Source organism: Danio rerio, chromosome 10, assembly GCF_052040795.2.
Source record: "Danio rerio strain M-AB ecotype USA chromosome 10, GRCz13ab, whole genome shotgun sequence".
In the NCBI taxonomy this organism is placed as follows: Eukaryota; Metazoa; Chordata; class Actinopteri; order Cypriniformes; family Danionidae; genus Danio; species Danio rerio.
Window position 1 is genome coordinate 3,098,024 of NC_141030.1, and position 144,179 is coordinate 3,242,202.

A 144,179-nucleotide genomic window follows, 5' to 3' on the forward strand; every position below is an offset into this window, starting at 1 on the left:
AGAAAAATATTGTGCACTGTCACCATGTCAAAAACTTTTAATTATTAGTTACGCTTTAGTTTTAAAAAAAAAATATTTATTCATTTAATTCATTTTCTTTTCGGCTTAGTCCCTTTATTAATCTGGGGTCGCAACAGCGGAACCGCCAACTTATATAGCATATGTTTTATGCAGCGGATGCCCTTCCAGCTACAACCCATCACTGGGAAAAACCCTTTCACACTCATTCACACACATACACTTCAGACAATTTAATGAACGAAAACCCACACGAACATGGGGAGAACATGCAAACTCCACACAGAAATGCCAACTGACCCAGCCGAGGCTCGAATAAGGCGACCTTCTTGCCGTGAGGCGATCGTGGTACCTACTGTGCCACCGTGCTGCCCCTTTTTAAAATATAAAAAAATAAATATATTCTTCATTAAGCAACACTTGTGAAATATTATTTAAATAATTAATTTTACAAAAGTGCAAATTATTTTGACGTCAATTGTATATTTGATCTAGTTGAGGGTTTGGTCACATACTACAGTTAACGAAATAATCCACGCAACATATTCCAATTGCATCTACATTCATTTCAGATAACAGAGAATCACCGAAGACGACTTCTCCAACTCAAGACCCATCGGCTCCAAACATCGCGAATGCTTCTGCTGCAAAAGTGAAGTCGAAGCGCATCCGCACCGCATTCACACTGGATCAGCTGCGCATCCTGGAGCGAAGCTTTCAGAGCAGCCACTATCTGTCAGTGTTCGAGCGCCACTGCATCGCCTCAGCCCTCGGCCTCTCAGAAACGCAGGTCAAGATCTGGTTTCAGAACCGACGCACCAAATGGAAGAAGGAGCTGGACGGTCACGGTGGAGAAGAGCAGAGCCACTGCGCACCCACAGCACTCACGCAAAACCCAATCATGTACGCTCTGCCTGGACATCACGCTAACCATCATGTGCATTATTACCCACAACAAACACATTACCTGAACACATCTTTCCATCCTCAGACGCTTATGATGTACTGATGTACTGTTAAACTTACATAGAAATCTGATGAAAATATATGCAAATTACACATATGACAAGTTCATTTTGGATTTAGTTTCCCAGCACGGTGCTGAGTAGCTACTGGAAGGGCATTAGCTGCATACAACATATGCCAGTAGTTGGTGGTTCATTCCACTGTGGATAAATCAGGGACTATGCCAAAGGAAAATGATTGAAAGAATATTTGGATTTACATAAATGAAATATGCAAAATATTATTTAAAATATTGCAAAATGGCTGCTTATTTTATATTTTAATATATATTTTTTCAAGGATTGGAATTACAAAAATGTGCATACATGTAAAAAAAAAAAATTATATATTCATCTAAAAAAGCCCATCTGATTGGCCACATCTGATTAAATTTATTGCACTGCTCTGTAGTATGGATATTGCATATACTAATATTGCGATAACGGTATTTTTCGACACATATTGCAGCCATAACATATCGACATACAAGTAATTACAATTGCAAAGAACGTTTGTTTACATATATTTTCGTATGTATTTAGATATATGGTAGAGCTACATGAAAAATATCGTTATCGCATTATAGTAGTATATACAATATCCATATCGCAGAGAAGTGCAATAAATTTAATCAGATGTGGCTAATTAGATGGGCTTTTTATTGATGCAATAAGCTCAGAAAGATATCCGTTTGTTTTAGTATGATCATTATATATAATTATAATAATTAAAAAGTGTTAGTTATATCGTAAGAAATATGATTATCGCAACACTCAACAACAATATCGCTTATTTTCCCATCGTGCTGCCTTAATATATTTTCAAATATATAAGCTATAATTTTATATATGTGTTCATATTTGGTCAACTTTATTAAATTTTTATATCGTACACTAATATAAATAAACATAAATATAGTCAAATTATTCATATCGCTGGCAAATTCTGATGTAAAGTTCCTTTTACTCAACCAGCAAGTTTGTTTTTGAGTGGATGACACCAGCTTTTCCCAAAAGATAATAAGACGGCTTCATTGTGGAAAACAATATTTCTCAGCTTTTATTTATATCTGGTGATCATTTTCCAAGGGTATAAATCATTTTCAGGCTGTATATTTGTGTTTACAATAGTAGGGAAAAACATATTTAAGTGGTCATTTTTGCAATATTTTAAAGTATGTGTTGAATATATGACATATATTTATGTAAAATTGAAATATTATCTTGTATGTTTTTTTATTATGTTTTTTTGTATTTGCTTTTTTTTTACTGTAAATTGCATATATTGGTATCAGATTTCTATATGGGATGTGTGATTTTTTTTTTCGACACTGAAATGAAGATCTTATAATGAAATGTCAGCTTTTTAATATGTAAATAATCATATTTTTGCTGTAATGTGCTCCAGAGTTCCTTTGAGGAGAGTTTATTTTGAGTAGTGAACGAGCACCAGCAAAATATTTAATGTATTTAATATTTGAAAACACTGTCATAATATTATTAATGTCTTTAACAGTTATATTTATACCACAGTTTAAATCGAAGTATTTGTAAAATTCTAAAATACAAACAATAAAGTTTATATTTTTGCACTTTATCTTTCTTTTTTTTTTGTCTTTTCCGAGAGTTGAAATCAACCGTAAGGTCTATGGAAACGTAAAATCTATGTTATCACCAACAGGCCCATGTCATATACAATACAGATACTTCATAAATAACCTACTATAAATTAAAAGCATTAATGTATGCTTTTTGTTTTCACAAGCTTTGGAGATGTAACAGAAATTCCGCTTTTAAATAATAGATCACCTCTAGCTTTCGTCATGAGGCTGTGCTCAAAATGACATCAATGTTTTCAGAGTGCACTGCGAAGAGAGCACAATTATAAACATGAAGATCGCTAAAACTGAACTGTAAAAATGCTTTGAAAGCAAATGACACCTAGGAGTGATGTCTTTAATGCTTCTTTTTAATTAATTCCAAGTTTAAATGTTTAAATGTACTAAATGAATAGGGCATAGGGGGGATAACTGGAATTAGAGCACAGCCAGGAATTATGTTTCTAACTACAGCTCCATAGGTGTAGCTCCAAGCATACAAGTTTGCGACGGAGTTTGCAAATGTTCGTTGGAACAACGGATTTGGGAAACACCAAATCAACAAACTATGTTTGTAACGACACAACTTGTGAGCTTAGTTGGCTAACGATGGTTTTCGGAAACGCACCCCTGGTTGGATTTGTTTGGTTTTGTCAACCCAAAAACGTACTCTGCCTGCAGCCTGGAGTTTCTTCAACTCATTTTGTGCAACAGGCCTCATGCGATTGTATCTTTTATTTAGTTTTGTAATCAGCACATTGCCTGTTGCTCCCAGATCTCACAAACAAGTTTATTAAAAAAGACAAAAATTAACTGGCTTATTTCCACTGACAAAATATTGATGCAGCCAGCGGGAGTCAAATAGATTGGACTTTTGTGCGCTGGAAAAAATAACAACATATAGAGTGAATTAAATCCAGTAGCAGATTCATTTACAGCTGGACGGCAGAAAGAGGCGACACACAGGAAATCGGAAGATAAGAGAAGAAGTGGCTCCTGGCTCACGATGATGAACATAAGCAAACGTCTGAAATGACTCCAAATGAGTCAAACAGAAACACATCTGCCAGCGTCTCGCCACATGTGTTTGATTAACATCAGATGTCCGCTGGCACCATCAATAAATAGCTGCTTTTCCGTGGCTGCCAGAGAAGCCGTCTGTATTTTCCACATTCTGAATCAGCGCAAACCAGGAATGGGGTCATAAATGTGCTGGTGTCAATAAAAAATATATTAGTTCTACAAGGCAAAGTGGAGAGCCAACATGGTTGAAAGCAAGCGAAGGTTAAAGGGATAGTTCATACAGTTCTGTCATCATTTACTCCCTCTTCAAGTGTTTCTTTCTTTGTTTCCAAACCCCTCCTTAGCGCAAAGCTTATCTGTGCTGATTGGACCGATGACCCAGTCTGTTGTGATTGGACAACAAGACAGAAAGAAATGCCCACCACAGCTACAGTATGAAGTAGCAGAGAGTATGTGAGAGCCCAATGCAGGAATGCAATGAAGCAATGCAGTTAAACACCAGCATACTCCTAATGCTAACAATGACGACACACATTCAGTATTAATCCACACAGTGGCAAAAGTTGAACTATATTGAAAATTAACCGCGCCACGCATGTGAGGAACCGCTGATGGTGGCCATAGCAACAAACAGTATCTAGTGAATAGATCACTAGCTCAGAAACACATTTAAAGAAGAAGCACGCGTCACGTTTTTAATGTGGTTTTGGATGCGATATGTGAACAGCCCCATACAGATTTAACCTGAGAGATACAGTACAAGCACTGATCTATAATCGATACGTGATTACAAGCTGCGCCATTACAACTTACAACACACAATTAAACACATATTTTGCAAACAAGGCAACAATTTTAGTTACACTCGCATGTTATGATCTGGAGGAAGTAGAAACTGGTCCATATGAACTGTAAAAGTTACTGACAAAGTCCCTGTCAAAGTCTGACAAAGTCCCATACATGATAGTCTCTGCTGCTCCTTCAATAGCAAACGGCCGGCGAATCCCGTGCTGCAGCGTAGGTTATTGTATCAATCATCAGACAAATGACAGGAGCAAACACAGCACAAGGTTAGCTATACTTGTTGTGAAAATGAACTTTAAGCCTTTATTCCCCTCAGCCGAATCTGTCAGTGATCATCATCTGATCAGTCCCGTGATCCCTCGCGCCTTCGCTAGTGTGTAAAGGGATTTTACCGGATTTCATTTTACCGGAACTGGAACTACAAATTTGGTGATGTACCGTATCAAAGTCGATGTGTAACGGTGGCCAGCTAGTGAAGTCCTGTGCAGGTAAACCTCACTCCTCTGACCTCTAAAGGTGCTCTAGCGACAGACACTAGAGGCCATGGTCTTTAGTGTCCTTATTAGAGCAACCGACTCCCATGCGAAAGGTCGCCATTTCGATACCAGCTCGGAGTAGGACTGGCAGGGTTACATTGAACGTAACGGAGGCCAGCTAGTAAGTGCTGTGCAGGTCTGTAGAGGTCACTCCTCTGACCTATAAAGGTGCTCTAGCGACAGACACTGGAGGCCATGGTCTTTAGTCTCTTTGGTAGAGCAACCAACTCCCGTGTGGAAAGTAGCTGTTTTGATACCAGCTTGGAGCGGGTTGGGTGGCGTAGGACCGACGAGATTACATTGACTGTAATGGAGGCCAGCTAGTAAGTGCTGTGCAGGTCTGTAGAGGTCACTTCTCTGACCTCTAAAGGTGCTCTAGCGACAGACACTAGAGGCCATGGTCTTTAGTCTCCTTGGTAGAGCAACCAACTCCCGTGTGGAAGGTCGCTATTTCGATTCCAGCTCGGAGCGGGTTGGGTGGTGTAGGACCGGCGAGGTTACACTGGTGCCGTGACCCGGATGGGAGTGAGGTTTAAGGGGGTGAGTGTAACGGAGGCCAGCTAGTAAGTGCTGTGCAGGTAAACCTCACTCCTCTGACCTCTAAAGGTGCTCTAGCGACAGACACTAGAGGCCATGGTCTTTAGCCTCCTTGGTAAAGCAACCAACTCCCATGCGGAAGGTTGCTGGTTTCATACCAGCTCAGAGCGGGTTGGGTGGCGTAGGACTGGCAGGGTTACATTGAGCGTAACAGAGGCCAGCTAGTAAGTGCTGTGCAGGTCTGTAGAGGTCACTCCTCTGACCTATAAAGGTGCTCTAGCGACATACACTAGAGGCCATGTTCTTTAGTCTCCTTGGTAGTGCAACCAACTCCCATGCGGAAGGTCGCTGCTTCGATACCAGCTCGGAGGGGGTTGGGCAGTGTAGGACCGGCGGGGTTACATTGGTGCAGTGACCCGGATGGGAGTGAGGTTTGAGGGGGTGAGTGTAACGGAGGCCAGCTAGTAAGTGCTGTGCAGGTAAACCACACTCCTCTGACCTCTAGGTCCTCTAGCAACAGACACTAGTGGCCATGGTCTTTAGCCTCCTTGGTAGAGCAACCGACTCCCATGCGGAAGATTGCTGGTTCGATGCCAGCTCAAAGCGGGTTGGGTGGCGTAGGACTCGCTGGGTTACAGATGCAATCAATCAAAAGGTCTGAACCCAACTCGACTCCGAGTCGACTATTTTGTTAAAGAATCAATAGTTTTAATCACAGTGCACATTTAGATTTAAACCTCAGCTGGATGTTTTCATTCACTTAGAGCTGTGTTACACACTGCATGAACATCATTTTCAAAAACCCATAATAGGGGCTCTTTAATATAATTTACCATTAGAAACAGGATATATTTACAGACTGCTGCTACATATCTGTGTTTATATCCCTTATAAAAGCCTCTTTAAAGTCCTTGTTGAACCTCCCTCTCTCTCTCTCTCTATCAGTCTCCTCCTCCTTTTTTCGGTGTGTTTTGTCCTCCTCCTCCTCACTCACTCAGAGGGGGATGTCAGAGGAATTCCTTTCCACTACAACAGCGGAAAACAGCCACAATCCCCCTTACATCTGACCTCCACACCAGCTTCATTTATTCCATCTCCAGCGCAGACCAAGAGTCTGCAAACATTCAGATCAACGACTTTTCATAGACCAGAGTGCTAGCTGACCGGTTTATGCACACACTTACCATCTCTGAACAGTAGCACTGGTGCAGAAGATCCCAGAAGACCATGAGGGTTTTAGTATGTGCAGCGTTATTTGCTCTATGCTGGATTTTGACATTTGCTATCAATGAAGAGTTGGCTAATGCTCCCAACCAGAGAACCAGAAGCATCCAAATGAGACAAAGCAATGGAGTTAAATCCAACAGAGATGATCTGCAGGAAGGGTTTTCAGAGGACACTCAGATGGACGAGCCTGGAGAAGAAATGGCTGAAAAGGAAAAACCAAAGGGTAAAAAGACACCAGAGGAGATCTTAGCTGGTAAGTCACCTTTATAAAGTGCTTAACATTTAGTAAAAAGTCGTTTAGACTTTATGTAATGAGGTTTTCGGTGGCTGCAGCCCAGTTTTTGTAGGAGAGGAAAGATGTGCTTTGTCAAAATGACAGATAACTGGCTCCGCCGAAAGCTTTTACTGGCTCTTCATGAGGTTATGCAACAATTTACGAAAAACCATGACTGGTCTGTAGCCTGACACACTTTCTGCTGCTCTTTTCTTCTTCTTCGTTTTGGTCTTTCATCTGGAAAAAGAAACGTGAAGCAGGAGGCATGTGGGAATGAAATTACAGTTGTGGGCTGGACGAAAATCACAGATGGTTTGTGAAAACATTACGGGGTCTTGAATGTAAAAACAAACTCCTGCTCGCGTCAGAGTCCTGTGAGGTTTGGGAAACAGACAGAAAGGGATGCAGAGGCCACATTTGGTTTGAGTTGAAACCTTTGGAGTTATCTGATCTGTTTGAGACTGTGTGAGTGTATGTGTGACAACTCAGTCACAACAGCCTGAAAATCAGTAACAGAAGGAAGATACAGCATCCCAAGGAGAAATTTATCACCCCTTTGAAGCATGTTTGATCACAATCATCCTGTATTGAAGTATCAAGTCTCAGACGTTTCAATTAAAGACCCCCTATTTTGCATTATAAAAGGGTCATATTTTGGTTTTGGGATCTCCAACAACAGGCAATTAAATACATATTTTGCAAACTACACAAAACAAGCAACAATTTTAATGACACTTACATGTTATGAGCTGAAAGAAGAAGAAACGTTAGCAAACACTTGTGGAACAAAAACACTACCACTGCATAACAAACGGCACGCTATACACTATGCACTAATGCACTTAGTATACTGTATGAATTTAGTGTCAGTTAAAAAAAGGTGGCTGCATTTGGCTGAAATCATGTAAACAGTCCCCAAGTTAAGACCTAAGATAAGAAACTTTCTGTAATACTCCCTCTGGTCTTTGCATATGAGTTTCCAACAGTTATTGGTGTCGTGACCCGGATGGCTGTATCCAAAATCGACCCTATTCCCTCATACACTACTCTCTACATAACATGGTTGGAATGTGAAGTTAAACCACATTTTTCTGATGAAGTGTTAGCAAAAACTTGTGCAACAACAACAACACATTGCATCCCAAATAGCAAAGTAAACACTATGCACTTATGCACTATGAACTTATACACGTACACACTCAACAGCAAAGTATATGAATTTAGTGTCAGTTAAAAAGTTGCCGGTATTTGACTGAAAACATGTAAGCAATCTCTAAGATTAAATATAAGAAACTTTCTATAATACTACCATAGTCTTTGCAAATGAGTTTACAGCTGTTTTTTTTTTTTGGTGCCGTGACCCGGATGGTTGTATCTAAAATCCCACCTATACCCCCATTCACTATTCTCTACATAACAAGGTTGTAATGTGAACTTAAACCTCACTTTGTTGATAAAGCTTTAGCAAACACTTGTGCAACAGCAACACTACCACTGCATACCAAATGGCACACTATACACTATGCACTATATACTTATACACCTACACACTTAACAGCATAGTATACTGTATGAATTTAGAGATAATTAAAAAGTTGTCAATTTTTTGCTGAAATCACGTAAACAGCCCCTAAGTTATGACTTAAGATAAGAAACTTTCTATAATACTCCCCCTGGTCTTTGCAAATGAGTTCCCTACAGTTTTTGGTGCCGTGACCCGGATCGCTGTATCCAAAATTGACCCTATTCCCTCACAAACTACTCTCTACATAACATGGTTGTAGTGAAAAGTTAAACCACATTTTTCTGATGAAATGTCAGCAAAATCTTGTGCCACAATAACAACAACACTACCATTGCATCCCAAATGGCACATGCACTTATGCACTATGAACTTATACATTTACACGCTCAACAGCAAAGTATATGAATTTACAGTCGGTATAAAAAATTGCTGGTATTTGACTGAAAACATGTTAGCAATCTACATGTAAGTTAAGACCAAAGATAAGAAACTTTCTGTAATACTCCCCTAATCTTTGCATATGAGCTCCCAACAGTTATTGGTGCCGTGACCCGGATGACTATATCAAAAATCGTCCCCATTCTCTCATTCACTATTCTCTACATTAGTCCACTGAAATGTACTCCACATATAGGTGTGATAGAAATTTCCTCAGAAACTCTATAAGAGGCAACATGAGAATACTGCTATTTAAAAAAAAATTTCATAAGGCGATTATTGCAGTTCATATTACAAGAAATTATTAATTTAGGTCATTTAATGCTTCTTTTAACTCCTAACTATGGATTTCCTGCAACCGTCTGCAAATGTTTTTGTGTCTATAAAGCAAAAGCAGCAAAGATCTCAGTTTCCACTGTTTATTTACATTTAATCTCATTGCTCCTATTATTAAAGATTTCAAAGAGATCTCTTTATATGACAAGCATGGGTTGTAAATCAAGTCTGATGAGATGTTTGGTGTGTGTGTCACCCCGGACAGTGATTTATTTATGTTCTCCACAGTCTGGATTTAATCTGACAGGATTTCAAGTGCCGCTTCCACAGTCAGAGTGGTTTCAGTAGTTTATGACGGCTGTAAAAGTTTATAAAAGCTTCTCTTTGATTCGTTAAATGTAGACAATTAAGAGTTTGACATATATCCACCATTTAAACGAGCCGTTCCAGCACATCAGTGTGACATCTTCGTCCTTGTCTGTAGAAAGGAAAAAGCTAGTTACATCTCTCCTGCATGTCAGTCCTAAGGAACTTTCGGGAAAATGTCTGAGCAAAATTTTCCTCTGGATTTTATGAAAAGCATCAAGTTTTTAACAGAAATGGACTTGACAGATATGTTTTTTTTTTTTTTTTGCATCCTTAAAGGGATAGTTCATCCAAAAAGGAGAAAGACCTGAACTACTAAAATGTATTTAACACTTTATTTATTAAGGTTTCATTGGTAATTGCAGCTTAGAGACGCCTCTCATGTGGAGAATGAATTCACATGCATTGCTCAGGTGTGAGTTTTTCACAGACTTCAACAAAGTGTCAAGATCTTGATGGTTCTGTGGATCTCGTCTATCAAATCCGAGCTTATTTTGTATTTTTTTATAGGATTCAGATCAGGTGATTGGCTGGGCCATTCTACATCTTGATTTTCTTTCTCTGAAAGCATTTGAGAGTCTCTTTGGCTGTGTTTTAGATCATTGTCTTGCTGAAATGTCCAGCCTGGTTTCATCTTCATCCTCCTGCTAATGTAGATGTTGGACTGAAGCAGCTGATATTCAGTTACACTGAGGAAGGGCAGAGGCTTGCTGAAGAACTACTGAGAGATTTCAGCTGCTGTCTGGACTTTCACTGATTTCTACACCTTCCTTTCTTCATGCGTTCAACACTTTTCCCTGCCTCATTTCATTTCATAACACAGAACTTCATTTGTAAACTAATTAGTTTAGCTTTGCTTGTATGGATTTATTTGTTTGCAACATCCAGTGATAATTTCAAGTCAACAGCACCTTTAGAAATATATATTTTTAGAAAAATGGTGACGTGTTCAATATGTATTTTCCCCGCTGTATATACTTTAAAAGCAGAACATGTATGTCAGCCGTGTTCTCTCATTTCTTGTCTAGCCAAGGCTAAGAAGGCGGCAGAGAAGGAAGCCAAAGCCAAGAAACCGAAGCCCACAAAAAAACCCAAACCAACAAAGAAACCAAAACCTCCAAAGGCCACCAAGAAGTCAAAGCCTCCAAAAGCCACCAAAAAGCCGAAAGCAGCGAAGCCAACAACACCAGCTAGAGAAACTAAACCGACCAAAAAGCCAACAATGGAGGAAGAGGAGGAGAAACTGCTGCTGGAGTTGGGATGGGACACATGTACGTATATACACAATCTATCAGCACATTGTTGTTTTTAGGGAGCTATTATGCGAAAATGACTTTTATAAGGGGTTTAAACACAGTTGTGTGGCAAGAGTGTGTGAATATAACCAGCTATTAATGGCAAAGATTTAATAATTCTATTATTTTGTAATCACACAAAACCGGCTGCAGGAACACTTTGATTGACATTCTCACATTGTACGCATCATCAGAGGGGGAAAGCCCCGCCCACTAGTGACAATCTCTCCCTCATTAGCATATGACGTTAGTCTTGTTTTTGAATCTGCTGCTATGCTGACACACAGGCATTTGTAGCTCCGCCCTCATTTGAAAAGAGCACAATCTCATTTGAATTTAAAGCGACAGTCACCAAAATGCCACAACTAGGATCAAAGCCTAAAAGGGGCTTACAAAACATTATTTGTGTGGGATTTTCAGCTGAAACTTCAGATACACACTCATAATAGACTTATTTTGTAAAAAGGGTCCCCTTTAAACGGAATGCTAATGTGGTTTTCTTTGCTTAATATTTCCAACAGTGTCACCAAAGGAGACAGAAATGGAGAAACCCATTGGCCCAGATCATGGTATGACAACATGTACAGTACGACACAGAAAATCAACTACGTCACAATACATGATAGAGCTGAAACGCATGAATACTTTCTCCAGTCATAATCCAACCAATCCATTAGGATCCATTTTAGTATGCAGAATTTCCAAAACTTTGGACTTTGAGTGGGTGTAATTATAGAGCAAGTCAATGGTAGATCGACTCCCTGAGGAGTGTAAACGCTGGCAGGAAACTCCTACAGATTTACATTAAAGAAGAGCAGAAGGAGATTTGAATGTGGAGGAAACACCAGCCAGAAATCTTGGTTATACTGTTGGGAGAAAATACAATCTTCATCTTTAATCCCATATAAACTCAATGAGATGTGAAACCAAACTAGCAGTATGGGTTTATTGTTGTTTATTGTTTACATTAACTCTGGAATGCTCTACATGATTTTTTTGCCCAAATTTGGGATGCGTAAAATTGAAAGTTGAGCAATTTCATGGAAAATTCCATATAATGTTCAGATTCGGCCCGGTATAAAACACACTGAGTGGGCTGCACCAGAAAGGATTAAACTAGATCTGTGTTTTAAATTAGGAAAAATGCTGGGTTGTTTTAACCCAATGTTGGGTCAAATATGGACACACCCAACCATTGGGTTAAAATTTGGTACTTACTATGTACTTGCATCAAAGTACTTACTGTGTTCTTAATGTATTTCAGAGCAATTCTGGTGGGATATGTGTAGGGTTCAGGACAGGTTTGGTTATAAAATAAGAAAACTGCGATAATAGGCGTAAATCAGGTTTTAAAAATTGCGTTGACATCTATTGGTAATTATACAAGGCTTGGAGCGTCTCCATATGACGCCTCAGGCTCAGGTACAGATTCTATAGGGAATCCCTGCACATCTAAATATGATCCTGAAGGGGTACCCTGTGCGTCCAAAACTGACGCCGAGGGTTCCTGACCAAGCGTCAATATATGACGAGTCGGGAGTGAGAACGTGTTGGTTTAAGGGTGAGTTAAGGTGTAAGGGATGGTCAACAGTTTAATTACAGATGTTATTACATGCAGGCATTTAATCAAGGTACAATGTAAAACATGTGTTTACTCAATAAGTACACTGTAAAACCCAACAGTCAAATTTGTCAAAGGAAATGAGTATAGTTAACTCAAAATTGACTGAAAGTTAATTCTACTGATTTGAAAAGTTTTGAACTCAGTGTTGAAGGTTCATTAAATAAGTTCACAGTACTCATATAGATTAGTTCTTTTAACTCAAATGGTTTGTAGCAATCGGTTTCCTCAAACGGTTTGAGTTGCCTTAACTTATTGGGTTTTAAAGTACTCAGTTGGTTTGTGTTTTATTTTTCATTTATTGGGTTTTACTCTGCTTAAATTGCTTCGTTTACTCAAATAGAGTAAGATCACAGGACTCATTAGGATTCTTTTTTTTTAACTCAAATGGTTTGTTGCAATCGGTTTCCTTAAATGGTTTGAGTTACCTTAACTTTTTGGGTTTTACAGTGTAACAAATGAATAATTTTGGTCCAAGTACATATTGGTTAAGGCCACCCAGTATAAAGTGGGACAAACATTTTTTTTATTTTAATTTAAATGGGTTTGTCCATATATGATAAACACAAGACTAACACAAGAGTGGAAACAATTATGAAAGATTAAGGAAGAATCAACAATTCAATCCCTGATTTTCTGCAACTTGGGACAAAAAAAGTGCATATTATGCAAATCAAGCGGCTGTTTTCTATTAAAATATTGCTAATCACAATATTTATTTTTATTTACTTTCCAACAGACATGCACAGCAAGAAAGACCCCACAACACCTCCATCAGTCAAAGAGCATATGCCGGATAACTGGGACAGCCGACGTATGTTTAAAGCAGCATCCATTACTCTGTCTTAAAGGAACACTTCACTTTTTTGAAAATAGTCTGATTTAAAAATTCCCCCAGAGTTGAACAGTTCGGTTTTACCATTTTTTAATCCATTCAGGCAATCTCCTTGCCTGGCAGGAGCACTTTTAGCTTAGCATCATTGAATCCAATTAGACCACTAGCATCTCGCTCAAAAAAGAAAAGAGTTTTGATAATTTTCCTATTTACAGCAGCAGACCCAACGATATTACGCAGCACCTGAAAATAGTCCCCAAACTTTTTTATTTTGAGTGAGATGCTAATGGTCTAATCCGATTTAATGATCTTTGCTAAGCTAAGCTCAAAGTGCTCCCACCAGACCCGGTGATCTCCTGAATGGATTAAAAAATGCACTGTAAAAAACGCCGGGTTCCACACAATTCATTCATGTTGTCCCAATACAAGTTGGTTAAGTTAACTTTTAACAAATTTATGTGGATCAAACATAAAAAAATTAAGTTGTCCCAAGGAATATGGATAGTTGAATGGATAGTTCAGCTAAAAATGTCAACACTGCCACCATTTACTCATCCACTTCTGTTCACTGGATGCCAATGGCAGCTGGTTTCCAACAGTTTTCAGAACATCTTGTTTTGTGTTCAAAAAAAAAAAAAAAAAATCATGAATGTTTAGAACCATTTGAGTTTGAGTAAATAACGAGGACGTTTTCATTTTTAGGTGAACTATCCCTCATATTGGAAATTGGTTCTTTAGATTTTAGATAATTTTATTAGGTTAACCCTAACAGATAATCAGATTCTACTAATACTGCTACTAATAATACATTTTATCACCTGACAGATGAAATCCAAGAGCCTGACCTCATTCCTAAAGTCAAGCAGCCGTCCTCCACCGATGACCCGAGTATATACTTACCAATCCCAGGTAATCAAGTACATACGCTGACACTTCTAACCAAAACACACTTGCCCACTGACTTACAATGGTGAAGAATCTCCCATTCAAAAAACCATAGAGGTTTGGGAGTGGGCTCATTTAACTCAAGCAACCAATCGGTCTTTCAGGAATATTCTAAAACTGCACACCTTAGCAACCATTTAGAGCACCCTAGCAACTGATCTCATAGACTGCCATTATATCTTTATGCTGCAATATCATAGACTTTAAGCTGTCAATTGACTTCATAGCAACTAAACAGACTAACCTAGCAACCATTTAACAACAGCAACATCTCTACATCAGAACATCGTAGGGATTTGGATATTGGCTTGTTTCACTTGTGCTAGCAAAACGGGGCTTCCTGATTACTACACATGCTAACAGTAATTAGCAAACTGCTAATAACGATTATTTACATTCTAATAACCAGTGCAATAACATGCAAGAAATGCATAATATATATGAAAGAGTAATCAACAAATGGCAAAAACACTTATACTCATAGTATTTATTAGTAAATGTTATAATGTTTCGAACCATACTTTAGGAAAGTATATATTTACAACACTTTGTTAATGAATGCTACCTCATTATGTAGCATTATTGTACCTGTAATAAATACTGTAGTATACTAGTTTTTACTCCATTAAACTGTGATGCATTGTGGTATAATATACCCAAAACGTAACTACCGTATCACCACAACAGATTAATTCAAGTACATTACTATAGTATGGTTCAAAAAAAAGATGAGGTTTGAGACTAAATTAAACTGAATTTACATGCAAACATGTTCATGCAAGATTGCAAAACGTAAATAACTGCAATGATTATACCACCACTGCTGAAAAATCCAGCTTAAACCAGCCTAGGCTGGTTGGCTAGTTTTAGCTGGTGGACCAGCCTGGCTTTAGAGGGTTTTTGGCCATTTCCAGGCTGGTTTCCAGCCATTTCCAGCCTGGTTTTAGCTGGTCTGGCTGGAAAATGACCAGCTAAATCCAGCTAAAACCAGCTTGACCAGCCTGGTTTAAGCTGGATATAGCTGGTTTTGGCTGGGCTCCCATCCTGGCTAGGCTGGTCAAACTGGTTTTAGCTAGTCATCTCCTAGCCTGACCAGCTACGACCAGGCTGGAAATGGCTGGAAACCAGCCTGGAAGTGGCCAAAACCCCTCTAAAACCAGCCTGGTCGACTAGCTAAAACCAGCCAACCAGCCTAGGGTGGTTTAAGCTGTTTTTTTTTAGTAGGGACATAATATCCTCAAATCTTCTTTTCTGTCTAGAGGAAGCCACTACCACCCCTCGAACAATCGCCCCTTGGTACGAGGAATATGATTATGCCGACTGTACGTTTGCAAGATCTTCAATATTGGATCATAAATTGTCTCTGTTTTGATTGTATAGTATTGAACATGTATATTTGCTCTCTCTGAAACATCAGTGGCGGCAAAAAAGCAGGAGGAAGAGCTGGAAAAAGCAAGAAAGGCCAAAGAGGAGAAGGGTCTGTATATCTAATGAATCTTTTGTTAAGCTTTTATTTGATGCGCTCGGGTGGTCCGGATAAAATTAAATGTTTCTGCTTATATTTGTTTTAGAAAATGACAGAAATTTAAGGGATGGTTCACCCAAAAGTGAAATTTCCTTCATTATTTGCTCACTCTTTGCTAGTTTCAAACCTGTTTGTGTTTATTTCTTCTGTTGAACACAAAGGAAGATATTTGGAAGAATGTTGGAAACCTGTAATCACTGACTTCCATTGTATTTGTTTTTTCTACTAAGGAAGTCAATGGTTACAGGTTTTCAGCTTTCTGTAAAATATCTTCTGTTGTGTTCAACAGAATAAAGAAATTTATAAAGGTTTGAAACCACTTGAGGGTGTAAATGTCAGTAAATTTTCATTTTTAGGTGAACTGCCCCTTTAATTTAATCATATGCTTTAGCAAATGTAAATAATGTTGCATTGATAAAACAAACAAAACATTTTTAATATTTTCTTTGTTTTGATTAAGGTGAAATACAACCCCAAATCAGAAAAAGTTATAACAGTAAAGCATTTACCACTTTGTAATGCTGCCATTGCTTTTCACAACACTTAAAAGACATTTAGGTACTGGAGACACCAAGTGATGAAGTGTTTCAGGTGTCATTTTGTCTTCCTGCAAACAGCTCTAAGGTGTGCAACAGTAAGGGGTCTTCATTGTGCATTTTGTGCTTAAAAATGCATCACACATTCTCGATTGTAGACAGGTCAGGACTGCGGGCAGGCCAGTCAATATCTGTATCCTCTTCCTCCTGCAGCCACGACTTTGTAATGTCTGCTGAATGTGGTTTTGCAGTGTTTTGTTGAAATGTGCATGGGCGTCGAAGGGAGCAAATTGTGCTGCATAATCTCTACTGTTCAGCATTAATAGTGCATCACAGAAGTGCAAGTTACATTTGAGACTGGCTTTTGGACTTGTTGCTGGTAACAGTCTGGAAGATTCGTTTCTTCTGTGATCCAGAGCACATGACATCCATTTCTCCTCAAAAAAATCCTGAAATACTGATTTATCCGACCACAGTACATGTTTCCACTGTGTGATGGTCCATTCAGATGCCTCCAAGCCCAGAGAAGTTGACGGCGCTTCTGGACACTGTTAACATAGGGCTTCCTTTTGGCAAAGGATTGCCAAAGTAGTCCTGAGCCCATGTGGTGATATGCCTGATAGATGAATGTGGATTCTTGATACAGCGCCTCCTGAGGGGTCGGAGATCACGGTTGTTCAGCTCAGACTTGCATCCTTGTTCTTTACGCACTGAAATTCCTCCAGATTCCTTAAATCTTTTAATGATTTTCAGCACTGTTAAAGGTGAAATATCCAAATATCTTCCTCTCTTTCTTTAAGGAACACTGATTTTAAACATTTCAATCATTTTCTCCTGTATTTGTTGGCAAACTGGCGATCCTCGGCTCATCTTTGCTCCTAAAGGACTAGACCTTTCTTGGAGGCTGCTTTTGTACCAAATCATAATTACAATCACCTGCTGACATCACCTGTTTCAAATCACATCATCATTTAGACAATTTACCTGAGTCATGTTGTCTGCAATGAAATACAAGTCAAAGTAAATTTAGAAAGAACTGCTGTCTTTTTTATTTGATTTTCCATACTGTCCCAACCTTTTTTCTGACTTGGGGTTGTACAACCCAACATGATTTAGGGATTTACACAGAATGTCTTGATAATCACTCTGAAAATGTCTGGGTTATTTCAACCCAGGTGTGTAAAATATGGACTTTTAGGTCTTTCATTTTTGACCTAATTTGAGATATTCATTAAAAAAGAAGAGATTGAAAAACTGATTTAAAAAATATGAGGGGTAAATAATTTTGCACACTTCGCTCTAAGACATAGAGTCTTAGTTGTGCTGGCAATATTTAAATAGATTTACTGTGAATAATGCTAAAAAAAAAAACAAAAAACTAAATAAATAAATGACCTGCTTGAACAAGTCTCTCAGTATTACGCTCTGTCTGTCTATTCCCGTACACAGCAGAAAAACTGCGGAAGATGTGGGAAGAGGAGGAGGAGGAAAAGAGGAAGCAGACGGCTCTTCATGCCGAGCCAAAGAGTGAGTATTTCTGGAAAACAGCCACAAATTACTTCATAACCATAGACAGAAGCACACAGTCCCTTTCAGACGAGGCTGTTTATAAATGCAGAACAGCTTTTCTGGGAGTTCAGCAGTGTTGGGGAAAGGTAGTTTTGAAAGTTATTAATTACGACAACGTTTCTCAACTCCTGGAGGACCATCAACACTGCATGTTTTGGATGTCTTCTTTATCACACCCATTACAGATCTATTATTCTCTGCTAATGAGCTGAGGATCTGAATTAGGCGTGTTTGGATAATGAGACATGGAAAATGTACAGAGCTAGTGGTCCTCCAGAAACGTGGTTAAGAGACACTGCATTACGTTATTGAGTTACTCCGCAAAAAAAATAACTAATTGCATAGTTACTTTTTATGGTAAGTAAATGCGTTATGTTACTGCATTACTTTTCTTTGCCTTTGCTAAAGCCTGATCTTATCTGAATGATATTAAAGTGATGTTTACACCATTTCCAACGCAATCTCACGGCAATTTGTAACTTTTTCATTAAGTGGCTAATTCGTACGAATTCGTATGATCTAATTTGTACATTTTAGTACGATTTGCTCATCCCCCAAAGACGGTTGAGTTTAGGGGTGGGGTTAGGTGCCACACCTCCTTTTTAAAATCGTACAATTTCGTACGACTGAACTCGACTGAATTAGCCACTAAACTGGCAAAACGTAAAATACTTACGTTTTCTCGTGAAATCAGGCTGCCATTTCTGCATTTTGAAATCTCGGCAACAGCAGGAGGTTTATAGTCCGCAGCAGGGGTGTCCAAACTTTTTGGGCCGAGGGCCAGATGCAAAAAAAAAAAAAACGTTGTCCCGGGCCAAATTTTACATACATCACACAGACACGCATATATATATATATATATATATATATATATATATATATATATATATATGTGTGTGTGTGTGTGTGTGTGTGTGTGTGTGTGTGTGTGTGTGTATTATGGAATTATTTTAATTATTTCAACTGTGTTTCTAGAAAAACTTACGTTTTTAAAACCTTGAATCTTCTCTGGGCAAATTACAGTTGCAACACTCATCAGACACTCCTATATAAATTCTCCTTCAGTGAAGGGTTTCCTGTGCATAACTAGCCAGGGTAGAATTTTCTTGCACTTTATTAGCATGAAAAAACTGCTGTTGTTGAGCTGACAGGGCAGCTGCTAATTGTTTTACTTTTTGATCTCGTTCGGCACCAGTGTAAGAGCTGAAGGCCTGATGCTTTGTTTCATAATGTCTTTTAATATTATATTCCTTCATTACTGCAACTGATTCCTGGCAAATTAAACAGACAAATATTCTTTGCCCCAACGTGACTCAAATTTCCTGCTCTCACTGTTGATTTTTCTTTTTCTTGGTTGTGCCATGGCTTTCCAAAACGTGTTTATCAATTATGTTTCCTTCTGTTTGTTCGGTGCGGTGCGAACTGCTGCCTAATTGAAGGCATGTCATAGCGAAACCCGGTGGTTATTTATTAAATTACGTTCATTTTTGTATAGTGGGCCAGATTCTATTAATATTTATAAAAAGCCTCGCGGGCCGCCACAAAACTAATTTAGTTTGGACACCCCTGGTCCACAGCATGTTACTGCAATGTTTACAGTGCTGGTCCAATACTTTCAGGTTTCTTCCCACCGCAGCCTCGCTTTGGCGGCCGCGTGAAATGAGCGTATATGCCCCTGTCAATATCGGTGGATGGAGAAAACCACACCACTATGTCATGTTGCGGTGGGCCTCAAAATCAATGGGATTTGTATCTAGACTTAACAATATATATTTTTAAAAAGGACTTGATGTGTTTATACCACTCTAATGTGGCTGCGTTTACACACTACACTACACACACGTCTGCTCAAACTTCCAGAGGTTGATTTTGCTTGATAGGTGCCCTTTATTAGAATGGTTCACCCAAAAATTCAGCCTTCAGAATAACTTCTTTTGTGTTCAGCAGAAAGGAGAAACTTCATTGAAACTACATGAATGATCAGGAAATGTTCCTTTATTTTAGGGTGAGCCGTCCCTTTAAGTGCATTCAAATGTGTTTCTCGTCTTTCAGAGTGTCCTCCTCTTGGACTGGAGTCCCATCGAGTGGAGGATGATCAGATTCTGGCGTCTTCTTCATCTAATCTTGGTTATTCAGCTCTGAGAGGACGGCTCAACATGCAGGTTCATACAATCAAGCTACAAACGCCCATGCGTCACCAGAGTGAGATCCAAAACAGGACTTATCTTTGGGAAAAACTGAAAGGGCTCTATTTTGACGGTCCATGCGCAGAGCGCAAAACGCAGGGCGCAAACTCTTTCAGGGTGTGTCAGGACGCGTTTTTGCTAATTTAAGGACGGGAAATCTGCCTTGCACTGTGGTGCGTGGTCTAAAAGGGTTGAGTTTATTTTCTTAACGAGTTATAGGTGTGTTTTGAGAATTAACCAATTAGAGTCTCATGTACCATTCCCTTTAAGAGTCAGCTGCGTCGCGCCAAGAGCGCATTCGCTATTTACAGGACGCAAAGTCTAAGTGGAAAAAAATAGCATTTCACAAGCAAACAGTTCACAGTGTTTTTTTACAGAAAACTGTTAAACAGAGCATCTACTGCGTGAGAATGAGAGATAATGGATCTACTTTCACTTTCGCTCTTGGATAGGGAAACCTTTACACACAGACATCAAATAGTCTATAAATAAATAATTTAGTTTGCTAAGCGCAAATATTCATTTCAAAACTATTTCTAAATTCAGTTCTAATTTCCAGCAAACGAATAAATGAATAATAAAAACAAAATGTGCTCAAAAACCTGAGTTATATCCTAAAACACATGCTGTGCCCCATATGGTCTAAAACCTGACAGGTGGGCAAATCTAAGCTTGTTTTTAATAAAACAAATATAAATATGGATATAATAAAAAATACTGCTAATAATAATAACATTACACAAAAGCAAATTGTTATGAATGAACTGAAAAAGCCTCCCGAGATGAAGAAGACATAAAAGCAGTGATTTTTCATATTTATGTCGGCTAGAAAATAATATGTTTTGTAATATTTTAATCCTTTATATTTATATTCTATATCTATTCTTATTATATCCTATATATATCCTTAATATTTAAATGTTTTCATATGTAAAGATATTTGCCTATTGCTCTCTTGTGTGTATTAAGCAGTGTGTAAGCGAGGCGCAACTCTGCGCTGGAGTTTAGACCGGGTTTGTTTTGGTCTAATGAAAATCTATTATAGTTTCTCAAAATAGCGACGCGTCAGCGGTCCGCCTCAGAACGCCTTCCTTTTTAGAGCAGAACGCCTATGGACGCACAAATGAGCGCTAATGCATTTGCTATTTAAACAGCGTAGCGCAACGCCTCAAAACCACTCTTGCGCCAAGCTGAAACTACCAAAAGACTACTGCGCCACGCCTTGCGCCACACTGCGCCGGGTGTATGATAGGGCCCAAAGTGTCTAGACAATCTAGTGTTCATTTGTGCTTCCTAAAACTGGACATTGATAATCCTCTTAGTCACCGACTTAGATTTTAGTGTTCATTAGGTCAAAGCTCTTGTGGTGGACGGCTGCTTCTCTCTCAGGGCTGTCTATGCTAATGAGGGAGAGATGGTCACTAGTGGGCGGGGCTTTCCTCCTCTGTTGACACGTACAAAGAGTGAATGCCAATCAAAGTGTTTCTCCAGGCTGTTTTTTTCAAGTGTGATAATAAAAAATGGAAGTAATTAATTTTTACCATTATGAGGTGGTTATAATCACAGACTGCTGCCACACAACTGTGTTTAAACCCCTTATACAAGCGATCTTTGCATAATAGGTCCCCGTTATGTGTACTAATATGTGTTTATAAAAATAAATGCACATATTTTGGTGCACTTACAGCATTTTGCAAAGTTTTGTTCCTTATTTTAAGGATTTTTAAAAATTATAAGTATGGTTCAACATGGACAGAAACAGGAATCTTAAAGTAAACATCTGTTTTGCAGAATTCGGCTGATGAGGAGGATGTTTACGGTGGAGCGTGGTGCGCTGATACGGAGGAGAAGGAGCACTGGTTTCAGGTGGACGGCCGACGAGAGGTGGAGTTTACCGGTGTAATCACACAGGGCAGAAACTCAGAGTCAAAGTAAGTCAACCATCAAAACACTCACGTCGTTTTATAACAACACACGATGCAACAAGATAACATCAACAAGCAATTTGTCTCTCTGCACCAAAAGTGACACGACATGACAGAAACATTTAACCACTTAAACTCTGCTGCTATTTGGGGATTTCCGCCTGGATTTTGTCTACCCAAATTTAAAAGCTTCCCAAATCCACATGCAGAGGTGTAAATGCAAAAATGTGGTATCATTTTAAAGAAAACCCTTTGAATTTTCATAAAACACTATTGAAAGTGTTTAAAATAACTGTATATGTCGTCTGTGTTATAATAAACACCTAAAAAGGAGGCGCTTTTTGTATTATTATTTTTTATAAACTCTAATTTGAAAGTGTACCTTTTAGGTTGTGTGTGGTTTAGCGTGCTGTAATTAATGTTGGTGGTTCCTGCACATGTCTGTAATCATAGGAAAAAAGAGAAATGTCTCCACCATAATCTATGCTAAAGTTATTGTATTCCAACTGATGAGAGGTGCTGTACAAGCCACAGGGAGCGATCATTGTTTTCATATTTCACTATTCTTTTGTTTGATCAAACATAATTCACTGTGTTTGGACCACATCAGACATATAAAAGGATTACTTATGCACACCACCTCAAAAACAGAGGAGAATAGCCCTGAAGCGCACAGCATAAGGTAAGAGATGACAGCTGTCTGTGCTATCTGGGGCTGCTTATTGATCATAAATGTATTGTTTTCACTTCTGCGCCATGTAAACACCGCGATTCATTCAACAACTGTTTGGCATATGAATATAATTCAGTAAAAAGAATACTAGACCTGTATGAGCACCGGCAAGAGCTTTCATTTGAGCTATAACTTGTACATGTGTCATATAAAAAAATATGAAAATGAACCAGTGTAAAATACCCAGCTCGGGTAAACAAAATACTGTGTATTTAAGTGTAAATAACTTTTATACAGTAGAATAAAAACCAAAGTGATGCATATGTGCATAAAATATAGATTCTACACTTTCAAACGAAACCACTTACGGGGGTCTGGTGCAACGCTAGCCCTTTAAATCTAAAAGCGAAAGTTGACGCATAGCAGCCACTGCACTCCCAATGAAGTGTTACAGTCTTTTAAACTAATCAATACATATTAAACCTCTTTAGCATTATTAATAGGCTACTGAGTGACTGATGTTGGTTGGCACTAAACAATTTTGACTTTCATTTTCAAACTATAGGTTTTTAATATTCAAGATCTGAGGTGAATGTGCTGCTGCTTTCAGTAGTATGGCAATAAATGTCAGGTTTCCTGGTATTTAAGCTCACATTTTCAGCGTTTAACACTGAATAAAGCACATAATCTGTACCTGAAGTGATCAATATCATAGTAGTTTATGCTGTTTGTTCTTTTCCCGCAACATAAAGCGTTCCTAAAATAGCCGTTTTGCACTTTGCTGTCGCAGATGGTTTGGACAAAAGCTTCTTTTAACATGGAAAGGATACCTTTTGTCGTATGTTACGTGCCATACCGCGTGTAGTTAAGACAGGCTGTCATGGACAGCACTGAGACAAGGGGCCGCCTGTAACCTCAGCTCTTCCTTTCTTCCAGCAATGACTTTGTGTCCTCATTTTTCGTGGCCTTCAGTAACGACAGTCGTGAATGGACGGTTCTTCATGATGGTTATGCTGAGTGGGTCAGTACATTATACAACCTACTTTTCACATTTTTGTTATTTAAAATATTTCCCAAGTGCTGTTTAACAAAGAGAAGTTGGCTTTGCCATGGCGACTGTACTTAACATCTTACTAGTTATTTTGCTAGGTGCTAGTATTCTACTAGTGGTAGTTTTTAAGGAACTGAGTTTGTTCCTCGCCGCTGTCGCCACTGGCTTTCATGCTTTGGGATTTGTGGAGCTGCGCATGGATGGATTTGCTCGTCACTGTTCGGACTTTCAGCAGTGAAAATTAAACTATACTGAAGTGAACTAAACTGAACTTCAGCTCTGAAAACTGGACGGACATGGTTTCAGTTTATTACAACTTCTATGTAAAGCTGCTTTGACACAATTTACATTGTAAAAGCGCTATACAAATAAACATGAATTGAATTGAAATTAAATAATATTCAGCTCAAAGTGTTACCCTGATGAACGCAGTTGTTTGCCAAAATGCGTTGGCACAGTTTTAAGGAATAGTCAATAACAGCTTTTTAATATTATTTCCACAATTTTCAAGTGGCTTGGGCTGATTTTTGCTGTTTATTCTGATGAATCCCTTACCCAAAGAGTTGAACAGTTGGGTTTTACCATTTTTTTAATCCATCAAACCGATCTCCGGGCCTGGCGGGAGCACTTTTAACTTAACTTAGCATAGATCATTGATTCGGATTAGACCATTAGCATCTCACTCAAAAATAATCAAAGAGTTTCGATAATTGATTTGAGAGATATTGTAATGTGAAGGGGGACACTAACAAGGAAATGCCGATCCAAACGGAAAATGGTCAGGCAAGCAACAGTCAACCCAGGAGCAAACAGATGTATATGGGCAGTCCAGAGTCGTGGTCAATACACAGGCGAATGGTCAAAAGGCAGGCATGTCATAATGTTCACAGTGACAGTATAACAAGACTCAGCACAGGTGTGTGTGCACGTTAAACTCCTTGTAATCAGTCTTTGACAATCCTCCGGCTGTCTGTTTGCAATTAGTCAGGATCAGGAACTGGTGTGAGTGTGTGTGGTGCACGACTTTAACCTGTAGTCCATATACCAGCGCATTTGTAGTCCTTATAGTGATCTGCATGTTTACCAGCAATCTGCAGCTGGTGATCATAGCAGATATTTAATTGAGATAACTGATAATTGAGTTTTGATAATCCAATATATAAAGCTGAACTTTTCTGTACTTACTTTATGTGCTAAAACTTTAAAAAATGTCATTTTCAATTTCTATTTTTAAGAGCGGCGTAATATTATCATTTTGTATTAATCAGTTTTAGTGCACAATGTCACTACAGAAGAGTCGAGCTTTAAATAGGAAAATTATCGAAACTCTTCGGTCATTTATGATCCAGATGCTAATGGTCTAATCTGATTTAATTACTTATGCTAAGCTATGCTAAAAGTGACCCTGGAGATAAAACAAAAATACAACAGGCACATTAAACAGCACTTGGGTAATACTTAAAAAACAATTCAAATGTAACAGGAAAGCTAATAATTGTATATCCATCATGTACTCAGAATTATTCACCCTCCTGTGAATTTAATTTCTGTTTTAAATATTTCCCAAATGATGTTTAACAGAGCTGAATTTTTTCAGTGTTACCTATGATATTTTTTCTCCTGGAGAAAGTCTTATTTGTTTTATTTCGGCTAGAATAAAAGCAGTTTTTATTTTTTTTTATTCATTTTAAGGTCAATATTATTAGCCCCCTTAAGCAATTTTTTTCAATAGTCTACAGAACAAACCACTTGCCTGATTACCCTAACTTGCCTAATGACTCTAGTTAAGCCTTTAAGACTTAAGTGAAGTTTATTTCTAAACTAATTTCGAGAGGATCGCGTGCTTATGATTTATCACAGCCGGTCTCGTATTAGCTAATCATTACCTTCCAATCATATGAATCCTAAGCTACTATAAATACCCACAGTCTTCAGTCCACTTTATCATTGTTTGGATAAAAAAACCTTCCTCCCCATTCTCCTCCTTTACCATAGATCGGGCGGCATGGCGGCCCAGTGATTAGCACTGTTAGCCCCACAGCAAGAACACCACCTGCTCTGGTCCTGCCAGGCCGGTTGTTTCTGTGAGGAGTTTGTATATTCTCCTCTTGTGCGTGTGGTTTTTTCCCGGGTTCTCCAGTCTAGCCCCTTTTTTTCTCACGTGTTTCCTTAGCTACTGCAGCCGGGGAGTTCTGAGATCCACCGAGCTCAAGCTCTCCTCTCGCTCTGCGAACGGGAGGAAGCCCCAGGCTCGAGGATCCCTTGTGCTCAGGGCTCTCTCCCAGGACAGCATGCCAAACAAGCTTTTGATAGATCATCAGTTAAATGTGAACTCTTGAGATTTCACTTTAAGCCGAATACTAGTAATTAGAAATGAGAAATTAAAACTATTATATTTAGAAATCTTCTGGAAAAAAATCTCTGTTTAACAGAAATTGGGTAAAAAATATAGAGGAAGGCGAATAATTTAACTGTACATGCATGCAGTAAAACGTGCAATAATGAGATTCTGACTTGCTTTAAATTCTCCTGCAGCTCTTTTATGGGAATGTGGATAAAGACACTCCAGTAATGACGGAGTTCTCGTATCCGGTGGTTGCGCGGTACATCCGTGTGCTGCCGCAGAGCTGGAACGGGAGTCTGTGCATGAGGCTGGAGGTACTCGGCTGCCAGTTACCCAGTAAGCATTGCAGAGTCGCACAGATTTATCATTATTATATTATTTTATACGACCTATTCATATGACATGATATTTGTTACAGTACATGATATTGACTCACTAAAGCTGTCTGCTTTTTTGTCATTTCAATATTGAAAATAAAAGAAAACTAAAGAAACATGATAAGTCACAATGACAATAATCTAAATTCTGACAATTATAGATAATCACGTAAAATCTTTATAATGATATGTCACTTTATAATGTCACTATTAGGTCATAAAGGTCATATTAGGTCATAAATTTAACCTTAAAGTCATAAAAAGGTAAAATAACAAACGTTTAAACCAAAATTTAGACCTTCATTAAAATTTGTTCTCACAATTTAGACTTCATATTTAGGATATTTAAAGTCTATTTTGGCTTTTAATCTCAATCCAGTCACATAAGTTTCAACAATTTATGCATGTCATAATTTTGACCTTGATTTTTGTTTTCATTATCCTTTAATCTCATATTAATAAGTCAATTTGAGACTTTGTGATCACATCATTTCAACTTTTCTTATACTTTAAATTTTTTATTTCATAATCTTGAGATTACCCCCAATTTTCGTAATGATTTTTTAACTGAATTCTGACTTTTTATGTCATTATGACATTCAATGCATGCCATAATTTTGATTACTACATAAGTATTCATATTGTCGTATAACTTTGACATCTAGAAATTATTTATTTCATAATTCTAACTATTTACATCATGAAAATGACAATTGAATATGTCAATATGCAGCTTTTTATTCTCATTATTTCAACTTATTCAAAGTTAGATATAACTGAACCCAAATTATCATAATTTAGACAAATTTTATGTCTCAAAAACGAGACCTTATCTCTTTTAAATAAAATTATTGTTTTTTTTTTTAAATCTTATAATTATGATTATTTAATAATTAAATAATTCTGTTTGTTTTGAGTGTGTTTGGCAGAAATAAACCTCCAAATACAAGTCAAATAATGAAAAACTATTTTATTTCTTATTTTGTAACGCCTTAATTGTTGGCGTCTGATATTAGTGATGTTAGATTTTTAAAAAACATTGACAAAATATGTATAATATGCATTTATCTCCTAATTTTCAAGTGTAATTTTAATTTTGAGGGTGACAATACACTGTTGACGATTTTTGTAAATTACACCGTATTTAACTGTAATATGAACTGTATTTTACTGTAGGACACTAATGCGGTACGTTACTGTATTTTAAAGTTGCAATGACTGTATATATAAAAAATCACTGTATATTTTACAGTAAAGATATACAATACTGTAAATACGTAATACAAAATAAATGGTGCTGTAAGTGTATTACAGTATTTTTGCTGTAATTGATTTAAAGTTGATTTTGAAATGTTAACAGTGAAGCACTTTGTAATAATATTTTGCCACATAAGTCTCATTATAGCTCATATGAGTCTCCTTTACAGCTAGTTATGCAACTGAGAATGACGTTCCACCAACAGATGATCTGGATTACAGGCATCACAACTATAAAGAGATGAGACAGGTGAGAGTTTGCAGGTATTCTCTAAAGCTGCTGCGGTAAAAATGGCATCACAACACATCCAGCATCACATTTGGACTCAACTTTGTTAATTTTTTTGCTGTTAAATTGAAGAGTTTTCATGTTTGTGTGTGCGTATAACCAGATGATGAAGGTGATCAATGAGGAATGCCCTAATATCACCAGAATTTATAACATCGGGAAAAGCTTTCAAGGGCTGAAGATGTACGCCATGGAGATCTCAGACAACCCTGGAGAACACGAGCCAGGTAGACTACAATTTGGCTAATAATTTTGACCTTAAAATGGCTTTTAAAAAAAATTAAAAACTGCTTTTATTCTAGCTGAAATAAAACAAATAAGACAGAAATACTGTGAAAATTTCCTTGCCCTGTTAAACATCATTTGGGAAATATTTAAAAAAGAAAAAACAAATCAAAGGGGAGCTAATAATTCTGACTTCAACATATTCAGAAATCTCTCCTGGTTTTAAAAGGTGAACCAGAATTCAGGTACACGGCAGGGCTTCATGGGAACGAGGTGCTGGGCCGGGAGCTTCTGCTGCTCCTCATGCAGTTCATCTGCAAAGAATACAATGACGACAACCCGAGAGTGCACCGCCTGGTGGAAACGGTGCGAATTCATCTGGTGCCATCGCTAAACCCTGACGCCTATGAGCTGGCATACGAGATGGTACGACAAACTTTCAGACCAATAATACCAACTAAGGCTCAGTGGAAATACATGTTCAGCCTACATTTTTGCGAAACGTGTTGCTCCAGATTATTGCACATTTCAGATGACAAATCCACTAGAGGGCGCTACATTTTTGCGTAATCTGACGAACTTTAATTAGGGTACGTTTTGTTGTACACTGCATAAAACGCTGGGTTCCACTCAACTCTTACATGCTGTCCCATCACAAATCAGTCAAGTTAACATCATTGTTTTATGTTCAATCGATTGAGTTGTCGCCAAAAAGCCTTAAGCAGTTGCTTCAAATTATTTTTAAAAAGTAGTTTAAACAAGCAGTAATTTTTTTGATTGTGCATTTTAGATAAACATCCTTCATGTACACAGCCATGAGAAGGCGTAGCTTGTTGTAGAGATCAGTTAGCGACAACACAGGCTCATTGTGGAAACGTAGTCCCGCGGACGTTTCTGGAGACTGCGGAATACGTCCCGGCGGGTACGTACAGCTGCAGTTTTTGTTTTCGCGAATCCGCGAGTGCAGTTCGCGCCCGCGCTGTTCTCGCGTGAATCCACCAGAGGCTTCTGTCCGACTGACCGGATGATTGACTGCACGACTGGCCAATCGGCTGACCCGTCCTCCTCCTTCCCTGAATCCAACCAATTTTACCGATTGACCCGCCCGCCCGCTCGTTTTCTTAAATGCGAGCAACAGTTTACAAAAGCAGTCCAAAAAAAGAAAAGCCCTGATTTTATTTTTTTTTCTACCGCGTTTTCGGATTTCACCGCGTTCTCACCCTGTTACGAAACTCGTTCACTTAATTTTTGGGATTCTGTTTTTGTCTTACCTGATTGCTGGAACCGCTCTTCCCCGGACTCGAAACCGATCGCCATGGTCAACTCCTCTCTGCATCTCGAGCCTGCCGACGTACACGGTGAGCTGAGTGGACAAACGGGTTGCAGCGGGGAAGCCCTCCACAAGGAGGTAAGCGGTCGGCCGGTCGGCCGGCAAGAGCGAAAGGGAACAGCGTCACACCGCCCCGCAGCGTTCGCTTGAAAAAAATAAATGCAGCCGTACGTACCTCCCGGGACGTATTCCGCTGTCTCCAGAAACATCCGCGGGACTACGTTTTCAGAATGAGTTTGGGTTGGTTAGCGAACCACTCACCTAAACCCAACCAATAATGTTTCCAAAAATAAACATAAGAGAAAAGTGCCCTTCCAGCTGCAACCCATCACTGGGAAACACCCATACACTCTCATTCAAACCAGCGACTTCTTAATGTGAGGCGGCAGCACTACCTACTGCGCCACCTCGTCACCCCATGTCAACAATATGTACTTGTAAATGTCATTAATGTGAATAGAAACAACAAAATTTGTCGTCACACTGCCCCCTAGTGTTCACTTTATTTAGAAACTGCAGTTAAACTAATTTTAAGTATGTTTTTTGCATGTTTACAAAAATATAGGCTGTAGTAATGGGAAGTTCAGATCTTTTTACAGAGTTTTTTCAAGTAATTTCGTTAAATTTGACAAAATATTATTAAAATGTCACGAGTTGCTTCAAAACACATCAACAACTAGCCCAAACATTGATCACACAACAAACAGCTCATAACTAGAATGCTATAAGAAAGATAAAATAATCATTGAATGTTTACCTGGATATTTTGTCTGTCTCAGCTCTTCAGATGAGTCTTCAAGTTTGAGTCGTTTGTTTAAGTGACACACACAGTCCCGTATAAGCTTAACCAATGCACACTGTCCAAACCAGAAGGATTTGTTCACCTTTCCAGTCTTCGAGTTTTTGAGTCGCTCGTTCATCGCGTAAAGAGAAGAATGACTCAGGATCAAATCTTTTTCTGGCTCTGACTGCATGTTTCCCAGTACTGGGTTGCAGCTGGAAGGGAATTCACTGCATCAAACATATTCTGGATAAGTTGGCGGTTCATTACGCTGTGGCGACCCCAGATTAATAAAGGGACTAAGCCGAAAAGAAAATGAATGAATGACTGCATATGATTGGGTCATGTCTTTCACATGTGAACGAACCATGCGCGAATGAACAAATCACTCTCTCTGATGACTGATCATTCCTGAGTCACATTAAAGATTCATTCAAAATGAATTAATCAATCAAGAAAAACTGAATAGAAGCAGGTATTTCCAGTGAGTCTCTGTTGAATAATCCGTTCTCTATTCTGTTTCATCGCCTGATTCATAATTGATCTGATTTTATCTGGTTGTTCAGGGATCTGAGATGGGAAACTGGGCTTTGGGACACTGGACAGAGGAGGGGTACGACATTTTCCAGAATTTCCCAGACCTGAACAGTGTTCTGTGGGGTGCGGAGGACAGAGGATGGGTGCCGCGGATCGTTCCCAATCACCACATTCCCATCCCTGAGAACTTTCTCAATGGCTCTGTGAGTCAAGCTGAAGAGTCCATGTGGACACGTTCATTCTGTCTTCAGGATGTTTTACTGGATCTACATTTTTTGGTTCTGTGTTTGTATGTATTTTCACCTTAAGCAAAGCTGAATTTGCAACAAAATAAAGGCCAAAGTATCAGGAAAATAAACCAAAGCTGATATCTTGGAAATGTCGTAGGCTATTTCCTGTTTAGTAGACATGCATGACTTCTTCATGTATGAACAATTTGCTTGTAGTCACAGAAAATCCTCCATACTTTTATCTATCAGTGTTTAATTTCTGAAACATATCTGTCCTCAGGTGGCGACTGAAACTAAAGCCATCATCAGCTGGATGGAGAGGACGCCGTTTGTTTTAGGCGCGAATCTGCAGGGCGGAGAGAAGCTGGTGGCGTACCCATTCGACATGCAACGTCCACCGCGGGCCACGAGCACGGACGGACGGGTCGGTCAGCCGGTGCAGGAGTACCACAACATGAACGAGGAGACCTGGGCTCGGATTCAGCGGCAGAACGAAGGCGCTCTCCGCGAAACAGCGGATGAAAACCTGTTCCGGTGGCTCGCCACGACGTATGCACACAGTCACCTCACCTTGACGGAAAACCACCGCGGGTCCTGCCATACCGATGACATCACCGGCGGACAGGGCATCATCAACCGCGCCAGCTGGAAACCAGTTGTGGGCAGTAAGTGATGATAACTGGAAAGAAATTGTGAATCTACTTTGCTATTTCTGTGCAGAATTTTGTAAAATGAAAACGTTTAATTGGACTCAGTGTGAAAGGTTTGTGTACGGGACAAATGTTTTGGAAATGAATGTGGAAAAAAACACAAAGAAAATTTTGGATTTTAGTGTGGAAAGACTCTTTATACTAGCATAGTTGAATATTTCAGATCATCCCTTAACATGATTTCTGGAGGCAGGGCCGGCGCGTCCATAGAGGTGACCTAGGTGGCTGCCTGGGGCAGCAGTATAGAGAGGGCAGCGTCCGCGACACCTCCCTTACCACCCGCGTACCCGCGTCCTCAGTTATGTCCACGACACCTCCTTCACCACCCGCGTCCTCAGATATATTGCGTCCGGCAGAATAGAGAGGGCAGCGTCCGAGACACCTCCCTCCCTCAGCACCCGCGCGTCCTCAGTTATATTCGCAATTAGGGCGGCAGAATAGAGAGGGCAGCATCCGCGACACCTCCCTCCATCCCTCAGCACCCTCGCACCCTTAGTTATATTCGCGCATAGGGCGGCAGAATAGAGAGGGCTGCGGCCGCGACACCTCACTCCCTCCCTCCCCCAGCACATCCTCAGTTATATAGGGCCGCAGAATAGAGAGGGCAGCGTCCGCGACACCTCCCTGCCTCCCTCCCTCCCCCAGCACCCGCACGTCCTCAGTTATATAGGGCGGCAGAAAAGCGAGGGCAGCGTCCGCGATACCTCCCTCCCTCAGTACCCGCTCGTCCTCAGTTATATCCGCGCATAGGGCGGCAGAATAGCAAGGGCAGCATCCATGACACTTCCCTCCCTCCCCCAGCACCCGCACGTACTCAGTTATATAGGGCCGCAGAATAGAGAGGGCAGCGTCCGCGACACCTCCCTCCCTCAGCACCCGCTCGTCCTCAGTTATATCCGCGCATAGGGCGGCAGAATAGCGAGGGCAGCATCCACGACACCTCCCTCCCTCCTTCAGCACCCACGCGTCCTCAGTTATATCCACGCATAGGGCAGCAGAATAGAGAGGGCAGCATCCACGACACCTCCCTCCCTCCCCCAGCACCCGCATGTCCTCAGTTATATAGGGCCGCAGAATAGAGAGGGCAGCGTCCGCGTCACCTCCCTCCCTCCCTCCCCCAGCACGTCCTCAGTTATATAGGGCCGCAGAATAGAGAGGGCAGCGTCCGCGATACCTCCCTCCCTCAGCACCCACGCGTCCTCAGTTATATTCCCACATAGGGCGGCAGAATAGCGAGGGCAGCATCCACGACACCTCCCTCCCTCCGTCAGCACCCACGCGTCCTCAGGTATATCCCCACATAGGGCGGCAGAATAGAGAGGGCAGCGTCCGCGACACCTCCCTCCTTCCCTCAGCACCTGCGCGTCCTCAGTTATATCCGCGCAAAGGGCGGCAGAATAGAGGTCCGCGACACCTCCCTTATGCCGCCCTTTCTATTCTGTCGCCAATCCGCGAATATAACCGAGGACGCGGGTGGTGAGGGAGGTGTCGCGGACATAATTGAGGACGCGGGTGGTAAGGGAGTTGTCGCGGACGCCGCCCTCTGTATACTGCCGCCCTAGGCGGCCGCCTAGGTCGCCTCTATGGACATGTCGGCCCTGCCCATGGCGCCTGCCTTGCGCATAGTCGCACAGTTATAGTTCTGCATGCTGTTTGTGTTGCTCTGCAATATCATTCCCCAGACGCTAGCTGGCAGTAGGTTTTCATGTTCGTCTGTGTCGAGTTTCTTTGCAGGTGTTCAGACATCTGCCGCATATGCATAGAGACTCCTGGATACCCGTAAACGAATAATAATCTCCTGGAAATCCTAAAATACATTGCAGCCCCCCACCACCACCCCTAATTGTCTACAAGAACAAACCATTAATATACAATGACCTGCCTAATTACCCTGTCCTGCCTAATTACCCTAGTTAAGCCTTTAAATGTCACTTTAAGCTGAATACTAGTATCTTGTAAAATATCTAGTCAAATATATTATATACTGTCATCATGGCAAAAATAAATTAAATCAGTTATTAGAAATGAATTATTAAAACTATTATGTTTAGAAATGTGTTGAAAAAATCTCTCAAGAAAATGGGGGGGGGGTATACAGGGGGGCTAATAATTCTGACTTCAACTGTAAATCTGTCAACTTTATGCAATTGTATTTGTCTGTGTTGCTTTAGGCATGAACGACTTCAGCTACCTGCACACCAACTGCTTCGAGATTTCCATCTTTCTTGGGTGCGATAAGTTTCCCCATGAGAGTGAATTGCCGTCGGAGTGGGAAAACAACCGTGAGGCGCTGCTGGCTTTCATCGAGCAGGTCACAAAACAAATACAGCTCCTATATCTGTCACAGACATTTGATAAATGCACATTGACTATCAACAATGTTGAATGCAACAAAAAAGCTTTTCCTTCTGTCCTGCAGGTGCATCGAGGCATTAAAGGGGTTGTGAGAGACGTCGATGGGAATCTTCTGGCAAATGCCACAGTGTCAGTGGAGGGAATCAAACATGACGTCAAAACAGGTAACAGATCCTAATATATTCCAAAGGAATCGTTTATATAGAAGCCTTCAGATTAAAACTCTAAAGAATTACTTTATTTTATTGTCATTTCAAGTGTCTGAAGTCAAAATGATTCGCCCTCTTGTGGATTTTTTCCAATATTTCCCAAATGATGTTTAACAGAGCAAGGAATTTTTCACAGTATTTCCATAATATTCTTTCCTCTGGAATTTTTTTCATTTCAGCTAGAATAAAAGCAGTTTTTAATTATGTAAAACCATTTTACGGTCAATAGTATTAGCCCCCTTAGGCTATATTTGTTTTTGATTGTCTACAGCAGTGGTTCCCAACCTTTTTTTTGTGCCTGCGACCCGCTCTTTCCCCAGAAAATATTGTAAGGCCCCCCTCCACATTTAAGGATATAATCGCTCATATAAAATTGCAGTAATGATGACAAAAAATGTTGTTTTCGAACAAACGGTATGTTTATTACATAGGTTGGCATGGATTATTTTTTAATCTAGATTAATCTAGATTAAAATAGCTCATTTGAATTCTGCCAAAGGCATTCAGAATATTTGTGCTACATAAATAATAAGTCTTTGAGAACGGGTTTCCTCAAGCCAGGTGGCGCATTAGACCAGGGGTTCATCTCCTGTTTCCAAAATGCATCACAAACTGCTTGAGAAACTGTTCTACTCTGATAATTGGTGATGAAAATAAATGATGTGCAATAAGATGTTCACTAACTGTTTATTTAGTTAAATATGAATGTTGAACTGTAGGCCTACATGGACAACATAAAATGAATCACACAATGATGTTTATTAACATATGATTTTACCGTTTAGTGCAGGGGTCACCAACCCTGTTCCTGCAGATCTACCTTCCTGCAGATTTTAGTTGCAACCCTGACCAAACACACCTGTTTGTAATTATCAAGTGCTGCTTTAGGTACTATTAATTGGTTCAGGTGTGTTTGATCAGGGTTGGGACTGAATTCTGCAGGAAGGTAGCTCTCCAGGAACAGGGTTGGTGACCCCTTGTTTAGTGTATATTTGTAATCTAAACCTATTTTTTTCCTAAAGCTTCCACTGGTGATTACTGGCGTCTCCTCAACCCAGGCGAGTATCGCGTAACAGCGCGAGCGGATGGTTACTCCTCTCAGACGCGTCTTTGCATTGTCGGCTATGATGCCAACGCAACACCCTGCAGTTTCACCTTGACCAAATCTAACTGGGCTCGTATCCAGCAAATCTTGGCTCAAAGCGGAAAGAGACCAAGACTGGTTAACAACATCCCTCGAAACGCCAACAACCAAGTCAATGGTGGAAGCACAGGGCCCGCCGGTGGCTCCCAAAACGAACGTTTGAACCGCATACGACTGATGCGCATGAGGAAACTGCGGATGGAGAGGATGAAAAGCAGCACAACTACAGAAATGACCACCTCAACAACCACAACCACACCTGAACCCACAACAACAACAACACTGGGGTCAACAAGTGAATCTTGGTATGACTGGTTTGAACAGGAGAGCTTTAACTTTGAGCACACAATAGATGAAGATTAGAGAAGAATCACCAGACGTTTACATACACTGTATAAAAAGCCACATAACCATTTAAAAAAGAAAAGAGATGTTAATGTGACTCAACGTTTTCTCTTTTAGGTAAGTTAGGATTATCACATGTGTTTCTGTTCTGCTTAATAGCAGAATAATGAGAGAGATATTTGTTGAGAAATTGTTATAACTTTTCTTGAAAGTCAAATTTACACACAATAAGATTATTATGGCTCTTAAAAAGTTGAGATGATGGTGTCAAGGTTTTGTAAGTTTCTGATTGGCTAATCGACAACATTTGAGCTAATGTGAGGCACAACTGTAGAATAGTATTGAAGGAAAACCTCAAACACACTGCTTCCTTGTGTGACAACATGGGAAAATAAACAAGCCAGAATCAACAACAAAGCCAGATTACAGTTAGTTAAATTACACTGGGAAAAAGACTAATGTTTGGAGACATGTCCTGTGGTCTGATGGAACTAAGATTGAACTGTTTGGCCATAATGATCAGTGTTACATCTGGAGGACAAAGGGGAAAACTTACAAGCCTACAACACCATCCCAACTGTGAAGTATGGGGACGGCCGCATCATGTTGTGGGGCTGTTTTGCTGCAGGAGGGACTGGTCCACTTCACAGCATAGATGGCATCTTGAAGAAAGAACATTATGTAGAAATACTGAAGCAACTTCTCAAGACATCAGCCAGGAAATTACAACTTGGCCACAGATGGGTCTTCCAAACAGACCATGACCCTAAGCATACTGCCAAATTAGTTCAAATGTGCTTTGAGGACAATAGAGTGAATGTTTTAGAGTGGCCATCACAAAGCCCTGAGCTCAATCCTATTGACAATGTGTGGGCAGAGTTGAAAAAGCTTGTGCGAGCAAGACAGCCTACAAATCTGACTCAGTTACAGCAATTCTGTCAGGAGGAATGGGCCAAAATTCCTGCAAACTATTGTGAGAAGCTTGTGGAAGGATACCCAAAACATAACCAAAGTTATACAGTTTAAAAGCAAAGCTAAAAACATACCAAGGAAATGTGTGTAAACTTTCGACTGTCTAGAAATTAATAAAAAACATTCTCTCATTATTGTGGCATTTAGCAAATGTAAATCATTTAGGTAATCCTAACAGACCTAAAATAGTAAACGTTTAGTGATTTACCATCAGACATTTTTTTTAAAAATGGTTCTGTTCCTTTTTTTTAGAGTGTATGTAAACGTCTGGGTTTAACTGTATGTGGATCCTTAAAGCCCTTTTAAAGCTTTAAGGCTCGTAAGGGGATAGTTTACTCACAAAATGAAAATTTCTTTCTATTGTTGATCAAAAAAATTAGATATTTTGAAGAAATACCCATTCTGCTGATGGAAAAATATCTTGTTTTGTTCAACAGAAGCAAGAAAATGATCAAAGTTTAGAACAATTTTAGTAAATGTTGAGTTGTGAGCCATCCATAAATCGTAGATCATGCTCTCTGTGGAACAGAGTCTATCAGACAGAAATATTATATCTTATTTAATTCATGAATCCTGTTCACTAGATTTTGTTTTGTATTAAAAGGTGGTAAATGCCTGTCCTCAAGTTTCGTGCTTGTGCAAATATTATAATTGCACACTTTTTTCTAATAAAATGTGTCAATATCATTTTGTTAGCTCGTTTTCATTCATTACGCAGCAGATGCCCTTGCAGCTGCAACCTATTACTGGAAACACCCATACACACTCATTCACACACCATTCACACGGCCAACTTAGTTTATTTAGTACACCTATAGCGCATGTGTTTGCACTGTAGGGAAAACCGGAGGAAACCCACGCCAACACAGGGAGAACATGCAAACGCCACATAGAAATGCTAAGTGACCCAGCCGGGACTCGAACCAGCGACCTTCATGCTGTAAGGCGATATGAAATCAGTCAAGTTTGGTGAAGGAAAAATCATGGTTTGGGGTTACATTCTGTAGGGGGGTGTGCGAGAGATCTCCAGTGTGGATGGCAACATCAACAGCCTGAGGTATCAAGACATTTGTGCTGCCCATTACATTACAAACCACAGGAGAGGGACAATTCTCCAGCAGGATAGCGCTCCTTCTCAGACTTCAGCCTCCACATCAAAGCTCCTGGAAGCAAAGAAGGTCAAGCTGCTCCAGGATTGGCCAGCCCAGTCACCAGATGTGAACATTATTGAGCATGTCTAGGGTAAGATGGAGGCATTGAAGATGAATCCAAATAGTTTTGATGAACTCTGGGAGTCCTGCAGGAACACTTTCTTCTTCATTCCAGATGACTTTATTAATCAGTGATTTGAGTCAGTGCAGAGATGTATGGATGCAGTCCTCCAAGCTCATGATGGAGTCAGACACAATATTCATTCTGTCTCCACTGCAGCAGGACTTTATATTCTATACTGGACATTATTTCTGTTCAGTGATGAGACTTTAGTCTGAGCAAAGTCAGACCTTACTGTCCTAATGAAATCATTAAAAATCAAGGCATGATCATATTTTATTGTGGTATAATAAGTGTAATCTAGAGGCCTTTACCTTTCATATAAGCCACTTCTGATACCAAATGATCAACTAGAAGTCAACTTATTATTTGTTGTTCCTGAAATTTAGGCGATAATAGCTGTTGTCAGGTAGTGTATCAATCTTAAAATATTATATAGCTGTTTATTTGTAGACATGTTGCAAGAGAACACAAGTGTGTTTTAGGTGCACAACATCAGTTAATGGGAATGCCATCAGTTTACTAACATTTTCTAAATATTGCAAAAGGTTTGTGTAAACCTTTAATGGAAACCAGAATAGTAAAAAACAAGACAAATTCACTAATAGCAGAGACAGAGTTAAGCCATCATATAACATAAATGTTTATTAGCTAGTATTGTTGCTAGTATGTTGTAAACATTCATTCATTAATTTTCTTTTCGGCTTAGTCCTTTTATTAATCTGGGGTCGCCACGGCTTAATTAACTGCCAACTTATCCGGCACTTGTTTTACGCAGTGGATGCCCTTTCAGCTGCAACCGAAACCATTTACACTCATACACTATGGACAATTTAGCTCACCCAATTCACCTGTACCGCATGTCTTTGGACTGTGGGTGAAACCGGAGCACCCAGAGAAAACCCACGCGAACAGAGGGAGAACATGCAAACTCCACACAGAAACGCCAACTGAGCCAGCCGAGGCTCGAACCAACGACCTTCTTGCTGTGAGCCGATAGCACTACTTAAATCAAGCAAATAAAACAAAAGTAGACTACATTAACTTGCATGGGTAAACAAACAAATCAAATCTAGTTAAAAGAAATAGTCTTCTATACATTCCCGCCACAAAATTAAAAAAAAATTTAAAAGGTTATTGCAACCCTACTTGACCAAAGATCAGATGTGGCTGCAGAAGTATTAATCAGCTTTAACAGGGCAGGTTTTGAATGTCGATTACTTTTCGATTAATCGAAACTCCACATAGAAATGCCAACTGGCCCAGCCGGGACTCGAACCAGCGACCTTCTTGCTGTGAGGTGATCAAGTTTGGTGAAACTTTCTCAGATATATTAAAATAAGCAAATAAAACAGATGTAGTCTACATTAACTTGCATGGGTAAACAAACAAACCAAATCTTCTATACATTCCCGCCACTAAATTAAAAAAAATAAAAAAGGTTACTGCAACCTGAAAATGCAAGTAATTGAGCAAGAATTGCAAGATATAAACTTTATATCTCACAATTATGACTTAATAACTCACAAAAAAAAAAAAACAGCTTAAACCAGCCTAAATTTTTGCTGGTCGACCAGCCTGGTTTAAGAGGGGTTTAATTTGACCATTTCCATGATACTGCAGTATATAGATATTATAATGGCAGTCTATGAGATCACTTGCTAGCTAGAAAAATCCAGTTTAAACCAGCCTAGGCTGGTTGGCTGGTTTTAGCTGGTCAACCAGCCTGATTTTAGAGGGGTTTTGGCCACTTCCAGGCTGGTTTCCAGCCATTTCCAGTCTGGTCTTAGCTGGTCAGGCTGGAAAAAAACAAGCTAAAACCAGCTTGACCAGTCTGGTTTAAGCTGGACATAGCTGGTTTTGGCTGGGCTCCAAGCCTGCTAGACTGGTCAAGCTGGTTTTAGCTAGTCATCTCCCAAACTGACCAGCTAAAACCAGGCTGGAAATGTCCGGAAACCAGCCTGGAAATGGCCAAAGCCCCCTGTAAAACCAGGCTAGCTAAACCAGCCAACCACAGGCTGGTTTAAGCTGGATTTTTCAGCAGAGACATTTCACAATTCTGAAATAAAAAGTCGCAAAAACGCGTTTTATCATTATTCAGTCATGAAAACGTAGCTACTTAAAGAAGATGTAGCCTAATAAACATATATTTTCTAAATAAAAAAAATATATAACATTTTAAGTCAAATACAGGGAACTTGTTTGCTCTGTGTTGCCGTTCATAGACATGAATTAGCACAGTAGTACATGCAATTTCAGCATGGTTATTGTAGTTAAATTGTCAAGTCGAATGAATGCGGATTAGGAACTTTTTTTAAAGGAACTTTTATTTTCTCCATCTCCGCTTTCGTCCACATGAACTTGAGACTTTTGTTCTGGGCACGTCATCATCTTGTGCTTCTCATGGGTGTGTTATGAGGAGCTTTTATTTTGAAATGCCGCTTTCTGCCAGCTAGCAAGTTTCTGAAAAAATCCTCGGATAGTTGTGAGCTGATTAAATACCTTCTGTTGAACGTGGAGTATCCGGAATGCCAGTGAAATTGTAATATATCATACAAAATATTAATTAACAGCAGGGCAGAATCGTCGCTGTCGGCTGAAGCAAAATAAAAGTTATTCTGACCTGGTTAGATTAGCTGTTAGCGGATTAGCTTCAGTCTTGGCTGTTTTACACAGAAGCAGGTGAGAATGACATTTGCTCACTTATGTATATAATGTTTCATTTCACGGTGGTGAATCGGTTAAGGGTTGATTAAAATTCGTAAAGATTATTCTAGAGACATCGGTGTGTTTCAAGGCTAGCTCGGTGCTAAGCAGCTGTTATTCATCATCAGCCTGTTGAACTGCATTGAGTCATTTTCCAGAGAAATTACACTTCATTTTCAACCTCTTCATGATCTTCATCTAATGATTTCACGTCTTGGGATCCTTTCCAGAGCCACTTCGTGTGCTCATCTGCTATATGTGTATATATGGGTGTGGTGTAGTGTTTAATTAAATACATGGGCTGGTAACTAAAGGTTGACGCTTCCAAGGTTAGTATATTAGCTTTTTCGCACGGGTATAAATATGTCATGTTAATATGGTTTTTACATTTGCCAATTTCAGTTTAGTTATATTTGATTTTAGAATTTTATATTAACATATTTATGTATTCAATTATATGACGTTTCAGTTTTGTTTTTTGTTATTGTAGCATTTATAGATTAGCATTTATCGTGATTGTAATGTAGCATAGTTGCATATTAATTTCAATTACAATAATTTCAATTTGAACATCCTTTCATACACGAGTGAATAAAAAAAATTAAAAGCTTGAGATATTAAAATCCTAACTTACAAGACATGAAAGTATGATGAATTAACATATGGGTTAAAAATGAAATTGTAATATTTTGATGTGCTACCTTTTGACCTCGTTGCTTTTAGTTTCAGTTTTACTTTGGGAAAACAATCTTGCTCAGTTTAAAGCCCACAAGGGAATACAATTTTGCCATGCATCTTAGCAAAATGGCTGCTATATTGCTAAATTTGATCACATTTGAGTGATCATAATTTAATAACTAAATAATATATAATACAATTTTAATCACATAAATTAAAAGCAAAATAAAATATTAAGGTTAATTCAGGATAGGGCTGATTGATTAATCGAAAAGTAATTGAAATCGATATTCAGAACCTGCTCATTTAAGGCTGATTTAGACTTCTGCAGCCACTTTGCAGCCACATCTGATCTCTGGTCAAGTAGGATGATGGATCCATTCTTGAGCCTTACTTTGCACCACATTGTTGATGATTGGAAGCTCCGCCAGAGATGCCTTGAGACTGCATATTTTCCATTACATTAAAATTATTTTTTTACATTAAAGTATTTATTTACAGAAGATGCAAAAAAAATGCTCCGTTTAAAACATTATTTATTGGTAATAATCACATTGCGAAATCGATGCTGAAACAATATGTTGTGCAGTAATACCACGCACGCCTTTGTTTGTTGTGAATATGTGCCCCCTAGTGGTGAAAATAAAACACTTCAGCATTTATTTTAGAACAATGATGAATCGTTTGTGATTAATTTAAACAAATCTTAATCATTTATAGTATTCATGATAACTATGATTACTCTATAAATGTCATGCTCATAATAAATGCACTATTGCAGGTCTTGCCCAGAAACACTATGAAGCTCTACAGTCTCAGTGTCTTGCATAAAGGCTCAACGAAGGCCAACCTGCTGAAGGCGGCGTACGATCTGTCATCGTTCAGTTTCTTCCAGAGATCCAGGTACAACCTCAGGAATATCCTTTGGATATTTAACAGTATTCTTATGCAGATACTACAGCTTAAGATGATGACTGTACTTTGTTTTTGTTTTCCAGTGTACAGGAGTTTATGACATTCACCAGCGCCCTGATCGTCGAGCGTTCAGCATTAGGAAGTCGTGCGTCTGTCAAAGAACAAGGTCAGTGATAACATTATCAGGGTGAAGTCTTGACAAACTTTGGCCTGATTTGAGCTGTTGAGTTTACTTGTTGCTTGTGGAGGATGAAGAACTGGTTATTAGGTTTACTGTGCAATTACTGATCACCACAAAATCAGCTTATTAGGAAAAAGTACACTTTAGCATACTTATAAAGGAGCTGTATGTAAGATTTTTTTGTATGTAATAATCACTTTTTCATTGAATTTTAATGTAGAGTTAAATTGATTAAACGTGGTTCAAGTGTACTCCAGAATGCACAACCAAAAATTCTATTATTAATTACTCGCCCATATGTTCTTCCAAACCCCGGAGACCTTCATCTAACTTCAGAACACAAATTAAGATTTTTTGATGAAATCCAAGAGCTCCCTTATCCTCTAAAGACAGCAACATGAAATGTTTAATGTCCAGAAAGGTAGACACATTGTTTGAGAAATCAATTCTGATATTTTCTAAATGCATCACTACTCTTTTTAATGGATTCTGAGCAAGAGCTGTAGATTCGTCTGCTGTTTAAAAATTAGGCAAGAGCGCCATCTGCTGTTTAAAAACTAGCCTAGTGCATCGTCTGCTGTTTACAAACCAGCCTAGAGCTCCATCTGGCGTTTACAAACTAGCCTAGACCACCATCTGCTGTTAATAATTGGTTTAGACTGCCATCTGCTGTTAACAAACCAGCCTAGGGCGCCATCTGCTGTTTACAAACTAGCCTAGAGCGCCATCTGCTGTTAATAATTGGTCTAGACTGCCATCCGCTGTTAACAAACCAGCCTAGGGCGCCATCTGCTGTTTACAAACTAGCCTAGAGCGCCATCTGCTGTTAATAATTGGTCTAGACTGCCATCCGCTGTTAACAAACCAGCCTAGGGCGCCATCTGCTGTTTACAAACTAGCCTAGAGCGCCATCTGCTGTTAATAATTGGTGTAGACTGCCATCTGCTGTTAACAAACCAGCCAAGAGCGCCATCTGCTGTTCACAAACTAGCCTAGAGTGCCATCTGCTGTTAATAATTGGTCTAAACTGCCAGCCGCTGTTAACAAACAAGCCTAGGGCGCCATCTGCCGTTACAAACTAGCCTAGAGCGCCATCTGCTGTTAATAATTGGTTTAGACTGCCATCTGCTGTTAACAAACCAGCCTAGAGCGCCATCTGCTGTTTACAAACTAGCCTAGAGCACCATCTGCTGTTAATAATTGGTCTAGACTGCCATCCGCTGTTAACAAACCAGCCTAGGGCGCCATCTGCTGTTTACAAACTAGCCTAGAGCGCCATCTGCTGTTAATAATTGGTGTAGACTGCCATCTGCTGTTAACAAACCAGCCAAGAGCGCCATCTGCTGTTCACAAACTAGCCTAGAGTGCCATCTGCTGTTAATAATTGGTCTAGATTGCCATCTGCTGTTGACAAACTAGCCTAAAGCGCCATCTGCTGTTAATAATTGGTCTAGACTGCCATCTGCTGTTAACAAACCAGCCAAGAGCGCCATCTGCTGTTTACAAACTAGCCTAGAGCGCCATCTGCTGTTAATAATTGGTCTAGATTGCCATCTGCTGTTGACAAACCAGCCTAGAGCGCCATCTGCTGTTTACAAACTAGCCTAGAGCGCCATCTGCTGTTTACAAACTAGCCTAGAGCGCCATCTGCTGTTAATAATTGGTCTAGATTGCCATCTGCTGTTGACAAACCAGCCTAGAGCGCCATCTGCTGTTGACAAACCAGCCTAGAGCGCCATCTGCTGTTTACAAACTAGCCTAGAGCGCCATCTGCTGTTAATAATTGGTCTAGATTGCCATCTGCTGTTAACAAACCAGCCTAGAGCGCCATCTGCTGTTAACAAACCAGCCTAGAGCGCCATCTGCTGTTAACAAACCAGCCTAGAGCGCCATCTGCTGTTAAAAACTAGCTTAGAGCATCAAATACTGTTAAAGATTAGCCTAGAGCACCATCTGCTGTTAAGAAACTAGCCTAGAGCGCTGTCTGCTTTTTAAAAACGAGCCTAGAGTGCCGTCTGCTTTTCAAAGCTAGCATAGAGCGCTGTCTGCTGTTTAAAACTAGCCTAGAGCACCATCTGCTGTTAGGAAAGTAGTCTAGAGCACAGTGTGCTTTTTAAAAACTTACCTTGAGAGCTATCTGCTGTTAAAAACTAGTGTAGAGCGTTGTCTGCTGTTAAAAGCTAGTGTAGCTGCTTTAGTAACTTTTTTTAGTAACTAGAGCTGGAGCTGCTTTAGTAACTAACAACAAGCGTGTGAACTTCCTCTCCTCCTCCTCTTCTGTTACAAGCGGTATCGGAAGCTTAAAGTTGTGTAGCGCCATCTAACGTCAGGGAGTGATTTTGCATACTCTTCTGCTTGACGCCAGTGAAAATCGCTTGGGATTGAATGCGGAAAAAACGTCTCGTAAAACGCTGACGATAAACGCAAACGTAAATCGTCCTGTGTACGAGCCGTTACAAAATACATATTTTCAAAGAGTGGAGTAGATTAAATGATCAATAATGAAAATGAACTCTTTAATTATACCATTGCTGCATCTTATTTAGATAAAATAATATTGGCTGCGTCACAAACCGCATACTTCCATACTATACAGTACGCTAAAATCAGTATGCGAGCCGAGTAGTATGTCCGAATTCATAGAATTTGAAAATCAGTATGCGAGAAGTACCCGGATGACTTACTACTTCCGGCGAGATTCCGGAGTGCGCATCCCATGCACGCTGCGCTATCCCATGATGCCCCGAGAGCAAATTCATGAATGGGAGTAAAGTGACGCAATTCACGCAGGTACGTCATGTGACTATTCATACTGTATAGAACGTAATTTTCTAACAGCCGAGTAGTACGTTTAAATTCAAATGCAGTACCTACTAAGTAGTAGGCGGTTTCAGACGCAGCCATTATCTTATTTTTTATGTACTTAAGAGGTTTGAAGTATTCACACAGTTAAGTGATTGGATTTGGATCAAATATGCATTTGTGTGTGTGTTTTCCCTCTCCCTGTTAGAGTACTTGTGCCACGTGTACGTGCGGAATGACAATCTGGGTGGTGTTGTGATCGCGGACAGTGAATATCCCTCCCGAGTCTGCTTCACTTTACTGGACAAGGTGCGTCATGTTGACACTATCATTACAGTTTAATACAAATAACACCAGCAAGATGCATAACAGTTAGATAACATTCCACATGTAGTTATAGAATGAGCAGCTTCTAAAATACTCAGAGCAAAATTCTGCCATTATTGCTCCACTCTTTATTCACTCTTGGTGTATTATCTGTGTATTATTAAGATATTGGCTGTTTATTAATACTTGTAAAGCACATATTCTGCATGATCTTAGTTTACATCCTTAATCCAGTCTAACAGGTAAACTTGTGTACTACCTTCATAGCTATTAATAAGCAGAAAATAGGAAAAGTATTGAGCTGAAAGTCATAGTTGTTAGTTAATGAGAAATGTACTATCAAAAAGTTAATAATAATAATATAAATAATAATAATAAGTGACCATCATGATGTAAGATGTTGTTGTATTTTTAATGGATTACATGTATTAATTTTCTCTCCTAAACGGGTGTAGGTTCTGGATGAGTTCTCCAGACAGGTCAACAGTATAGACTGGCCTTCCGGGTCACCGGCGACCATTCAGTACACAGCCCTGGACAGTCATCTGGCTCGATACCAGGTGAGTTGTTACGACTAAAATATTGTGCAGATCAGTCACTGGCTGCCCACGAAACATTTTATTAACCCTTTATAGGACACTCATTGAAATAGTCATTGGAAAAACCCTGGAGTGTTAATAAGGGGGTTATATAATAGTTCACCCCAAAACAAAAATGTATTCCCTGTTTCCTGAGAATTCCCGAGAGTTTTTTCTGTTGAACACAAAAGAAGATATTTTGAAGAATGCTGAAAACCTGTAAGCATTGTACGGAGCCCCTAAAGTGACATGTGCAAAAATATAATACGGAAGACTTTTATGTGCGTACGCGATACATATGTGGTCCGCATTTGATATGTATGTCTATGTTGTGCGCACGATTTTTATATGCAGATTTTTATATCTCGTGCACATGCGATATGTTTGTCGTGGACACATGATACGTATGCTGTGCGCACATTTTACGTACTGTATGTCGTGTGCACATATGTATATTTATGTCGTGTGCACATTATATGTATTGTATGTCGTGCGCACATGTATATTTTTGTCGTGTGCACATGATGCACATATCGTGCACACGTGAAATTTATTTCTATGTTGTTCGGACGATTTTTATATCTATGTCATGCACATGCGATATGTTTGTTGTGCGCACATTATACGTACTGTATGTTGTGCGCACATGTATATTTATGTCATGCGCACATGATGCACATATTGTGCACACGTCAAATGTATGTATGTTGTACGCACGATTTTTATATCTATGTCATGCACATGCAATATGTTTGTCGTGCGCACATTATACGTACTGTATGTCGTGCGCACATGATGCACATATCGTGCACACATGAAATGTATGTCTATGTTGTACGCACGATTTTTATATCTGTCATGCACATGCGATATGTTTGTTGTGCGCACATTATACATACTGTATGTCGTGCACACATGATGCGCATATCGTGCACACGTGAAATGTATGTCTGTTGCGTTAACAATTTTTATATGCAGATTTTCACATTTATGTCGTGCACATGCGATGTTTGTCTTGCACACATGATACGTAGGCCGTGCGCACATTATACGTACTGTATGTCGTGCGCACATATAGATATTTATGTCGTGCGCACATGATTCGCCTATCGTGCACACGTGATATGTATGTCTACGCTGTGCGCACGATTTTTATATGCAGATTTTTATATCTGTTGTGCACATGCAATATGTTAATATGTTTGTCGTGCACACATGATACTTATGTCATGCGCACATTATACGTATGTCGTGCGCACATGATGCGCATATTGTGCACACGTGATATATATGTCTATGTTGTGTGCACAATACAAATGTCGTGCACAGGCAATATGCATGTCTGTCGTGCGCGTGCAACATGTATGTCTGTCTAAGTCTTGCGCACACAATATGTATGTTTTTGTTGTGCGCATGCAATATGTACAACTTTGTCATCCACAGATGGTACTTAAGTCATGCACATGCGATATGTATGTCTATGTCGTGCATATGTGATGCAAGTCATTATTATTATAATTTTTTTGCACATTTCACTTTAGGAGCTTCCATTGATTTCCATAGTAGGGAAAAACAAAAACAATGGATGCCAATGGTTACAGGTTTTCAGCATTTTTCGAAATATCTTAAGAAAAAACTCAGCTTTGGAAGAAGTGATGGAGAGTAATAATGGCAGAGTTTAATTTTTGGGGGAACTATCCCTTTAAAAGAATGCAAATTAATGTTGTAGTTAATGTCCATGCAGTTGACAGGTTAAATGACTTTATTTCCTGTCCTGCAGAATCCACGCGAGGCTGACGCCATGACCAAAGTGCAGGCAGAACTGGATGAAACCAAAATTATTTTGGTGAGCAAACAATCAAGTGAACTCAAGACTTTGTTGGTCATTAAAATCAGTGATACTCTCTGTATGAATGAGTGTGCTGTCGTAGATTCTTGTAACAGATTTCCACTTGTATTTGATTTGTTTCTTCAGCACAACACAATGGAGTCACTGCTGGAGAGAGGAGAGAAACTGGATGATTTAGTTCAGAAATCCGAACATCTGGGAAACCAGTCTAAAGCCTTTTATAAAACGGTCAGTCCATTAACATGCTTCCCATGGAAACAAATAATAATTTCACAATAGTCTGAATAATTTTGTCTTCTGTGTGTATTATTTGCAGATAATGTGGAATGAACTAAATACTTTTCGTCTCTATTTTAATGTTTACTTTTCATTTATCTGAATAAAACATTATATACAAGTTTTAGGAACAACAAATACTAACTTGACTTCTAGTTGATCATTTGATATCAGAAGGGGCTTATATGAAAGGCAAAACCCTCTAGATTACGCCACTATAAAATATGATGCCTTGATTTTTAATGATTTCATTAGGACAGTAAGGTCTGACTTTGCATGGTCTGACCATATGTATATATGTATATATATATATGTATGTATATATATGTATATATATGTATATATATATATATATATATATATATATATATATATATATATATATATATATATATATATATATATGTATGTATGTATGTATATGTGTATATATATATATATATGTATATGTGTATGTGTATATATATATGTATATGTGTATATATATATATATATATATATATATATGTATATGTGTGTATATATATATATATATATATATATATATATATATATATATATATATATGTATATGTGTGTATATATATATATGTATATGTGTATGTATATATATATATATATATATATATATACACACACACACACATATACATATATATATATATATACACACACACACACACACACACACACACACACACACACACACACACATATATATATATATATATATATATATATATATATATATATATACACACACACACACACACACACATATATATATATATATATATATATATATATATATATATATATAATACACACACACACACAAAACAAAAACAAGGCTCAAAAAAAGTGATGAAACAGCTGTAGTGCCTTAAAAATCCATCCATCAGCCACTTCTGTATAATTCAGGGAAAGTCTCAACATGCCTTTTTGTTCTCTATCTGATGCAGAACATTCTGGTAAAGTGTCCACATGCGCTTTTTAATCTGATGCAGTGTTTGTTTTCTTCACGTTCTAGGCAAGAAAGCAGAACTCGTGCTGCGAGATCATGTGATCACGACGAAGAATCTGATTGGACTGGACTCAGCCACCCTTTCCTCTCCGGTTTCCTCTACTTTCCCTCTCTTTCTCTCTCTCTCTGTCCTGGTGAGGGCTGATGCTTTCATCCTGCAAGCTGTCGTGCACAGCCCAAACCAGCGGCACACAGTAAAACAGGCTCAGAGTGGGGAGGGGGCTGATTTCCCATCATGCACCACATTTATCCGCCATCAGTTTATGTTGTTCATGTTGTGTGAGAACTCGGTTTTCTATTGGGCGTTCCTGGACGGTTCCTCAGGGTCTTGCACAAGCTCAAAACAGATGCGGATAAAAGCATAGAGGGGCTCGATTCTAACGTCCCCGCTGTGCCTTACTCTAGATGTGTTTCCCAAACATGTTCCCGAAGGCACACCAACAGTACTTATTGTGGATGTCCCCCTTATCAAACCCCTTCAGGTTTTGGAGTGTCTTCGGATGATTCAGGTGTGTTTGATTAGGGAGAGGATGAATATGTGCAGTGTTGGTGTGCCTTCAGGAACAGGGTTGGGAAACACTAGTTTATTTAGCCCTATCAACGGAGGACATGCGAGCGCTAATGCAGCGGTCTGTGTGTCTAGACTCATTATTCGGCTTTTCGGCAGTTTTGAAGCGCCTTGTAGAGTGAACATGTAGCGTGAAGTCTTTTTAAAATGTGAAATATTGATGTGTTCATAATGTGACTGACCAAATTTAATGTTTGTGTACACATATAATGCTTTTTTTCCTCTTGGAGATGTAAATAAATAATTGAATATGCTTTGGTTCACTACGTTTTTAATTCTATTTGGGTCTGAATAGACGCTGCCAGTCAAACGTTTGGATTTTTCATAATTCCGCTCACCAAAGCTGCATTTGTTTGAGAAAAATACAGTCAAAACTGTGAAATATTATTACATTTTTAAATACTTGCTTTCTTATTGAATGTTGTTTAAATTGTATTTATATCTGTGATTCAAGGCTGAATTTTCATCATGACTCCAGTCTTTAGTGTCGCATTATCCTTCTGAAATGATTATGATGTTATGACTTGCTGCTGCATTACGATCAGTTGTAATTGGTGAACAATTAATAATAACAACTCATACAATTCAAGTATGAGAGATGAAAACATTTAGTGTTGTTTCTTATTATTGTGTTTCATATTATTGTGGAAACTGTAGAATATTTTACTTTTAAGATTTTTTTTTACGGAAATATTTTACGGATTCTGCGCACGTTTTTTGCTATTTCTGATGAGAATTTTGGTAATAGTCTGCGTATTTCTGCTGAATTATTTTGGGAGTATCATAAATAAAACCGTAATATGAAAAAAAAATATATATATTTTAACTTTTATTTAATGTTTAAAATGCAAACCCAATTAAATTAAATTTATTTGGTAAATAAAGCAAGTTTGTCATATAATATATCTAGTAAAAGACAGAAAATATTACTTTACAAACTGCATTGCACATAAATCAGATGAACATTTTCACATTAGTCAAAAATATTACTGAAATAAATAAAAAAAAACTGAATAAATACAGATTTACACACATTTACTCCGCAGATTTCTGCGCGTGCAGATTCTGGGTGGGCCTAATGATAGCTTATTTAACATTAGAAATGTAATTACTTTCACTCTTGAACAATTTATTGTAATGAATAAAAATGTATTGGTCACACTTTACAATAAGGTTCATTATTTCATGTTAATTAATGCATTTACTAACATGAACAAACAATAAACCATACATTTACTACTGTATTTGTTCATCTTAGTTATTGAAATACAGTAGTTCATTGTTAGTTCATGTTAACTCACGGTGCATTAACTAATGTTAACAAGCATGGACTTGGATGTTAATAATGGATTAGTAAATGTTCAATTATGATTAATAAATGCTGTACATGTGTTTAGTTCATGTTAGTAAATGCATTATTTAATTGACCTTATTGTAAAGTGTTACCAATTTATTTTTATTAGTACTTTATTAGTACAATTCCCTTAAGGACGACACTGATAATAAATGTTTCTTCATGAGCAGATCATGATACTAATATATTTAAGTGTTATGTGACACTGAAGACTAATCATGCTTAAAAAATTCAGCTTTAAATCTTAATATTTCAAATTAAACAACGTTTAATAAAACAACAGTTCTTTAATAATCGCAGTAACATTTCACATTTTACTGTATTTTTAGTCAATAAATTAGAGCTGCATGATGCTGGAAAAATATGCGATGTTAAGTACTGCGATAACGATATTTCTTACGATATAACATTTCCCTAGATAAAATGCTATTATGTTTTTTAAATCATTTATTTACTATTTTTCTAATTCAGACTAAAAAACATTGTTTTATTGTCAGCCCCTGATTGGCTGTTTTTTTATTTTTCCTCTCGACTCAACCCAATAGTGTTTATTTTCAGCTACCGGCTAAACTTTGGGTTGCTCCAGCCAATAGCAGAACAGCAACTACTTGGGAGGCGGGGCTAAAAATAGTAATCCCATCTGATTGGTCTCATTTACATAAACAACCAATGCATTAAATAAATGTAATTTATCACACCGCTGTGATACATGTATTGCATAAAGCATTATCACGATATTTGCGATAAGTATTGTGATAAGGATATTTCTTATGATATTGTTTAGCCATTTTAATTGATTTATTTAATGATGTCACAACAAACTGGTAAAATCCATTTTTTTCAGATCTAATTCAGACTAAAAAACGTTGTCTTTATTCTCAGACTCTCATTGGCTGTTGTCATTTTCCTCTGTCGGGCATCGAGTCTGCAATATGTATATTGAATATACCATTATCACGATATATCAGCAAGCCCTAAAATAAATACAGCCTTATTGTTAAACCTACTGTTCAAATTAGTGTTTATTTTCAGCCTTGGGCCGCTCCAGCCAATAGCGGCTACTGAGCAGGTGGAGCTAAAGATAGCAGGGCCCTATCTGATTGGTCGCATTTATATAAACAACCAATGCATAAAATAAATCTACTTTATCACATGAGTCTGCAATATGTATATTGTGTATATCATTATCGTGATAACGATAATTATCGCGATATATCGTACACCGCTAAACTAAATGCGGCCATATTGTAAAAGTCTCCAAACGTTTGACTGGTAGCGTATGCGAAACATTCCAGCAATATTCTCATCTGATTGGAAGTAAAGCAGTCGGGCATCTTTGTGTCGTGATTTTTGAGAGTTGATAATAAAGCCTTAAAGTGTGTTTTCTGGTGAAATCAGCCCCCATGATCCTCGTGTGACGGTAAACACGGTTGTGAGTGTGAGTTTGTGGCGTGTTGGTGATTGTGTTTGGTCATACGGTGACCTCTCAAATGCTGTATTCAGTCTAATGATGCTTTTGCTGCTAACAGCCTGAAGGCGGTTATAATTCGATGTGCTTCTTCTCTTTCTGTAAAGCTGAAATACACACATGCACAAATTTTTCGGGAGTAAAACCAGCATTTTTCTGAGTGATCCTGTAGAGAAACACGTCTAGGTCATGTTTCAACCTCCAATTAGGAAATCCGCAAGTTATTAAATCATATTTAGGACATATATATATATATATATATAATTATTTTTTTGCATTTTCACAATTAAGGACGATTTCCAAAATAACAATGCAACTATTTATAACATTTTCTCGCCAAATTCCCATTAATAAATATTTTTACTTTTTTTAGATGCATTTTTAGCAATAATTAAGTTTTATTTTAATTTGAAAAATGTCATACATTGACATTTTTGCCATTAATCAATGATTTCTCCCCAATTTCACACACAAATATCATCAATGCAAGGTAAATGAGCCCTTAATGTATCATTTTTTATTTTTTTTGGAGGTGAAATATAACCAAAATGTTTTTAAGGGATTCACTCATCTGTTTTTCAGTGTGTTTTTGTATATATATATATATATATATATATATATATATATATATATATATATATATATATATATATATATATATATATATATATATATATATTAGTGCTGCACGATATTGGAAAAACTTTATATTGCAATGTTTTATTTTTCTGCGATAAATATTGCAATATAAATACAATTGCAGAAGATGGTTTGAATAGGTCTATTTGACTATAGCAGCATTCAGGTACAGAAATTGAATACTCACAATGCAAAACATGTTTTTCTTGCTTGGCTTTGTCTCCTTTTTAGTATAAATATATATACAAATCTTTATTTTTCAATTTTGTTTTCACCTTTAGAGTTAAGAACCTTTCATTAAAACAAGCTAAATTATCTGCCAATGGGCACAATACAATAATCGTATTAAAATGTAGATCACTGGACTAGAAACAAGACAAAAATCTAAGTTAAAAAAAAAGCATCTAATTTTTGCATAAATAGTGTAAATCAGTGGTCACCAAACTTGTTCCTGGAGGGCTGGTGTCCTGCAGATTTTAGCTCCAACCCTAATCAAACACACCTGAACAAGTTAATCAAGGTCTTACTAGGTATACTTGAAGCATCCAGGCAGGTGTGTTGAGGCAAGATAGAGCTAAACCCTGCAGGGACACCGGCCCTCCAGGACCAGGATTGGTGACCCCTGGTGTAAATAATTAAATACAATTAATACTTGTTACACCTCTAAACATTTTTTTTTTTTTAGCTTGGTTTTTTAAAAATAAATTTGTGCCCAAATGTTTTAAACTCTCCTGAAATGGACGGTCACAGACCTTAAAACACACGCAAATGAAAAACTTTTACTCTATTATAGATACTATGACTACAAAATGTGTTCTGTGGCTCCGTGTCAACTAGGAATTAGACTCAACACTGCATATCTTTTGATGTGACTGTTGCGGATGTGTTAATATACTGTGCAGCCCTAATATATATATATATTATATATATATGAATATATATGAATGATCATTTGGCACTAGAGTAAAGTTTTGTACGATTGCCGTGTTGAACTACTCACTTCAAACACTAATGTTGTACTTTTTATATGTCAGTAGAGGTGGATTGAGATTTCTTCTATATGTGTGTGTGTGTGTGTGTGTGTGTAAGATGTTTCTGTTCAGTAAATGTTTGTTTTGCATTTGCTTTTTGAATGGTTGAGGTTTTTCAGCACAGGAAACATGACAGTGTTATATTTACATCTATATGTGTGTGTGTGTGTGTTCAATCTGCCCTCAGCAGTGTACAGCTTACACTTCACGTGTAGGACTAACCAACCAACCACACAACTGGAGATCGAGTTTAGGTGCCTTTTCTGGTAATTGCCAAAATCATTGCCGGCTCATTTTAGAACAAATCAGGCATTTAGCGATGTCTAAAAGTAGCTGTTCCCCTGCACATACTCATTAATTGTATTAAAATGTCGATTAATAAATATTTGGCATTAACAAAACACGCATTTCAGTTTTTAACCAGTGAGCTTCACCATGAGTCAGTTGCTTTCTTGTGCTCACATGAGTCTGTTTGTTTAATACAAAAACAAGAGTCATGAAGGCTCTCAAAGCATGCGAGCAGGTCACATTGTAACCCCGTGTCCAAACAACACACTAAATGATGAGATACGCAGTGATAATTAATTTGGCAGTTTGCACCAAACGAAACACAACAGAAATGTAAATGCAGCCATTTAGAAGCACACCCTAATGTGCACTCTAATGAAATGGCAAGGTTTATAATCTAATTAATACACATTAAACCTCTTTAACATGATTAAATGTAGATGCTGGCTCACTGATATGTGTTGGTCTCAGTTCTAAAGTTCAATATCAACTGGTTTATTTTATATTCAAGATCTGAGGTGAAATATCCGCTGCTGCTTTTAGTAGTATGGCAATAAATGCAATGTAAAATTCCATTCAAACTCACATTGTTAGCATTTAACACTGAATAAAGCACATGAGGTCATCGTAGTTTATCCTGTTGTTCAGCTGTGAGAATTAGAAGCCGTTTCTAAAATATAAATTTCAGGATAAAAACTCCTTTTAATTTGAAAAATATTCCTTCTATCATGTGACGTTGCTTTTAGTTAGAATAGGACTTTAAACAACATTAAATCCACCTTTACACTCGATAGTCAGGCACACTCACGTCAATCTGGCAACCTGCGCTAGCGTGGACTCGTCAGAGGAGCAGAGTGAAAATGTGTTTTGATCCAGGAGTGCAATACCTAGTTCAACCACTGGGTGTCACACTTACTGCACCTTTAAGACCAAAGTCAACACACAAGACGTCCGAAGTAGAGCTTTTAGTATTAACAAAACATACAATATTATACGTTCAATATTCAGAAGGAACATTTCAAACAGTCACTTAATCAAAAGCAGTCGACTGAATGTTCATGTTGTGTCCAGACTGTGATTCTCAACCCACTTACCACTGACACACACACACGCATCCAATTGAAGTCCTGCGGTCTTTACTTGAAAGCTGAAGTCTTGAATCCTGTGTAAAATGAGTGTGAGATACACACTATACGCTGTTTAGTGAGCTCCAGGAGAGCTCTATGTCCTCAAAATTCCAAATCCATAAAGTCTCCATTAGGGTTTGCCAGCCTTCTTCTCCCCTCGCCTCTTCTTGGCGTAGCGAAAACTCTTTAGTGGATTTCTGCCTCTGTAATTCTTCTGCCAACACAACACACATGCGCAAAAATCAAATATCTGAAAGCTAAAGGAGATTCACATGAAAAGTCTAAATTATTTGCTGTTTTTCAAATATTTTCCCAAACACACTGTTTTCTGTATTTTCTTTCAACTAGAATAAAAGCAGTTTTTAATTTTTTGGGTATATGTGAAGTTTCAGCTTAAAATACCACACAAATAATGGTTTATAACTGCCCCTTTTAGGCTTGGGTCCTAATTGCATTGTTTTGGTGACTGTCGCTTTAAATTCAAATGAGATTGCGCCCTTTTTTTTTAAAGAGGGCGGAGCTACAAATGCATGTGTGTCAGCATAGTGGCAGATTTAAAAACAAGACTAACATCCTATGCTAATGAGGGAGAGATGATCACTAGTGGGCGGGGCTTTCCCCCTTTGATGACACGTATAAAGGGAGAATGTCAATCAAAGTGTTTTGCAGATGGTTTTTATCAAGTCTGATTATAATATATATATATATATATATATATATATATATATATATATATATATATATAAAATTAATAAGTGTTAGACTATAAGAAGCTGGTTTTATTTAAATTATTTATCTTTAAACTCCTTATAAACCCCTTATAAAAGTGATTTTTGCATAATAGCTCTACTTTTATAGTTAAAATAAGGTTTTAATAATTGAAAGTGTTTATAATGTACTCTTATTCTATTGGTCATTTATACAAAGCAATATTTTAAAGTTGTTTTTCCATGTAAACGCTCTCGATGTGTCCTTGCGAGCGTTCGCATCTTTTGTAGCTCCTCACACACATAAGCACTGGGTTATTAGGATGCAAATGAACAGAATGGTCCCTTCGCTAAGCCCCGCCCTTCTTAGTTACTGTTGTTACTTCTGTCAAGCTTTTGTGCCTGGCACGTTTATTACAATATATTACAATATGCCAGGGATATAATTAGTCATTTTTGGTGAACAGGTAAGATATCTAAGAAAGCCAGACAAAAAAGGACTGCAGTATAGATTACAGGGGTATTCATGACTTAATACGCAATTGATTTGATTAGAAAATAATTTATTCAAAACTGAAGCTAGGTTAGCCTAGCCGCCTCATACGCTGACCATTCAACAGCTCAGTTCATACACAGCAGGAGAGGGGAAACTTATACAAATAATCTAATGATGACCAATTAAACTGTGATTTCTCTATTTTAGCCAAAAAGCCTGATCGATTATTTGTTGTGCAATGAAATACAGCGTTACTAACCGACGAGGAAACATGCATGGACAGTGCTTCTACTTAATTCGTAGAAAGAGCAGCCAGAAAGGGGAAAACTGATTGTTTTGTACTTGTATTTGTACCAAATATTAGCATCATTGACCTATAACAGTGTACAGTACCTATAATTTGTGTGCTCTTTATACTGTTTCTATTCTAATTTGCAGTTAAATGGAAGAAATAAATACATTGAAGTGCAAATCAAAGTATAAACAGCAGAAGTGAACAAATAGATTTTCCCTACCAGCAAATATTAATCAGACACCAAATATAAAAGCAGAAACTAACCGGCTATAACATCGTCACCAACGAAATCTCCAAAAAACTGAGGAAAACAGCCGTGATGTGTAGCTCTGACATGAGGCTTATAAATGACTGAAAAACAGCTGCGGGTGAAGTATATTAATCGCAGCTGCTCAGTTTGTGATCATATCTCTGTTGATTTGTAATTTCAAATGTTCGTAGCTTGAAGCAGATGGAAATATGATTGCCGTTAGTATGACTACTATGGTGAGGGCTTAAACGGAGCAGTGCTCATAATATCGAGCGAAAAAGAAAAAGACAGCTGTGAAGCATAACCTGCTTGGTATTATTGTAGGAAACACAGTTTAGATCTGTTTAGAGTAAGAGGTGTGCGAGTTATTGCCGTCTATCACTGAATGTGTCAAGAATATCAAAACAAAACCAACTTAGCTCCGCTGCTTTAGCACCCCTCATTGCTTGATCCACGCTGTCATTTCTCCTCTTGGGTTTTAGGTTTTGGGAAAGGGAAAAAAATTCTATCATCCCTTACAAATTTTAGTATACCAGGTATCAGATTTGCACAATTCATATGCACAACGCTTTGGCTTGTTTCCCTCACTCAAAAGCTTGACAGGCCTCCTGCGCGTAGCTACCGTTGCTAAGCCACGACTGGTGTGTGGCGGTTTTCAGGTGGGGCTTGGTGAAAGGTCAATTCAAACTTTTACACACAGCGTCACTCATTAGTGTCAGTTCCAAAGCAGTGGACCAATCAGAAGAACATGGGGGCGGAGCAAGCACTGTGCATGGTTTCTATTTACAGTAGCATGTTGGCATGACAACCATTTTATTTGACGGCAATATATGCGGAGGAACTTGAAAAAAAAAAGTTCCTGAGCGCCATGAGTTGCATTTTAAACAGAGCTGCATTGTGTGTGAAGGATGAATTAATCCTGTAAACTAGATATAAAAGAGTTAAAGAAGAAGGATAGATTTGTATTCTGACCTTAAAGCTGCTCAGCATCACACCGCTGGATTTCACCTTCTTCCTTTTCCTCCGTTGGTTCAGAGGGTTGACAAGACTTTTCAGTGCAGTCGGGACTGAAACGGAGATGACAAAGGCACTTTAATTTTGTCTGTGTATTCAATATATACACTCACCGGCCACTTTATAAGGTACACCTTGCTAGTACCGGGTTGGACCCTCTTTTGCCTTCAGAATTCCCTTAATCCTTCATGGCACAGATTCAGCAAGGTACTGGAAATATGCCTCAGAGATTTTGCTCCATATTGACATGATAGCATCACATAGTTCTGCAGATTTGTCAGCTGCAAATCCATCATGCCAATCTCCCATTCCACCACACCCCAAAGATGCTCTATTGCAGTGGTCACCAAACTTATTCCTGGAGGGCCGGTGTCCTGCAGATTTTAGCTCCAACCCTAATCAAACACACCTGAACAAGCTAATCAAGGTCTTACTAGGTATAATTAAAACATCCAGGCAGGTGTGTTGAGGCAAGTTGGAGCTAAACCCTGCAGGGACACCGGCCCTCCAGGACCAAGATTGGTGACCCCTTCTCTATTGGATTGAGATCTGGTGACTGTGGAGGCCATTTGAGTACAGTGAACTCATTGACATGTTCAAGAAACCAGTCTGAGATGATTCATGCTTTCACATGCGCGTTATCTTGCTGGAACAGCTTTGGAGAATTTGATGTATTTCGTTTGGCGTATGTGAATCCAGCGATTGCACTGGGATCTGCGCCAAATCAATCGGTCCGAGATCGCCTGAAAGAGGTGGTCTCGGCTTGATTGAGTGGGAAAGCGAAACGATCCTGCATATGGCTATATAAAGAGAGAATTATGAAAAGGTTGGGAGGTTATTCCAGACATACCAAGGCTCCCGGAAGTTCCCGAATGCTCGCCAATAATCTCCCAGAAATCTTGCATCTCCCTCCCGGTCCTCAAATACATTGCGCACCCTTCTTACCGCATCCCTCCCGGCTCTTCAGACACGTCGCACGTACCCCGTCAAACACCACCAAACCCCCCCGAATCTTCACATTGCTTATATTGTCTTATTGCTCATCGTCATAACTTAAATAAGGACGCATGACAACTGAGCAGGACTCTGCAAAATAAAACCTGAGACTCTGACCAATGTGAGGAGAGTTTACTCACACGTGACTTGTTTTAGCTCTTTTGGTCCGTTAAGAAACTTTGCAATTTAAAGGGGAAGCGCACCAAGAACAAAGAGCAACAATGTAACAATTTTAAACCCTGTTCCAGAACAAATGAATCGATTCACATGTGCGAAGGCACCCTCGGTCAACGTTTTTATCTTTCAGATGACAATTTTCAGAGGACGATTCAGTGCATCCCTAGCCAACCTAGTACTAGCAATGTGTAGCTAATAAAGTGACTGGTGTTCTCAGGCACTGACTCCTTACTCAGGTATTCAGGCACGTTTTTCATGTGAGGTTTGATGATGGCGGGATGCAGGTCTTTGTCGTGTCGGAGCAGCTGCAGGTCTCTGGGATTGTCTTCAAAGTAAGTCTGTCACACAAACAGATTCACTTACACCCGTTATTCAACTGTAGGGGTTAACTGGTTGAAATTAACTTGGTAAAAAAAATTAAAAAGCCTAAACCTTGAGTTTCTCTGAATTGAGCAGCTCCTGTTTGATCTCCTTCAGTCTGGCCTCCTTCACCGCCTGTTTAGTCACCGATCTCATTCCATCCTGACGAAACGAATCACATTTAAGAAACTTTAGCATTTTAGATCAACAAAATCACAAAGTAAATCATACATACATACCCGACATCTGTATCTGAATCCCTCGATTTCCTCCATTCTGAACTCGTATGGCTTCAAAACACAATTGTTGCTGTCTGAAATTAAAGAGTTTTTTTTTCTTGTGTAAAAATACATTTTGAAACACAACTGCTCCTTTCACTTGCAGAAAATATAATTATGTTTAATATTTAAAGGAACACTCCACTTTTTTTCTTTTTTTTTAATCCAATTAGAAGATCCAAAAGTCTGGCAGTAGCCCTTTTAGCTTAGCTTAGCATAGATCATTGAATCAGATTAGACCATTAGCATCCCATTCAAAAATTGAGAAATTAAGGAAAAAAAAAAAAAAAAAGTGTTATAATTTACCTATTTAAAGCTTGACTCTTCTGTAATTATATTGTGTATTAAAACACAATGGTTGCTGTCTAAATATGAACAATACCCTTTTTCTTGTGGAAAAAAAAATCTAATAATGATATAATAAGATAATAAGATTTCTGTTTTTATTTTAAGATAAATATCATATTAAATCAGTGACTTTTACCTCCAGTAAGAGCGTTTTCAACCTCTGAGAGCATCGAGAGTTCTGCATGAGAAATAAAGGACAGCGCTGTGCCGGGATTATCTGCACGAGCCGTTCTAAAGGGAAGCAGAAATAGTTAGGACACATCAGACTTACTTTTAAATGAATGCAATTTTAAATTTTGCAAAAAAAAACAAACAATTTTTTTCTAATTGAAATAAAAACTGTAACAAATAATATATGTAGCACATAGCAATTTACACTAGCCGTTGCTGTAACACGTTATCTAAAGAGGTGTTCATAAGACTGTTATTAAAATCTTTATAATCATGACATCATGTCATGTTAATAAGATTTTACATGCTTATAACAACTGTTATTAAGTGTTATTTTCTCAGTTAGATCATTTTAAATGCAAAGATGACATTGTTATGACAAATTGACAAACAGATACAACCTGGTTCTGTCTTGACGTTACCAAGACAACTGAATTTGTCATAAATCTGTCATAAACATGACTGTCATAAGGCCATTTTAGTTGTGTGCTGAATACTTTCAGTTTTCTAACGAAAAAAAAAACTTATTTGTCTTATTAAAAGTGTCATTAAATATTTAATAATAAATATTTAATGACACTTTAATGACTAATTCAGCGTAAAACTAGTTATATTAATGACAGATTTATGACAGATTTATGATGAGTTTTGTTGTCTTGATGACGTCAAGTTGTCACAACGAAGGCAAAAACGGCTGTATTTATGTCAAGTAGTCAAACAAAGACATAAATTATGTAAAGTTTTCATGACAGTCTTATGAACGGCCCCTTCAAGTAAAGTGTTATGACATTTGCTAACACAAGATGTTTAGCATATGCAATCTACAGTAATAATTTGGGAATATTTCTCTGCGTACCTGCCGACACGGTGGATGTAGGACTCGACTGAAGTTGGAAAGTCAAAGTTGATCACATTAGAAACATTGTGGAAGTCGATTCCTCTGGAAACACCATATTCCTTGTCTTTGCCTCTGAGGGCCAAAACAACAACAATCAGTATAGATGATTAACAAAGGAATGCAATATATTTTGTGCATTTCAGCTAGGCCCTCATACTTTTTCCCTGTGCCCTTCTTCTTCTTCCCTTTCTCTTGTGTTTTCTGTGAGCTTCCAGCGGGACTCTCCAATCCCTGCTCATCTGAGGCGATGATGTAATTGTAGAAGCCTTGATTGAACTGGCTGATGATGTGACACCTGTATAACAAACCAAAATACAAAAATAAAACATTTAACTTTCCATGTAAGTGTACAATATATACATACACACTACCATCCAAGTTTTAGGAACAACAAATAATAACTTGACTTCTAGTTGATCATTTGGTATCAGAAGTGGCTTATATGAAAGGCAAAGGCCTCTAGATGACGCTTACTTTACCACAATAAAATATGACTTGATTATCAATGATGTAATTAGGACAGTAAGGTCTGACTCTGCTTAGACTAAAGTCTCATCACTGAACAGAAATAATGTCCAGTATAGAATATAAAGTCCTGCTGCAGTGGAGACAGAATGAATATTGTGTCTGACTCCATCATGAGCTTGGAGGACTGCATCCATACATCTCTGCACTGACTCAAATCACTGATTAATAAAGTCATCTGGAATGGCAAAGAAAGCGTTCCTGCAGGACTCCCAGAGTTCATCAAGATCCTTTGTGTTCATCTTCAACGCCTCCTCCTTCATCTTACCCCAAACATGCTCAATAATGTTCATGTCTGGTGACTGGGCTGGCCAATCCCGGAGCAGCTTCACCTTCTTTGCTTTCAGGAGCTTTGATGTGGAGGCTGAAGTATGAGAAGGAGCTCTCTCCTGTGGTTTGCAATGTAATGGGCATACTGAATGTAACCCTAAACCATGATTTTTTTTATTCACCAAACTTGACTGATTTCTCTGAGAATCTCGGCTCCATGCTGGTTCCAGTAGGTCTTCTGCAGAATTGGTGATGATTGGGATGCAGATCAACAGATGATTCATGGGAAAACCTTCTACCTTCTGCCACTTTTCCAAATGATCAACTAGAAGTCAAGTTAATATCTGTAGCTCTTGCAACTGGGATCGACGACAAGAATTTGTCAGGTAGTGTATAAAAGAGTGTGGGACGAGCTGTAGCTCCTCCCCTTAAAAAAACATCCAATAGCATTTTGTTTTCTCACAGCTCTGTCAGCTTCTCATCAAATGAGAAGCGTCTTGAAGGGGGTGGGACATGTCAAACACTAGAGAGCGTTTGATTGGTCAAGATGTGATGAGAAACTGAAGTATGAAGTGACGTGAGATGAAACAAATTAATTTAGGCGGAAATGACAAACTACAAGCTTTACATGTGAATTTGTCACTGTTTTGGAGCACACTACCATTTAGATATCCTACAAACCAACAATACTGATACTAACATCTAAAAAACTTTTTTAAGTTCCCTTAATCTTTGTTGCTATTACAGAGAAGCTGGGCTACTTGCATAGCAAGTAAAACCCAGAATTGGTGCAAACTTAACTGGCCAAACCCCGAGACTCACCTGGAGTGAACGGGCAGCTCAGAGTTTAGGACACAAGCAGGAATGCTGAACTGCTCCAAAAACAGCTTGAGGCGGTACGATCGGTCCACATCGCTGACGAAGAGGAGCGTCTTCCCCTGGATCAGGCCGAGCTTCAGCATCGTGTAGATGAGCAGGAACTTGTCCTCCTCTTCACATTTGATGCTGAACTGCTGTAGCTGTGAGCTGTCGGGCAGCTGAGAGCCCTGGAGCTTCAGTGTCACCTACAACAGGAGGAGGAAAACCATCAGATACAGCCAAAACACAGCAGCTGAGGACTAGGCACGGGACGATAACCGGTTTAACACGGTTTGGAACCATTTTTCTCAGAAAACATATTTATAAAGGAGCTGTTGACTTGAAATTTCCACCAGATGTCGGAAACAACCAAAGACATCCACATATGCAAAGAAAACAAAACTAGTTAGTTTAGTCAGGGAAAGAGTATTAAAAACACATGAAGAAAGGAAGGTGTAGTTCGGCAGTGAAAGCCCAGACAGCAGCTGAAATCTCTCAGTAAATGAATATCAGCTGCTTCAGTCCAGCATCTACATTAGCAGGAGGATGAAGATTAAACCAGGGTGGACATTTTACCAAGACAATCATCCAAAACACAGCCAAGGAGACTCTCAGAGGCTTTCAGAAAAAGAAAATCAAGCTGTAGAATGGCCCACCCAATCACCCGACTCAAATCCAATAGAAAAAACAAAATAAAGCTCAGATTTGATAGACGAGACCCACAGAACCATCAAGTTTTTGACACTATGCACCTGAGCAATGCATGTGAATTCATACCTGCGTGACCCATGGCGACTGCCTAGTCGTGCATTAACAGTTCTGCATGCTGTTTGTGCTGCTCTGCAATAACACTTCTGAAATGCTAGCTGGCTGGAGGTTTTTATGTTCCTCTGTGTAATTCTTAGGGCGTGCTTTGTTTGTCTGAACCAAGTGTGCCGCAAGCCTACGTTTGAGTGAGGGTCTCGGCCGTTAGATCGCCCCCTGGGGGCTGGCTGCAGTACAAGTCATAAAGCCCGCCTCCTCCGTGTTAATGAAGGAGACTTGAGCCCAAATAAAAAAAATGATTACACTTGCAATAAAATGTCCTGAAAGATGGTTCTGGTCGATTAAGGCACTGGTTATTGTGCTGAAATAGGTGCAGATCTTCATTTTTGTGAACAGTTTGTTTTTAGCAGTAATTTAATGCTGGGCGTGTCATCGTGATTGACAGCTGTGATTGACAGTTTCTCAAAGCGCGGCGTCTGAGCTTCGGCAGGTGACTGAAATGTTATTATTCGATTTCTGTGTTATTTTACCATGACAAAATGAGTTCAGCAGTAAACTATAGTTTCTGACATACATGATCTGGTGGAACACTGTTTATTCGCTAAGGTCAGGGCTTTTTTCGGGCTTTATTAGTTTGCTGATACACGCCTAACCACCCAGATAGCAAAACACAGTTCCGGCTAGATTCTCGCCTGCCGGAGACTTATTCCTTAGAGCTCAGACTGACTACCTCTGCTGGACCTACTCCGGATGCCTGGACTCACTACCCAATTCCAGCCCGAGTCAATCGAGCCAGATGCGGCGGCCGAGCGAGCCGGCGCTGCCGCATGCGAGCCGGAATCAGCCCGCGACGCCGCGAGTAGGTTATGCGCTGTGGCCCGGAGCTGGCGCGATTGAATATATAAAACCCTCATATTTGTTAACGTTATTACATCCATTTGTGTTATGACAGCAAACGCATGCTGAGAAGTTCGGGGGGCGTGGTTGATTTTACATAAAGCGTTTGATTGGAAGCTCGACTCATTTTCGCGGCTCCTCCTCTGGCTCCATCAGACAGTCCTTCTGCGCATGTCAAGGCTCCAATTTCAGCAGTCTTTTGCGACAGTTTGTGCCCGTCAAGCAGGCGTTTTGCCCTCAAGGCGTTCAATGGGAAAAAGGGCTGTCGCGTCGTCCATATTTTTTACAGTCATTGGTCTGAACGCTCCAAGTAGCTAAAACTCACTCAAAGGCAGGAGCAGGCGGACGTGCAACAACATTAATCATAATAAACACAAAACAAACTCCTTCACGGGACTCCACACTTGTAAACACTCGCTTCATCTGGCTCGCGGCTCTTAGCACTGCCCACACTGGTCATCGCCTTCTAAGCCGACCAATCACAGAGCTTGCGCTACGCGTCATTGCAATGTGTAGATGCATTTTTTAAGAGGTGCGTCAGCCACCGCGAGGGCTATGCAACCGTGTGAAAGCTGCGCCGGACCATACGCATGCGCTTGAGTATAAATGAGTCTTAAGGAAGATAGCAGGAGTCAACGATTTATTTGAATTATATACCCTGACATGTTTACTGCTCCACAATATTAGAAATGTTTCTTAAAATTAAATATTTTGTGTTCAATGGAAAAAAAGACGTTTGTATTTTACACAGGCATTTAAAATAAACACTTAAGAGAAGCCATCGCAATACCTTAAACCTGTGATGTTTATCATCAAAGGAAATCATACTGTCAGAATCTCATACCAGCCCATGCGGCTCTGCTTCTGCACTCACCGGATTGTGGAGGACCAGCTCCTTTAGGGCCTGAACATCATCATTCAGTGTGGCCGACATCAGAAACGCCTGGTAGATCTTGGGTAAGTGACTGCACAGGTGGACACAGATAGAAATGTCAGATTATACAAATAGTGTGTAAAACAGGCCACCTATTAAGCAAAGGTACTTTTCTAAGGGGTTTAAACACAGTTGTGTGGCAGCAGTCTGTGAATATAACCAGAAAATAATAGTAATAATGTATTAAGCCTGGTTTATACTTCTGCGTCAAATGACCGGCATAACCCACGGTGCATACAACGGGCGTAGCTACACATTTATACTTCTGCATTGGTCTGCATTAACACTTCCGAAACGCTAGTTGGCAGTGAGGTGTAAATGCTCCTCTGTGTCGAGTTTCTTCGCTGGTGTTTTGTTTTTTCTTAACGCTTCCTGAATGTACAAGTGGCTCAAACTTGCTCATTTTGAGGCAGGAACCGGCGGACGTGCAACAACTTTAACTATGAGGTAAACACAAAACAAAACTTTCCATCCGGACCTCCTTCATGGGACTCCACACTTGTAAACAATCGCTCCATTGGGCTCGCGCCGCTCTCGGTCCCGCCCTGACTCGTCAGCGCTACCAAGCCGACCAATCACAGAGCTTGCGTTACGTGTCGGTGCGACGTGTGGTTACATTTTTTGAGAGGTGCACGTCACGCCCAATTCAAACGGGGCGTCAGCGTCAACGCTTCCCTCTCACTTTGAATGGGTGACGTCAAGCGTTACCGAACTGCATTGTGGATCCGTCAGTGCTGCTTCAGAGGCGTTGCTCGCTGCAGAAGTTGGGACTAGCTCAACTTTAAATGCCGACGGAAGCGTCAGCCAATCAGATCGCTGTATGCAAATACACCAGCTAGACAGTGGCCTATTGCTGACAGAATTTCATTGGCTGACGCTGCTATGACGATAGTGTAAGCCCCAACCTCACACACGCCTTCAGTCAAGCGTTGACGCTGAAGCCCCGTGTGAATGGGGCATCAGCCACGCCGACGGCCACAGCGTAGGGCTATGCGTCGATGCATAGGCTGCACCATAGCATACGCGTGCGCTTGACGCAGAAGTATAAACCAGGCTTCAATGTCCGCAGAAACACTTTGATTGACATTCTCCTTTTGTACGCATCATCAGAGGAGGAAAGCCCCACCCACTAGTGAAGATCTCTCCCTCATTAGCATAAGTTAGTCTTGTTTAAGAATCTGCCACTATGCTGACACACAGGCATTTGAAAAAGAACACAATCTCATTTGAATTTAAAGTGAGTCACCAAAACAGCACACTTAGGATCAAAGCCTAAAATGGTCAGTTTCAGAGAGTTATAAAACATTATTAGTGTGGTATTTCAAACTGAAACTTCACATACACACTCTAGAGATGTCTCATAAAAAGAACATAATAGGTACCCTTTAAGGTTTACAATGCAAATCCAACTAGAACCAATTACTTGTTAAAGTAGGTTTCTCATATAATAATATATCTTCTGAAATACACAAATGATTACTTTATGAATAGTATTGTACAGAAATCATATAAATATTTTAATATTATTCATTTACATTAACTAAATTAATGAAAAAAGTATAATTTACACAGATTTACATAAGTAAATTGCTAGACTCAATTATGGACTAAAAAAAGGCAGATTTTGTGTGGACCTAGGAGGAGTACATACTGTTGAGGTCAAAATTATTCACCCTCCTTTGAATTTTATTTCTTTAAAATATTTCTCAAATGAATCAAAAGATTGAGGACTTTTTCCACAGTATGTGCAATAATGTTTTTTCTTCTGGAGAAAGTCTTATTTGTTTCATTTCAGCTAGAATAAAAGCAGTTTTATATTTTTAAAACCATTTTAAGGTCAAAATTATTAGACCCTTAGGAAATATAAAACCCCTGTTATACAATGACCTGTCTAATTAGCCTAATTACCCTAGTTAAGCCTTTAAATGTCACTTTAAGCGCAATACTACCAGTATCTTGTAAAACATCTAGTCAAATATTATGTGCTGTCATCAAGAAATGAGTTATTAAAACTATTATGATTAGAAATGTGTTGAAAAAATCTTACCTGTCTTAAACAGAAATTGGGGAGAAAAATATACAAGAGGGCTAATAATTCAGGGGGTTCAATAACTCTGACTTCCAACTGTATTTGCAAATTTATACCAGTATCTTAAGTTTTTCTGACTGTACTAATAAAAAGTGACAATTGTCCTTTTCTGTTCCTCTCTACAATGCAATTTTGAGAGAATCTGATTTATGCTGGGAGAAAATGCTGAAGCTAACAAAACAGACTATTCACTCATGTTGAGAAATTGCAATCAGAATCTGTTCTGAGCAGAAACGCACCACAGCAGGTTTTTCAGATCCGCCTCAAAGCCGAATGAGAAGAGAAGATCGGCCTCGTCGATGACCAGCATCTCTAATGAGGAGTGAAGCTGCAGGTTCTGAGCGTTAATATGAGCCTGAATGCGAGACGGGGTGCTCACCACTATATCCGGCTTCTCCATTAAAATGGGCCTGCGAACAAAAGATGAAGAATTATAAGTGTTAGTGGAATTAAAATGACAAAAAAGATGTCCTATTATGCTTTTGACACTTCCCTATTTACCCCTTCTCATTTGATTTGATTTATTTTATATTTAAAGAAGACTTATTATGTAAAGATCGCTTTTATAAGGGGTTTAAACACAGTTGTGTGACAACAGTGTGTGAAAGTCAGCAACTAAAGGTAAAAATTAAATACCTCTATGATAAATGATAATATTACAGCTACTTGAAGCTCATTTTGTTTGTTTGAATTCTGTGTGTTCAATTCTTATATGCATCTATTCTGCATTTTGTATGAGGCAAGACAAAATACATATATTCAGTCCAGTATGAGGATCAGCAGTATTTGTGTGAGGATTTGCTGCATCACTGACTTCTGAGCAGACAGATCTGCTTTTCCAGAGATGTCTGCGACTCGGACGTCTCTGCTGCAGTACGCCGTGAGCTGGCGGATCATGGTTTGGACCTGCTGGCCCAGCTCCTTGGTGGGGACCAGAACTACAGCTCTGACAGCCTGCTCTCGTACAGTCTACACACAGAAATAAAGCATTGGTTACACATCGTTTTATAGGAGGACTTCTTTCAAACACGCAACTGAAGCTATGAAGTAAGTTTGAGCAAAAACATCACTACATTTGCAGGTATGACATTAGCAACAAATACTATAAAAAGAGCTATAGAGAAGCTAGGCGACAGCTGTCAATATCGCAGAACAATGATTAGAATAATGATTTTACGTGCAAACATTTATAGTTTGTCAGAGAACTATGGCTGTGTAGTAGGGCTGACAAAAGTATCGAGTTCGGTACCAATCGATACTAAAATTTAAAAAACCGTCCATTTTCTTAGGGATGCACAATATACCGGCGACCATATCGTTATCGGCAGACAAATGCTCTTTTTAAGATGATCGTTATCGATCTGATGTCTAAATTAGGCCGATATCTTTAAGCCAATAAATTACGTAATTGTACAGAACTGCCTGCTGCGCACACATGGGCGGAACATGTTTAGACTTGCCCAGAGCACTATAATGGAGCTCTCCTCACACTGTTTATTCCTTCAAAGTCCGTCCTTTCTTCATGTGGTATTGCTGTGAGTTAATAACTCACTAAGTAACCATGTTCCTTATCATTGTAGATAAGTTTGATAGAGTGCCATTGTGTATTTTGGTTTAAATCGCCTCAGGAAAATATATTACATGTGTAAACATCACAGCAGAGATGCACACGTGCTAAAGTTGTTGGGTGGTTTGTAATCTAATATGATTTATTATCAACGCGTTGCTTGCCATGTGTTGTTGATGTAAGATTGTATTCAGTTTGTTTGGAATATTCATATTGATTATTACGAGAGCGCGTGAGAGCTGTCACCGCACACACACAACACACACACTGATCTGACAGCCTTCACTGCAACACAGGGGAAGAGGTGCGCCAGTCATAGCTCTCAATTCGCCGGCTCAGTCTAACTTTATACTATGCTCTGTGTTTGTCATAAAGTCATCTGCCGCCCAACGATCAGGTGTTTTTGATCAAAAAATCTGACTCAGAGGGCAAATCAGCGCCCACAGTTGAGTGAAACTTACAGCGGTTTATCATAAACTTTTCATCGACCATACTTACCGCAATTGACAACAAGAACGAACACAGAGGCGTGTATTTGAGCACATTGAACATTGAGCCAACATCTTAAACCAACATCATATTGACGTCAAATACTGACATTTATTACAACTGACGTTGGGTTCTGATGTCAACCTAATTTTCATTTACAAACAAAATGCAATGTCGCCATAACGTTGGGGTACAACGTCAATATGAAGTCATGTTGACATTCTGTGCCTGCTGGGTAGGGTTGCACAATACTGGAATTTGGTACCAATCTATACTTAAACACTGCTGATTTAATATTGTGTTTACGTGCTCAACAGAAATGACTGTGATTGGCCGTGAACATCATTAGTTCAATGAACTCACCGCTGATTACTGAGTGTAACCAGAAATACAGGGACACTGGAGTGTTTCAAAGTCACATCGATCAGCTGGTTTGTCTATAAGCTGACATACGAGTGATCCGCTGATGATTCGCGGCTTTAAAATGCTCCAGTGTCCCTGTATCCGTGTTCACTCAGTAAACAGCGGTGAGTTCGGCGAACTGATGACCTTCACGGCCAATCACGGCCATTTCTGTTGAGCACGTGAACACGATGGCAGTCATTTGGTATCAAATTCTAGTATCATGACAACACTTCTGCTGGGAAATATTTGATTAGATATTTTTCTAGATACTAGTATTCAGCTTAAAGTGCAATTTAAAGGGTCACGAAACACCAAAACACATTTTTTGAGCTGTTGACAGGCGTATATGTGTCCCACACTGCTAAAAACACTATTAGGACACCTATATTTCACTAAAAAGTGTAAATTGGTTGTTTTTGCGATATTTCAAGCAAATTTGTACTTCCTGTTTGAAACGAATTTTTGAAGCTGCGTCACGGTCATGACATAATAGCGTTGTATTCCAGCGTGCAGACTGGCATCTGTGCCAGAGTGAGTCTTATTACGTCTTACAGTGTGATACATTAATGCATGAGTAAGGCTTGGTTCAAACCAATCAGCGCGCTCTATTGTGGAACTTCATTAATATTCATTAGTGTCACCGTGTTTACGCCACAAAGACGCCACGTTGTGTTGGTAAAACAAGCGTGAAGTGTTGCTTTTATAGTTTGCTGCCGTTAAGTTTCGTTTTCATTTTCTCTCTGTGAGAGCTCAGTCTCACGTGTGGATTAACAGTGTACGCGACGCTCGACAACAATAACTTACGTGTCTGAGGATTATTGTTTACCTGAGAACTGTTCTCATCTGCAAACGCTGAAATCTGAATTCGCTTGTAGTATTCTCTCCATATAGACGCGGCTCTAGTTGCTGGTGATTGTTCTGTCTCTACAGATTTGGTAAGTGAGCGACCAGTGCTCTTTGTTTATTCAGTTTGTTCGTATCGAATTAAGTTACTATTGCACTGAGTGCAGAAATGTAAGCACCGCATTTTGTGACCGGAATAACACACGCGGCTTTCTGATGCTACCTGCCGTGTGCATCTAAGTTTCCGGGAAATGCAGAGTTTTTTTCTCTCTCATTCGCCGTGCGGTATCAAACATTGCACGAAAAATACACGCTTGCAGCAGTTCCTTGAATCAAATATCTCGTTTGTCGCGAGAGGCATGAATGAATTCCCTGAATGAAAGAGCCAAACTGCAGTTAAAGTCCAACTTTTAATAATTTGGCAAATAATTCGACTACAGATGTCCATGTAAACACAGTCACATTGTCCGCTGTGGGTGTGTATTTTGACTCTGAAACTCGCGCGTGCACAAATAGACACTCCCACACCATCCCACTTTAGTTCCTCCCACACTCCCCCCTAAACAGAGCTGGACACGCCTACTTTTCTGACTTTTTCCAAAGTGGAGGTGTGAAAACACCCTGCTGAAACGAGGGGGTTTCATGGCCCTTTAAAGGTGTTACTAGGGTAATTAGGCAAATCATTGTATAACTGTGGTTTGTTCTGTAGACAATCAAAAACAAATATTGCTTAAGGGGGCCAATAATATTGACCATAACATGATTAATTAAAAACAGTTTTTTCTAGCTGAAATAAAACAAATAAGACTTTCTCCAGAAGACAAAAATATTACAGGAAATACTGTGAAAAATTCCTGAATCTGTTCAACATCATTTGGGAAATATTTTTAAAAAATCCACAAGAGGGCGACACTTGAGGAGACACTTTAAATTACAAAAAAATAAACTAATTATTTAGTGTTTTAATCTGAAGACTTCCATATAAACGATTCCTTTAGGATCTGTTACCTGTTTTGACGTACTCAACAGCACTCAAATGTTAACAGGAAATGGACATTTTTTTTTTTACATTTCAGTACTGATTGGTACTGTACTCAATATTTTTGACAACTCTACTATAAATGTATCACATTTGATTACAGAGCGGCTTTATAGACCATTTTGAGGGATGTAAACAAAAACAATGGCCCCAATGTATTGCCTGTTTTATTTTTTTAAAATTCTCTAGCTTCCAAGAACCCAAAAAGAGCCACATATTGATGAATAATGCTATGATAGCCGTTTCAACATTAAGTTGGGATTGAATTGACTTTTGTTACAGTTATGAAATAGTTTGGTAACAAGCAGGAAATGTTCATGGCCATATGGCATCACCACATTGAAATGGTCTATAAACAAATGTGAAATCTCTAAAAATCTCTACTTCTCGGCCCAATTAAGTATGTATGAATGAATGAATAAAACCAAGGCATCACCTGTTTGGATGTGAGGACTCTCTGGATCAGTGGAACTGCATAGGCGGCTGTTTTTCCGGATCCGGTTCGAGCTCGGGCCAGCAGATCTTTCCCCTCCAGTGCCAGAGGGATGGCTTTCTCCTGGATAAGGGTTGGTTGAGACCATCCTAAATCCGCCAGAGCCTGAGAAACAAACTCAGCACTGAATGACTCAGAAATACAGACTGAAGTACACCCGAGTTTTTACACTGCTCACACATTTAGACAGTGATGCATTTGACTGTAATAGTATTCTGAAGATAACAATGATTATAATTTATTATCAATATAATAATGTGCCTTAACAGAAAGTCAATGTCAATATAATTAGCAAAAACAAAAGCTTTTTTATTTGCATTATTTGCATTATTAGCAAAACGAGCCACTTTAAACTTTGATAATTCACAGGTAAAAAAGTAAATCATGAATAGTTTTACCAAATAAATTGGATTTGTCTATTTTTGAATCGTGTTTTGAACTTATATATTGGATTTTGTAAATATTAATTGTGTTGTGGATGTGTGAATTTTATTTTGTAAATAGCAAAGCACTTCATTTGAAGGCAAATTTCTTAATATTTGGATTTTTTTGACCGGTCAAGTTTTAGATCAGTACAATTTTATATGTTCTTATTTTAGTGAAATTGCTTCTGCTCACCAAGTCTGCACTGATTTGTTTCAAAGTATAAACATTAAAATGTTGAAATATTTAAAGATAACTTTTTTATTAATATTTTTTATTGCTGATATCAAAAATGATTTTTTAGCATAATTAGTCACAAGGTCCTTCAAAAAGCGTTCTAATATGCTAATTTTCTGTTTAAAACATTGTATTTGTATTTTTAACACCTAATATTTATTATTATTTAAAAGAAAACAGTCTAGTAAAATTATTTATTGAGGTAAACTTGGTTTTATATTTGCACATTCGTTCATTTAACTGTCTCTATGTTGTTTACCATGCTCATTTGAATATTCAATCAAAAATAGCATGCAAGTATGACTTCAAAACAACATCAACACTATCTAATTGACTGTAAACATGGTTGTACTTTGATAGTGATTGGCTGCTAATATGATTTTCTAATTTAGTATTTGCAAAAAATACTTTTCTGAAATTATATTATTAAGCAGAATATCTGAATATAAAACCACTTAGCTTACTTAGCTCTATAAATTTGTTCAGCTTTCTTTGATGAATATTAAGTCAAACACAGCAACACAAAACAGCATTTCTATCTGAAAGAGAACCATTTTGTGACATTGGGAATTTCTTAATCGTCACTTTTGATGAATTTAAAGCTTTTATTGCTTAAAAGCATTCATTTCTATAATTTCTTCACTGAAAAAATGATGACTCTTAAGCTTTTGAATCATACAGTGTATAATGTTACAAAAACTTCCTAATTCTTTCTAATCATAGAATCCAGAAAGGCAATTACTCAACCTAAATACTCAATAAATAATGATAATAATAAATTATGTTCTTAGCAGCAAATCCTACAATAATTTCTGAAGAATCAGGTGACTCGATGCTAAAATCCAGTCTTTAATTAAAAGGAATAAATCAAATTAGAAAAAAAAATATTTAAAAAGGGAAAAAGGTAATTTTAAATAGTAAAAATATTTCATACAACCTTACAGGACTTTTTACGTGTGTGTAAAAATAACATGAACTTTTGTAAACACATTCTTCAGTTAACTTTAAATTCCACTTCCTGCCTAACGTTAAATAAACGACATTTTAACAAACAGCTTGAACACGTCATAATGAAAAGTATAATAACAAAAACAACACAACTTATTAACCAATCAAAATTATAAACAATTTAACGTTACTCCATTTCAGAAATGACAGCGTGATGTTCGCGTGATAATATAAAGACCAAACGAACATTTAAAAACGTACAAATGGAACCTGCTATCCTGCCATAAAATATTCCAAAGCAGATGGAGGTTATATTATTAGCAGTAATACAACATTTTACCTTTAACAGTCGATCATCTAAACCCATCTCATGAAAGCGTACGCTGTCCTCCTCCATCTTCACACGTGTGTTTGCGCACAGGAGAGAGAAATCCTGAAAACCGCCGCTTCTCAGCGCCACCAAACGTCCTGGAAGAGAACTGCAGGTCAAACCGAACGACCTTTTTATCATAAACACGAGCGTTTACGATGAATAACAAAGCGTATAAAACAAGCAATGGATATTTACGTCACATTAATAAACGTTTTTGTAATTTTCTAGCGTTTAAGTAACAATAAATCGCAGTTGAAGGCGTTTCACATGCAGTTACACGGACTGACCTTCTGAGGCCGCTAATGCCGAACCGCCCATTCGATGAACTGACACACGAAACAAACAAAAGCATCAACGTAGATTAAAAAACAACCACGAACACAAAATACACGTAAGTTTGACCTTTTAATTATCGCCTCATGTTCATTAATATCCCCCCTATTAGTTACGTCTTAAATAAAAGTCTGTGGATACGCGAAATGAGTGTTACTGTAATGCTAATGCTGTAGGAAGTGAATATCACACACACACATTGACCAAAACAGCTAGCATAACAAATCATCAATTCTTTAATTCTAATATTTTTTAATTTATGCATTTTTTCCATTGTGTATGCATGTTTCCCAGAAGCAATCATTATACTTTCTTTTGCATGCAAAGGAGAAACGAAAATCTGATATGGAGACTCAGGTATATATATATATATATATAATGGGAATTCGTTCATTATTATTTATTATTGTTGTTATTTTTGATGCATTATTGTGTAAACACTGAATTATACTATGTGTTCAGATGAGGCAGCGTGTGTTTACTGGGGTGGTCACTCAGATGCAGGAGCATCATGGGATTGTGGATCAGGATGTTCATTTTCCAATGAGGTTTGCATGACTGAGTATGAGTTATTATTCATAGAATGAGTATCTAGTTGAAGTCATGGAGTTGTTATGCATTGTCCTGCAGTGTTGTGGTTGGTCGTATGCCTGTTGTGGGTGAAAAAGTGTTGGTGAAAGCAATCCAGGACTCTCAAAAGCCCATCAGCTGGACGGCACAGAAAGTTCAGACCCTGAACGGACAGGTGAGTAATAGTGTGATGTAAATCTTAAAGGGACAGTTCACCAAAACATTTCAATTCTGTAAACATATACTTGTCATTTAAAGTTTTACCAGGTTTGAATCCATTCAGCCAATGTCCAGGTCTGTCAGGAACACTTTTAGCTTAGCTTAGCATAGATCATTGAATCGGATTAGACCATTAGCTTCTGGACAGGTGAGCAGTAATGTGATGTACATCTTAAAGGGACAGTTTACCAAAAATTTCAAACATTTCAATTCTGTAAACATATACTTGTCATTTAAAGTAGAGTTTTATAATTTTTTAATCCACTCAGCCGATCTCCGGATCTATCGGGAACACTTTTAGCATAGCTTAGCATAGATCATTGAATCAGATTAGACCATTAGCATCTCATTTAAAAGAAAGAAAGAAACATTTTCAATTTAATCTGGACGCTTCTATAGATACACTGTGTACCATCAGCTGGACGGCACAGAAAGTTCAGACCCTAAAGGGACAGGTAAGCAGTAATGTGATGTACATCTTAAAGGGACAGTTCACCTAAAATTTCATTTTTTAATCAGGTATTTGTCATTTAAAGTTGAGTTTTACCCCTTTTCAATCCATTCAGCCAATCTCAGAGTCTATCGGGAACACTTTTAGCTTAGCTTAGCATAGGTCATTGAATCAGATTAGACCGTTAGCTTCTAGACAGGTGAGCAGTAATGTGATGTACATCTTAAAGGAACAGTTCACCTAAAATTTAATTCTGTATTCATATACTTGTCTTTTAAAGTTGAGTTTTACCATTTTTGAATCCACTCAGCCGATTTTTCAATTCTAACGGGAGCACTTTTAGCTTAGCTTAGCATAGATCATTGAATCGGATTAGACCATTAGCATCTCGCTCAAAAAAATAAGAAAGATTTCCTATTTAAGCTTGACTCTTCTGTAGTTACATTGTGTACCATCAGCTTGAAGGCACAGAGAGTTCAGACACTGAACGGACAGGTCAGCAGTCATGTGATGTACATCTTAAAGGGACAGTTCACTAAAACATGAACACATGAAATGCATTTACCATGTTCTTTAACATAAATATTTATATGAACTTTTGTTTATATTTAACCATTGTGTTTTGTGAAAATGCTCAAATAATGAAAAATAACCTAATCTTGAAATTGAAAAAGTTAATATGTGATATTCCCCTATAATTGCTAGTGTTTAATTAACAGGTTATTTTTATGTCTGATCTCCAGAACATCTGAACTGTCTTGTTTTTTTCTCTCAGCCCTTTAAATCTCCCCCTCCGCTGCTGCCCTCCATGTCATCCACTCTGAAGCCGGGGATTTTAGGGACCAAACCACAACCTCTGCTGAAATCCCCCAAAATACCACCGCTGATTCCCAGTATGCAGCCAAATTCTGGTACTGAATTTTTTTTATGTTTAGATTTTTATTAATAAAGCATTATCATTTACAATTGAAGTCAGAATTTTTTGTCCCCCTCTTTATTTTTTCCCCAATTTTTGTTTAACAGACAAAATGTTTTCAACACATTTCTAAACATGATAGTTTTAATAACTCATCTCTATTAACTGATTTATTTTGTCTTTGCTATGATGACAGTAAATAATATTTGACTAGATATTTTTCAGGATAGTAGTATTCAGCTTAAAGTGACATTTAAAGAGATAATTTGGTCAATTAAGCAAGTTAGGGTAATTAGGCAAGTCATTGTATAACAGTGGTTTGTTCTGTAGACCTTTGAAAGAAAAAATGCTTAAGCGGGCTAATAATATTGACCTTAAAATGATTTCTAAAAAATTAAAACCTGCTTTTATTCTATCAGAAATTAGACCTTCTCCAGAAGAAAAATATTATGGAAAATACTCTGAAAACATCCTTGCTCTGTTAAACATAATTTGGGAAATATCGGGAAATAAAATAAAATACAGGAGCACGAATAATTTTGACTTTAACTGTATGTATTTCATCATCTTTGCATCAAAATCTGCTTGTGCAATGTGTTTCTAATGTAGTGTCTATGCAGGCAGGACAGTAAATCTGCAGTTGTTTTCTCTTCTGGCTTTTTCTTTTTCTGAAAGTCTCGATAACACCTTCGTGGACTTTTTTTCTTTTATTATTTCAGCAATAGGATTGTAAAACAATTATTTTCTTGTACTCTGACATTCACTGCACTCTAAGGGCCCTATCATACACCCGGCGCAATGCGGCCCAAGGTGCGACACAATAGTTGTTTGCTAGTTTCAGCTCAGCGCAAAAGTCGTTTTGACGTTTTGCACCACGCTGTTTAAATAGCAAATGCATTTGCGCTCCTATGCGCATCATTCTGGTCTAAAAAAGGAGGCGTGTTGAGACGCATTGCTGGTGCGTTGCTATTTTGAGGAACTAGAATAGACTGTTCAATAGACCAGATCAAAGCCGGTCTAAAGTCCAGCGCAGAGCGCGTTAGTTGAGCACCGCACTTACACATGGCTTATTACACACAGGATGTACAGCAATGCGCAAATATCTTTACAAATGAAAAAGAATTAAAGGATTAAAATATTACAAAAATGTTTATTTTCTAGCCTACATAAATACAAAAACCGTCACCTCCATGCCTTCTTCATCTCGGCAGGCTTTTTCAGTTTATTCATGACAATTTGCTTCGGTATAATGTTATTATTATTAGCAGTATTATTTATTATATCCATATTTATATTTGTTTTATTAAAAACAAGCTTAGGTTTGTCCACCTGTCAGGTTTTAGACCATATGGGGCACAGGATGTGTATTTAGATATAACTCAGGTTTTTGAGCACACTTCGTTATTATTGTTCATTTATTTGTTTGCTAAAATTAGAACTGAATTTAGAAATTGTTTTTAAAAAATCCTTGCGCTTAACAAACAAAATGAATCATTTATAGACTAATGGATGTCTGTGCGTACAAGGTTTCCCTATCCACGAGAGTGAAAGTGAAAGTAAAGAATGAGGAGGCTAATCTCTCATTCTTGTGCTGTAGCTGCTCTGTTTAACTGTTTTCTCTAGTGAAACGTTCAGTTTTTACACTTACAAAGTCCATCATGTAAATAGCAAATGCACTATGGCGCAACTTAAAGGGAATGGGAGATGAGACTCTGATTGGTTTATTCTCAAAACACACCTATAACTCGTTAAAAGAACAAGCTCAACCCTGTTAGACCATGCGCCACGGCGCAAAGCGGATTTTTCCGTCCTTAAAATAGCAATAGTGGATTCGGACACGTCCTTAATGCTTTTGCGCCTTGCACTTTACACTTTGCGCATGGATTGTTTAAATAGAACCCTAAGTTTACCAACTATGACGACTTTCACTACTGAGAAACCTGGAAATGTGAATAGGCTCCATTAGGGGTGCTGCATAATCCTGTGGTAGTCATCTAAATCTGTCTGATACTTCCCAGGTGGGATGATCCAGCTGTCCCATCACCAGCAGATGGGCTGGAATGGGCCATTTGATGGATGGGGTGGAGGACGGAAGAGGCACTCGGAGGGGATGGGAGGGCGCAGAGCTGGACGCTGGTAAGTGGATGAAAATTGATCAGGCTGTCTGTAAATTAAACGTCAGAGTGTATATAGCCTAATAAAATATCGGTTTCTTTTAGAATATTTAATATATTTTCTTTAAACAGTCTGATTAATTCAGTTTATTTCGTGAATAACGTGTGTGAACTGTGTTTTAGGGAGGACGGTGGTGGAGGGCTGTGGGGAGGAGACCTCATGCACCAGAAACGAAAGAGATGGAGGGCCACATCAGAAGAGGAAGCGCCCAAAAAGACCAGCTCTGCAGCCACACACAGCGTGCCTCTGTTCTCCTGCTTCTCCAGGGACACGTAAGGGCTCGTTCACACACAACACATCTTTGCTTCTGAATTGCAAGACACAACACTTTGGAATAGTGTGAAAAAAGAACAGGATAAAGCACGAGCAGGGTTTATACGGTCTGTGTGCACAGAGGATAACGAAAGTGTAAATCAGCCTTAATAGGGAGTGATATGATCATAATAGGGAGTGATATGATCAAGGCACTCTTAAAGCTGCATTTTAATCACCTAAGTTTGTTAATCAGACAGCCATGTACATGGCAACCATCTAGTAACGCATTACAGTAATCTAACCTAGAGGTCATAAAAGCATGAGTGTGTTTTTCCACATTAGACATTGATTTCATATGTTGTAGTTTGTCAAAAGTACTGGACCTGTTCTGTTAACCTCATTAATTACTAAATGTATCAAAACTACATAGAAATGTGTTCACAAAATAGAAACCAACATAAAATTAACAAAACCATTAATGCAACCAACTAAAAATACACTAAAATTTACAAGTCTCGATATAAAATCAAATTTGAAAATGCAAAACTGTACTAACCTTGATACTGTCCTGCTTAGACAGTCATGTTTGAGTTCATTCAGGTCTATTCTCCCTATTAATAAGCCTTAATAGGGAGCAACTATTGATGCTGCCAGAACCAGAGTAATGTGATCATATTTCTTAGTTCTAGAAAACACTTTAGAATAAATATGTAGATTAAAATCATCAGCTGCATTTTAAACCAGCTAAGTTTGTTAATTAGGCCTACAGAGCAACTATCTAGTAATGCAGGGGTGCTCAATCCTGTTCTTGGAGATCTACCTTTCTGTACAGTTTAGCTCCTACCCTGATCAAACCCACCTGAACCAATTAATTAGGACCTGAAATCCACTTGATAATTACAGACCGGTGTGTTTGATAAGGGTTGCACCAGAAATCTGCAGGAAGGTAGGTCTCCAGGAACAGGATTGGCCACCCCTGTAGTAATGCATTACAGTAATCTAACTGAGAGGTCATACAAGCATGCATTAGTCTTACGCATTGGACATTCATAGCATATGTTGTAGTTTGCCAACAAAATGTTCATTAACATTTGCTCTGCTCCGAGTCGCTCACTGTTGTTGCAAATAACAGTACAACAGCGAGTGTGTCAAGTATAAAAGCCTTCACAACTTCAGCAGAGGTTCAAGAAAAGTATAAATCAGCCTTATTAGAGAGCCACTATAAGTACCGGAGTACTATAATCATAGTTCTTAGTTGTAGAAAGCACTCTAGCAGCTGCATTTTGAACCAGCTTGGTTTGCTAATTAGGCCTACAGGGCAACCATCTAGTAATGCATTACAGTAATCTAACCTAGAGGTCATAAAATCATGAAGTCTTTCCGTATAGGACATTGATAGCATATGTCTTAGCTTGTCAGCAATTTTTAGATGGAAAAAAAATGTTTGCTAACATTTGCTCTTGGTTTTTCCAGCCAGGCCTGTGATTACCTGGAGCTTCAGCGCCGGTATCCACACCTGCACATCCCATCCAGCCTCTTCCACCTCCAGCTGTCCTGGACGGAAAGTTTCCCTCTGGACCAGCCACTACCTCTAAGAGGACCCTGTCTCTTCCACATAGGACCAAACCAGCCGGAGACTGAAGCGGACGTTTGCGAGTCCACCGATGATGCTTTTGCTGTTAGGGTACGAGTACAGATCATGTGGTCGCGTCAGGCTCACGTTCTCCTGCATTGGTTCACGAATAGCTCTTGTTCTCCACGCAGGTCCTGTTGTTTTCTATGCCGTGTCTTGAGGACGTGTATTCACAGTGTTGTAACCTCTCGAATGACGGTCAGACGCAGAAGGAGGCCGTTCATCCCTCCACACTTCTCAAAGTAAAAACATCTACTTAAGCCATGCAATTTATGAACAGACCTGACTGTTTTGCTTTTGTTTTCTATGCTAAACAGCATCAATGTTTTTACAGTTTTGCATTTTTAAATTAGATTTTATATTGAGACCAGTAAATTTCAGTTTGTTTTTAGTTGGCTTTATTATCGGTTGGCTTCATTGTTATCGATTTTTATAAATGTAAAAGATGTTTTATGATGAAGCATGATGAGTTTAATGTGTGATTGTGTGCTCTTCTTCCCTAATAGTTTCTGATAGTGGACAGTGGAGGTGAACAGCGTCTTCCAGGAGGCCACTGGTCCCCGGAAGCAGACGGAGCCAATCCAGCGAAGGACAGTTTGACGCTGGTCAACACGGCGGTCCGATGCTTGAAGGAGCAAGCTGGACTGGACCTCTCAGCCTGCACACAGTGGTCCGTATATTTCATTTATCATTTTAATTTAATAGTCAAGTTATGTTGTTTAACTATTGTCTACTACTCTGGAACTGTTTACACCTGATCACTTTATGCGTTTTATTTCTGATTGCATTACTATCTGGCTTGTGAAAATGCTTCCATTTATAGTTAAAGTCAATTTCCAAATATTTCCCAAATGAAAATGACATTTTTCACAGTATTTCCTATAATATGTTGTCTTCTGGAGAAAATCAAAGATAACAAAACAAACATCTCAAATTGTCACCTGTGGCCTTCTGTTGCTTATGGTTTTGCGCTTGTATATCTGACAGCCATATAGGCCACCACATGTGCGCTCTTGCATTTTGGGAGGCGTCAAATTTTCATATTTGATTTCAGCAACCATTCAAGCATTTAGATCAGTCCAGTTTCATCTGGAATGTGTCCCAAAACACCTGGTCTGAGCAGTCGGTTTTATGTCTGTCTTGAATGCATTTCGAGCACATTTACACTCATCACACAGCTATCCAGTCAGAAAAAAACACATGATGTGACCAGGTGTAAGCAGCCCTTGTAGCCATTTTCATACAGTACTGTCTGTGCTCAGTTACAGTTTTATTTTTAGTTTATTTCTTGAGTAAATAAAATAATGTTCCTGCTTTTTATTTATTATAATTTTCCAAATTTGATCAAAACCTTTATTCACCCTCCTGTGATTTTATTTTATTTATTTATTTATTTTATTTATTTATTTATTTTTCAAATATTTCCCAAATGATGTTAAACAGATTCAGGAATTTTTCACAGTATTTCCTATAATATTTTTTCTTGTGGAGAAAGTCTTATTTGTTTTATTTCGGCTAGAATAAAAGCAGTTTTGAATTTTTTTAAAGCCATGTTAAGGTCAATATTATTACCCCTTTAAGCTATATTTGTTTTCAATTGCCTATAGAACGAACCACTGCTATACAATGACTTGTCTAATTACCCTAACTTGCTTAATAACCTAGTTAAGCCTTTAAATGTCACTTTAAGCAGAAAGTCAATTTTTGCCAGGAACCAGCATTCTTCAAACTATCTTCTTTGTGTTCAATAGAAGAAACAAGCTCATAAAGATTAAAAGCCACATGAGGGAGAATTCAGTGATGAAGTTATTTTCAATTTGTGGATGAACTATCCCTTTAAATGTCTCTAAAAGTCTTTCTCACCCTCTGCAGGTATAAGATGGCGGAGCTGAGATATCTTTCAGGAGATAAAGTGGAGACCGTCGTGGTCTTAATGCCAGATGTGTGGAATCTAGTGCCATCAGAAGAAGAGTGGGCGAGCTTACAGCTGGTACTGTAATATTATTATAAATAATTATTCATTCAGTCATTTACTTATCGGCTTAGTCCCTTTATTAATCTGGGGTCGCCACAGCGGAATGAACCACCAACTTATCCAGCTGCAACCCATCACTGGGAAACATCCATACACACCCATTCACACACATACACTACGGACAATTTAGCCTACCCAATTCACCTGTACCGCATGTCTTTGGACTGTGGGGGAAACCGGAGCACCTGGAGGAAACCCACGCCAACACGGGGAGAACATGCAAACTCCACACAGAAACGCCAACTGACCCAGCCGAGGCTCAAACCAGCGACCTTCTTGCTGCAAGGCGAATCGTGCTACCTACTCTGCCACCGTGTAGACCTCTTATAAATAATATGGCCTTATAAATATTGCAGAATATGCTTCGATTCGCATCAGAGAGGGCTTCTAGTAGGGCTAATGTCATGATAAAGGATAATTACCAGTTTGTAAACATTCGGGATGCGCAGGCATCATGGTTGCAGAAAACCCGGAAGAAATAGCATTTTATGGCTAGAAAAGAGTCTAATAATTTGTAGGAAAGATGAATATGATTTTATATTAGACTTATATTATATTATATTATATTATATTATATTATATTATATTATATTATATTATATTTATTATATTTATTATATTATATTATATTAATTATATTATATTATATTATATTATATTATATTATACTATATTATATTATATTATATTATATTAATTATATTATATTATACTATATTATATTATATTATATTATTATATTATATTATATTATATTATATTATATTATATTATATTATATTATATTATATTATTATATTATATTATTATATTATATTATATTATATTATATTATATTAATAATTAATAATATATTATATTATTTTAGATAGTCTTTTTATTTCATCCATACAATATACAACAATGAATAAGCAATATTCCCAAGCACTATACCAGCTTAGTTGGCGTAAGACTTTTGCACAATATATAATCAATCAGTCTCTTTATTAAAAGCAAACAGAAAATACGGGAAATATGTACAAAACAACAACAACGGCACAATATTTCCTCTTTTAGCAAAAGGCTATGTTTAATGTGGCTTCACCTTGCACCAAACACAGATTGACATGTAATTGTCCGGACATTATCTGAAATAATGTGCTGCGTAATGATATCAGGCTTCTTTTAACACTTTCCAGAGTTCTTCTTTAGGTTTAGAGTGTCATATCTGTCTTCTTATACCCAGGTGATCTCATACAACCTCTGTAATAATCATGTCTGGACCCTGTGCAGGCCATTTCATGACTGTTTGTGTTTCATTAGGTTTATTTAGGTTCTCTAAAGACTATATAAATTATAGGAAATGCCATGAAAATTTCCTGTTGGGAAATATTTGAAAAAGAATACTATCTTCACAGGCAGAGCTAATCATTTTGACCTCAACTGCATAGTGTTATTATGCACAACCCGATCACTAGCTAATCTGTCTTCCTTCTTGTCCTCCAGGAAGATGACCTGTCACTCCCAGAATCTCCGTCTGTGGTTTTTCACCCATCAGCCGGACTAAATCTGTCTGCGGTTTCTCTGTCGTCGCTGCTGGAGCCGCAGACCCTTCAGACCAGAGACAGCTGTGAGGTGTGTATAAATAAGCTAAAATTATAGCATAAATGATTACACCCCTCATTGATCCACATCACACCACATGACAACCTCAAAGCATCCTCAATTCTGTGCCTCAGACAGCTGAGTGGGCTTCACAAACCACCTGTAGAAAACATACTCTTTCATCTCCCTGATACTTTAACCCACACTTGCACTAGTTTTGCACATTTGCACCAGACACAGGCTACGTCCGAAACCTACTCAGTAGGTACTGCATTTAAATTTAAACGTACTACTCGGCCGTTAGAAAAGTACGTTCTATATAGACCTTTTTCTTAGAACGCAAAATTACCCATTATGCTTTGCGTGTATGCGCAAGGAGAATGCGAAGAACTTCCGGTCGGCAGCTGATGCGTGTAAACAGTCACATTTGGACAGCTTTGAAACGATAGTTTTAATCTATTTTACCTGCTTTTATCCGCTTTGAACTAATACTGTTGTTCATCAGCGCCATCTCCTGGACTGATCATTTAAAGCAATGCGCTCTAATAGGAGGGAAAACAGCTGCTGTGAGGCGTTTTCCTCTCGCTGTCAGACGGCATCTTCTGCAGTTTAAATGAAGCCTCGTCATCGCTAAAGTCCACAGTTTCTCTTTATTTCAAATATATAACCAGCCCAAACAAATGTAATTCACCAAAATGTTTGACACACACACGTAGCCTGTACTGTGCCACTGACACACTGATTTAATAACTGTGACAAAGTGAAAATATAGGCTAGTGTCATTTCCAAATGACAGAAAAACACAAACCGTGGTAAAAAACAACACACGAAATAAAACACAAACGGCTCGCGATTAGAATGAACAGCAAATCAGCCAGCAGAGGATCAATAACAGACTTTTATTGCTCATTTTTGTAAATTGCCTGTTAAGTTTCATGCCAGTACTCTGGTTTGCTCTCTCTCTCTCTCTCTCTCTCTCTCTCTCTCTCTCTCTCTCTTTCTCTCTCTCTCTCTCTCTCTCTCTCTCTCTGTGTGTGTGTGTGTGTGTGTGTGTGTGTGTGTGTGTGTGTGTGTGTGTCTGTGTCTGTGTGTGTGTGTGTGTGTGTGTGTGTGTGTGTGTGTGTGTGTGTGTTAAAGAGCCGCCGAGCTAACAGCTGACAGGCCGGGATCGCACACACACACTGTATTTCTGACGGCAGACACGTGAACTAGCAGAACATTTTTCTCGTATTTCTGACACTCTTGAACCACACGTGACAGATTATAACGGCTTTAACAGACACATTTCTAAGTTGTGTGTCACAAAAACACTCTGTTATCCATTAAAAACGTTATTGAAACCCATTTTCGGAGCGCAAATGACCAGTTGTACACGCTGTAAACGGAAGTTTTTAGCATTCTACCGGAAGACGCTGGTCGCTATGGCGCCCTCCATGCAGCAGCCATGAAAAAGGTCTATAGTATAAATGTGAAAATCTGCGATTTTGTCATGGTGAAGTGACCTACCTGCGTCAATTGCGACGCTTCACTCCCATTCATGAATTCTCTCGTGGCAGGGCATCATGGGATAGCGCAGCGTGTATGGGATGCACACTCCAGAATCTCACCGGAAGTAGTAAGTCATCCGGGTACTTCTCGCATACTAATTTTCGAATTCTATGAATTCGGACATACTACTCGGTTCGCATACTGATTTTAGCGTACTATATAGTATGGAAGTATGCGGTTTCGGACGCAGCCACAATCTTACAATCACTCCATATCTCCAAAAAAAAAAAAAAATGTGCATTTATGAAGTGAGCTTCACAGAAGTGAGTGGGCTTGACAAACCACCTGTAGAAACGCTCTTCATTCTATATATCTAAAAAATATCATTACTTTAGCATTACTTTATCAATTCAAGTAAATATCATTACTCTATCAACTCTTTGAGCACTAACAGTTCCTTTGTATAATTCACACTTCTTGTGTGTGTTGCCTCTTCTTGTTGAATCGCTGAATGCCTCCTCAATTGTAAGTCGTTTTGGGCGAAAGCGTCTGATAAATGACTAAAAACAGCCCCTTTCACACATACAGAGGTTTCCGGAAAATTGTGGGTGTACTCATTTATGCTGAGCTCTGTATTTTAGGATCATCTTCTGACCTCTGTCATGTGCTGCCGTCAGGTGAGCTTGATTGCGGAGATGTTCAGCGAGATGCTCCAGAGGGATTTTGGGCTTCAGCTGTATCGGTGTCTCTGCAGTCTGCCTCAAAACATCAGCGACCCACAGACTGAAGCCAAACAGGACAACAACACCGCCAAGGTACACTAGTTCAGTATGTTTTTATTACATGTATAGTTCAAGCCAGAATTATTCAACCTCCTTTAAATCCGTTTTCTTTTTTTTTTTTCAAATATTTCACAAATGATGTTTAACAGAGCAAGGGATTTTTCACAGTATTTCCTATAATATTTTATATTCTTATTTGTTTTATTTCGGCTGGAATAAAAGCAGTTTTTTATTTTTTAAAACTATTTTAAGGTCAACATTATTAGGCTTCTAAGTCAGGAAAGTGGGTGAGTCCAGTTCTGTTTAGGTGGGAGTGTCGGGGGAGGGAAAGAGGGAAGGTTTTGCATAAAAATGAGAGTTTCCGTTCGGGCACACACTGATTTTCACAGACAAAACAAACACAGAGACAGGGGAGATAGACAGTGACGGTGTTTACATGGACATCAGTCATCCAATTATTTGCCAAATTATAAATTTGTGGACTTTAACTGCAGTTTGGCTCTTTCCCTTTCATTCAGAAATATTTCCTGCATGCCCCCCGTGACAAACGAGATATTGCATGCGAGGAACTGCTGGAGAGTGTAGTTTTAATGGAATGTTTGAGAGACAAAAACTCAGCATTTCTCGAGAACTTAGATGCAATTTATAGGTAGTGTCAGAAAGTCAAGTGTGTATAGACTATCCTGTCACAAAATGCGCCAAAAATTCTAGGAACCACGTCTTTTTTTTTTTTTTAAATAGGACGAGCAGCAAATCCGTATTACACCATTTCCAGATGTGAAAAGCTCTCGGGTAAAAAATGTTCCTTACAAACATATTTCTGTCGTGTGCACTGTAATCCACATGTGAGTCCAGCTGCGCTCTTAGGGTGCTTTCACACCTGTGAATCGATTCAGTTGTTCTGAAACAGAGATTACAATTGTTACATTGTTGCTCTTTGCTCTGGAGCGGTTCGCTTTCACACTGCAAAGTTTTTAATCGGACCAAAAGAGCTAAAACAAGTCACGTGCGAGTAAACTCTCCTCACATTGGTCAGAGTGTCAGGGTTTATTTTGCAGCGTCCCGCTCAGCTGTCAGGGGAGGTGGTGGTTTGGTGATTGACAGGGTGTGCGCGACGTGTCTGAGGAGAGATGCGGTGGGGAGGGGTGAGAAGGGTGCGCGACGATGCCTATTTGAGGACTGGGAGAGAGACGCGAGATTACCGGGAGATCATCACTCGTTTGCGGGCATCCGGAGACTCGCGAAACTTCCCGCCCTACTCATAATTCTCTCTTCATATAGCCGTAAGCCTATTACATATCCATAAAACACTGTGACATAACCGCGCTCGGATCGGATCGCTTTCTCACTCCAATCGAACCGCTCCAGGGTTCGTTTCAATCGAGCCGAGACCACCTCATTCAAGCGATCTCGGAGCGATTACTTTGGCGCGGAACAGAGCGCGATTGCCCTGTTCACATATGCCAATCGAACCGCGCTAACTGGGAAAACGAGACACGTTCCGAAACAAAAGTGTAGGTGTGAAAGCACCCTTAATGAAACAAAACCTTTGTTGCAGAACATTTATAAACAAAACACTGACGACCCGTGTCTCCAAACAATTCTTGTTCTTTCGCTTGTTTTGGCAACACAACGTGGCATCTCTCCGCCGCCGTTTGAAACTATCATGCATATTAATAAAGCTGCACCGCATACACAATAGAGCATGCTGATTGGTTTGAAGCAAGTCTTTCTCATGAATTAATGCTCAAACGCGGCACATTGTACTCACCGGTACAGACAGCCAGTCTACACCATAGACTGTAAAATAATGGACGTAGTATCCGTGACGTCACCCATAGGTTTCTGAAGAGCGCAAAAGAAGCCACAAGTAGGCACGGCCAACCGTCGCCATTTTGGTCACGCGTCATCACACCCACGGCGGGATACCAAACAAGGGCAAAGAGGCGGAGAGTGAGCGGAGCTACAGACACCTGCTGGCATTTAGCTTGGACCTGCCTCAGACACACTTTACTTTGGGAGAAATGCTTAATACTTTATCACCTGCGACTCGTTTGTGTTCTGACCACTTGTGCTTGGTTGTATACTATATCAATAAAATGTTTAGACTTTTAAAAACACTGCTGTAATACATTGAGCCACTAAACATTGACGTTTTTCAACAGGAGGAAAACATGAATTACTTACAAACACTTCAGATATAGTCTGTGTTAGTTACTGTAAGACTATTGATAAAATCCAGCATAACACTGTATGACAACGCTTCAGATGACTGTTCTAGAGCCTACAGCTAATCAATCTGACAGATTCTGCAGTGCATTACAGCTCTAAATATAAATATAAACGATAAATGATCTTAAATAAAACAAATACATGTATAGAGATGGTATATAAGTATATAACTTTGGGAAACGGAGGCCACGTGAATGGTTTGTGAGCACAATTAAGTGCCCTCAGCATGCCATGCCATCTAATAATTGTGGGAAACAAGTCCAAAAGGCAGTTGACTGTGCAAAGCCACATAAAACAACACAGAAATACGATAAATATGTCGAGTTCAGTGGCTAATCTGCAGAGGTGATGTGACGGCGACCAGCGAGACCTAACTGTCAATCAAGTGACGACGCCCTTAATTATGCAAACTTATATAGCTTAATATAAAGGAAACGGATGAGTTATAAAAAAATTCACCCCCCTCACAGTTGTCATGAAGGGTAATATTAGCTGTATTAACCAAAATCATTTTTTGTACCAGGCTGTAAACACCTTTTTTTCTGCTGTAAAGTTGGCCATTCTAACAGTGCGCTCAATTGAAATTTGCTCTGTTTTGGAGCCAGGAGCGGCCAGGACTAGCGGAATTTCGGATGAATTGCAGTTTTAGTTACTTCCGTATTGGCTTCCTGAGGGAGAGCGGGAGGTTGCCGCTTGGTCTACACACTGGAATACACACAAGGATCTAATCTCCGTGACGCAGCTTCAAAAATTTGTTTCAAACTGGAAGAGCAAATTAGCTCGAAATAACGCAAAAACAACCAATTTTCACTTTTTTATGAAATATATGTGTCCTAATAGTGTTTTTTTAGCAGCATGGGACACGTTTATGACTGTAAACAGCTCAAATAATGTGTTTTGGTGTTTCGTGACCCTTTAAGGTCAACATTATTAGCCTTCTTAACCAATTATTTTTTTTTTTTCGATTTGGCTACAGAACAAACCATCGTCATACAATTACTTGCCTAACTAAGCCTAATTACAGCTTTTAATTTTAATTTATGCAGTTGCAATGTCTTGATTATATTAAGGTTAGTGCAATGTTAGTGCAAAGTTAGCCATAAATTGAATGGTGCGAATAATTTTCTCTTGAGAAAAAACAAAACAAAAAGCGCTCTGGGGTAAGTTCAAATGTATGGTCGGTGCTCTTTGGGTAAGGGATTCATCAAATCTGCAACAAGAATCAGTCCAAGGCACTCAAGTAAAGTGAAAAAATTAAAAAGCCTTTATTCACATGGCTAGATCTCTAAAAACCCTTTCTCTTGCTTTTCTCTTTTTCGGTTTCGTCCAAGAATTTTAATTTCGGTGCATCCCTAATGTAAACGTGGTCAGTCATTCAATAACGAGCAAACATCTACAAAACATCATTCAAAAGAGCATTAAAACCCAGTGCTTATTGAGTTGTGTTAACATCTGTTTCACTCTGAAGGAGGAGGAGGAGGAGATTAAAAAGTCCGACAAAAAGACCACAAAGAAGAAAGATTCGAGTGATGCAAGGAAAACAGTCAAAGAAGAGAAAGACGCAGAGGACGCCATGCTGACAGACGAGACTGAAGCAGTGGGAAAGCAGCCATCGAGAGACGGTAAAACTGTGAGCGCAGGAGTGGAAGAGCAGAGCAGCAACGCAGCCGACAATCAGACCTCCAAACACTGTGTAAGAAATCATACTTCTGTCTGCATCTCAGGCCCTGTTCACATTAAATATCACCAACAGTCAAGAATGCATGATTATATGGATACATGATTGCGGTCATGCCTATGCAATCAAAAAATGTGATTATAGTGGAAGTTAATAGGGCAAAAACAGCCCCCAACATACCGAAAGGGTAGTCAATTTTCAGATTAAGGAAAATGCATCTTAGTATCAATGTGAGCAGGGCCTTTCTCCTCTAACCCTCTTTGTCTGTGTTAAAGGAGCGTCCTCCGGGCTGGACGGACGAACTGCCCCGTAAAGTGCTTCTGTCCTGCGTGTTCTTCGACCGGCAGCTGACAGGAAGTCTTCGGGAAGCAGATCTGGTCAACATCCTGCTGTCGCTCGGCCTGTTTCTCAGTCCTGCTCAGGTTTCAATATCCTCTCTGACGTTTTATTTGGATTCAATTTAACGTGGAAAAACTTTTATGGGTATATGATTTTAGTTAAAACAGTAGATCACATCAAAAATACATTTACATTTAACAGTAAAATATTAAAAATCTATGAAAAAGTATATGATTTCATGGCAACATAGTGGCGCAGTAGGTAGTGCTGTCGCCTCACAGCAAGAAGGTCGCTAGTTCGAACCTCGGCTCAGTTGGCGTTTCTGTGTGGAGTTTGCATGTTCTCCCTGCCTTCGCGTCGGTTTCCTCCGGGTGCTCCGGTTTCCCCCACAGTCCAAAGACATGCGGTACGGGTGAATTGAGTAGGCTAAATTGTCCGTAGTGTATGAGTGTGTGTGAATGAGTGCGTGTGGATGTTTCCCAGAGATGGGTTGCGGCTGGAAGGGCATCCGCTGAGTAAAAATGTGCTGGATAAGTTGGCGGTTCATTCCACTGTGGCGACCACGGATTAATAAAGGGACTAAGCCGACAAGGGCAACCGCAGCATAAAAATGTGCCGGATAAGTTGGCGGTTCATTCCACTGTGGCGACCACGGATTAATAAAGGGACTAAGCCAACAAGAAAATGAATGAATGAATAATTTGCCCTCATAATCTTTTATCAAATACCTTACAGGGCTCGAAATTGCGACCATGTTGGTCGCATATGCGCCCGAAATTTTATCTATGCGACCTTAAAATATATTTGGGAGCATTTCTGCGAGTGCTTAAAATTGTGATGTGCGACCAGTTTTTACTGCAAAATGTTCACCACATGCGCGGATTCGGGAGACATTCACGCAGAATGCATCTCTGCACTTGCAACGGAATGGTTTAAAACTGTTGTCATGTCAACTTGCTGCAGTGAACAAATCCAAGTCCGTAATGCTTGCCCCGCCTTCACGCTCTTCTTATTGGCCCACTGCTCTAGCACTGAACGCGAATGATTGGATAAAAATCTATTTTCTTGTGATAACGGGATTTCGTCGAGACATATTTTCCTCACGCTTGCATTTATATATATATATAATTTTTTTTGCTTGTTAGATTGTTTAGTGTTGATTTCAAATACAATAAATATGTTTGTATAAAACTTGTAGTAACGGTGCTCTTAATTGGTGGGTGCGACTAAATTTTGGCTGATGCGCCTAAATTTTTAAAGTTAGGAGCACCGGTGCTACCAAGCAAAAAGGTTAATTTCGAGCCCTGCCTTAACTTGATCTCCCTCTCAAAATCACTTTTCTTCACTTCTGATCACATGGTATCCCTTAAGGGTAGGACTATCAGTCCGATAGGGCGGGGCTATCAAGGTGTGTCGCGTTTCTGCCCTGCTTTCGGCCATTCATAAATCTTACTTCCTTTTGTTAGCAGCACCCATCTTCCACTGATCAGCTCCAAAATGATAAAAATCACACACCGCCACTCTTTTCTAATTTCAGGACTGTTTCAATTGGATGTCACATTTCATGTCAAGTTTAAGTAAAAATCTACATTTTTTTAGAGGAACATCATTAATATATTAAGGCTTTGTGGATCTCAAATAGACACATCTTTATTTTAATTCATGCTTAGAAATGAAAGCTAGAAAACATGACAAACATGCTGAATTTCCCATCTCTCCTCAGGCGCAGGATTTGGTCAAAAGGGCTGCAGTCGGTGGGCTGTGCCTCTACAGAAATCTGTGCAGCCGTTGGTCAGACAGCGCTCCTTCAGACGCCAGCGCCATAGCTGAAGGTCAGTGCTAATGAATGCAGTCTCATAATGCAGATGAACCATCGATTAAAAATCATAGCAATCACAACTTAAGGGTGAAGTAATAGGGTGAGACACAAAATATACACGTGGAACTTAACGTGTTAAAATTGTCAGATTATTTGCATGCGTTAAAGCGTTAACACTGACAGCCCTCATGTAAACACACTTGAGTCTTCCTCACAGGAAATAAAGCGATGTTGCCCACTCAGCCGTGTAAAGACAGAGGGTCGGTCCGTCGCACCAGTAACACCGATGTGGTGAATTACAAAGGGAAAGTCGTCAACCTGCCAAACCTGCTGCAGTGTCTGGAAAGCAGCAAAGTGGCGCAGCGGGACCTGGAGAAGAGTGTGGCCGCACTGCAGTCCAGACTGGGTGAGACTACAGTACATTACAGGCCAAAAATAACTACTTGCTCAAAACACACTTGCGTTGAGAGAGAGAGAAGAGTGTTTCTACAGGTGGTTTGTCAATCCCACTCACCTGTGTAAAGCACACTACATAAATGAACAATGTTTTGGTTTTTTTTATTGAGATATGGAATGATTGTAAGAAAGTGTCTGGTGCAGATGTGCAAAACTGGTGCAAATGTCAGTTAAAATTCAATTCAGTTCAATTCAGCTTTATTTGTATAGCGCTTTTACAATGTCGATTGTGTCAAAGCAGCTTCACATACATAGTCATAGTAACTGGATCAGGGTAGTTCAGTTTTTAGTGTTTAAGTTCAGTTCAGTTTAGCTCAGTTCAGTGTGGTTTAAATCATTACTGAGAGTCCAAACACTGAAGAGCAAATTCATCGATGCGTAGCTCTACCAATCCTGAACCATGCGAGCCAGTGGCGACAGCGGATTGGGAAAAAAAACTTCACCGATAGGCAAGTGAAGAAAAAAAACCTTGAGAGAACCAGACTCAGTTCGGCACGACCAGTTTCAAGAGTTCACACTTAGATACTGTTTGACAACTTGTTAGCAAGTTAGCAAGTTTGACATGCTGTCCCGGAAGAGAACCCTAAGCTCGGAGATAGTTGAGCCCAGGGCTCCCACCAGGTCCATAGACCATGTGAGGGGAGTACGAGGTCAGGTGCTCTCGAGAGCTCCCCTCGGCAAAAGAGGAAAGGAGGAGAAGGGGTGGATGGGAGGTTTCTTCGGAAAAACGAAGATAAGGGAGTAGTTCTTAAGCCTGATTTATACTTCTGCGTCAGGTGACCGGCGTAACCCACGGCGCAGGCAACGCACGTGGCTGTGCATTTATACTTCTGCGCGCTGTCTCTGTGGGTCTGCATTAACACTTCCGAAACGCTAGTTGGCAGTGAGGTGTTAATGTTCCTCTGTGTCGAGTTTCTTCGCTATTTTTTTGCTTTTCCTGAACACTTCCGGGATGTACAAGTGGCTCAAACTCGCTCATTTTGAGGCAGGAACCGGCGGACGTGCAACAACTTTAACTATGAGGTAAACACAAAACAAAACTTTCCATCAGGAGCTCCTTCACGGGACTCCACACTTGTAAACAATCGCTCGCGCAGCGTCGCACCATTCGCGCGGCTCTCAGTACCGCCCAGACTCGTCAGCGCTACCAAGCCGACCAATCACAGAGCTTACGCTACGCGTCGTTGCGACTAGTAGTTACATTTTTTGTGAGGTGCACGTCAGTGACGGCGATGGCCACGGCGAAGGGCTATGCGTCAGCGCCGTAGCATACGCCGGTGTTTGACGCAGAAGTATAAATCAGCCTTTAGCTAGGTTACTTATCGTGAGTTTGGATCAATCCGATTGGCTAGCCAATGAGTGTAGATGAGTGGCCAGCTGCAGTCAATCATATCACGTGCTCCTCTCGAAATTAGTTTGTGAAACTTCATTTAGTTTCTCCGCTGGCCAAAAGTCTTGGCAGAGCTGCAGTCTCAGCGGTGGCCTCAGCGAAGACTCATCTGTCCCTGGAGTGTGACAGAGAGATAAAATGAGTGAAAGATGAGGAAGTTTTCTACAAGCGGTTTTTCAAGCCTACTCACTTGTGTAAGGCACAGGTAAATGTGTTTGTAGTTCATGCACATCTTTTCATATCAAATAAAAGGTTAGCCTACTCTGTTGTGCATACAGGCAGTTTATAGTACTGAACTGTAAAAAAAAAACATTGAATCGACTTAAAATTGTAAGGCAACTTGCTGCACAGCTTTTTTTGAGTCGACTCCACTTAAATAGAGTCATTTACAGTACTTGGGTTAAAATTCGAGTTAACTTCAAAATTTGTACACTACAGTTTTGAGTCAACTTTTTATATTTAAAAATTCTCCAGAAGGATAGCGCTCCTTCTCATACTTCAGCCTCCACATCAAGTTCCTGAAAGCAAAGAAGGCCAAGGTGCTCCAGGATTGGCCAGCCCAGTCACCAGACATAAACATTATTGAGCATGTCTGGGGGAAGATGGAGGAGGAGGCATTGAAGATGAGTCCAAAGCTCGTGATGGAGTCAGACACAATATTCATTCTTCAATATTCAAAAGCCACCGAACGCTCATTGCGTTTCATCTTCTGAGGTGCAAGTAATTTATTAAACAAGAAAAAAGGCCCACAGTGGCTTCTACCATGGCAAACTCCATTTCTCTTGTTGGTATTTGGCACCAGTTTATCAGGAAGTGACGATTTTGTTCTCTTCGACTCATTCGCAAATCTTTAATGAGATATTCCAGTTTTGTGCATGAATCCAATTCGCATCTTTGGTTGGAAACATGGCTTATTTCATCATTCATCATTATCTGCATGCATTTGAATGGGTGTGTGTTACTGTGATTCAGATGCAGCAGAAGCACTACAGGCCTCCAGTGAACAGGAGCTGGCCCAGCAGAAAGAGCTGAAGAGGAAACTGGAGAAAGCCGAGATGATCAATAAAACATACGAGAAGAGTTTGAAAGAAAACGCCGGACAGATGACCGCTGTCATCGAGAAAATGCAGAGGATGGTCGAACAGGTGAGCGGGATGCTAATAGTCTAATCTGACTCAATGATCTATGCTAAGCTAAGCTAAAAGGGCTCCCACCAGACCTGGAGATCAGGCGAATATATTAAAAAAAGGTAAAACTCAACCATTTAATACTTTAGGAGTTGTACAATGACTCTATTTTCAAACAAAGTAAGAAAAATGGGAAAATATAATCTTGGATGAACATCTTTATTTCTGAGAAATGCTAATGGTCTAATCCGATTCAATGATCTATGCTAAGCTAAGCTAAAAGTGCTCTAGTCAGGCCTGGAGATTGGCTGAATGCATTGAAAAATGCTAAAACGTAACTATTTAACTCTTGAGAGTTGTAGATTTAGCCTATTTAAAAAATAGTTTAGGATTTCTTCATGCCAAAAACAAGACAAAAAAGATGTTATATGTCCTAACTTCTTCACATGACATGACTGTATGCACTTTTAGATCTCTTTTTTGAGAGGTTTGTGTTGATGTACTGTGTTTTTGCTGTTTAGACAACGACCATCACAAATGCTAATGCAGGAAAGGAAGAGAAGCTGTGATGTCCTGGAAGCTGATTGGACGGTGCTGGACTGAGCAGAGTAGAAAGAAACCTGCAAAATAAAAGATTCTTTAGCTTTGTCTATTAAAATAAACAGGTAATTTATTATTATTGTTATAATTTTGGGGTGTAAAACAGTACGTGCTTTTAAGCACATAGATAATGGGAAGAATTGTGTCGGTGGGCCTTTGTAAAGGTTTTTATCCATTAAAATGAACGTTGACTCACTTTAGAATGTAAAACCTTTATTCAATTTTATTTTGTTATGATTTCTGGCAGCTATGAAAGTGTAATCCTTGTATGAAACTGTCAACTCATAAACGGATATGACTGTTTGTAGTGCTGTACAATGGTTTTATTGTATGTTCTTGTATTTATTGTATTTTTTAAAATTGGTTTTATTGTTTTCTTTTCTTTTTACATGTGAGTTTACAATGGTGGGCTAATGTCAGATCTCTTTTAAAATCATTTTGATGAATTGGATTTTATTGATTTGTATTTATCTTTTTTTTTTTTTGTTACTGAGCATTGAAGCATTACTGTTATAAAGCATTCACATACATAACTAGATTTCTGATGGTTAAGATCTAGTGAAAGGTCACTTATTGGAAATACTGCCAGAATTTTCCCTTGCAATTAAATAATTATGAGTCCACCCAAACACTTCAGACTATTTTGACAATGAATTATTATTTAAAATAAAGTGTTTAAGAAATTAAGGTTTACAATCAGTGAATATAATTGTATTAGATACAATTAGCAAAACTATTTTGTCTTTTTCTCAGGGACCATTTATACTTTCTAATAGTCTGAACAAAAGCATGTTTATTTGTCTTCCAGGATCTGAACTAAAGTAAGTTGGAGGAAAACCCCATGTAGTACCTTTCATTTCTTTTGATTTTGTCTAATTTTAAAACCACAATAAAAATCACGTTTCGTTTTGTTACTAAGACGTCCAATAAAATGTAAATAATCGATTTTGAAACGTATCTATTTTGTAATAAATGTTTTTTGACCCGCAGCGACAGATGTCGCTGTTTTTCCCAGCTTTAAAGCGTAGCTCATTAATATTAACAAACTTTTGATTACGTTTCATAGGAAACGTAAGCTTATTAATATTCAACAGCCGGATATTCGCGCTGTGATTCGCTTACGGCACGTTACGTAATTAATATTCATGATAAACAGTGTTCGCCTCAGCGTTTGAAACGCTGTTTATTTTAACAAAGATAGCGTTATTCGACATATATAAAGCTATATCGTGTGTACATGCAGTTATAGCATATAATACTATAATATGAGGGCAAAATGAGACGTCTGACAAACCAGGAAATGCGATTGATTTGGAGGACAACTGCGTAGTTTCACTTTCATTTACGTTACCAATCGGATATCTTGCAGGTTCGTTCGAAACTTTTTTTCGCCTATTGTAATTAATGTCGTATAATTCGTGAGCATATTTGTCGCTTTGTGACGTCTAAACATCGCATACTATCTCATGTGTGTCAAACAAGTGACAAGAGCACATAATCCTAATCAAACGCTCTGAAAGCTGACGTTAAACTCATATTTTCCGCCATGCTATTCTTAGCAAAGTATTTTCATTTTACATTAGTAGCTTTGTTCTGTGCTCTTTTTGCTGGCAACCATGCCATGACCGTCAACAAGAACAAAACCGTGCTGCCTTTCCCCTGGGATAAGATGAGGTTGCCAGAAATTGTCAAACCCCAGCATTATGACCTCCTCATTCACCCCAACTTGACCTCTCTGACGTTTACTGGAGAGGTTCAGATCCAAATAGAGGTAAAACAGGACACGAGGGCAATCATCCTCCACAGCAAGAACCTACAGGTCTCCAAAGCTCTTCTTTTGGGCTCCAGACAACATCATCATCATCAGGATCTTCAGATCAGTGAGTTTGAAGCCAATGAACAGATTGCACTCTTCTCTGAAGGCTTCACTTTCGAGAAAGGGAGCCATGTGGTGCATTTGGAGTTCTACGCCAACTTATCTGACAGCTTCCATGGCTTTTATAAAGGCCAGTACACTACAAATAGTGGGGAGGTTAGGTAAGACACATACATTGTTGGTTCAGAATACATACACAAGCAGTCAAAAGATTGCAAACAGTAAGATGTTTTAAAACACAGGCCTAAGTCTCAAACTGGATTCCTGAAGGGCTGCAATTGCACAGTTTGGCTCCAACCCTGAGTTGGAGGTGGTTGAAGCTAAACTATGCAGAGGTGCGGCCCTCCAGAAATTGAGTTTGAGACCATTGTTGTAAAAGAAGCCAATTCTACGCACCCATACTTCATTTATTTGATGAAAAGTACAGTAGATAATTGTGAAATATTATTACAATTTTAAATAACTGTTTTGTTATTTAATGTAGTATCAAATTTAATTAATTCCTGTCATTCAACGCTGATCACCATCAGTCTTCAGTGTCGCATGTTCCTTCAGAAATCATTATAATGTGATGACTTACTGCTCCATTATTCATTCATTCATTTTCCTTTAGCTTAGTCCCTTTATTTATCAGGGGTCACCACAGCGGAATGAACCACCGATTTATCCAGCATATGTTTTAGACAGAGGATGCCCTTCCAGCTGCAACCCAGTACTGGAAAACACCATACACACTTATTCACTAACATACACTATGGACAATTTAGTTTATTCACTCCCCCTATAGTGCATGTGTTTGGACTGTGGGGGAAATCCACACCAACAAGGGGAGAACATGCAAACTCCACACAGAAATGCCAACTGACCCAGCCGGGGCTTGAACCAGCGACCTTCTTGCTGTGAGGTGATCGTACTACTCACTATTAAACTTCCAAACACATGCTCTGTAGGGGAGTTGAATAAACTAAACTGGCCATAATGAATGAGTTTGTATGGATGTTTCCCAGTATTGGGTTGTGTTATGTGTAAACCGTATGCTGAATAAGTTGGCGGTTCATTCCACTGTGGCGACCCCTGATGAATAAATAGAGGCAAAGGAAAATGAATGAATGGTTTAGCTGTTGTTTTCCCTTTTTTTCTTCATTTGCATCTTTTTAATCGAAATCAAAATGGGATCGAAAATGGGATTGAATATCGATATTTTTCAAGGTATCGTATCGAAGTTGAAAATTCCAGTATCGTGACTATACTAGTGGAAATTGTGATACATTTTACTTTTACTATTCTTTAATTTTAAAAAAGAAAACTCAAAATAGCAGTTTTTTTAGATTACAAATGTGTTAACTTTCACTCTTAAACAATTGATTGTGATGAATAGAGGTAAATACATTTTTAATTGTACTTTTGATTGATATTGTATCAGTTTCCAAACTGACGACAACAACAATAATAATAAATGTTTCTTCATGAGCAGATCTGTCATTCATGTCTCTTCAGTTTAGTTCCTTTATGTATCAGGGGTCGCCACAGCGGAAGGAACCACCAACTAGTCCAGCATATGTTTTGCGCAGCGAATGCCCTTCCAGCCACAACCCAGTACTGGGAAAACGCCCAAACACTCATTCACACACACACACTAATACACTACGGCCTATTTTGGTGGGTGAAATCCACACCAACAAGGGGAGAACATGCAAACTCCTCACAGAAATGCTAAATGACCCAGCCGGGGCTTGAACCAGCGACCTTCTTGCTGTGAGGCGATCGTACTACTCACTATTAAACTTCCAAACACATGCTCTGTAGGGGAGTTGAATAAACTAAACTGGCCATAATGAATGAGTTTGTATGGATGTTTCCCAGTATTGGGTTGTGTTATGTGTTCATTCCACTGTGGCGACCCCTGATGAATAAATAGAGGCAAAGGAAAATGAATGAATGGTTTAGCTGTTGTTTTCCCTTTTTTTCTTCATTTGCATCTTTTTAATGTCGTTAAATTGAAATGGTATCGAAAATGGGATTGAATATCGATATTTTTCAAGGTATCGTATCGAAGTTGAAAATTCCAGTATCGTGACTACTAGTGGAAATTGTGATACATTCTACTTTTACTATTCTTTCATTAAAAAAAGAAAACTCAAAATAACATTTTTTTTTTAACATTACAAATGTGTTTACTATCAATCTAGAATAATTGATTGTGATGAATAGAGGTAGATACATTTTTAATTGTACTTTTGATTGATATTGTATCAGTTTCCAAACTGACGACAACAATAATAGTTGTTTCTTCATAAGCAGATCATTCATTCATGTCTCTTCAGCTTAGTTCCTTTATTTATCAGGGGTCGCCACAGCGGAAGGAACCACCAACTAATCCAGCATATGTTTTGCGCAGCGGATGCCCTTCCAGCCACAACCCAGTACTGGGAAAACACCCAAACACTCATTCACAGACACACTCATACACTACGGCCTATTTTGATTACCCAGGTCACCTATAGCGCATGTGTTTAGATTATGGGTGAAACCCACACCAACACGGGGAGAACATGTTAAGTCCACACAGAAATGCCAACTGGCCCATCCGTGACACCACTGAGACACCACTAACCACTGAGCCACCTTTTGAGTGACATGTGACACTGAAGACTCATGCTAAACTTCAGCTTTAAAACACAAGAATCAATCAAATTTTAAACTACGTTTACTAAAACAACAGTTCTTTAATATTGCATTTCCACATTTCACACTTTCTACTGTGTTTTTAATTAAATAAATGCAGCCTTTGTGAGCAGAATAAGTGTATGAAACATTAAAAAATCTTACTAAATCCAAACTTTTGACTGGGGATGTATGTGAAGTAGCATTAAAGATTAAACCCCCATTAAAGTGATGTTTTTTTTTCTTCCTATAGGATGTTGGCGTCCACTCAGTTTGAGCCGACACATGCCCGAGCTGCCTTTCCTTGTTTTGATGAGCCTGCATTCAAAGCCAACTTTACCATCCGCGTGCGCAGAGAATCAAGGCACATATCCATATCAAACATGCCCAAGGTGAACAATAAATACTTGTATCATGTAAAAAATGTTTTGGTTCAAGCAAAATTGATTCTATTCGTATTCATTATATTGTATTTCACCAAAAATCAAAATGTAAAAACGAGAAAAATCATCAAATATCTTATGCAGAGTGCTTAAAATGCATGCATATGGTGAATGTAGTTATAAAAAATAGATATGTCCAGAAAAAATTGGTTAATTATAAGGATACGCCCATATGAATTTTTGACCGATACAGATAACCGATAGTCAGGGCCAGACAGAATCTGCGGACATTTTAAGTTATTTCTGTGCAGAATTTAGGGAAAAAAATCAGTGGATTTATGCAGAATGATTTGGCAAGTACAGTAACTAAAAGCTTAAAACATAAAAAAAACTATTATTTAATTTAAAGTTTACAATGCAATTCTAATCAGGTCTTTTTAAACAAAGCAAGTGTCTTATATAAAATATTTACTTAAAGACAGAAAATATCTTTTTTTTTTTTTTTACCATAATATTTTTATTTTTCGTTTTCAGTTTGTACAAATTGTACATTTTACAAACATTTTACAACAATAATAACCTTATTGCATTTACAAATTATACAATATATATATATATATATATATATATATATATATATATATATATATATATTTATAATAAAAACTAAAAGCAAACAACAAACGAGCAAACAATAACAACAACAAAAAAATATATATTAAGTAATGTATCAATGCAGAACTATAAAGCTGGAACTGCATTATCCATCAAATATTATTCATCAACTTCTTCCTCTGTTAATTCCACTTCTTTGATATAACTAATGAAAGGGCTCCATATGTTTTCAAATACATGTTGTTTAGCTTTTAGTATATAAGTTATTTTTTCTAATGGCAGACTTAACAACATTTGTTTTATCCATTGAGTAGTGTTTGGTCTTTGCATCTTTGTCCATAGCAAAGCTACACATCTTTTGGCATAAAGCAAGCTGAGGTCTATAAATATTTGTTCGCTTCTACTGTAGTTTGAGTCCTCTGGGTATAAACCTAGCAAAAAAAGCTTTGGGTCAAGGAGGATTTGTTTTGAAATAATTTTTTCACTTATAATTCTCACCTCTTCCCAAAATAATTTAATTTTTGTGCACTGCCAAGTACAGTGAAACAAGGTTCCTCCGAAAATATCATTTTTAAAACTGTTTTATTAATTAAACATAAACATTTTGATATTGGTTAATAATATTACTGGAATTAATATAAAAACCAATACATATACAGTTGAAAGTCAGAATTATTCGCCCCCCAGTTTATTTTTCTTCCCAATTTTTGTTTAATGGAGAGCAGATTTTTTCAACACATTTCTAATCATAATAGTTTGAATAACTCATCTCTATTAACTGATTTCTTTTATCTTTGTCATGATGACAGCAAATAATATTTGATTAGATATTCTTCAGGACACTTATAAACAGCTTAAAGTGACATTTAAAGGCCGAACTAGGTTAATTAGGTTAACTAGGCAGGTTAGGGTAATTAGGCAAGTTATAACGATAGTTTGTTTTATAGATTAAAGAAAAAAATAGCTTAAAGGGGCTAATAATATTGACCTTAAAATTGTTCTTAAAAAATTAAAACTGCTTTTATTCTAGACGAAATAAAACAAATAAGACTTTCTCCACAAGAAAAAATATTATCAGACATGCTGTGAAAATTTCCTTGCTCTGTTAAACATCATTTGGGAAATATTTAAAAAAGAAAAAAAATTCATAGGGGGGCTAATAATTCTGACTTCGACTGTACATTCTAATGCTGAAGCTTATGTCACCCAATAGCTGAGAACTGTAGAGCTGGCTGACGGGATTCTGGAGGATCAATTTGACACCATGGTAAAGATGAGCACCTACCTGGTGGCCTTCATCATCTGCGACTTCCACTCCATCAGTAAAAAAAGTCAGCACGGAGTTGAGGCAAGTCAATAAATAGCCTTTCTAAAGTAACCAGACCTCAAGAAAACAGTCCTCTCACTCTTCATATCCTGATTTTATTGCAGATATCAGTGTATACAGTTCCCGAGAAGATCAGTCAAGCGGAGTATGCCCTCGACACCGCCGTCACAATGCTCGACTTTTATGATGAGTATTTTGACATCCCGTATCCGCTTCCCAAACACGGTGAGTGTGAAAGTTATCAGCAGTGGTCAGTTTTGCTACTGAAAATGGTTTGCATGATTAAGAGATTGTTCACTCACAAATGAAAATTTACTCACCGTTTACTCGCCCTCATGTGCTTTATACCCATTATTTTCTTATACTCGTATGGTTGAAGCTAGATATATTACCCCTTCTGAATTATTACAAACTTTAAACATAATAGTTTTAATAACTCATCTCTAATAACTGATTTATTTGATCTTTGCCATGATGACAGCACGTAATATTAGACTAGATATTTTTCAAGGCACTAGTATTCCACTTAAAGTGACATTTAAAGGCTTAACTAGGGTAATTAGGTAAATTTAGGGTAGTTAGACAAGTTATTGTATAACAGTGGTTTGTTCTGTAGACAGTCCAAAACAAATATAGCTTAAAGGGGCTAATCATTTTGACCTTAAAATGGTTTTAAAAAAAATTTTAAACTGCTTTTTATTCGAGCTGAAATTAAACAAGTAAGACTTCTCCAGAAGAAAAAACATTATAGGAAATACTGTGAAAATTTCCTTGCTCTGTTAAATATCATTTGGGAAATATTTAGAAAAGAAAACAAAATTCACAGGAATGACAGTAAATGGCAATTTTGTTCGCTTTATTCGCAAATGTTTAATGCGATTTTCCAGTTTTGGGCATAAATGTAATCCACTTTCTTTGGCTAAAACAGAGCGTTTTTCAGCATTTTTCAAAACATCTTTTCTGTTAATCTCAAACTCAAGAACTCAAATATGTTTAGAACAAAGAGAGGGTGAGTAAATGATCAGCGAATGTTCATTTTTGGGTGAACTATCCCTTAAAAATCCAGCATGAACACGTTTTTTTTTACTGTAATCTGAACATTTTTAAAACTGAATTCTGTCTATAATTATCTTTTCCTTGCAGATCTCGCAGCCATCCCAGATTTCCAGTCGGGTGCTATGGAGAACTGGGGTCTGTCGACGTACAGAGAGTCCGGTTTGCTCTTTGACCCTGAGAAATCTTCTTCCTCTGACAAATTAGGCATCACCAAAGTCATCGCTCACGAACTAGCCCATCAGGTAGATTTTTATATTAATAATTCAGTCCAAGGAATGATAAATGCACAGCCAGACAGACGTTTTTTCTCAGGGCTTGTAGGGAGTACTTTAATTTTTATCAAGTGTTTTCAAGGATTGAAACTTAGATTTTTGGAAAATGTTTTGCTTTGATAATAATAGATCTTATTAAATGGGTACTAATAATTTTAGATATTTTTTTTGGGGGGGGGTTTCACCTTTATTATGCCAGGACAGTAGTGAATTCAGACAGGAAAGCATTGGGAGCAGAGAGAGGGGAAGGATTGGCAAAGGACCTCGAGCCGAGAATCGAACTCGGGTCGCCGTGAGCACGTTGCTGCTATAGTACCACTAGGCTGTGTTAATTTGAATAAATAAATCTTAAGGGTATCAAAATTACCTAAATAGAAGCATACATTGAGATTAAATATTGATTCAAATTATTTATATAATTAGTGAGAAATATTAGAATTGAGCAACATTATCCTTCTATTGTAATTATTATGAGCAAAAGTTATAACTATCATAGTTAACATAAATGATTGTAGAACTTTAGGGTCAATTTAAGGGGAAAGTTGAGAAGAAATAACTTGATCCTGCAATATTTTAAAGTTTGTTTTGTCTTATTTGAACAGTTATTTAGAGACTCTCTTAGCTAATCTTACATATTGTATCAAGATTGAAAAGATGTTAAAGGGATAGTTCACTCTAATTGAAAATCCGGTTATAAATTCCTCACTTCTCATGTCATTTCAAACTCCTGAGACACAAATAAAAATATTTTAGATGAAACCCGAGAGCTCTCTGACCCTCCATAGACACTCATCACGATGTTGAATTATGTTGTTGTTTTTTTCCAGTGGTTTGGAAACCTGGTCACAATGCAGTGGTGGAACGACCTGTGGTTAAACGAGGGCTTTGCCAAGTTCATGGAGTATGTGTCGGTCAACATCACTCACCCTGAGCTGCAAGTGGTGAGCTGCATTTCTCTACAACCTTTAATTCAGTTCATCTTTATTTCTATAGCTCGTTTACAATGTAGCTTGTGTCAAAGCAGCTCAACAGAGAAGATCTAGTAAATTGTAATTGCTTCAGTCCAGTTTGCAGAGTTGAGGTTCAGTTCAGTTTAGTTTAGTTCAGTGTAATGCAAATGTCAGTGCTGAAAGCCCGAACACTGAAGAGCAAATCCATCAATTTAGATAGATAGATAGATAGATAGATAGATAGATAGATAGATAGATAGATAGATAGATAGATAGATAGATAGATAGATAGATAGATAGATTGATTGATTGATTGATTGATTGATTTAATAGTGATTGAAGGATGGATATCATGGATAGATTTTGACTGATATGTAGCTGTACTTGATCTGACTCAGTGTTTCTGTTGTAGAATGATTATTTCCTGGAGAAATGCTTCACTGCCTTATCCGTGGACTCTCTGAGCTCCTCGCACCCTGTTTCCACTCCAGTAGAGAATCCTGCAGAGATCAGCGAGATGTTTGATGACGTCTCCTATCGAAAGGTACACTAGCACTTCATATTCCATGGGTAAAATAAGTAAACATTTAAAGTAACCTTTAACCTTTATTGAAAAAAAAGGTATAAATAAGGTCAACTTTTTTCGGAAAACCTGTTTCTAAGAATGTTGTCATCAGATATCACTAACAATGTCCATATATACAAAGCAAAGAAAATTTTATTTCTGTTTCAATCATACTTCAACACTAGGGGGTGAACGCGCACATAATTTCCACATAAAATTTATTAAAGAATAGATGTCAGCTGGGCGAGGCAGTGGCGCAGTAGGTAGTGCTGTCGCCTCACAGCAAGAAGGTCGCTGGTTCGAACCTCGGCTCAGTTGGTGTTTCTGTGTGGAGTTTGCATGCTCTCTCTGCCTTCGCGTGGGTTTCCTCCAGGTGCTCCAAAGTCCAAAGATATGTGGTACAGGTGAATTGAGTAGGCTAAATTGTCCGTAGTGTGTGTGTGAGTGTGTGTGTGGATGTTTCCCAGAGATGGGTTGCGGCTGGAAGGGCATCCACTGCATAAAAACTTGCTGGATAAGTTGGCGGTTCATTCCGCTGTGGCAACCCCGGATTAATAAAGGGACTAAGCCGACAAGAAAAATGAAATAGATGTCAGCTATGGTCAACCATCACTGTCGGACAGCAAAGAGGATAGAAACGGATAAATGGATCAAATATAAAGACAATAAACATAATTCTGAAGGTGCTGTTGACTTGAAATTTTCACCAGATGTTGGTAAGAAATCCATATATGCAAAGAAAACAAAACTAATTAGTTTACAAATGAAGTTCTGTGTATTAAAATGAAATGACACAGGGAAGAAGTCTTGAACACATGAATAAAGGGAGGTGTAGAAATGCACTGAAAGCCCAGACAGCAGCTGAAATCGTTTAGTAGTTCTTCAGAACCTCATCAGTGTATATGAATATTAGCTGCTTCAGCAACACCTACTGTACATTACCAGATGATGAAGATGAAACCAGGGTGGACATTTCAGTAAAACAATTAATGCAAACACAGACAAGGAAACTCCAATTGGTTTCAGAAAAGAAAATAAAGCTGTAGAATGGCCCAGCCAGTCACCTGAGCTGAATTGACAGACCTGAAAACCAAAATATGAAGACTCTGTTGAAGTCAGGGAAAATCACACCTGAGCAATGCGACTCCATTCTTCATACAAGAGCTGCCATTACCAAACAAAGACTTTTATACCAAGAATTAAATACAAAAAAACTCTTACAGTAGTGTCAGGAACACAATTTAAGCAAAAAAAACGGTCAAAACAAATCGTAGAGTGGAAGTTAAATGGTTATGATGTCAGAATATGTCAACCAATTAAAGCTGATAGTTTTAAATAGGGCACATATCACCCAGTATATGCAGTTTGATCATATTAATCATTTCCTTCCTAACTGATTGTTAATAATCTCTCAAGGGTGCGTGTATCCTGAATATGCTGAGGGATTTTCTGACTCCAGAGGTGTTCAAGTACGGTATTATAAACTACCTGAAGAAACACAGCTACCAGAACACAGTCAACTCGCACCTCTGGGAGAGCCTTACCAATGTGAGTAATTCTGTTGGCTCCTGTCTGAGTTATTCAGTCTTTTAAATGCTTGTTATTAAGGCTGAATGCTTCTCAATCTCTTCAGATCTGCACTTCAGATGGATTGGATTCAGGGAGACTAAAACTTGACGGATTCTGCTCCAAACACACGGCTGAAACGCCAGCCTCTGTAAGTGCTGCAACAAATGATCTGTATATTTTTATTCTGTTCAAATAGTTTGTGTTTTGTGATATTTGGCTTCAGAAGTTAAACTCTTATAATGTTTCCTCCCTAAATTTCATCACACAAACTTATAAATCAGAATAAATCAGTTTATTAAAGGGATAGTTCACCCAAAAATGAAACTTCTGTCGACATTTACTCACCCTAAGGTGTTTCCAAACCTGTTTGAGTTGTACACAAAAGAAGATATTTTGAAAAATGTTGTAAACGAGTAACCATTGACTTCCATAGTATTTGTTTTTCTGACTATGAAGGTCAGTGGTTACAGGTTTTCAGCTTTCTTTAGGATATCTTCTTTTGTGTTCAACAGAACAGGTTTGAAACCACTCAAGGGCGAGTAAAGGGTGAGTCAATTTTCATATTTGGTAGAAGTATGCCTTTAATGGCCCGTTTCCACTGAGTGGTACAGTACAGCAAGATTCAGTTCGGTATGCTTTTATGGCCGTTTCCACTGTCAAAGGGTTGCTAAAATGCGAACCGTACCACTTTTTGGTCACCCTTTGCAAAGGGTACCTAGCACCAAAAAAAAAAGGGTACCAAACGGCGGAGCAAGACGTGAGCTGAACACTATTGGTTTACAGAGATGCATCACTCACAGAAGCAGGAGAATGAAAACAAAGAAAGCGCCATTTTTAAATACACAGCTGAGACATTAAACAGTAATAATATATACATATAATAGCAAGCCATGGTCAACCCAAGCTCAAACAAGCCTTGTCGTCGTCTTAAAGAACAGCCACAAAGCTAAGAAGAACAAACTCTGCTGTGTCCTGTTGTTGTTTTATGAGCTCGCCGCTCGTCTATATTTAAAATAACGAATTTCTTGAGCTGATGATAAGAACGTGTGCCTGATTATTGAAGAGCTTCTGACACCTGACCCTTTCAGAAACGGACAAACGCGAGAGTGAAGCGCGAAAAAACTAAGGTGAAGCCGGAAAAAAACTGCAGCAAATGATGCTTCTGCAACCTAAAACATGAACAAACTGCCATATTTAACTACTATCATCACCTTTTGGGCGACCTGTACAGCTTTACTGTGACATTTCCTTGAGTAAAAATGACGTCGTCTGAAACGTTCTGTCGTACACCATGCCCACCGAAAGGGTACCCTTTTGGCAGTGGAAACACAAGCGTGATAAAAGTGACCCATACTGTACCTCTCAGTGGAAACCGGCCATAAGTATTCATGAAAACCTGTTCTGGCAGAAGTGGTTCAAGGAGGACAGTGTTGACGTTGGAGCCATCATGGACACCTGGACTCTGCAGGAGGGCTTTCCTTTAATCACTGTGGAGGTCAAAGGTCAAGAGGTCACTCTTAAACAGGAGCGCTTCCTGAAAGGAGCAGAATCGTCAAAGTAAGGCCATGTTAAGTCGTATACGGATAGTTTTAAAAGGGTGATCCACTACGATATCATGTTAAACTTTAGTTGATGTGTAATGTAGCTGTGTGAACATAAACAGCATCTCTGCATGTCATTGGCTTTTACAGAGTTAGCTTAGCAAAGCCTACACCGAACGAAGTTTGGGGACTACAAAAAAATGGTTGTTGCTAGAACAGATATGGTTGCGGTCAGAAGTTAACGAGAATTGTTTATATTATTTATTACATTTTCCATTTATTGTATTTTATTAATGCTACCCCAGGGCTGTGCAATTAATCGAAAATTCGATTTCGGCTTCTAACGATTATGAAAATCCTTAATCGAGATAAACTATTATTGCATTATATACCGCCCCATTTCCAGTTGTACACATTTGTTGCTCTGCAAAGCTCAGTTTCACATGAAAATGACTAAAAGCATGTGCTGTATTATAACGTTTGCAGCACGAGATGCGCATCGTTCATTGATTTACATTCTAATCATGTTTTTAAAAGCGCGAATAAGACTGCATGCCGTCAGCCTTCGGTCTCATTTGCACACTGTGCGCTCAGAGACGAGCAGAGCACACACATCTAAAGTCATCTTAATGTGAACGCTTTAATGGTCAAATAGGTGTCAACGCGGTGTTTAGTGATTATTATTATTATAACCCTCATTTGTGTAATAAAGAAACGAGTTGAGAATCAAAAGACACGTGAAAGAGAAACCATTAAAGAGACAGTGCGCAATATTCCTGCTGCCGCCTGTTTTTATCATTATTAATCAAACAACAAAAGGAGAACATCCCTCACTGCTCTTAACTGAAGGACTGCTGTAGCTAAAGTTTAATTCTTACAGTGAAGATGCTTAAAGCACGGTTTGTTTCATATTTTTATTCTGCTGTATTTATTTCCCTTTCTTTATTTACATGGAGGAAAGTAACTGTGCATTTATACAGTTAAAGTCAGAATTATTAACCCTCCTGAATTATTAGCAACCCTTTTCCCCCGAATTTCTGTTTAATGGAAAGAAGATTTTTTCAACCCATTTCTGAACATAATAGTTTTGATAACTCATCTCTAATACTCTAAAACTTTGCCATGATGACTGCACATAATATTTTACTAGATATTTTTCAAAATACAAACATTCAGATTCAAAGTGCAAGCCAAAGGCTTAATTGGGGTAATTAGGCAGGTTATTGTATAACAGTAGTTTCTTCTGCGGACAATCAAACAATAGAGTGCTTAAAGGGCACCTATGGTGAAATATCTACTTTTCAAGCTATTTGGACAAACATATGTGTATATATAGTGTATAGACCATCATATTGAGCTGATATAAACACACCCAGTCCTTTTTTTTAAATTTAACAACATAAAAACGGTGGACCAATTAGAGCGGTTTTCAGACCGACCGCAACTTTACGTAGGAATGCGATTCCCCCGCCCACCGAATTGATTGACAGCTGCGCGCATTAACATGTCCCGGTAGTCATGTGTATATGTCAACAAGACCAGACATACGCAAAGCAACCGGGAATAAAAGGTCTGTTCAGTTCGCTCGGATCAGCAATCATCATCAGATGTGATTAAGAGTGAGCTTCACATGTTTAAAGTGTTTTAAAACAGAGCACGTGTGTAATTAATTACAGCGAATTACTTCAGATTCACTTCATCAGCACAATTATAAAGGGAGACACTTCAATCCTGGTTTGTAGACGTTAAATCAGGTTTATTTTGTACAATAACATAACAGATATCCACACAGCAGTGGAGCTTAGCCTGTATCCTGTCACATTTGAGTGCAAAAACAGTGCAAAGCTGTGTCTGTCTGCCTGTCTCTGTGTGTGTGTCAGCTGCGGTGTGCGTGTGTGTGCGCGCGCGTGAACTTTGTAACGATATTGCGTGTGACTCATCAACGCGACTGCACAACAAACACTGATTAACGTTAGTAAAGTTCTTACTGTAGTATCTCACAAACGCTACGTGAGACCTTCTTCCTTTAAGTCTGTCTGTTGTCTGACGCAGCCGAGGGAGAAGATTAAAGCACGCGGGAAGGCACGTAGAAACAGTAGGCGGGAAAGACTTGTCTTAAAGGCGCAGTACGACAAAACCACCCCCTGCTGGAAATGAGTATAAAATATGATCTTGTAAAAGGTATAATGAAAAATCTGGTGGGTGTTTTGAGCTGAAACTTTATATACACATTCTAGAGACGCAAAAGACTTATATTAAATCTGAAAAAAGGGGTAACCTAGGCGCCCTTTAAGGGTGCAGACCTCTACACCAAACCTCCTTGCTGTCCTACCATTTTATTTGATTTTATTTCAGACCCGAATTCTAAAACTAAAAGTAATAACAATAATTTATTTCTCTTGATAATTAGTAGTTTTCTTAATGTAAATTAGTACTTACAACCCGACACATTCATGGTGTATTACTATCATTGTATTATTATCCCAGTTGTTCAGTTTTGTATTGATTCTCTGTATCTTTCATGTCTCCCAGTTCATCAAGCTTCCTGTGGCAGGTTCCTCTGACGTACATCACCAGCGGCAGTAATGCAGTGCAGCGTTTCTTGCTGAAAACCGAAAGAGGTTTGCTGCGTCCCATGATCAAACATTAAACCCACTCATTATACCTTCAGTTGTGCTGAGACTGAACTCTTGTGTGCGCCCGCAGATGTGTTTTACCTGCCAGAGAAGGTGGAGTGGATTAAATTTAACGTGGATCTGCGAGGATATTATATTGTGCATTATGAGTCTGGAGGCTGGGATTGCTTGATTAAGCAGCTCCGAATGAACCACACTGTGTTCAGCAGCAACGACAGAGCCAGTCTCATACATGACATCTTCCAGCTGGTCAGGTCTGTGCCTTCATGGATAGAGTACATATACAGTTGAAGTCAGATGTATTAGCCCCCCCCTGAATGATTAGCCCTCCTGTATATTTTTGTTCTCTAATTTCTGTTCAACGGAGAGCAGATGTTTTCAGCACATTTCTAAACATAATAGTTTTAATAACTCATCTCTAATAACTGTTTTATTTTTGTCATGATGACAGTAAATAATATTTGACTAGATACTTTTAAAGACACTTCTATACAGCTTAAAGTGACATTTAGGGAGTACTCATTGGGGTTGGGCAATGTTGACCAATTTGACATCCTACGATGTCTAATGTGAAACATTGCGATGTGTTGTTTTATTTTATTTTACTTTTTTATTTTATTTTAGATAACATTTTATTTTTGTAATTTTATTTTATTTTAGATACAATTTTATTTTATTATTTTATTTTATTTTAGATAACATTTTATTTTTGTAATTTTATTTTATTTTAGATACAATTTTATTTTATTATTTTATTTTATTTTAGATAACATTTTATTTTTGTAATTTATTTTATTTTAGATAACATTTTATTTTTTTATTTTATTTTAGATAACATTTAATTTTTAATTTTATTTTATTGTATTTTTGATAACATTTTTTTTTTCCTTATTTTTTTAGACAACATTTCACTTTTGAAATATTTTTAATTTTATTTTAGATAACATTTTATTTTAAATTTTTTTTTTGTATTTTAACATTTTATTTTTTTTCTTATTTTTTAGACAACATTTCATTTTTTTATATTTTTTATTTTATTTTATTTTAGATAACATTTTTTATTTTATTTTAGAAAAATTGTATTTATTTATTTATTTTTATTTTTTTATTTTAGAGAACGTTTTATTTTTTATTTTATTTTATTTTAGATAACATTTTATTTATTTTTTTATTTTTTATTTTAGATAACATTTTATTTTTTATTTTATTTTATTTTAGATAACATTTTTTATTTTATTTTAGAAAAATTGTATTTATTTATTTATTTTTATTTTTTTATTTTAGAGAACGTTTTATTTTTTATTTTATTTTATTTTAGATAACATTTTATTTATTTTTTTATTTTTTATTTTAGATAACATTTTATTTTTTATTTTATTTTATTTTTTATTTTAGACAATTGATGTCCTGATAATGAGTAAGTTTTTTTTTTTTTTGTTTCATCAAGAAAAATAATTTAGAAAAATTACAATTTAGAAAAGAAATTATTTTTAGCTTATTTTTTTTAATTCAAGCCAAAAAACTGTTTAGAAAAAAAATGTTCTTCGACTATTTTATTTTATTTTATTATAGTGCCAGATAATTGATGACCTGATAATTAATCTGTCTGTCTTTACCTCAGCATTGAGAAGGTCCCTCTGGATAAAGCTCTGAATCTGAGTTTGTATCTCAGTAAAGAGTCCGAGATCATGCCGGTGACGCAGGGCTTCAGTGAACTGGTGCCGCTTTACAAACTCATGGAGAAGAGAGACATGCAGGAACTGGAGAACCAGCTCAAGGTATCAATGCAGACAAACCAATCTGGCTAAAGATGAAATGTGGAATATTTTAGATATTCAGATGCTTTGCAGTGTCTCAGTTCAGGACATATTTAGAAATTCTAAAGTAGCAAAACAAGATAACTTTGCAAAGGGTACCTAGCAGGACAAATGGGTACCAAAAGACGGAGCTAGACACACAGGCAGGAGAATGAAAACAAAGAAACCGCCATTTTTAAATAGCTCGAGTCTTGCTGTGAAGGGACAGTGCCAACCGCTGAGCCACCGTGCCACCCGTCCCTTTAAATGTAAGGTGCGAATAAGAGCATATATTTTAGACAAACTGTTAGTGTTTTATTGTGTTTTCAGAGTCATTTAGTGAAGTTATTCCAGCCACTGATTGACCGGCAGAGCTGGTCTGATAATGGGTCTGTGTCCGAGCGGATGCTCAGGAATTATCTGCTGCTGTTCGCGTGTGTCCGCCGCTACCCGTCCTGCGTCAGCACCGCCACACAGCTGTTTCACAAGTGGAAGGAATCTGATGGCAAAATGTGGTAAGAGTTTGACTCACTGAGCGACCTAGTTCATATCAATGAACACTTTTTCACAAGTCGTGATAGTTGGTAAACTTAGAGCGCAGTAAATAGTACAACAAATCATTGTTTTTTACAATCCTATTTGCTGTATTAATAAAAGAAGCTGACAGAAAGGAAAACAGGGGAATGAGTATACGCTAACCTGCACATTATTCAGACACAAGATGGCGCCAAACAGTCAAAAACATTACGCTGACAGAAACTCAAACAGCTGATGGAGTATACACTAACCTGCGCATTATTCAGACACAAGATGGCGCCAAACAGTCAAAAACACAAAGCTGACAGAAATAGCTGATGGAGTATACACTAACCTGCACATTATTCAGACACAAGATGGCGCCAAACAGTCAAAAACACAAAGCTGACAATAACTAAAACAGCTGATGGAGTATACACTAACCTGCACATTATTCAGACACAAGATGGCGCCAGACAGTCAAAAACACAAAGCTGACAATAACTAAAACAGCTGATGGAGTATACACTAACCTGCGCATTATTCAGACACAAGATGGCGCCAAACAGTCAAAAACACAAAGCTGATCGAAAATAAACTGCCTGAACGATACTACTTTACGTGTTATTAATTTACAAGATGGCAAAAAAAAGAAGCTTGACAGACGAGCAGATATATACAATTGCTGATGTAATTATGGATGTGAACGTTTTAATTGATGGTTAAGGTGATTTGAAATGCTGTTATTTTCGTTATTAGCTCCGTATATCAAAGAATTGTTATTTAGCGGATGTTATTTCAGAATAACATACCTTGTAATGTCACGACTGACCAATCAGGAGCGAGTATTCCTGTCAGCCGTGTAATAATGTGTAATGACATATTAAAAAGCTGTAATCATTTTATCAAAATCATTTCAAATTTCAGTTGTATTTGTTTTATTAATTCAACTTATAGCTACAGTGTTTATGGTTACTTCTCACTGTTCATTTTAATGCACTACGTAACGTTTCTTATAATATTATAAAGTGTTATCCTTTTGTTCCTTATATTCCTTTTGCAAATGAATCTGTTTAAAGCATTTATCCACTCTGAATGTGTATATACACAAAACACTAAGTATTTTTTTGGTTGTTATGAGTGTTAAATGAACCTTTTTTGCAGCTTAGCTCAATATCGCAATAATACTGTAAATCTTGATAAAAGCCTAGAATGATGCAGACTCACTGTTCTTTTGTTTCAGGCTTCCTACCGACGTCAGTTTGGTGGTCTACACTGAAGGGGCGCGAACAGACGACGGCTGGGACTTTTTGTTAGAGAAATACAAGCGATCCGTCTCTCCATCAGAGAAGTGGATGATTAAAGCTGCCCTCTCGTACAGTCCACTAGCTCACAAACTTCAGTGGTGAGTCTGCAGCTGCTGAGATGTCGTTTTCCTACAGTAGTTCACCCAAACATGACAATAACCCTTGAAATCTGCGCGAAACGGTAGTTGCAGACTTTTATTTTAAGTATGTTGCCCCCCGTTTATTTTTTTCCCCAATTTCTGTTTGACGGAGAGCAGATTTTCTCAGCACATTTCTAAACATAATAGTTTTAATAACTTATTTCTATTAACTGATTAATTTTATCTTTGCCATGATGACAGTAAACAATATTTGACTAGATATTTTTCAGGACACTTCTATACAGCTTACAGTGACATTTAAAGGCTTAACTAGGTTAATTAGGGTAACTAGGCAGGTTAGGGTAATTAGGCAAGTTAATATATAACGATGGTTTGTTCTGTAGACTATCGGAATAAAATATAGCTTAAAGGGGCTAATAATATTAACCTTAAAATGGTTTTTAAAAAATTAAAAACTGCTTTTATTCTAGCCGAAATAAAACAAATAAGACTTTCTCCAGAAGAAAAAATATTTTCAGACATACTGTGAACATTTCCTCGCTCTGTTAAACATCATTTGGGGAATATTAGAAAAAGAAAAAAAAAATCAAAGGGGGCGAATAATTCTGACTTCAACTGTACTTCCAACTGAAACAGATTATTAAGTAGAGGGTGAGGCTTTTTTTTTTTGCGCATCAATCCCTCAAAGCAAACTAATGATAAGAGAGAGTATTAATATGCAGTTGCTATGAAAACCCCCAGGTTGAACTCCAAACGAAAAAGCAAAGGGTCAGACTTTGACTGAAGTTTACCACAACAAACACATTTTTTCCAGTGGAATAACTTGCACTGATTAATTATTGACCTTAAGAACGATACTGTGAGCTAGCAAAGTAAACATTGAAAATTTTATTTCACGCAACTACATTAATTTCACTGAAATTCTGACCGAAATTTAATGTAAAAGGTTTCTGGATATTGGCTCATATTGTAAGGGATTAAACACCTGCCTTCTGCTGCTTAGTAAAAAAGCTTTTTGAATTATTGTTAAAAATAGAAAGTGCAATTCCCACATATATCCAGCAGGGCTATAGAGATTTCATTAGGCCGCTTTTCTTGACGCTTCAAAAAAAAATTCCTTAGAAATGTGTGATATACATTCACAAAATATATATTTAAACATTCTAAAACACATTAAAATTCCCTATTTTATATTTGTTTTTGTTGCCGTTGAATATATATATTTTTTAATTGTTTTCTTTGGCAAATTATTAGAAATGTATTATATATATATATATATATATATATATATATATATATATATATATATATATATATATATATATATATATATATATATATATATTTGTGTGTGTGTGTGTGTGTGTGTGTGCAGTTGAAGTCAGAATTATTCACCCCCCTTTGAATTTTTCTTCTTTTTTAAATATTTCCCAAATGATGTTTAACAGAGCGAGGAAATTTTCACAGCATGTCTGATAATATTTTTTCTTCTGGAGAAAGTCTTGTTTTATTTTATTTTGGCTAGAATAAAACCAGTTTTAAATTTTTTAAACACCATTTTAAGGTCAATATTATTAGCCCCTTTAAGCTAATTGTTTTTCTGACTGTCTACAGAACAAACCATCATTATACAATGACTTTCCTAATTACCCTAACCTGCCTAGTTACCCTAATTAACCTAGTTAAGCCTTTAAATGTCACTTTAAGCTGTATAGAAGTGTCTTGATAAATATCTAGTAAAATATTATTTACTGTCATCATGGTGAAGATAAAATAAATCAGTGATTTGAGATGAGTTATTAACTATTATGATTAGAAATGACTTGAAAAAATCTCTTCGTTAAACAGAAATTGGGAAAAAAATAAACGGGGGTCTAATAATTCTGACTTCAACTGTATATATTATTATAATTATTATATTAATAAGATTATTATAAATTTCAATAATTATGACATGACTTCATTAATGACTATGATTATCTCAGTTGATTTATTTTTATAGAACAAATTATGAAATTTAAATAAAATAGTGAATAAAACCCAAATAAAGCAACATTAACAACATGATTAACTTCTTATCTTTTCAATCCTTGATCCCTTTTTGTGTGTCTTATTACGTCTAGGCTTTTGGAAAGAAGCAGTGAAGGAGAGATCATGAAAACTCAAGACCTGCCGTCGATGCTTATCAGCGTCAGTAAAAACCCCAAAGGCTTCAAACTGGCCTGGGACTTCCTGAAAAGCAACTGGGGGAAACTGGTGAAAAAGTGTGTGGCAAATGATCCATCTGATATATTAATAACAGCTTAAACATCTACCAGAATCACCTTATTAGATAGTTGAATGAAAAGGAGTTTTTTCTCTAAATAAACACATACACAATTTTGGTTCTTGCAACACATTTCAACAAAGTTGTAGCAGTAGAGCATTTCCCACTTTGTGAGTTGCTGTTCCTTTTCACAACATTTAAAAGACATTTAGGAACTGAAGACACCAAGTGATGAAGTGTTTCAGGTGTCATTTTGTCCTATTCTTCCTGCAAACAAGTCTTAAGGTGGGCAACAGTACGAGTCTTCAAAATGCGCCACACATTCTCTATTGGAGACAGGTCAGGACTGCAGACAGGCCAGTCAAGTACCTGCATCCTCTTCAGCCAGGAATTTGTAATGTGTGCAGAACGTTTGCTCCTAAAGGACTAGACCTTTCTTGGATGCTGCATTTGTGTCAAATCATTATTACAATCACCTGTCAACGTCACCTGTTTTTAAATCACATTGTTATTTAACCAGTTTACCTGATTACTAGTTCTAAACTGCTCCGGTGCCAACTGTTTTTGAAATGTAGTGCAAGAACCAAAGTTGCAATACGTGTTTATTTAAAAAAAATAAAAACATTAAAAATCATAACTAATATATATATATATATATATATATATAATCGTAATTAAAAGTTTTCCTTACTGTTGCAACCTTGTTCCAGGTTTGATCTCGGCTCTTCTGCTATATCTCGCGTGGTGGTCGGAGTCACCGATCAGTATTCCACCAAAGAAATGCTTGATGAGGTACGTCACATTGATGATCCTTTCTGAAACTATGAGCCGGTTTAAGCTAAAATCCGGGCTAGGCCTTATTTGAAGGAATAGTTCTCCCAATACTGGAAATCCAGTCATCGTTTACGCTCTCTTCACTTTTTTCAAACTTGTTTGACTTTTTCTGTTGAACAAAAACAAAGATGTTTTGAGGAAACCTGCAACCATCCATAGTATTTGTTTTTCCTACCATTCGTTCATTTTCTTTTCAGCTTAGTCCCATTATTAATCAGGGGTCGCCACAGTGGATTGAACCGCCAACTTATCCAGTATGTTTTATGATGCCCTTGCAGCTGCAACCAATCACTGCGAATCACACACACACACTCACACTACAGACAATTTAGCTTACCCAATTCACCCATAGCAAATGTTTTTGGACTTGTGGGGGAAACCAGAGCACCCAGAAAAAACCCACACCAACACGGGGAGAACATGCAAACTCCACACAGAAATGCCAACTGACCCAGCCGGGACTTGAACCAGCAACCTTCTTGCTGTGAGGCAATTGTGCTACCCACTGCACCCCAGTGCTGCCCCTTTTTCTACTGTGGTTAATTTAGATTTTTTTTTCCATCTTTCTTCAAAATATCTTCGTTTTTTTTGTGTTCAGCTAAAGAGAAAAACTTAGAAAGGTTTTAAACCATTTGAGAGAGTCAATGTACATTTTTGAGTGAGCTACCCCCCCCCCCCTCCCTCAAAAAACAAAACAAAAAAAATATAGATTGTTGTGTGACTCCATCTTTGTTTGTTTGTGGTGTAGGTAGAGTTGTTCTTTGGGTCACTGGCGCAGGATCAGGGCTCCGGGCTCCGCAGTATCCAACAGGCCCTGGAGAAAATCCAGCAGAACATCCTCTGGATGGACAGGAACGTCCCACTGCTGAAAGCCTGGCTGGACCATCACACTTCATGATGCTTCAGAAAGTGTGTTCGTGTGTGTGTGTGTGTTTGTGTGTGTGTGTGTGTGTGTGTGTGACATCAGGACACAAATCTGTATAATGTTATACAGTAGGTTTTTTCAGGAAGTAAAACTGCTTCCTGTGAGGGTTGGGTTTAGGGGTATGGTGGGGTTTAGGGCAATACAAAATAAAGTTTGTACAGTACAAAAACAATAGAAACCTATGGAATGTTCCCACAATTCACAAAAACAAACGTGTGTGTGTGTGTGTGTGGCTCCAGACTGCAGTTTCAGCTCCAGTGCAGATTTTTACAGCGGTTGCACACTGCAAGTGTAACTGCAGCTGAAGACTCGTGACTGTTGTAGAGCATCCGCATCTGCTCCAAACGGCAGATCGAAGGAACTTAGCCAGGACATCGGGGTTAAACCCTTACTCTTTACCAGAAATGCCATCGGCTTAACGTCTCATCTGAAAGACGGCGCTTACTGACAGCATGGTGTCCCCTTCACTATACTGGGGCATTAGGACTCACACAGACCACAGGTTGAGCGCCCCCTGCTGGCCTCACTAACACCACTTCCAACAGCAGCCTAGTTTTCCCATGTGGTCTTCCATCCAGGTACTGACCAGGCTCAGCCCTGCTTAGCTTCAGTGAGTAACCGGTCTCGGGCTGCAGGGTGATATGGCTGTGGCGAAGGTAACTTCACTCCTGTGATGCTCCATTAATGCTGAAAAGTACATAGAGATTGTGGAGCACAATATGCTGCCGACTTTTCCAGAGTTGGAAACCACATTCTGCACACATTAGAGTCCTGACTGCGAAGGAAGAGGATACAGCTTCTTGACTGGCCTGCCTGTAGTCCCGACCTGTCTCTAATAGAGAATGTGTGGAGCATTTTAGAGCACATAGTGCAACAATGAAGACTCCATACTGTCGGCCACCTAAAGACTTGTTTGCAGGAACAATGGGACACAATAACACCTGAAGCACTTCATCACTTGGTGTCTTCAGTCCCTAAACGTCTTTTAAGTGTCGTGAACAGGAACAGCAACATTACACAGTGGTAAATGCTCTACTGTTACAACCTGAACCAAAAAAAGGCAATAAATCATGAGGAACACGTCAAATAAGGTTTGTTCTGTTGTCTGCAATGAGAAGTTAAAGGAAAGATGCTGTTGACTAGATGTATAGTATTTGTAATGTTAATATCAGTTTAGTACATTTCAGTGTTATATTTTCAGACAGGATTTTTCTTCGCTTATTTAAAACCTTGTAATAAGTTTGCCTTTTATTCTAAGCATAGACTAAAATATATGGATGTAGTATCAGTGACGTCACCCATAGGTTTCTGAACACTGCAAAAGCAGCTACAAGTAGGCGTGGCCAACCGTCGCCATTTTGTTTATGCGTCGTCGCACCCGTGGCGGGATACCAAACAAGCGCAAAGAGGCGGAGAGTGAGCGGAGCTACAGACACTGCTGGCATTTTGACCTTAGACCTGGCGTAGACAGACTTTACTATGGGGGAACGCTAAATACTTCATTACCTGCGACTCGTTTGTGTTCTGACCACACGTGCTTGTTTGTAAACTATATCAGTGGTACTACTTTTTTCATTAAGTACCACCTCAGAGAAAAAAAAAAAAGTCTCTCCAAGAACCACCAAAAATGAGCAGTATTGAAATACAGTAGTGTAGTAGGCCCAGTACAGCAGCTACAACTCTGCACAGTTAAAAAATCATGGCAGATTACCTCAGAAATATAGGCTATATGACATATTATATACACCATTTTTGATACATTTTTAAATGTGTGTAGCATGTACTTGTACCATTAGTGTTACACGTACCACAGTTTGAGAACGCCTGCACTATATCAATATATATCAAGTGTTTAGACTTTTAAAAACACTGTTGTAATACACGGAGCAACTGAACACTGTTTTTCTACAGGAGGAAAACGCAAATGACTTCCAAACACTTCAGATAGAGTCTGTGTTAGTAAGGTAAATGCAAGGCTATTGATGAAATCCAGGCATAACACTGTATGATAACGCTTCAGATGACTGTTCTAGACAAGTGGTGCTCGCTGCAGAGCCATTTGAGGAGAGGTGAGCTCCAGAGAGGGGGAGCTTAAGCTTGAGCTCCACCTTTTTTGCACTTCTTCTACGAGTGATGTCACTGGGGGTAGGGTTAGGGGTGGGGTTGGTGTACGCATTAAAACAGCTTACAGGAGGAGGAGCGACAGCTCATGCTCCCCCTCTCTGGAGCTCACCTCTCCTCAAATGGCTCTGCAGCGAGCACCCTCTCGAGCCTACAGCTAATCAATCTGTCAGATTCTGGAGTGCTTTATAGCTCTAAAGAGAAATATAATTGATCCTAAATAAAACAAATACGTGTATAGAGATGGTATAGAAGTATATAATTTTACTCATATGAGAAATGGAGGCCACATGAACGGTTTGTGAGCACAATTAAGTGCACACAGCATCGCATATCATCTGATAATCGTAAAAAAATTAGTCCAAAAGGCAACTGACTGTGTAAAAAAAACATTAAACACAGAAATACGATGAATATGCCGTGTTCAGCAGCTAATCAGCCGGAATTAGCTGAGGTGAAGTGACCGAGACCAGCGAGACCTAGCTGTCACTCAAGTGGCCACGCCCCTAATTATGCAGACTTAATATAACCTAATATAAAGAAAACGGATGAGTTATAAAAAAAAAAAATTCACTCCCCTCAGAAGAGTAATATTAGCTATATGAACCAAAATCGTTTCTTTGTACCAGGCTGTAAACACACTTGTTTCTGCTGTAAATTTGGCTATTTTAGCAGTGGGCTCAATTGAAATTTGCTCCATATGGAGCCTGGACTAGCAGAATTTTGATGAATTGCAGTTTCAGTTACTTCCGTATTGGCTTCCTGAGAGAGAGCGGGGGGTTGCTGCTTGATTCCAACCCAATCCTTGGACATGGGGGTCACCTATGCATCCCACACAGATCTGGAAACTAGCGATTCGCTAATTTAATTTATGAGTGAATCTCCAAAAGACTGTTCTAGAGCCTACAGCTAATCAATCTGTCAGATTCTGCAGTGCATTACAGCTCTGAAGAGAAATATAATTCATCTTAAATAAAACAAATGCATGTTTACAGATGGTATAAAAGTAAATAACTTGACTCATATGAGAAATGGAGGCCACATGAATGGTTTGTGAGCACAATTAAGTGCACACAGCATCCCATACCATCTGATAATTGTAAACAATAAAGTCCAAAAGGCAACTAACTGTGTAAAAAACATTAAACACAGAAATATGATGAATATGCCGTGTTCAGCAGCTAATCAGCCGGAATTAGCTGAGGTGAAGTGACCGAGACCTAGCTGTCACTCAAGTGGCCACGCCCCTAATTATGCAGACTTAATATAACCTAATAAAAAGAAACGGATGAGTTATAAAAAAAAATTCACTCCCCTCAGAAGAGTAATATTAGCTATATGAACCAAAATCGTTCCTTGTACCAGGCTGTAAACACCCTTTTTTCTGCTGTAGATTTGGCTATTTTAGCAGTGGGCTCAATTAAAATGGACCTGGAGTAGCAGAATTTCGATGAATCGCAGTTTCAGTTACTTCTGTATTGGCTTCCTGAGGGAGAGCGGGGGGTTGCCGCTTGATTCCAACCTAATCCTTGGACATGGGGGTCACCTTTGCATCCCACACAGATCTGGAAACTAGCGATTCGCTAATTTAATTTATGAATGAAACTCCACAATTGAAACACAGACGCCACTAATGTTTACCATTTTTATTATAAAACTGACAGAATTTGAAGCGTCAAGACATTAACAAACTATAGACGGTAATAAAAAGACACTTGTCAACTCTGACTTGCCGTCCACAGCTGAAATTTAAAGTTCATCACTATGAAAGCTCGCTATGAAACGTCGCTCATTTACGTTAATAAAAACACACTGTTAACATGCTGACGTCATGTGACGGCAATACAAAACGATTTCATTTATGGCGAAGGAAAGGACAAATCAAAAGGTTTAAATTACATATTTACATACCAGCGTGTCAACAAGTCGGCACAAATACAGTTTAAAAGACGAGCTGCAACCGATCACAGCTTGATTTACGACAAACACGATTATCATCACGATCTCAAAACACCCCAACATTTAAAATGATTTGGCACGGTTACTGTACCCTTTAAGAAACCACTTAATATCTATATATCAACAAACAAACACTAAACTGAGACGACTGTAACAGCTAATGAGGCACATTAGGAACAAGCAAACAATATCAAAGCATCTTAAGACAGTCTAAAGGAGGATTCGATGAAGATATCGCAACGATCAACACACATCTGATTGCTACATGTCCATGAAGGCCCTCAGGCCGGGACAGGAGCGCTCTCAATACTGTCCGTCTCTGACCTTCAGGATCTGCGGTCGTAATCGCTGACCATCTTCTTGATGTGGTTGAGTTTGGCTTTCAGGTATTTGCACCGCTTCTTCTTCTGCTTGTATTCGCCGCTCTACAGAGAACACGAGAAAGAGTTTCAGACGGCAGATGTTGTGTTTAATACTAACAGTCGTGTGTGTGAAAGTCTGCTCACCCTCTTTTGGTCTTGGATCGCGTTGTACTCGTCCATGGCGTCCTGTTACAAGAGAATGATCAGAGTCAGCTCTTCACATGCTAACGTTAATTGTTTACTAAAAACACCAACAGAAGGCAAACAAATGGGTTAAACCGTAATGTCACTCAGAATCTCAGACTCTTACATTTAACACTTACATTTTAAAATGAACACCTCGTATTAGTAGAAATAATACTACTGAAATAATAATAAGAAGAAGAAGAAATATATAAAAAGTGGTAATATGAAAATTGTTTTACAGTATATGTTCAGTATTAAGACTTTTACATTACATAAAGAACTTTAATGACATTTGTATATTTGCGCAATTGATACTATATGCTAATATTATTACTATTATTATTATTATTAATAATAATAATAATCATTATTACTATTATTATTGAAAAATATGATTAAAACTTTTAAAATTACTAATATAACAACAAAATTTACTTATAAAACTTTTAATAATTATGAAAACCTGTTTAAATATAACAATTTAATAACTATAATAAAATACTACAATATAAAGTTAATGGTAATATGAATATTGTTTGACAGTATATTTTCAGTAATGGGTTTATACTTGAATATTGACAACTTTTCATACAAGGAACCAAGGAAACTTTTATATAAAAAACTGTATTAATGTTGTTTTTACATTTGCACAATTAATTGTACTAACTTTATGCTAACATTATTATGATTATTAAAATGTGAGATAGTAAAAATAATAATATAGACCACTGAAAAATACGTTTATAAAATTTTATATTTAATTTATATCGACATTTACATTAGCATCTTTATGCTATTGTTATTATTATATTATTGTTGTTATTAATATCATCAATAATATTAGTTTTAAAATAATAAGTGCAATAATAATAATTATTATTATAAATTTAACATTTTTATTTGACTAATTAAAATGAGATCGTGTAAATAATCACTACTGAAATAATAATAATAAACATACTTAATATATGATTAATGGCAATATGAATATTGTTTTACAGTATATTTTCAACTAAATCTTCTATACTATATATAGATTAACTTTTACATTTGCACAATTGTATATTTTTGCTAATAAATATATCTAAAATATATATTTGTTTATTATTAATATTCATTATCATGATCAATGTTATTACTTATAAATTATATATTACTACTACAACAAATAATAATAATAATAATAATAAATAAGATTAATGGTAATATGAATTGTTTTACAGCAGATTTTCTGTAAGAGGACACTTGACAACTTAATATTGATACAATTAATATTGACAAATATTGTAACAATGACTTAATATTCATAAATGTTATTTAATATTAATAAAAAATATAATATTGGCAACTTAATTTTGATTGTATATTCAAGAATTAGAATTTATATTAACAGTATTTTTTTACATTTGCACAATTAATTGTACCAACTTTATGCTAACATTATTAATAATATATTACAAAAATTACTTCTACTACTACTACTACTACTACTACTAATACTACTACTAATAATAATAAATAATAATTTATAATTATCATTTATAATAATAAATTATTGTTTTATCATCATCATCATCATCATCATCAATATTCTTAATTTTAATATAATAATAATAATATTACTATTATTATTATTATTATTATTATTAATGTACTGATAGTAATTGTAATATTATTAATTATATATTATTTATTAATTATAAAATCTTATTGAAATGTAACCACTGAATAATACTTATAAAATTCACAATATTCCTTTGCTCTGTTACTGTAAATGGATATGAATGTTGCAGTGTTTTATTCTACCAGGAACTGCGGGCTTCCCTCCTTGAGGCCGTCCAGCTCTCGGTCCACCTCTGCCAGGCGCTTGTTGATCTGGTCCATCTCCGCCTGCAGGTCCTTGTACTCCTGGTGGTCTTGATCAAAGAGGTGTTTGTAATCGTCTCTCTCTTGAGTATTCACAATAGGAGGAAACTCACTGTAAATAAATCAAAACGACAGCCATCACATCTGGAACCACACCGGACGTCACACTAGGGCTGAACTATACGACGGGAAAGCACATTTGGTGTGATCGGCCCCCTTGGAAAGGTTTTAACGCTAGTTTCATAAATCAGACGCCTGTTGATTTCAGCAGTTTCACCAACCTGAAGAAGTCGTCATCGTCCAGCTCGTCTCCTGAAGAAGCGTAGTCCGCGTCATAATCGCGTCCGTCAGCGGTGCGTGGACGTCCAGCACGCCTCTTCTTGGGCCGTCCTACAGAGCTGTTCATCTCAGAGCCGCTGCTAATAGGGACTGAATTACGGACGGGCAGAATCTCCCTGAAGAACACAAAGATGAGCAGCGTTACACAAACACACTGACATGACGCAACGTTTTATTCAAAGTCAATCATTATTACATATTTGGGTCTTTTGTGACCCGGACTAACATGGATGGATCTCTAATTGCCGCAGTAGCACAAAACACTGTTATTATTACTATTATTATTAATCATTATGATTAAAAGCAATAAAATAAAGTATAATTGTTGCCTACTAAACGTTGTAAACGCTCCAGTAATGCCGGATTTTATTTTCAAAATCTCGATGAACATGTTTATACATTTCTATCTGGTTCTTGAATCTGATTGGCTGATAGCCATGCGATATTCTGTCACTAACAGCACTCGTCCAGGCTCTTCACTCTTGTGTATAAAGCCTGGTTTATACTTCTGCGTCAAGAGACCGGCGTGACCCACGGCGCAGGTAACGCGCGTGGCTGTGCATTTACACTTCTGCGCGCTGTCTCTGTTGGTCTGCATTAACACTTCCGAAACGCTAGCTGGCAGTGAGGTGTAAATGTTCCTCTGTGTCGAGTTTCTTCGCTGGCGTTTTGTTTTTTCTGAACACTTTCTGAATGTACAAGTGGCTCAAACTCGTTCATTTTGAGGCAGGAACCGGCGGACGTGCAACAACTTTAACTATGAGGTAAACACAAAACCAAACTTTCCATCCGGAGCTCCTTCGCAGGACTCCACACTTGTAAACAATCGCTACATCAGGTTCGCGCAGCTATCAGTCCCGCCCAGACTCGTCAGTGCTACCAAGCCGACCAATCACAGAGCTTGCGCTACGCATCGTTGCGACGTGTAGTTACATTTTTTGAGAGGTGCACGTCAGCAACACCAACAACCACTCTGTCCACATACAGCAACAAGCAGAGGCCACTCTACAGTTTGACAAATACTGCAGCGGCTGTTGACGTTCCGCCACAAGATGGCGACAGAGTCCTTAAAGGGAGGAAAAACAGCATTTTCCCAGCATAAATTTCAAACTACAGCTGATCAAATTATTAAAAAACATGTCACTAACCTTCAAAAACGATCCCTTTTTTTATGTTAGTGTTGTATTTATACCACAGAAACTGCTAGTGTTTGCTTTGCTTTGGCTTTTTCCGGGTTAATTATTGTAAAATCCCGTTTTCAACAAAGAAATACTGGGAAATCTCTGTAGACTGGTGGCATTTCATGCTGTTCAGCCTTATAATCTTAAAGCATGAGCAAAAATCAGCTGTTTTGTGAACACTTTAGACATTACGCAAGAGAATCATTCTAATACTAGCTCTAAAGTGACGTTGGTGAATTAGTAACGGTTTCTGCTGTTCTGACATCAGCTGCAGATGTGAAGGAATCTTGGAAGAAAGTAGTTCCTAATACAAAAGGGTTTTTGAGACTCTCCGTGTTTGTTTTTCTTTTTTATACACACGTTTGTGCCGTCGAACTGTTGTATAAATGCAATATCACATGAGTAGCAGTGCAATGTGGCTGTATATTGTCACTGGTGGGATACTAAGGCCCCGTTTACACTATTGCAGTTTAGTTTTAAAACGGCGTTTTAGATCAAAAATGATCCGCGTCCACACTAGCGTTTCACCTAGCGTCTATGAACATATCTCCGTCCACACTATGCCACCAAAAACGTATATCACATGACTATTCGCGCTCTCTAGGCATGCGCGTTTGAGTATAAACAGGAAGCATGTGTCTCGCTCGGCATTTGGTTATTGTTAGTCAACAAACGCCGCTTGAACAATGAACGCGATGGCAAAGAAAGCAAGTGAGGTATTTTTGTGGACAGACGACGAGGTCGAGTTGTTACTAAACGTAACAAATGAATAACTGCATAATGGTGCCTAAAACAGACAATAGTGCAAACAACGCTCCCATTTCTGTGTCCATGTTGTTGTTCACAGTACTGTCTTCCGGTAGCGTTAAAGCCATGTGTTATAGTCATGTGATAGGGGCTTGACGAATAAGGGAAGGATACGCAATGACACAAAAGCCCCAATCAGGTAGCGAATCTCTGCAGCCCCGCCTCCGTTTTCAGATGTCTCCGTTTTCCTTCATCCACACTGAGACGGAGCAGAATGAAAACAGCCTCTCCAGCGCTTCCAAAACGCTCCGTTTCACGGCTCTAAAACTCAGGCGTAGTGTGGACGGATGGCGTAACCATAGCAAAACTTATGCATTTTAAAACGAGAACGCATTAGTGTGAACGGGGTCTAAGACACTCGGCCTCAGCATCCAAGAATGCTGCAGAATGTCTATTAGCATATTTGCATTGACTTTACATGTAAATCACTCACGCGTGACGTTTCATCCGTGTCTGGTGTGAACACAGCAGAACACCTATAGAAACCCTTACATATTACCAAAATACAGCAAATGCCAGACAAAATAAAAAGTTAAAAGGAAGTCTCTTACTGAAGCTACTTGCGCTAACATACCAAGATTAATGGAGATGCAATTTGAAATTTTTTTAAAAGTTTAAATTAAGGCTTTACTCACACGGGACTTTCACTGAGTGGAGGTTTATCGTAACTTGTGCTGTTGTCATCCAGATTGTTTCTGGAGCCAAACTTGACAGGATAGTCAGCCAGCAGACCCTCAGGGGCTCCATTCACATTATTGACCTGAGAAAAGCAGAGAGAGAGAGAGCATTCAATCTGGTTTGCAACAACGATCAATGCTGGGGATTGGAGTTAGTCTGCGTCTAACACGGTCTTTAATATTCTATAAGAGAGGGTCCCGGTTAGTTTGTCACATTTTTTAGGTTAAAGGGGGTCTATCCTGCCTCCTTTGCAAGATCAGGCTCTGATGTCCCTGGAGTGTGTGTGTGTGCGCGTAGTTTTAGCTTAATATACCACACTAATAATGTTTTATAGCTCTTTGAAACGGACCCTTTTAAGCTTTGTCCCTAATTGTGGTGTTTTGGTGACTGTCGCTTTAAATTCAAATAGGATTGCGGTCTCTTTAAAAGAAGGTGGAGCTACAATGCATGAGTGTCAGCATAGTGGCAAATCCAAAAACACGACTAATGACAACAGAAAATGTCAAAAGAAGGGGCTCAGGCCTAACCCAAACCAGTTAAAATAAACAGTAAAACTCAACATTTTTAATGCCTCTTAAGCCCCTTTCACACATAGACCTTTCCGGAAAATTGCCGGCAATTTTCCGGAAAGCTTGTATGTGTGAACAGGTCCTTTTTGAAAATACCGGTAAATTCGTTCTGGCTATTTTCCGGAAAGAGAAGTTCTAACATTACCGGCAATTTGCCGGAATGCTGCGCTATGTGAACGCAGAAGGAAGATTGCCGTAATAAGCGCGTGCACGTCTAGAACGTGCTGACGTGACACATCTGCTTTAGCCAATCACAACAGTCAGACGCATTCACGCCCGCGCGGTTTATGAGAATAAAAACCTTTAAATATTTTTCCAGACACATTTAGCTGCTAGAAGTTAGTCAGATCACGTTTATATGTTCTTCTTTATGCCAACCGTGTAAATAATCATCGATGAGATGCTTATGATAAGCCGTTGTTTGTTTACCTTCAAGCTTTGCGTGTGCCTGTGAAGTGAAACAGCCTGTGAGCGCCTGCACACGCACATATTATGAACATCTCGACCTGCGAAAGTGATCCTGCGAAAGTTGTTCACAATATTGATCATCCACAGAGTTTGTAATTTAGTCAAATGTTTACAAATACAAGTGCAGCCGTTTAAAGCTCATTTCTGGTGAATGATGTCAGAATTTACCGGTATTTTGGAATGGATGTGTGAACGCTCTTTTCCGGAAAATTTCCGTAACGTCCTCGCCTGTGTGAACAGCGCTTTTTTAAATATACCGGTAAAGTCGTTCCGGAAATTTTCCAGATATTTACCGGTATCACTGTGTGAAAGGGGCTATAGTCACTGACATTATCTTCAGCAGGTGAAAACTCTGATGGCAGACGGCTGCGTCTCACTCAGGGCCGTCTATGCTAATAATCAGAGCAGACGGAATCTGCGGACGTTTTTTGCTATTTCTGCTGAGAATTTTGGTAAAAATCTGCGGATTTTTGCGGAATTATTTTGGGAGTATCCAGCAGAGTATCATAACTAAAACCTTAATATATTAAATAAAAATCATAAATTACTGAATAAAAAATAAATATTCATATTTACACATTTACTCAAGTAAATAAATAGAATTAATAATGGGCTAAAAATCTCCAGAAATCTGCGGAAAATCAGCGGAATTCTGCGCGCGCAGATTCCGTGTGGGCCTACTAATGAGGGAGAGATGCTCACTAGTGGGCGGGGCTTTCCCTCTCTGATGACACGTACAATGAGAGAATGTCAATCAAAGCGTTTCTGCAGACTGTTTTTATAAAGTGTGACTATAAAAATGATGATTATAAATAGGCAACAGATTATTAATACATTTTTACAAATAGACGCTGGTTATATTCACACACTGCAGCCCCACAACAGGGTATAAACCCATTTTAAAAACTATTTTTGCATAATAGGTCCCCTTTAAATGAATTGGGACTCACTTTAAAAAAATCAATCAGACAGCATGAGGATATTGTTCTGCCTATAAAACCAAAAACAAAAAAAAAAGGTGCTTCAGAAACTTCGGAGCTCAGCACAGGACTAAAATATGCGCAAGGTTGGGGAAGGTTAACATTTCTTAAGCGTTTTAGTGAAGAGTTGGTGGATTCTTTCCTGCAAGGTGCAAACAGCAGACATGTTTCAACCCGTCTATCCTGAAGCAGTCAACAGATACTCCAGAACATCTCTAAAAGACTTCTGCGGTTCCATATTATATCTGGCTGTTTCCTTTAAAACAGAAAGAACAAACACTGAAACGAAAGAGCACGTCTTTTGCTTCACAAAGGTTTGCCTTTCTGGTTGAACCAGTTTTGCAGTGACTAGATGATCATGCATTGAACAGGAGACAAACACAACAATATACTAAACTCAATCTGTCACCTCCAGATTCAAACCAAAAGCAGATTGAAAGCATGAATAAGAAAACGTGCAGTTGAAATCAGAATTAATTGGCCTCCTGTGAATTTTAGGTTTCTTTTCCAAATGATGTTCATCAGAGGAAGGAAATTTTCACAGTATTTCCTATCATATTTGTTCTTCTGGAGAAAGTCTTATTGGTTTCATTTCGGCTAGAATAAAAGCAGTTTTACATTTTTTTTAAAAACCATTTTAAGGTCAAAATTATTAGCCCTCTTAAGCTATATTATTTTCAACTGTCTACAGAACAAACCATCATTATACAAAGAATTGCCCTGAACCCCAACAACACACAAGCCTTTCTAATAAATGTTGCCTAATTACCCCAACTTGCTTATTTACCCCGTTTACGCTTATAACAGGGTTTCTGCAGGTTTAAACGGGTAAAATTTAAGACCTTTTTAAGACCATTATGAATTAAATTTCAGACTTAAACAAGAAAATTGCTTAGATCTTTTTACTTGCCCCATAAAAATGTGTCGGAAACAAGAAAACTCCAGTTATATGTTTTTTTTTAATATTTTTTTTTTTTTAAAGAAAAGTTATGCTGTTTTAAAAACTGTAATAAACTAAATGCACAATATACATTTACGCATAAATACCTGGAGAACTGTGTGAGTGTAAGGAAGGCAATTAAACCCTACAGGTAATAAATGATATTTTCGTTAAACTGTTGGCCAATTGTGTAGCTTTACAAGAACAAAAGAAAATCAAGAACTGTTTAAATTTAAGACCTACAAAACCATACATTAGTGAATTTAAGACTTCATTCATTCATCTTTTCAGCCTAGTCCTTTAATTCAACAGGGGTCGCCACAGCGGAATGAACCACCAACTTATCCAGCTTATGTTTGACACAGCGAATGCCAATCCAGCAGCAACCCAGTACTGGAAAACACCCATACACTCATACTCATGCGTTTGGACTTGTGGGGGAAACTGGAACACCCATAGGAAACCCATGCAAACACAGGGAGAATATGCAAACTCCATGCAGAAACGCCAACTGAGCCAGCCGGGGCTCAAACCAGCGACCTCCTTGCAGTGAGGTGACAGCGCTAGCCACCCCGCCGCCCCTAATTTAAGACTTTTAAAGCATAAAAGATTTATTATTTGAAATTTATGACAGAGCCCACACTTGTTTAAATGTCACTTTAAGCTTAATACTAGCGTTTTGAAAGATATCTAGTGAAATATTATGTGCTGTCATCATGGCACAGATAAAAGAAGTCAGAATGAATCATTTAAAACAATTATCTTAAGAAATGTGTTGAAAAACATTGGGGACACATATACATGAGGGCTAATAATTCAGACTCGACTGTATATGCCAGTAAAATGGTGGGAGAAGCCTGCATATTTGATCAAGTAAACGTGTGGCTGGATTTTTTTCTATTTTAGAGCAAGACGAATGCATGCGAGTGAAACTGTCACAACAAAACCACACCCAGAAACCAACTGTGAGCGAGCGTTTCCCTCCCCCAACCACCAGTACAAACTGGTCTTTCCACTTAATGAGACTGAAAACCACACAAGTCAACGATATTCAACAGCAGACAGACCACTGCTCTCAGATAAACAAGTTTCAGCAAAGAGACGACAAGAGGAAGTTAATTAACTTGTGTGTTTGACAACAGAAAAAAGCACGGGTGTAGAACTGAAGCCCATATTTACTGCATCTCGAGTATAATGAACTCTAGAAGCAGTAGGAAATTATAGTGCTTTAAGGTCACATGGGAGGACAGAGAGTTTTAGGATAAAAGTATTTTAGTTTTGGGATTTTTTAGGAACTTAAATATCCCAAACGACGCCTGATGTCTAACAATGAGCTTAAATACGCGAATGAGAATTTTTGGCATTTTTTTTACAGATACATTCATGTAAATCTTTAATACTCTTCAGCTCAGAAACAGCTACTAATTTTCACAAATACTTACGGAGAATAACAGTGAATTCAATTTTGAAGTGGCAAATTATTCTCCTGCAAAATGTTCTTTTAACGGTGTTTGTAAAAACAATAAATAAATAAATAAAAAGCTGGATAAAGATTCTGAAAAATGTAAATATTAAAGTCAATTAACTGTATTTTTGCTTCAATAAATATTAAATTAATAGTTTATTTTAATTTCAGATTAATACAATTTTTAAAAAACATTTAATTTTATGATTATATTGATTTATGCAATTTATTATTATCATTGAAATGTGATCCTTTTAATTTATTTTAATTAACAATACAATTTATTTTTCTTTCATTTACACAAAATATCCACAGCTTTTCTAAATTCAAGTTAAATAAATGTGTTTATAATTTGCATTTATTTATATTCAGATTGATTATTTTTTTATAATGGTTCTTAATGCATAATTATATTGATTTATTTAAATTTGTGCAATTTATTATTATTATTATTATTATGATTATTACTCATGAAATGTATGCAGTTCTCTTTATTTTTGTTTCATTGATTTTAATGAACAATCAATACAATTTATTTCCTTTTCAGATACAAAGTCCATGACTTTTCTAAATTTAAGTTAAATAAATTAATAATTTGCATTTATTTATATTCAGATTTTAATTATATTTTTAAAAATGTTTTTTAATGCATGATTACATCAATTACTTAAAAAATTTGTGCAATTTATTATTATTATTATTACTACTACTACTACTACTACTACTAATGAATTGTATGCAGTTCTCTTTATTTTTGTTTCATAATGAACAATTAATACAACTTATTTTTAGGAACAAAAATATCCACAGCTTTTCTAAAAACAAATTATTAATACATTAATTTAATTTTTATTTATTTATATTCATATCTCAATTATATATATATATATATATATATATATATATATATATATATATATATATAAATAATGCTTTTTAACTTATGATCATATAGATTTTTTAATTTGTATAATTTATTATTATTATTATTATTGATTATTTTTTTGTTCTCTTTATCTTCGTTTTATTGATTATAAATCAGCAATTAATTAAAAAAAATGTTATATACAAAAAAATATAAATAGCTTTTCTAAACACTGGATGGATGGTTGGATCAATCGATTGATCGATAGGTAAATAGACAGACAGACAGACAGACAGCACTCACCCAGTCCTCCACATCTTGCGGGGAGTTCTGGTCATCAAATTCTTTCACTCTGCGCCATAAGATGTTGTCCTTCCCGTAATTGTTGATTCTTTGACGAGTTTTAATGGCGAAGACCATGATGATGATGAGAGCCGCGATGACAACAAAGTCCAAAACTAGAGCGATCGCCTGGATGAGGGACACAGAGAGGTCAGTATTAGTGAGCAATGAGTTCATATTAATTACAACTTACAAGAGCTTTTTTGTGTGTAGAATCAATATGTCTTTGTATCTCATCTAGGCAATCGCTCTTGTTGTCTATTACACATTACACACACAAAAACTACTATATTTAACAAATAAGTATTAATTGCAAAGAATTATTAAAGATATTAATGAATAAATAAATATAGTATATAGCAAAAACCTTTAAATCCACCTATTGGGTCAAGACATTGTAATTAGCTAAAAAAATCCCTAAAGATGCAATTAGAAATTATTTTACCAAACATAACACATTACACAGACCACCTGAAATTAAAAATATATAAATCTGTCAAGTAAGTGGCGGTTCATTCCGCTGTGGTAACCCCTGATAAACCAGGGACTTAGCAAAAAAGAAATAAATGAATGAAATCTGTCAAGTGTGTGTATTAATCAATAACATTAAAACTGACATTAATAAATCTTAACAATCTGTTGTCATTTCTGATTTTTGGGATTTAGATTTAAAATGTAAACATGCAAACATTGCAAAGCTTATTAGATTCAAATAATGTAGTGTAAAAACATTGTGAAACAGCAATATGTGCATTGTACAGGGTGGGCCATTTATATGGATACGCCTTAATAAAATGAGAATGGTTGGTGATATTAAAGTCCTGTTTTGGCACATTAGTATATGTGAGGGGGCAAACTTTTCAAGATGGGTGACCATGGTGGCCATTTTGAAGTTGGCCATCTTGGATCCAACTTGTATTTTTTTCCAATAGGAAGAGGGTCATGTGACACATCAAACTTATTGGGAATTTCACAAGAAAAGCAATGATGGTTTTGACGTAACTTTATTCTTTCAAGAGTTATTTACACGTTTCTGACCACTTATACACTGTGTTCAATGTGCTGCCCGTTGTGTTGGATTGTCAATGCAAGCCTCTTCTCCCACTCTTCACACACTGAGAGCAACACCGCACGAGAAATGCCAGCACAGGCTTCCAGCATCCGTAGTTTCAAGTGCTGCACATCTTGTATCTTCACACCATAGACAATTGCCTATTGATAATTTATTCATTAATATAGGTTTTATTATTACTACTATTAATATTACTATATTTAATATATAATAATTAATTCCATATGATTTTTAGAGATGATAAATCTATTCATTAATACTTAATTATTATTATTATTATTTGTATTGTTGTTCTTCCTCTTCTCATTATTATTATTATTATTATTATATTTAATATATATTCATTAATTCCAAACTATTATTAGAGATATATTTATTCATTAATATTATTTTTTTATTATTACTTTTAATATTACTATGTTTAATATATAATAATGAATTCTATAGGATTATTAAAGATGATATATTTATTAATATACGTTTAATTATTATTATTATTATTATTTTATTTAATTATTAGAGATAATTTATTTCTTCATTAATATATATTTTATTATTATTTCAGCTTTTTTTTGGTATGCTTTTGGTCAAGTCAAAAAACAGTCTATTAATGTTTGTACAAAATTAAAAGATTGTTTTGAAAAACAAAGCAACACAAAAACAACTTTAAGTGTACAATGCTGCGCTCACCTCTTGAGGGTCCACCACGCAGTAATGGTACAGATACTGGTTGACAAACGTTGACATCTGGGCCTGCTGGTAAGCAGCGCACATGGAGTACACCTGATTAAACTGCACCGACCCGGACGTCTGCGCCATTGGGTAAACCGTCACCAGGTACACTATGGTGGCGATGAACATGAAGAATGCCAAGAGGGCGCTGACGATAATGACAGACAGGTAAAACTTCCTGCCCTGGCACACTCTCTGGTGCGAGATGACCATGATGAAGATGACCATCAGAGCGATGAAGGTGATGATCGCCATGGCAATCATAAAGCCCTTCCCCTGCCTTGGGTCATTCTGAGAACCCAGGATCCCATAACCGAAACTTCCAGCTCCGCCCATTCCATAGCCCGTACCCCCAAAACCGCTGCCATAGGAACCACCATAGGAGCCTCCATAATAGCCTCCATTGGTTCCGAATCCGGCAGCTCCTGCATTGGTATCCCAGGCCAAAGTGGAGGCCACACAGACAAAGATTCCCACGCAGAAGATGATGGACAGCACACACATGATCTTTATGATGCCCGGTGGAGATGTCCAGCGGTAGAAATGCTGGAACTCATCGTCAGGATAGTAGGAGTACGCCGGCTGCGGAGCAACGTTACTGGAGAGAAAACATTGAGAGAGAGTAGAGATATTTCAGTTCCTCTAGCCAAGTCAGGGCAAAAACCAGAATTATCTTACAAGGAAACATAACGATTTAACATTTCGTCAGTTAGTGGCTAATTGGTACAAATTCAGTTGTTCAGTTGTACGAAAATGTATGATTTTTAAAGGTCCTATGAAATTAGAATAAAGTTTAGACGTTAGTTTCAGCATTGTTAGTTTGTAGGATATCTATAAGCTAGTGCGCACCAAAACACTGACAAAATTCACAGTTATAAGCTATAAAACTGACATACAGTACACATGTAAAGGGGTAATCTGTCCATTTTTTTATAATAGACTCTTAGAGGGATCAAAAGAGAACTCAATCTACTTCTCAGTGTGAAAAGATGATCTTCAAGAAGACATATCTAAAGAAGAAAGGATAGATTCTTGTTCATTTGTCTAAAATAATAGCATTAACACAAGTTGTAAAATACCGCAATATAAAATGGCTCCTATGAACTTGCATTACACCAGCTAAACTGCATAGATTTAACCCAAATATTCCTGATAGTTGTACAAAATGCATTGAAGTGAGTACCCTTTATCATAATGTATGGGAGTGCAATGAAATCCAAAATTTTTGGAAGGAGATTCTTATCATGAGATTTCCATTTTTAAGAAGGGGGACCCGAGGGTGTGCTCCAACTATAGGGGGAAAATCACACTCCTCAGCCTCCCTGGGAAAGTCTATGCCAGAGTACTGGAGAGGAGGATCCAGCTGATGATTGAATCGAGGATCCAGGAGGAACAATGCTGTTTTCCTCTTTGCCGTGGCACACTGGACCAGCTCTATACCCTCACCAGGGTACTCGAGGGTTCATGGGAGTATGCTCAACCAGTCCACATGTTTTGTGGACTTGGAGAAGGCAATCGACCGTGTCCCTCGTGGCATTCTGTGGAGAGTACTCGGGGAGTATGTGGTCCGAGGTGCTTTGTTAAGGGCCGTCTCGTCTCTGTATGAACAGAGTAGGAGTTTGGTACGCATTGCCGGCAATAGGATAAAACTTGTTTCCAATGCATGTTGGGTTTTGTTCACGAGTGAGGGCAGGATGGAACGTGAGATTGACAGGCGAATCGGAGCAGCAGCAGCAGTAATGCTGTCGACGTACCGGTCCATTGTGGTAAAGAAGCAGCTGAGCCGAAAGGCAAAACTCTAGATTTACCAGTCAATCTAAGTTCCTACTCTTACCTATGGTCTTGAGCTTTGGGTCATGACCAAAAGGACAAAATCTCGGATACAAGCAGCCGAAATAAGTTTCCTTCGCAGTGTGGCAGGGAGCACCCTTATGGACAGGGTGAGGAGCTCTGTTACCTGGGAGGAGCCAGTGCTCCTCCACATCGAGAGAAGTCAGCTGAGGTGGCTCGGATGTCTGCTTCGGATGGACGACTACATGGGGAGGTGTTCCAGGCATGTCCCACCGGAAGAAGGTCTTCGGGGAAGACCCAGGACACGTTGGAGGGACTATGTCTGTCAGTTGGACAGGGAATACCTCGGGATCCCCCCAGAGGAGCTGGAGGAAGAGTCTGGGGAGAGGGAAGTCTGGAGTTCTCTCCCAAGACTGCTGCCTCCGCGACCCAGCCACAGATAAGCGGATAGAAGTTATGATGATTCTTATCATGATTGGTGAATTGAAAAAAAATGTACATTTGGTTCCCAAAATATGTTTATTTCATATATACCCTGTAAACCTGGATCTAAACACAAGCCAACACAAACTATTAGATTTTAGTTCACTCAAAGGCCATCCTGTGGCCATTGGATTAAAGAAATGACTAGTAATCTTGCTCTGGAGAAGCTGACATACACTATTAAAGGGAAATTACAAGATTTATATAAAATATGGACCCCCTTTCAACACTTTTGGAACAAGGTGGACCATGCAACATTTTTTAATGTGAGAGCATTCAAACCCTTATTGTATTGACCTTATTCTTAAATGCGGAAGTGCGCCTGTTTTCACGATTGTCTTAGAACTTCCGATTCAGTGACCTATGGGAGAAATGACTAGGAATAATAAACGGCAGAAAACGGTCAAACTACTCACTCTACAAACAAATGTTTGCATGACTATACAGACAAAGTAAAATATTATAATAAGAAAATATCAAATTGCAACATCAAGCAGCGTAATGAGCAGTTTTTAACGTCAAAAAATGAATGACAGTGAATGAGACCGGAAGTCTCGAGCCAAAAAGATAAAAATGGCAGCGCCCGCTCGTCTGCGGAGAATAAGGTGAATTGTTTAGATGTCATTTCAGCAACAGTTAACAAATTAGTTTAACCAGTAACACTGGAAAGCTGTGAAATGGAAGATACAAAAATGCACTTAACTTAACTTGTTATTATTTATTTATTTTTTTAATTATGTACTGTTGTTATTTGAATTTATGTAATTTATTTACAGTTTAATTCAGAATTATTTGCCCCCCTTTGAATTTTTTTTTCTTTTTTTAAATATTTCCCAAAAGATGTTTAACAGAGGAAGGAAATTTTCACAGTATGTCTAATAATATTTTTTCTTCTGGTGAAAGTCTTATTTGTTTTATTTCAGCTAGAACAAAACGCAGTTTTTAATTTTTTAAAGACCATTTTAGGGAGATAATTATTAGCCCCTTTAAGCTATTTATTTTTTCGATAGTCTACAGAACAAACCATCATTATAGAATAACTTTTTTAATTATCCTAACCTGCCTAGCTACCCTAATTAACCTAGTTAAACATTTAAATGTCACTTTAGGCTGTATAAAAGTGTCTTGAAAAATATCTAGTCAAATATTGTTTACTGTCATCATGGTTAAAGATAAAATAAATCAGTTATTAAAACTATTATGTTTAGAAATGTGTTGAAGAAATCTCTCCATTAAACAGAAATTGGAGGAAAAATAAACATGAGGTCTAATAATTCAGGTGGACTAATAATTCTGACTTCAACTGTATATATTTATTTTCACATTTTTAACCATTTGTCTTTTCACTTTTTATTTTTATTTTTTTTTTTTTACGTATTTTGTTCTGTAGTTCAAACAAAACCCAAAAATTATATTTCGAAAAAACTTAACATTTAATTTGACGCCACGCCAACATAAATGTATTGAGGTAAAGTTGGTTTTATATTCACACATTCAGAAGTTCTCCTTAATAATATACTTTCAGAAAAGTATTCTTAAATAGTGAAATCATATTATCAGCCAATGGCTATCAAAGTACAACATGGTTTACAGTCAATTAAATAGTGCTAATGTTGTTTTAAAGTCATACTTGCATGTGATTTCTCAATATTAAAAAGTACCGTGGTAAACAATATAGGGAGTATGTCACAAGTTGTCACTGAGCAAATGTGAGAATATAAAACCAACTTTACCTCAATCATGAATGTTTCTTCAATAATAGCTGTGAGAAGGGGACTTATTTACTCTCTCTCAAGTGGTTATAAACCTTATGAGTTTATTTCATTAGGGAACACAAAAGATATTTAAAAAAAAAAAGCTTTAAACAAGTAACCATTGACTTCCATAATAGAACAAACAAATACCACAGAAATCAATGGTTAAAGGTTTCCGGCTTTTTGTGTTTGAAGACAGAAACTCCTAAAGATTTGAAACAACAGATGAGTAAATGATGAAAATTTTCATTTTTCTGTGAACTAGCCACTTAACTTGGCAACCAGCCAAACAAATAAACATTAGCACTTCCAACATTTCAAACTAGCCATAGGCTTGCTGGGTAATACCAAAAAAACTTACAGTTAGTCCACACTAATAAGGCAAGTTTATGGGAACTACACCCTTTTAACGATGTAACGAAAACATTTAGTTTAAGTTGCGTTTGGTAAAGCAATTTGAGCGTAAAAGACTAATATAACAGGATAAAAATACACATTAACCAGTATAACACAGTAGAGGGAAACTGAGGTGAAACTCAACACTTACTATCCATTCTCTTCATAATCATAGGGCGGAGGACTCCCGATGTGCTTCGACGACATTCTGAGGCGAATAAAAGTAAATTAACAGGATATAAGTTAGGAATAAAATATCATACAATATAATACATCCATTATTTTATTAATCTTAGTCGCCATTAAGAACAAAAGTCAACATTACCGCGTAAAACTCCAGTAAAAAGATTTAATAACGTTAGTTCCTGAGGTAAATCTCTAATATGGATCAGTAATTATCTTTTAATAAAAGACAGTAGATCGAAAAACAATGCGGACAATTTATAGACAATATAGTGTAATTTTAATCTCACCTGTTAATACACCTGTGAACGTCCTGTTTTAGTGAATGTGTGTGTCACAGCTCAGGTGAGACAAACAACCTTTCCTTATTATGATCACGCCCCGCCCACACGCGCTCAGTCGTACCCACGCACATACACAAGGCGTCTCAATACATAGTTAGCTCCCTACCTAGAGAGCAAGGGCGAAAACTGTTTTTATGCACCGATTGTAATCTCTTAAAAACTGTAAAGGTGCCTGCAAATGCTCTCTGGATAGAAAGCATAGTAGATTTTGAAAGACGGCCACACACAGAGAGGGAGAGAGAGAGAGAGAGAGAGAGAGAGAGAGAGAGAGAGAGAGAGAGAGAGAGAGAGAGAGAGAGAGAGAGAGAGAGAGAATAACCTGGTATCGGGATGCAGGCATTTTACAGCATGGGTTTGTGATAAGACACACGCAAAATAACACAGGTGTGGTCACATTTCTTACATATGGTCACTGTTGCATTGTTCCAGTGCTTACACATTAAGAGCTACTTTACAAACTGCAATATTTAAAGGGATAGTTCACCCGAAAATGATCAATTCTCTTCTTTTTCCTCGCCCTCAAGTGGTTTAAACCCCTTATGACTTTCTTTTTTAATCAAGAACTGACTATTTTAAAGAAGGTGGGAACCGGTAGCCACTGACATTAAGATGAAAACAATAATTTATTTTATGAAATATATAAGAAACACAAATGGAAGGTTAGTAAATGATGACAGAAATTTTCCTTTTAATTATCCCTTTAACCCTCGAGCACGTTAGGCTTGACATTTAGAGACAAAATCATTTTATTTTTAATTTTTAAAAAATTATTTCCTTAGTGGTTAGCACTGTTGCCTCACAGCAAGAAGGTCGCTGGTCCCGCTTGGGTCTGTTGACATTTCCGTGTGGAGTTTGCATGTTTCCATGATGCGAATCTTCCGTTCCACCACATGCCAAAGGTGCTCTATAGGATTGAGCTCTGGTGACTGTGGAGGCCATTTGAGTACAGTGAACTCATTGTCATGTTCAAGAAACCAGTCTGAGATGATTCACGCTTTATGACATGGTGCTCTTCTGCAGATCTTGGTTGTAACAAGTGGTTGAGATACAGTTGCCTTTCTATCAGCTGGCACCAGTCTGGCCATTCTCCTCTGACCTCTGGCATCAACAAGGCATTTGCGTCCACAGAACTGCCGCTCACTGGATATTTTCTCCTTTTCAGACCATTCTCTGTAAACCCTAGAGAAAGTTGTGTGTGAAAAATCCCAGTAGATCAGCAGTTTCTGAAATACTCAGAGCAGCCCGTCTGCCACCAATAACCATGCCACATTTAAAGTCACTAAAATCACCTCTCTTCCCCATTCTGATGCTTGGTTTGAATTGCATGGTCTTGACTATGTCTGCATGCCTAAATGCATCGAGTTGCTGCCATGTGATTGGCTGATTGGAAATTTACATTAACAAGCAGTTGGATAGGTGTACCTATTATAGTGGCCGGTGAGTGTATTGGGTAGTTACTATAAAAAGTAATATATTACTATATTAAGTCACTTTTTTATGTAACTAAATTATATATACTGTTGAAATCAGAATAAATAAACCTTCTTTGAATTTTTCTTTTTTTTTATGTTTCCCAAATGATGTTTAACAGAGGAAAGAAATGTTCACAGTATGTCTGATAATATTTTTTCTTCTGGAGAAAGTATTATTTGTTTTATTTCGGCTAGAATAAAAGCAGTTTTTAATAAAAAAAAAGTTTTAAGCTCAATATTATTAGCCCCTTAAGCTCTATTTTTTGATGGTCTAAAGAACAAACCATCGTTATACAATAAATTGCCTAATTACCCTAACCTGCCTAGTTAACCTAATTAACCTAGTTCAGCCTTTAAATGTCACTTTAAGCTGTATAGAAGTGTCTTGATAAATATCTAGCCCAATATTATTTACTGTCATCA

General features: G+C 38.0%; 7 protein-coding genes across 18 annotated transcripts in view; 5 read left to right on the plus strand and 2 right to left on the minus strand.

The window, feature by feature from the left end:
- pnx (posterior neuron-specific homeobox) overlaps positions 1 to 1,248 on the plus strand; it is a 2,573-nt gene extending 1,325 nt beyond the window's left edge. The window contains 1 exon segment of the mRNA NM_178302.2: positions 591 to 1,248. Within this exon segment, the coding sequence (NP_840087.1) occupies positions 591 to 1,027 (437 nt within the window). The 3' untranslated portion in view covers positions 1,028 to 1,248.
- A 5,277-nt stretch (positions 1,249 to 6,525) lies between these two features.
- On the plus strand, positions 6,526 to 36,030 carry aebp1a (AE binding protein 1a). The gene is made up of 20 exons (NM_001324409.1): positions 6,526 to 7,000; positions 10,655 to 10,897; positions 11,443 to 11,490; positions 13,282 to 13,356; positions 14,203 to 14,286; positions 15,582 to 15,644; positions 15,740 to 15,799; positions 17,833 to 17,910; positions 20,005 to 20,114; positions 21,930 to 22,069; positions 23,673 to 23,757; positions 26,323 to 26,467; positions 27,936 to 28,015; positions 28,158 to 28,281; positions 28,509 to 28,705; positions 30,957 to 31,130; positions 31,438 to 31,822; positions 34,039 to 34,178; positions 34,287 to 34,386; positions 35,454 to 36,030. Exons 1-20 carry the CDS (start codon positions 6,748 to 6,750, stop codon positions 35,936 to 35,938), a joined length of 3,069 nt encoding a protein of 1,022 aa, NP_001311338.1. The 5' UTR covers positions 6,526 to 6,747; the 3' UTR covers positions 35,939 to 36,030.
- Positions 36,031 to 40,604: 4,574 nt separating this feature from the next.
- Positions 40,605 to 50,321, plus strand: ykt6 (YKT6 v-SNARE homolog (S. cerevisiae)). 2 transcript variants are annotated; one of them, XR_015500278.1, is made up of 9 exons: positions 40,605 to 40,846; positions 42,330 to 42,451; positions 42,547 to 42,629; positions 45,655 to 45,755; positions 46,229 to 46,333; positions 48,132 to 48,197; positions 48,327 to 48,428; positions 49,507 to 49,891; positions 50,045 to 50,321. XR_015500278.1 is itself a non-coding variant. In NM_201092.1 (8 exon segments), coding segments are annotated over 7 exon segments (597 nt in total). In that variant the 5' UTR covers positions 40,657 to 40,846; positions 42,330 to 42,347; the 3' UTR covers positions 49,543 to 50,321.
- A 5,477-nt stretch (positions 50,322 to 55,798) lies between these two features.
- On the minus strand, positions 55,799 to 75,156 carry ddx56 (DEAD (Asp-Glu-Ala-Asp) box helicase 56). 2 transcript variants are annotated; one of them, XR_015500330.1, is made up of 14 exons: positions 75,088 to 75,156; positions 73,083 to 73,244; positions 69,118 to 69,272; positions 68,543 to 68,713; positions 66,155 to 66,245; positions 63,583 to 63,824; positions 62,123 to 62,260; positions 61,924 to 62,037; positions 61,033 to 61,127; positions 60,510 to 60,583; positions 60,343 to 60,432; positions 59,295 to 60,248; positions 58,696 to 59,095; positions 55,799 to 56,189 (listed from the first exon to the last, which is right to left on the minus strand). XR_015500330.1 is itself a non-coding variant. In NM_001003876.1 (14 exon segments), coding segments are annotated over 14 exon segments (1,674 nt in total). In that variant the 5' UTR covers positions 75,145 to 75,154; the 3' UTR covers positions 55,799 to 56,105.
- Positions 75,157 to 75,421: 265 nt separating this feature from the next.
- On the plus strand, positions 75,422 to 98,145 carry ccar2 (cell cycle and apoptosis regulator 2). 8 transcript variants are annotated; one of them, XM_087269979.1, is made up of 19 exons: positions 75,422 to 75,511; positions 75,748 to 75,810; positions 75,916 to 76,001; positions 76,084 to 76,198; positions 77,469 to 77,604; positions 79,628 to 79,745; positions 79,907 to 80,056; positions 81,513 to 81,723; positions 81,804 to 81,914; positions 82,179 to 82,342; positions 83,545 to 83,662; positions 85,193 to 85,321; positions 87,421 to 87,594; positions 91,262 to 91,486; positions 91,747 to 91,893; positions 93,534 to 93,642; positions 93,847 to 94,035; positions 96,448 to 96,620; positions 97,124 to 98,145. In XM_087269979.1, the coding sequence occupies exons 2-19, from the start codon at positions 75,799 to 75,801 to the stop codon at positions 97,169 to 97,171; spliced, it is 2,415 nt and encodes an 804-aa protein (XP_087126105.1). In that variant the 5' UTR covers positions 75,422 to 75,511; positions 75,748 to 75,798; the 3' UTR covers positions 97,172 to 98,145. The 8 variants fall into 8 exon arrangements, with proteins under 8 accessions (XP_087126105.1, XP_087126109.1, XP_087126107.1 ...); XM_087269983.1 differs by having other exon boundaries at positions 87,457 to 87,594; XM_087269981.1 differs by having other exon boundaries at positions 75,751 to 75,810.
- Positions 98,146 to 98,332: 187 nt separating this feature from the next.
- Positions 98,333 to 120,552, plus strand: erap1a (endoplasmic reticulum aminopeptidase 1a). Of its 2 annotated transcripts, none has more exons than XM_087269968.2 (18): positions 98,333 to 99,239; positions 101,996 to 102,134; positions 103,954 to 104,088; positions 104,172 to 104,292; positions 105,211 to 105,365; positions 106,223 to 106,336; positions 106,758 to 106,889; positions 108,327 to 108,458; positions 108,544 to 108,627; positions 109,888 to 110,036; positions 112,553 to 112,641; positions 112,727 to 112,910; positions 114,278 to 114,434; positions 114,783 to 114,967; positions 116,212 to 116,373; positions 118,500 to 118,640; positions 119,353 to 119,434; positions 120,225 to 120,552. In XM_087269968.2, the coding sequence occupies exons 1-18, from the start codon at positions 98,749 to 98,751 to the stop codon at positions 120,372 to 120,374; spliced, it is 2,802 nt and encodes a 933-aa protein (XP_087126094.1). In that variant the 5' UTR covers positions 98,333 to 98,748; the 3' UTR covers positions 120,375 to 120,552. The 2 variants fall into 2 exon arrangements, with proteins under 2 accessions (XP_087126094.1, XP_087126095.1); XM_087269969.2 differs by having other exon boundaries at positions 109,891 to 110,036.
- A 3,601-nt stretch (positions 120,553 to 124,153) lies between these two features.
- On the minus strand, positions 124,154 to 142,304 carry oclna (occludin a). 2 transcript variants are annotated; one of them, XR_015500282.1, is made up of 9 exons: positions 142,231 to 142,283; positions 141,909 to 141,965; positions 137,292 to 137,931; positions 135,421 to 135,658; positions 129,858 to 130,082; positions 127,177 to 127,350; positions 126,836 to 127,007; positions 124,988 to 125,029; positions 124,154 to 124,906 (listed from the first exon to the last, which is right to left on the minus strand). XR_015500282.1 is itself a non-coding variant. In NM_212832.2 (9 exons), the coding sequence occupies exons 2-9, from the start codon at positions 141,962 to 141,964 to the stop codon at positions 124,808 to 124,810; spliced, it is 1,476 nt and encodes a 491-aa protein (NP_997997.2). In that variant the 5' UTR covers position 141,965; positions 142,231 to 142,304; the 3' UTR covers positions 124,154 to 124,807. The 2 variants fall into 2 exon arrangements, 1 of the variants encoding a protein (NP_997997.2); NM_212832.2 differs by having other exon boundaries at positions 129,858 to 129,982; positions 135,491 to 135,658; positions 142,231 to 142,304.
- Positions 142,305 to 144,179: the final 1,875 nt, after the last annotated feature.

What these genes read in the sequence shown, in the direction of transcription:
- aebp1a (NM_001324409.1), top strand. Translation starts at nt 6,748, where the DNA reads ATGAGGGTTTTAGTATGTGCAGCGTTATTTGCTCTATGCTGGATTTTG. An exon ending in GGCAGAAACTCAGAGTCAAA is followed by an intron (nt 22,070 to 23,672) that starts GTAAGTCAACCA and finishes CCTTTCTTCCAG; the next exon opens with CAATGACTTTGTGTCCTCAT. An exon ending in CAAACATGACGTCAAAACAG is followed by an intron (nt 34,387 to 35,453) that starts GTAACAGATCCT and finishes TTTTTCCTAAAG; the next exon opens with CTTCCACTGGTGATTACTGG.
- ccar2 (XM_087269979.1), top strand. An exon ending in AGGACAACAACACCGCCAAG is followed by an intron (nt 87,595 to 91,261) that starts GTACACTAGTTC and finishes TTCACTCTGAAG; the next exon opens with GAGGAGGAGGAGGAGATTAA. An exon ending in TGTTTCTCAGTCCTGCTCAG is followed by an intron (nt 91,894 to 93,533) that starts GTTTCAATATCC and finishes ATCTCTCCTCAG; the next exon opens with GCGCAGGATTTGGTCAAAAG.
- erap1a (XM_087269968.2), top strand. Translation starts at nt 98,749, where the DNA reads ATGCTATTCTTAGCAAAGTATTTTCATTTTACATTAGTAGCTTTGTTC. An exon ending in GTATCCGCTTCCCAAACACG is followed by an intron (nt 104,293 to 105,210) that starts GTGAGTGTGAAA and finishes TTTTCCTTGCAG; the next exon opens with ATCTCGCAGCCATCCCAGAT. An exon ending in CGGCTGAAACGCCAGCCTCT is followed by an intron (nt 108,628 to 109,887) that starts GTAAGTGCTGCA and finishes CTGTTCTGGCAG; the next exon opens with AAGTGGTTCAAGGAGGACAG.
- oclna (NM_212832.2), bottom strand. Translation starts at nt 141,964, where the DNA reads ATGTCGTCGAAGCACATCGGGAGTCCTCCGCCCTATGATTATGAAGAG. An exon ending in CCACTCAGTGAAAGTCCCGT is followed by an intron (nt 127,351 to 129,857) that starts GTGAGTAAAGCC and finishes TGTGTTCTTCAG; the next exon opens with GGAGATTCTGCCCGTCCGTA. An exon ending in AGGGAAGCCCGCAGTTCCTG is followed by an intron (nt 125,030 to 126,835) that starts GTAGAATAAAAC and finishes CTCTTGTAACAG; the next exon opens with GACGCCATGGACGAGTACAA.